This window comes from Aotus nancymaae, unplaced genomic scaffold, assembly GCF_030222135.1.
Source record: "Aotus nancymaae isolate 86718 unplaced genomic scaffold, 86718_ANA_hifiasm-v0.15.2.pri h1tg000022l_1, whole genome shotgun sequence".
Lineage (NCBI taxonomy): Eukaryota > Metazoa > Chordata > Mammalia > Primates > Aotidae > Aotus > Aotus nancymaae.
The window spans coordinates 8,566,420-8,706,401 of NW_026988435.1; the positions used below are offsets into that span (position 1 = coordinate 8,566,420).

The 139,982-nt window shown below is 37.5% G+C and overlaps 1 protein-coding gene and 4 pseudogenes across 1 annotated transcript; 2 read left to right on the forward strand and 3 right to left on the reverse strand.

The window, feature by feature from the left end:
- The first annotated feature begins 44,996 nt into the window (after positions 1–44,996).
- Positions 44,997–45,754, forward strand: LOC105718812 (pyruvate dehydrogenase (acetyl-transferring) kinase isozyme 2, mitochondrial-like). The gene is made up of 2 exons (XM_064379961.1): positions 44,997–45,572; positions 45,718–45,754. Exons 1-2 carry the CDS (start codon positions 45,013–45,015, stop codon positions 45,752–45,754), a joined length of 597 nt encoding a protein of 198 aa, XP_064236031.1. The 5' UTR covers positions 44,997–45,012.
- An 86-nt stretch (positions 45,755–45,840) lies between these two features.
- LOC135276335 (small ribosomal subunit protein uS13-like) lies at positions 45,841–46,371 on the forward strand (annotated as a pseudogene).
- Positions 46,372–56,868: 10,497 nt separating this feature from the next.
- Positions 56,869–62,154, reverse strand: LOC105718813 (MICOS complex subunit MIC26-like; annotated as a pseudogene).
- Positions 62,155–74,993: 12,839 nt separating this feature from the next.
- On the reverse strand, positions 74,994–75,762 carry LOC135276336 (XK-related protein 6-like; annotated as a pseudogene).
- Positions 75,763–94,449: 18,687 nt separating this feature from the next.
- LOC105718829 (talin rod domain-containing protein 1-like) lies at positions 94,450–95,430 on the reverse strand (annotated as a pseudogene).
- Positions 95,431–139,982: the final 44,552 nt, after the last annotated feature.

Below are 139,982 nucleotides of genomic sequence, written 5' to 3' on the forward strand. Positions count from 1 at the left end.
ATTATCAAATAATAAAGAATACCATATTTTCTTTCAGTCACATTTATAAATATGCAATTAATATGCATAGTCTAAAAAGTATATAAATTAATAAAAATCTCATCATAGTTTTGATTGAAATATTAAATATTTCTAAAGTTATATTTATATAAATGTATAATTAATATAAACATTAAAAAATTATATAAAGTTTATAAAAGTCTGATAGTCCTTATGTGATACTGTTAGTCATAATTCTAATTATCTTAAAATACTGCATATAATAAAAATAACTTCATCTCCCTGTCAACTAAAAACTTTTATCAAATTGTAAATTTTTGTCATCCATAGTTTCTAATAGCATTTACTATCAGCTCTATCCTAAAATTGCTTTTCATAAAAAAGACTCTAATAATATAGATGCCAAAATATAATTAATAAAATAATACAAATATATGTTCAAATATTGTTAAATGTTTATCATATATTTTTCCAATCTATAACTCACTTGGATAATATTAAAGATATACTGCTGTCTATAATCTACAGTATTCTTATAGATTAAGGTGTTAAATTAGGTAGAAAAATGAGACAACATCTAAAAAAACAGATTAATTAAAAAATAGATACACTCCAAAACATATTTTTCAATAAATAGATAAATATACACATTGGGCCCAATACTCATTCCTTACAAGTACAACTATTACCAATCTTGCCAAAAAGCGAGTCTTCTTAGCTACCTGAGACAAATGTTGATCTTATAAATATAACCAGATGGTTAATTTTTGACCGAAAAGGGAAAGCTTGTGAGACAAAGTAGCAAACATAAGAAGCCATGTTTGCTCATTTCTGCTTGCCAGCATAATTTCACCAATCCCTGCTTCTGTGACTATGTACAACTCACCAGAAAGATACTTTGAAGACAAAATGGAATAGAACACAAAGCTCCTGACATCTCTTGCTTGAGTTACTATACTCCTTAAAAGATAAATGACCCGTGTTTTTGTTTCTTCCTACACATAAGATATCTGTCAGATGGTATTAGTGATTATGCCTCTGTAACCTTTAACCAAGCATACTCTTCCATCCCAATTCTGTTGTAATTCAACTTTAACATAACTTCTAAACAAGTTTGATATGATTTTACATTTTCTAAATGCCCACTATCTATACATAAACAGTGGGCTAAAATTCTGTGTCAGAACAGTCTGACAAAACCTCTCTATAAGACTCCTTCTGGGCTATAGGCCTCAGTCTATAGTTCTAAATAAGACTTTAAAATAAAACTAACTTTAATTCTTTGAAAGCTTATTTTTATTTCTTTAGCCAACAACTAATCCAATCATTTCACAACTGCTATTCTTAGCACTTACCATATATCAATTATTCCCAAGATAAAAGACAAAAGGAATACAAGAATGACACTATCAGCTGCGATTTATTTCTTGGTAGAGCTCATAACTTAAAGTCAGAAACATATTTATCAAATAATTCATCATGCACATGCATACACATATCACATTGTGCTAAATGCTGTGAAGGAAGAGTAGTTTGTGCTATCAAAACATGTAGCAGAGGCAGCCTGTCTAATCTGGGGGGGAATGGGGTGATGTCTAGGTAGAGATGATATTTGAGCTCAATAAAGAAGTAGTATCTAAACTGAACCCTGGAGAATGTGTAAGAGTTAGCTAGGCAAAAGGAGAGAGGATTATCTTTATGTGGAGGCCTCTGTGTGTGCACAGATCAGACTTGCAGATAACAAAGAGGGATATGGATTGAGATGGCCTGGGAGGCCAGCTAGGGACCAGGTCCTACAAGGCCTGTGAAGCCTTGTTAAAAGGAAGGGTCTTAAACAGAGGGTTAAATGACAAATTTACGGCCGGGAGCGGTGGCTCATGCCTATAATCCCAGCACTTTGGGAGGCCGAGGCGGGTGGATCACGAGGTCAAGAGATCGAGACCACCCTGGTCAACATGGTGAAACCCCGTCTCTACTAAAAATACAAAAATTAGCTGGGCATGGTGGCGCGTGCCTATAATCCCAGCTATTCAGGAGGCTGAGACAGGAGAATTGCCTGAACCCAGGAGGCGGAGGTTGCGGTGAGCGAGATCGCGCCATTGCACTCCAGCCTGGGTAACAAGAGCGAAACTCCGTCTCAAAAAAAAAAAAAAAAAAAAAAAAAGACAAATTTACATTCTTCAAAAGAAACTATCTTACTTGGGAAAATAAAAGGTTGACAAGGTCTATGCTTACTCCACATCCACATTTTCTCCTTCCAGCAATCTCATTTCCAGTCTATGCAATGCATATGCCTTAGAACTCTATTCTAGTACCGTAATTTTCAGAAACTAAGAACCAGTCATCAAGGGTGACCCATATGATCAAGAATTCATTCATTATAGAAAGGTCCCAATAGGGGCCTGCTGCTCTCAGCAGGTCACTTAGATCAGAAAGAGAAAATGATAGCATAACGTTCTCTAAAGTCAATTTTATAAACTGGGTGGTGGCAGAGACAGCGGAGTGGTTTCCAGTGTCACAATACTTGGGGTTACAGCAGATAAAAGAGAAGGTCAGTGTGGCCTTGTGCTAGACAAATCATCATCAGTGGATGGCGTATGAACAAGTTTGACAAAACTGGAAACTGGGAATAAGGGAGTCTCAAGAGCTGGGAACTGAAAGAATAAGGCTTAGAGTCAGGGGATGTTGCTGGGTTCCATGACCAGGAAATTAGACTTCTTTGATGGACCAAGGCAAGAAAATCAGTAGCTCCTCTCGTATCTATAAACCTGCCCTGATTTGAGCACCTGAAGGCATTCCATTATTTTCTGGCAGTCGTGTTCATTTTTCTCTTTTAGAATACGTTTCCTCCCCTGCCAAAGGACTTCTGTCTCTATCTCTTTTCCCTTCCAGTCTTCTGATTATTTCTCTTCTCTCATTTTCTTTACTCTCTTTTGCTTTTAATTATCCACACTTCATTTTTAATTTAATCTCCTCTTCTTTCTTCCTTATTACCCGTTTCCTTTAATTTTTCTAACTAATTATAACATACAACAGAGGTAAGTACTTTAAAATATTTCCAAAGTTATCAAAGTAAGTTATATAATTTCTATACATCATTTATAATTTTTCTAAAGATACAACTACCACATAATTGCCATCAATTATCAATTGCTGTATTTTGGGAAAATGTACTTTTTTTTTATAAGTCAGCAGTACTTGATAGAAAAGAATAGAAGGTCCTTCTTTGAGTCAAGTGATATTCTGTCAAAATCTAAGGAACAGGAGATACACCGTTTTGCCATATCGCAATAACCAAAAAACTCAGGTCGACACTGTCTCCTATTTAGAGTGGATAATTTCAGTAGTTATCAAAGTAGTATGTGGATGCCAATACTGATGGATGAATCATTCGAAAAAAATTGATGCAAAGTTATTGGGGAAATTACACTGATGATATTAATAGGAGCTCATACTTAAAAAAGTGCTGGGCTTAGGGTATTGCATGGGTTATCTTACTGAGTATAGTGATCAGATCAGGGTAATTCTGTAGATACTGAACCTGAAGCCAGGCTGGTGAATATGGCCCATGCCCCTTTTCCTTATCTTTTAGGCCACCAACTAGAAACCCGTGGAGTGATGGTGGGAGGTGTAGACTAAGAACCCTTGGGAAGGAGGCAAAGGGAGGGGATGCTCATCAGATGAACTTGGCTGAGAACCTGGAGTGTGAAGATTGTACTGCTAGATGCCTGGATTTTATTAGGGAAGAAAGCCTCTGTGCCTGTGAGGAGTGGATGACAATTTCCCACCTAAACACATCCAAACAGGGCGAAATGGGCCATTTGATCTTGAAGAACAGCATGTTCTGAATCTAGCTCTGATCTCTAAGTGTGACTGATGGACAAACAGAATTTGTTTTCATAATGGACAGATTTTCCCACATTTCAAATAATAAAGAAGTTGTAAAAATTATATTTTTGAATAAATTATAATTTATTGATATAATACTATGAGCCATATAAAAGGGTAAGTTCATGTCCTTTGCAGGGATATGGATGAAGCTGGAAACCATCATTTGCAGCAAACTAATGCAAGAACAGAAAGCCACACCACACACCACATGTTCTCACTCATAAGTGGGAGTTGAACACTGAGAACACATGGACACAGCAATGGCAACATCACACACCGAGCCCTGTTGGGGGGTTTCGTGGGGGTAGGGGAGGGATAGTGTTAGGAGAAATACCTAATGTGGATGATGGGTTGATGGATGCAGCAAACCATCATGGCACATATATACCTAAGTAACAAACCTGCATGTTCTGCACATGTATCCCAGAACTTAGAGTATAATTTTAAAAATAATAAATAAATAAATAAATAAAATCCCTTAACAAAAAAAAAGAAATGAAACTTTGGACTTGGGCAGGATCGTGGAGCTCTAGCATAAGACACCGCCTCCCTCTTACGATCACCAGTGTGGAAACTGAATTTCAAAGACAGAGGCTATGACTTGTTCAGTCCCACAGCAGGTAGTTGTAGAGCCCAGACTAGAATTAAAAAGTTTTGATTTTTCTTTTTTTTGGTTTTTGTGAAACAAGATGATAATGAATTCTTTTTCCATCTAAAATATTCTCTATATATTTGCTCCAATATATATACAAATCAATCAATAAGTTAAATATTAAGGGCTAAGCCTGTAAAATATATATTTTTTCTCCAGGGAATAATACGATGTGCAAATACACTCCCTACATACCTGCCTACAGCTAAAAGAATGACAGGAACTAAAAGTGTCTTTAATGTTTTCGGATCTTGAATTGGGCAATTTCTTTTGGATTCTCAAACTTGGTACCAATTTTTAAATATGTCTTATTTCTTTTTGAGTCCTCAAGGAGAAAACAGACTTAGAGACATGTTCAGGGTACTAGAGATTGGACTCCTTGTCTTTATACCACTGAAGTGTGCAGACATTCTTAAGTTTTAAAACTTCAGTTATGTAAAAACAACAGAAAGCAGGTCTACTACTTCATTTTACAGAAAAGGAAAAAGTCAAAGATTATTTAAATTACCCAAACTAGCAGCTCTAGGAAGCAAACTCAGATATCTGGGTTCCAGAGATTGCACTGTTAGGTTCTAGAATATTCTGATCCATATATGACGACACCTAGAAAAAGGTCAAGGTGATTTTTGTAGTGGCATTCTTCCTCCTCTAGGTTTTGTTCCAATTTTGGATTCTTTCACTGAGACAATGCCTTATTCTCATTAACATGGCTGCTATACCCAACATCTCCTTGATTACTCTAAAGGCCTCTTTTGTTAACCCTTCTCTGCTGAAAGGAATTCCTGGGACCCAGCATTTGTTTTGTGTAGCCCTGATAGCTTGGCATTTGCTATGCATGCACACTATTTCTATAATCAATTTTCTCTCTGTTTGGAATTCCAGACACTACACTGAATCTCCCAGCTTTTTATTCCATATCCTTGTGGTCTTCTGCTGCGAGATCTCATCCTATTATCTTATATACTTGCTACCAAACATCTACTTGGAGAATCTTTGTGTGCGGCCAAATTCCTTGACATCGGCTCATACTTGACTGGTTGGACTCCCACTGTATTCTAAACCAAACCTGAGGTAGCATCCTACGTCAGCTGCTCTGCGGGGTTCATTATTGGTCCATAGCTTTTCTAACTAGCGGATTCAGAGATATGGTAGTACCCTCTCTTTTTAGTTTTGATTTCAGAAAAACACAGAAAACTAGACTCAGGAAGTTGGATGGTAAAAGTATATGCTGAAAATGGATCTTCTGTTTTTTAAAGGAGTAAAATGCAGCATTGTGCCGACAGCTGAAATATTTGAAAGATGAAAGCCAAGTTCACGTTAGAACAATTAAAAGAGCCCAAAAGGGCAGCTCCGAGTCAAAGTTTACTTCTTTGAGAGGCAAGCCGATCATGATCTAAAGAAATGAGAAGGTAAAAATCTTCAGATTTTCCAGGAGTCACAGTCAATTTTGCACCTAAATCTCTCAAGGACAAATCTCTGAGACCAATGTGACCAGAATTCAGCTCCAGAGTTCTTCAGCCGAACCGCACTTTACATTTATCAGAGGAGCTTTGAAAAATGCTGATGACTGAACTTCACTTCCAAAAGCTCGATTTAATTGGTCTGAGCTGCAGCAGAATTACTGGCACTTTTTAGAAAGCTTTCCAGGTGATTTTACTACACGGGTAGGGTTGAGAAATGTAGTAAGCCCTCAGTAAAATGGTTGAAAAAGGCCAGTATGGTTTTCAGCCATTGCCCTTCCCCACTAGTGCGCCGCTTTAGGCCTGTGGCAATCTGCCCTCTGGGGTCTAGGAGCGCTGAGAGTCCCTGACAGCAATGTCCTTCCTACGTCTGGTCACTTGTGACTCTGGGCCTTTCTCATGTAATGAACTTGATTCGGTTCTATAAAATAACGAAAAAAAAATCACTTTTAAGTTAAGATGGCTATGATTTACATAAATAATTATGATTTAATATGACTGGTAGTTTTACAGGATATTTTTCTTTCTACTCCAAAAGAAAGAACACTTTTTTTTTTTGGGAATTGAATAGATTTAGAGAAAGAAGTGGTTATCTCATGTTTCTCTATTCTTATGTCAAAGCTGCATCTTCTTCTTTTCAAAATATGATACCATATGCTGGAAATAGATTGATTTGTTCCCTCTAAAGGGGACAATTATTTCTCCTGATACTAATAACTATTTAAAATAGACATATTGCCAGTGTGGTTGAATTATCCATGATTACATATACTAGGGAGAAACATAAAAACAAGAATGAAACAATTCAACTACGATTTAGAAAAATGCTGAATGGAAATACACTTATTCTCCTTATAAATTTTTTCTCCTTTAGTAAGGAAAGCAAGATAATATTTGTAATTTTGAGGGTATTAGATGATTTTAAGGTATGCATCATTAGATAAAAGGCTTAATTTTTTGTGACTCCTTAAAATTATACTGAATTTATTATTTTATTCTGACCATACTTAGGAACCTACGAAAACTAATTATCTTGGCATTTAATAGAGGATCTTTGTTAACACTCATAACTATTGAAATAGCTATGAGGAAATGAAATCTGAAGGAAGGATTCATTGCTTGTTTGTTTATTTTTAAGCAAATAGATTTATTTTTGGTAAAGGCTTGGTTGTCTTGGGTTGAATCTGCTATGATCGAATGTGGGTATGTGTCTATGATTGTGCAGGAAATATCTTTTTAAAAGTATCAACTACCTCAAAATTGATCTCATGAGAGACGATTGTAATATAATATCTGGGAGAGAGTATTCATAAAATAGGCATTTAACTAAGAAAATTAAAAGAAGGCACAACATAACTATTAAGAATAGGTGCTGTAAGAAACAGAAAAATGCCCTGCAGTTAGGTGGAAAAAAAAATGAAAGGTTTGGCAGTAGCTAGCCGCATGACATTTAGCAAACTAACTTCTCTGCACTCTATTCCTTTAAAAGTGGTATTGGAAGAGATCATGTGTTAAAAATTTTAAATCTAAGATAATCAAAGATATGTAAATGATTTGAAGAATTATAAAAACTTTTATAATTCTTTTTGGCAAACACAAACTCAAAACTGAAAGTATGATGTATCTAGAAACCTGCAGCATTTATCCGAAGCAATAATCTGAGACCACAGGCTCGATCACCTCCTATAATTAAGCAAAAAATTAAAACATAAATCAAATGATTTCAATTCAAGATTAGAAAAAAGAAAACAGTAATATCAACCAAATAGAGACATAAGAAATTAATCTACAAACAGAACTAATGGAATATAAATGTAAACAACACAAAACAACAAAATATTCACACCCCTACCTGCTTCAGTGGAATTTGTGAAAACTTTGATCACAGAGAAGAAGAAATATCATAAACGTTAAGAATAAGGAAGGAATATTTTCCTACATATAGAGGAGAGCAAAGCAACAAAAGGCTGAAATAAAATTAAATTAAATAAAAATATATTTTGGAAATTTAAAAAATGTATTTGGAAATGAATGACAAGGGCAATAATGCATATCAAAATTTATAGGATGGGGCCAAAATATGTTAAGAAGGAAATCAATAACTTTAATACCTGTGGTAAATCTCATCCTCAAACAAGTAAGAGAAACAGACAAATAATTTTAAGAGCAAGAAAGAAAATATGCCCACAGATAAAAAGTATATCAAACTAACAAGAATGTATCATGTGTAGCTATTTATACACACATGCAAATTTAAATATCTAAGAGGAATGAGAGTTTTTCTAAGAAAATGTAATATTAAAATGAGTGAACAGCATGATGGAAAATTGAGTAAATGGAACTAAAAGAAGAACTGAAGTGACACTCTTCATTCCCCGTTTTAACTGGGACAATGAAGGGATATCCCATGGCAACACCATCACTATGAGCAGGAACGTGTAAATGAAGCTAAACTGAAATTGGAAGATGAACTAGCTTTAGTCTAATTTACTCTACTTTTAGGGGAAAATTATGGAGAAGTTTTGGAGGGGTTTATAATTCTGATCAAGGAAAAGAATGTCAACCATACAGTAGAGGGTTAGCTTGAATCTATTTAATATCACCTCATAGTTACTGAGCTCTGCACTTCTGTTTCTCTGATAGGGTCTCTGATAGTGTGGGTGTGGGTAATACATTGTGTAGTTGCATGGGCATGTTTAATTCACTGTATTATCAAAAGTGCTACTTTCAAGAAAACCTCAGAGACCATGATTCTAGAACTGAGAAATATAAGTTTTCATTTATGGTATCCCGTGTAAGAAGGGTTTCAGAGAATTCTAGACTCTTTGAGGTAGGAACTGCTCTCTGTGTTTTACCATTACCCCAGATGGTGACACCAGTAATTGAAATCTCTCAAGGACTCTGGTGTTGCTATTGGTTTAATATTTGTTATGTAGAAGCAGTTCTGGGTGCCTCCATTTGACCTTTCAGGGGCAGGAAGCCAACATGGGAATTCTATTAGGACCTGAGTCTGTCTATTCCAATTCTGCATTCTAAAGTAGAGGAAATATCAACACAATGGTTTAAAAACTATATTTGGCATATTAAACCAAAATTCTGCTCATTACCTGACCTCCATATTCCCCTGTTCTGACTATTGAACTACACAAGTGTTTTGAGTCTCCAAGAGTTAGTGTCAGTCTAGAGTATGTGACCAAGGAACTGAAAATTTTGGTTATTCCGTCTCTCTGAGGCACAGCTATCTTAGTGAACTTGGGGACCAAAAGAGGAAAATTTTAAGTTTTTTTTTTTTTTTTAGCATTGGAGCAGTATATCCTCAAGAGAATGTTGGCTCCTTTTTATTTAAAGGCTTTGGGCTGTAAACTCTTAACTGAATTAGTTTAAAAACGTACTTTCTAGTGGGGTGACACAAGTCAGGCTTCTGTTCACCAGACCTAGTGCTTTTGTACTAATATAAATTAAATAAGACTTTATTAGATTTTCCATCTAGTTAAGCTCTAGAAACATTAAGATTAATTAGCCTAAATTGGCCAAAATTTAGGCAGACCAAAATACTCCAATGCTGGCTTCAATTATTTTGGCCATGACGGTAACCATCTTTCTTTGGCAATTAAGTGTTGCTGTTTGTGTTTGGTCACTGCCGCTCTGGATTCTCATCATCCCCACTGAATTCAGGGAGGCTATTCTGATAACAGCAGTTCCCCTGGTCATTTCTGCTATGCAGAAAATAAATAGCTACAACATGGCTTTTCAAGGATACTGGATTTCCTTTAGCAAATATATTTCTCACAGCTGTAGTAAAGAGAGTCTCCTCTGAACTGCTTTAGTGCATAGAGTCAGTGAATTAGTGAACAGGTCTTTCTTGATAAATCTGTTCTGAGATTCTGACCTTTTTAATCCATAGGATAACTTCCTCCATGGCAGAAGTTCTCAATTTCAACACTATTGGCATTTTGGCCCAGCCCTTCCGTTGTTTGGGAAATTTATCTACAAGGAGACTCATAAGTTCATTTCTATGGAAGCTGTGCTTTTGGGTAACAATACTGAAAAAGAATAAAGTGGAATAGCTTTGTACGTGAAACTAGTTCCTAAACCTAAAATGTTAGTCTGAATTATATTTCCAAAGTGCTGGCCTCATAGAATGATTTTTTTTTAATTTCGTTTTTAATTGTATGTAAATAGTATAACATTATTCAATTCACATTTCACTATTACTACTCAATGTGCATGCAGAGCTTCAAATGAAAGTTATTGGACAATGTTTGAATACCAGAAATCTACAAATATCTACAGGATAGGTCTAGGTATCTTACAGGTGTTTGCATCTGTTTATAATTAGCACTTTTGTACTAATATAAATTAAATAATATATAACACATATAACAGAAAATGTGTGTTCTGTAAATATATAATTTTATTTCCTGTAATAAACTGAATAATATTAAATACTGCTTATAATTTTAAACATCTAAAACTTATACAAAAATTTCATCAAGGAATGAAAGAGCTGACAATAACAATTTGGTGCAAAAAATAGAAATTTTCTGTTTCAAAATTCAGCAGTATTAAACAAGTAAAATATATAATTTCTATTTTCTGATTTTAAAATGTATATTTGCATTTCAAAAATAACCTTCAATCTGTTCATGTTATCTTACTTATTTCTGCTATTTCATGAAGGAGTTCTATGACTCCTTATGGGACTGTGATGGTTAATTTTATGTATCAATTTAACTGGACTAAGAGATGCCCAGATAGATGCTAAAATATTATTTTTGAGTGCATCTGTGAGGGTGTTTGTAGAAGAGATTAGCATTTTGATCAGCTGACTGAGTAAAGAAGACTCCTCTCACTAACATGGACAGGTATCATTCAATCCGCCGAAGGCCTGAATAGAAGAGTGAATTAACTCTCTTCTTGAGCTGGGATACTCATTTTCTCTTGTAAGACATTGGCTCTCCTGGCTCTCAAGCGTTTGTGCTTTAACTGAACTACATGAAGAGCTTTCCTGGGCCTCCAGCTTTCAGACAGCAGATTTTGGGGTGTCTCATCCTGCATAAATGCATGAGTCAATACCTCATAATAAATCTCTGTCTATGTATATATCACTATTTATCCAATTTCTCCTATTTTGCTGGAGAACCCAATGTTAGTAAGGGTTCTCTCCCATTGCAAACAACAACCAAAAAGATCAGATTGCACAAAACACAAATTTGATGTAAAGTTATTTAAGGATTTCAAGACAGTGATAGTACAGTATTAAGCCAAGTGCAGAACCTCTCATAGTTTAGGCCCTTATGCATCTAGGCAGTTGGTACAATATAAAGCTGGTTCTCAGGGTGTTAGTCACAGGGCTAAACTAGTGCTAGAAAAAGACTATTCTAGATCCACCCTTAAAAAGTATTGAAACCAACCTCAAAAAAATCAGGAGGCTCTGTAAGTGACTTAAAAAAACATCCAATACACTTCAAAGGAAGAAAATAAATCTAAAAATAATAATATAAAATTAATAATATTTCACATGCAAACCTCACAATATCTAGATTTGGAAAGAAGTAGGAAAATGTGGCTTATAATCAGGGAAAAATATCGGTTAATAGAACAGATGCAAAAAGGACAAAGAAATGGAAGTAGCAAACAAGGACATTAAAACGACTGTTTAACATATTATAAATATGCTCAAGGACTTAAAGCAGATGTATGGGAGACATAAAAAAGAATCCATAGATATAGAAGAAGAAAAGAAAACAGAGAAAATTGACATAACCAAATGTTGAGTTTTTGAAGTTGCATAAAACTGATAAACTTCCAGTAAGACTGCCAAGAAAAAATAAAGAGAAGATATAAGTTATCAATATCAAAAATTTTTAATAGATTAAAAATTATACATGTGTTAAAATCATATAAGGCAATATTATGAGTAACTCAAATTCCTTGATAGATAAAACATTAAAATACCAGTACCTTTATATCTATCACATGAATTGAATTACTATTATCAACCTTTTTATTGTGCAACTCTAGGCACAGATGTATACACCAGTAAATTCTCTTAAGCATTTTTTCACTTTCCTGAGTTTCAGTTACCCAGTCTATCACGTAAGTTTGCCCATTGTTCTCAGTAGTGGGATGAAATCTTATGCTGTCCATTTCCCTTCCACCTGGGATGTGAATCATCCTTTTTTTCAATGTCTGTATGATGTCTGTGTTGCTTGCCTGTTAGTCACTTAGCCTTCTTATTATCAGATCTACTGACATTGTATCACAGTACATGTGTTCAAGTAACATTTATTTCACTTAGTAACGGTGCCAAAGAGCAAGAGTAGTGATGCTGGTAATCCAAATTACCAAAAAGAAAGCGTAAATTGCTTCCTTTAAGTAAAAAGTTGCAAGTTCTTAACTTAAGGAAAGAAAAAAATGGTGATATACTGAATTTGCTAAGATCTATGGTAAGAACAAATCTCTGTGGAATTGTGAGGAAAGAAAAAGAAATTTATGCTAGTTCTGCTGTCCTACCTTAAACTGCAAAAGTTTTGGCTACTGTCCATGATAAATACTTAGTTAAGATAGGAAAGATATTAAATTTGTGAGTGGAAGACATGAAAGGAAATGTGTTCTGATCAATGGCAGTTGGGTTCAGTACTACTGATGGTTTCTGGCATTCTGGGGGTTGAAATGTATTCCCTGCTGATACGGGGGAACTACTGTAACAATTTTTCAATTTTATGCAAAATCTGACTGAACATAGAGGAGAGATGTTTTCCAATTCATTTTATTAGGCCAGCATTATCCTGATAGCAAAAGCTCACAAAAACATCACAAGGGAAGAAAATTATGTATAGAATCTCTCATGAATACAGATTCTAAATTCCTAAGCAAAATATTTTAAAGCAAATAATCCAGGAATATATGAAAATAGATGAAACACCATGACCAAGTGGAATTCATTCCAGAATAAAAGGATGTTTTATATTCCAAAATCATTCAATGCAATTCACCGCATTAACAAAATAAAGTAGAAAAACCGTATGAGTATTCAATAAATGCAGAAAAAGCATTTGACATAATTCAGCATCCTCATAGAAACTTTTGGCTAAATAAGAAAAAACTTTCTAAAACCAAGAAATATTACTTCCAGGTCTCATCATACTTCAGTGATAAAAACTGAATTTGGTCACCATAAAATCAGGAGCAGGTCAAGGATGTCTCCTCTGACAATTTCTATTGAATGTGATACTGAATAACCCATCCAGGCAAACAAAGAATAATGAAAAATAAAAGTAATGAGAAACATAACAATTTAAAAGAAATAAAATTATCTCTAAGTGTATAAGATTGATACATGGTAATTATATAGAATCAGCTACAATTTTTAGATTTCATAAATAAGTTTAGCAAGGTCTCAAGATACAAAGTGAATGTACAAAATAATTGTTTTTCTATACACTGGAGGTAAACAACTGGAACATGAAAAAATGTAATAACATCAAATTTACAACATACTGAGAAATAAATACAATATAAATTGTGCAAAACTTTTAAATCAAAATTTATAAAATATTTCTGAAGCCAGTAAAAAAACTTCTAAATGTAGAGGAAAATATACCATTTGCATGGTGGGCAAGACTCAATATTTCAGATAGAAGTTATTTCCAAATTAATTTATTGATTCAGGTAATCTCTACTGTAAACAAATAACATAAATGTAGAAATTGATAAATTGCTTTAGAATTTTTTTTGAAATGACAAGGGGTTAGAATACCAAAATTGATCGTGAAAAAGAACAAACCTGGAGGACTCACACTTCTTGAAGACTCAATAATAAATTGAGTAATCAAGACAAGATGCTATTTATCCTATGGAACTGCAAGTTTGTATCCTTCGACCTATGTCTCCCCGTTTCTTCCCCCTCCCTACCCCCGCTGACCACCATTCTACTCTTTTTTTTTTTTTTTGCAGTTGACATTTTTTTTTTTTTTGAGGCGGAGTTTCTCTCTTGTTACCCAGGCTGGAGTGCAATGGCGTGATCTTGGCTCACCGCAACCTCCGCCTCCTGGGTTCAGGCAATTCTCCTGCCTCAGCCTCCTGAGTAGCTGGGATTACAGGCACGCGCCACTATGCCCAGCTAATTTTTAGTATTTTTGGTAGAGACGAGGTTTCACCGTGTTGACCAAGATGGTCTCGATCTCTTGAGTGATCCACCTGCCTCGGCCTCCCAAAGTGCTGGGATTACAGGCGTGAGCCACCGCGCCCGGCCCGCAGTTGACATTTTTTATATTCCATATATAAGTGAGATCACATGACATTTTTCTTTGTGTGTGGTTTATTTCTCTTAGCGTAATGTTCTTCAGATTTATTCATATTGTCACAAATGGCAATAACTGATTTTTAAAGACTAAATAATATTCCACTAGATAGTGAATTTTCTTTGGATATATACCCAGCAGAGGTATTGCTGGTTCATATGGTAGTTCTGTTTTTAATTTTTTGAGAAACCTCCATAGTGTTTTCCATGAAGTTTGTACTAATAATTTACAGCGTATAAGGGTTTTATACCAATATGTTGCTTTGTTCTCTTTTTGATGATAGCCATCCTAACAGGAGTGAGATGACATCTCATTATGGGTTTGATTTGCATGTGCCCAATGATTTAGTGATGTTGAGCACTTTTTCATATAAACATGTTGGCCGTTTCTATGCCTTCTTTGGAAAAATATCTATTTAGATCCTTTGTCCATTTTTAATTTGGGTTATTTGATCTTTTGCTATTGTTTTGTGAGTTTTGTTAGTTGGCTATTTTGGCTATTAACCCCTTATCAGATATTTTCTTCCATTCTGAGCCACCTTTCCATTTTGTTGTTTCCTTTGCTGTGCAGAAGCTTTTTGGTTTAATGTAGGTCCCACCAGTTTATTTTTGCATTTGTCACCTGAACTTCTGATGTGATGTTCAAAAATTCATTGCCAAAGCCAATATCAAGGAGATTATTCCCTGTTTTCTTCTGGGAGTTTCATGGTTTCAAGTCTTACATTTAGATCTTTAATCTATTTTAAATTTATGGTTGTGTGTGATGTAAGACATTTATTCTTTTGCATGTGAGTATCCAGTTTGCCCAACATTGTTTATTAAAACATTGTTTATTAAAAAAAACCCTTTCTTCACTGGGTTTTCCTGGTGCTCTTGTTGAAATGTAAGTAAAAGATTACAAACTAAAGTTGTGTGGGATGAATCTAGAAATCTGATAAAGACTATAGTTAATAATACTATATCATTATATAACATATATGGTTAACTATAATGTTATATAGCTAATAATATTATTTTGTATACTGAAAATTTTTAAGAGAGTAGATTTTAGGTGCTCCTTGCCACACAAAAAGTAACTATGTAAGATGATGGATATGTTAAGTTGTTTGACTTTAGTAATAATCTTTCTCTCCATATATGTATATCAAAACATATATATGGAGTAATATTATACAACTCAAATATATATGATAAAGACAATATGCTATTGACATAATTATAGCATTATCAACGTCAGAATAAATATTACAGAAGTAAAACCACAATTACATGGTCAATTGGTTGCTAATAAAGGCACCAAAGCAATGCAAGGGGAAAAACAGAAGTCATTTAAATAAATAGAACTTCAACACTGAATATCAATATGAATAAAATGAGCATTATCTTCTACTGTATGCAAAAATTACTTTGAAATAAATTATACATATTTTTAAAAACTAAGATTATAAAAACTCTTAAAAGGGAATGTAGATTATTTTTTAGTGAAGATTTCTTGTACAGGACACAGAAGCATAAAAAAGATAAATCAGATTTTAAAAAGTTAAAATGTCCAGTCATCAAAAGACACATAAGAAGAGATAAGTGAATAAGCTAGGTAAAAACTGAAAGAAAATGTTTGAAAAACATGTTGCAAATGACTTGTATCCTGGATACATATTAAAAATTCCTTTAATCAAGGATAGTATAATAAAAATAAATAAATAGAAATGAACTTAATCTATAGGAAGATAAAAATGGCCAACAATAAATGATAATGAAAATTTGTAGAAACCAGTATCTCACACATTAAGAAGAAAATAACCTAATCTTTTAAAAAAAACGATTTGGCAGTTTGATAATAAGTTACATATACATCTGTTTTTTGACCCAACAATTCCACTTTTGGGTAGCTGTAAGAATAAATAAAAATATATTTTAATAAAAAGACTTTTTTTCAGGAATGTTTGTAACAGTTTTATATACAGCCTCAAATGGGAAACATCCCAAATACCAACAAAAGAAAAAATAAATACACTTTGTATATTTATAGAATGAAATACCACTCATTAATAACAAAAAATTAACTATTGATACACACATAAATATAGATTAATCTCATAAACAAAATGACGAGTGAAAACAAACAGACACTAAAGAATACGTACTGTATAATTCCATTTATGTGAAGTCCCAGGACAGACAATAATAATTTGATTTGAAACAATTAGAAGGGTGGTTGCCTCAGAAGGCTAAATTTTCTGGAAAGGGATACAAAGGAAATTTCTGGGAAGATAGATAAACAGAAGTGAGCCTTTAATGGGGAAGATAATTCATTTTACAAAATTGTACATTTAATATTAGTATATTGGAATGCATGTAAATGCTACCTCAAGAAATTGCTTTGATAATCATCATCATCATAAGCATCATCATCCTTATCATCACCGCCATGTTAGGGAGTGGGATTATATTAGTCTGTTCTCACACTGCTAATAAAGATATACCCAAGACTGGGTAGTTTCATAAAGGAAAGAAGTTTAATTGACTCACAGTTTCACATAGCTTCAGAGGCCTCACAATCATAACTGAAGGCAAATGAAGAGCAAAGGCATATCTTACTTGGTGGCAGGTAAGAGCAAGAGAGCATTTGCAGGGGATCTCCCCTTTATAAAGCCATCAGATTTTGTGAGACTTATTCACTCTCATTAAAATCGCACAGGAAAGACCTGCCCTCATGATTCAGTTACCTCCAACCCCATCTTTCCCACTACATGTGTTAATTATGGAAGCTAAAATTTGAGATTTGGGTGGGGACACAGCCAAACCATATCAGGGATGAATGGTAGAATGTAGATACAATTTTCAACTGGGGGCAGAATACACAGGAATTTGTCTTATTTAATTTACTCCATGAGTGTTTAAATTTTGTATAACAAAATATGCAGCTAAACAGTTTTAAAATCCTTAAAAGGGGACAAAGGAAATGAAGCCAGTCTCAATTGTGAAAGAAAATATGCCTGAAGAAATGATAGAAAAATGCCAGTGCAAGACATTAAGGTGAAAAATAATTTTGAATGTCTTCTTTCACTCTCCTTTTGTCTTTAGGAAAATCAAAGAATAATTCTTGCATATAATCAGAAACTTGTCCCTGAGGTGTATGTTCTCAGTATAAGTATTTATTGCAAAATGAAGTTTCTTAGATTCTAACTATTGAATCAAAATGCTACCATGTATTATCTAAAATATAGAGGAAGCTCAGAGGTGGAATTTTCCCAAAACAAGCATTCATGCTTCACAGAAAATATTGGGGTTGATGCTAAAGACAAATTGCTAATAATTATCTTCTAAGATTAATATAGTTGAAAAATGAGCCAAAGAGAACAATTGAATTGTATTTTGAAAAAGATTTAATGATCAATAGATGTTATCTTTTTAATTTGTAGGGCATCTAGATCTTACCTACTGTTTAAATGCTGGCAGTCAATGCTTTCTTTAAAGAAGATCAATACATTTTACACATTTTTTGTAGCCTTCACACAAGCTAAAATCAAATAAAAGTAAGAAAATCAATAATCTGGGCATTCAAATTTACAAAGCGATTATCATATAATAAAATATATTGACAATACTCTTTGAAGAAATTGTCCTGAACATTATCACAACTTACCAGGTAACATTACTGGCCAAAGTAAAATACGGAACTATGTTCATTTTGTGATATCATACAGGAATGTAATCACTTCAATATAAAAAACAATGAAATTAGTGAAATCACATCTCATACCTTTTTAAAAAAATCCCCAAAAGTAAACAATAAAATCATGTTATGTACTCTACATGTTGATGTAAATTTTTTATTTTTAGGTGCCTTAGAGTGTTGGGCTATATAAATATCTTAATAATTTTTATAATTTTAAACTTTTTAATTATAATGTCGTACATTTTATAAACAGAAGTTTGGGGTAACTATGCGTCTTCCGTTGTTTTTATACCATGGTTCATTTCCCTCTACAAATATTATATGTTATTTAAGCTCTAATTTTTTTAGAATAGCTAATGCAATGAAGGCACTTCAGCAAGAAAGCATGGCTTTCTCACTATCAATGTATTTATCATACTTATTTTTATATATGAAAGTAATTCTGAATTTAATGGAAAGATGGACAATTACAAGTTAAAATATGTACTAAGGACATGTCCCTGGGCTACTGACATGCCTGGTTTTTTAGTTCTGCTTCTTCTGTGAGACAAACCTATTTATTACTTAATCTATTTAATATGTGAATTTATTATCTATAAAATTACTCTCTGCCTCAAAGAATCATGGCACAAAATAAATAAATAATAAAAGTAGAATATTTTATGTGCCCTATACATACGATTATTCAATAAATAATAGCTAAAATGTTTACATGCTATGCAAATTAATGTCTACATATAATATGCAATATAAATCTGTATATGTCCATTTACCCATGGGTAAATCTAATCTTTCATTGCTGAACTGAAATAAATTTTTATTCTTAAAGGTTCAAATAATTAAAATTTCTTGGTAAATTTTTGTTAAGCTAGTATGATTTTGGAGTCTACATTCTATGTTGGTGTTAATGCTGTTGCATGTATATATAGAGTGTTTATAGAGAGTATATTTTGCATTTATTTGTACATTCCTTCGAGAAGTATTTCTTGAGCCCCAGATAGCATGAGCTATACTGAGTAATCCATACATTTATGTTTCATAGGTATGTATAATTGTGTATGTGAAAAAAGCATACACATATATTTCTTGACATTTTGTGAATTATTTGTTTGAGAGTCTGTTGCATGTACTATTTTGGAAGCTTGCATTTTTTATTGTTGATGAAGAAGGAATATTGAGAAATGATACTTGTTCTGTACCTTCCTTAGAACAGAGTTTGTGATAATCTCTTAATTGAAGTTTTTCCACCTAAATTCAAAGAACCATTTGGTGGCATCAGAATTCTGTAAAAATATAATGAGAGAAGTTTTCATAGTTTGTCATTTCTCTTTAGGAGACATCCTGCATCTGTAATGTTTGTGAGGGCAATTCTGCTCATGATCAACTAGTTTATCTGCTTTCTGTGTCAGTAACCAGGTGATGGGCACGTGAATGTAAATACCGTTTTAAGAAGGCCAGGGTTAAAGATAAAGGTCTTATATAGTTCTCTATACAGCTTAAAATAATTTTCGGTCCTGCAACCTGTCCAGTAACTCAAATTTCATAACATCAAAGCATAAAAAAAGAGATCAGAAATACACTGAAATTTAGTATTTAACTTTTATTTGGAACACTTAATACAACTTTTTCCTGTGTAATATAACTAGTTTAGATTAGATTTAAATTGTACAAATCCAATAACATTAGTAAGGCTTTTAGTTTTAATACTTCTTGAAGAATTGGTATTTATTAAATTTTTTACAGGGGCTTTGATTTGAGGTAGCCTACCAGTATATCAATGGGGTAGTGTTATTATAAATTTAAATTCTGTTAAAACAACATAGATGCTTTAAAACATTTTAAAATATAACGAATGTTAAAGAGAGAATGACTGGAATATTAGATATAATTCCTTCGTAAGAAGATAAACTGCAGCAACAATAAACATAACTTGTTACCACATTCCATTTCTACAGAGAGATTTTAATTTATTTCCTTACATCAGCCTACATAAGAGCAAATTAACTTACATTTCTGAGTCAAAGGAAGTGTTTTTATTAGAGAATGTGCTAAATTAGAAACATTTATTTATAGGTAATAAATATGAAGTAGATGATTTATTTTCTTAGTAATTAAATCTTGCAGAAACTTTTCTTATGTCTTACTAAAACTCAAGCCTCTGTTTAAATGCTAGGACATAGCATAAATTAGAGTGATTAAACAATGAAAAATACAATGATTGTACAAATTTCTGACACATTCTATTTTTATCTTTCAATGCAGTCATTTTTGAGTCTAAACATTCATTATTTAAGTAACTGAAAACTTGTTACAATGAGAGTTTTAAAAGTATTCCTCATAAAAGTAGTCCCACAGCATTTGCAGATTTAAAAATAATGCTAAGATGCTTGAATGACATTTACTGGAATGGAGATGTGATTTAATCGGTAAAAGCATATGGACTGTAACATCGGGGTTTTCCTCTTAGCAACATATTTTTTCTTGGATTATGTTTATATTTCTTATTTTATTATTATTCATTATGGCTTTTCATACTTTACTGAAATCATGGAATTAACTTCCATAGAAATGATACTACTCAGCGCTACTCATAGGTACTTTCCATTCAAATCAATTTAATATACACATACATATCATAAGGCAGACATTACACTGTGTACAGAAAACTATGATGAACATTTTAGATATCATATCTTTCTTTAGAAGCTTACCGTCTTGTACAGAAGACAGATAACAAAATAGTAATTAAGTATTTGTTGCAAAAATTAAATAATATCATGTTGCAAGAGAAGTGAACAAATTGAATGGATTAGGGATGGTCTTTGCAAAAATTATAACTAAAACCTTTTTTGGAATTAGCAATTAAGAATAAGTAGGGCCGGGTGCGGTGGCTCACGCTTGTAATCCCAGCACTTTGGGAGGCCAAGGCGGGTGGATCACGAGGTCAAGAGATCGAGACCATCCTGGTCAATGTGGTGAAACTCTGTCTCTACTAAAAATACAAAAAATTAGCTGGACATGGTGGCGCGTGCCTGTAATCCCAGCTACTCAGGAGGCTGAGGCAGGAGAATTGCCTGAACCCAGGAGGCAGAGGTTGCGGTGAGCCAAGATCGCGCCATTGCACTCCAGCCTGGGTAACAAGAGCAAAACTCTGTCTAAAAAAAAAAAAAAAAAAAAAAAGAATAAATAGTAAGATTTGTTCTAATGAAAGGGTACAATAATTTTGAAGAGTCTCACACTAGATGAGTCCTCAATATTAAGGAACCTGAATAGAGCAAATAGATGATTGACAGTGTGATTTTCAATGATAGAGAACATGGTGGGGGGGAGTAAATTGAGTGAGGTATAGAAAGTGAGCAATGAGTTAAATATAAGACTAGTTTGCCCCTAATCTTTGTAGCAGTTGTGAAGAGTGCAAATGGAGGCCTACTTGTATGGGTCTAACTAAATATTATAATCAAGTCAGTAATATTATATCATATATGTTCCACCATCCTACTTTGACCAAAACAACCTTACCAAAAATTTCAAAAAATGTAAATTTTTTTACATTACTGAAAGTTTTTTGATATCACTGAACGTTTGCAAAATATCAAAGGTAGCAGAATTTAATTATTGCACATATCTTGATACGTTTTTTCTTTTAAAAAATTTATTTGATAGTTTATTTTCTGCTGAGTTTATTTTTTATTTATTTATTTTTTATTATACTTTAAGTTCTGGGGTACATGTGCAGAACATGCAGGTTTGTTACATAGGTATACATGTGCCATGGTGGTTTGCTGCATCCATCACCCTGTCATCTACATTAGGTATTTCTTCTAATGCTATCCCTCCCCCAGGCCCTCACTCCCCTGCTATTCGACTACTAGCTCCCCTCCCCACAGCAGGCCCTGATGTTCCCCTCTCTGTGTCCCTGTGTTCTCATTGTTCAACACCCACTTATGAGTGAGAACATGTGATATTTGGTTTTGTTATTGTGTCAGTTTGCTGAGAATGATGGTTTCCAGCTTCATCCATGTCCCTGCAAAGAACATGAACTCATCCTTTTTTATGGCTGTATAGTATTCCATGGTGTATATGTGCCATCTTTTCTTTATCCAGTCTATCTTTCATGGGCATTTTAGTTAGTTCCAAGTCTTTGTGGACACAATAAACATACGTGTGCATGTGTCTTTATAATAGAATACTTTATAATCTTTTGGGTATATACCCAGTATGGGATTGCTGGGTCAAATCGTATTTCTATTTCTGGATCCTTGAGGAATCACCACACTGCCTTCCATAATGTTTGAACTAATTTACACTCTCACCAACAGTGTAAAAGCGTTCCTATTTCTCCATCATATCCTCTCCAGCATCTGTTGTTCTATGGGTAAACAACAATATTTGAATACATAGTAAAATAGAAACATGTAATTACTAAATAATTATATTTCTATTACTTAAAATTATTTTTCTTGCTTTTAATTCAGCAAATCCACCAAATATATTGTAACTATCATGATTTTCTCACAATCATGTTCTATTAACATTAATATCAATTGACATTAATGCCAATCAAGACTTTCCTTGAATCACCATAATTCCAAGATAACTTCTTAAAATTAAATCCTTGTCAATATTTCTCTCTTGTATGATTAGAAAATAAGTGTCAAAAATTTCTTAAAACAATACTCAGACTTCAAATAAACCAACTTCAAACAACATATGGGAATTTTGTAAAATTATTATTATCACAGAAAAATATTTAAAGATTGTTTAATTTATGTAAATAAATTACTATCACTTATCATCTTAACCGTATCTTGAAGTGATATCTAGTTCCATAAGAAAATATAAAAAACATGATTCTTATATATTATATTTAGACATATTTATAAGCATTCAAAGTTTCAAGATTTAAATAACACTGTAAAATTGTTCTTTAGTTCTCATGTTCATCACTTGTGAATATTATGCTAAACCTTGAAAATCTCCAAAACTACGAGTTAGAAGATGAAGAGAAACAAATAATGGATAGTCAGTAATATAGGCAAATGGTACTTTGCTAAGAAAGAACACGTTTCCTAGAGTCCGGAAGATGGCCAAATAGGAACAGCTCTGATCCGCAGCTTCCAGTGAGATCAATGCAGAAGGTGGGTGATTTCTGCATTTCCAACTGAGGCACACAGTTCGTCTCACTGGGACTGATTAGACAGTGGGTGCAGCCCACAGAGGGTGAGCAGAAGCAAATGGGGCATCACCTCACCCAGGAAGTGCAAGGGATCAGGGAACTCCTTCCCCTAGCTGAAAGAAGGGATTGTGCCATGAGGGACGGTGCTATCCAGCTATCCAGCCCAGATACTATGCTTTTCCCGTGATCTTTGCAGCCCACACCAGGAGACTCCCTTGCGTGCCTACATCACAAGGACACTGGGTGTGAAGCGTAAAACTTGGCAGCCATTTGGACAGACAACAAGCTAGGTGCAGGAGTTCTTTTTTCATACCCCAGTGGCCCTGAAATGCCAGAGAGGCAGAACTGTTCAATCCCCTAGAAAGGGGGCTGAAGCCAGAGAACCAAGTGTTCTTGCTCAGCAGGTCCCACCCCTATGGATCCCAGCAAGCTAAGATCACTGGCTTGAAATTCTCACTGACAGCACAGCAGTCTGAAGTCAACATGGGTTACTCCAGCTTGGTGGGGAGAGGGGCGTCTGCCATTACTGAGGCTTGAGTAGGTGGTTTTCCCCTCACAGTATAAACAAAGATGCCGGGAAGTTCGGCTCTGCCCACTGCAGCTCGGCAAGGCCACTGTAGCCAGACAGCTTCTCTAGATTCCTCTGGGCAGGTATCTCTGAAAGAAAGCAGCCTGAGTCAGGGGCTTATAGATAAAACTCCCATCTCTCTGGGACAGAGCACCTCTGAAGGGGTGGCTGTGGACACAGCTTCAGCAGACTTAAACGTTCCTTTCTACAAGCTCTGAAGACAGTAGTGAATCTCCCAGCACAGTGCTTGAGTTCTAGTAAGGGACAGACTGCCTCCTCAAGTGAGACACCTCCCAGCAGGGGTCGACAGACACCTCATACAGGAGAGCTCCAGCTGGCATCTGGTGGATGCCCCTCTGGGACAGAGCTTCCAGTGGAAGGAATAGGCAGCAATCTTTGCTGTTCTGCAGCCTCTGATGGTGATACCTGGGCAAACAGGGTCTGGAGTGGAACCCAAGCAAACTCAGCAGACCTACAGAAGAGGGGCCTGACTGTTAGAAGAAAACTAACAAACAGAAAGCCATAGCATCAACGTTAACAAACAGGACGACCACACAAAAACTCATCCAAAGGTCACCAACATCAAAAAACAAAGGTAGATAAATTCACAAAGATGAAGAAAAACCTGCAAAAAAAAGGCTGAAAATTTTAAAATCCAGAATGCCTCTTCTACTCCAAAGGATCACAACTCCTCGCCAGCAAGGGAACAAAACTGGGTCGAGAACGAGTTAGATGAACTGACAGAAGTAGGCTTCAGAAGGTGGGTATTAACAAACTCCTCTGAGCTAAAGGAGCATGTTCTAACCCAATGCAGGGAAGCCAAGAACCTTGATAAAAGGTTAGGGGAATTGCTAACTGGAATAACCAGTTTAGAGAAGAACATAAATGATGTGATGGAGCTGAAAGACACAACATGAGAACTTCATGAAGCATATACAAGTATCAGTAGCTGAATGGTTCAAGAGGAAGAAAGGACATTAGAGATTAAAGACCAACTTAATGAAATAAAGCATGAAGACAAGATTAGAGAAAAAAGAATGAAAAGGAACAAACAAAAAGTCTCCAAGAAATATGGAAGTATGTGAAAAGACCAAACCTATGTTTTCTTGGTTTACCTGAAAGTGATGGGAGAATGGAACCAATTTGGAAAACACTCTTCAGGATACTATCCAGGAGAACTTCCCCAACCAAGCAATACAAGCCAACATTCAAATTCAGGAAATACAGAAAACACCACAAAATACACCTAGAGACGAGCAACCCCAAGACACGTAATTATCATATTCACCAAGGTTGAAATGAAGGAAAATGTCTAAGATCAACCAGAGAGAAAGGTTAGGGTACACACAAAGGAAAACCCATCAGACTAACAGCGGATCTCTCTACAGAAACCCTACAAGGCAGAAGAGAGTGACGGTCAATATTCAACATTCTTAAAGAAAATAATTTTCAACCCAGAATTTCATATCCAGTCAAATCAGCTTCATAAATGAAGGGGAAATAAAATCCTTTACAAACAAGCAAATGCTAAGGGACTTTGTCACCACCAGGCCTGCTATACAAAAAGCTCCTAAAGGAAGCCCTAAATATGGAAAGGAAAAACGGGTACCAGTCCCTGTGAAAAGAAACCGAATGTACAGACCATCAGCACTATGAAGAAACTGCATCAACTAATGGGCAAAATAACCAGCTAGCATCGTAATGACAGGATCAAATTCACACATAGCAGTATTAACTTTAAATGTAAATGGGCTAAATGCCCCAATTAAAAGACACATACTGGCAAATTGTATAAAGAGTCAAGGCCCATCAGTGTACTGTATTCAAGAGATCGGGTCGATGGGTGCAGCAAACCACCATGGAATGTGTCTGCCTATGTAACAAACCTGAACGTTCTGCACATGTATCCCAGAACTTAAACTATAATTAAAAAAAAAAAAAAAAAGAAAGAAAGGAGAAGAAAGAAAAGAAGAAAGAAAGAAAGGAAAAGAAAGAAAGAAAGAACACCTTTCCATCCTACTGAGAGGAAGGATTTAACTCATCAGTTTATTTGCCACTTCTCTTACCAAAGGTCTACCACTGTTCTAAATTGGTCCCATCCTCTGAAGTAATGTCAATCTCAGATGTTGGCAGCAGCAAAATCCTCAAGCTGTCATTAATTTTGGCCAGTCACATTTTGTTTCAAGGATATAGGTCAAAAGATTCAGAGAGCATGCAATTATGATCCTATACCTAGCAGATCAATATATATACTTCTGATTTAATATGTTTTACTTTTATTCACAGTACACACAAATTAATCCCCAAATATTACACCCTGGCTTCACTTACAAACATATTTAATAGTTTTTTTTTTAGCTCTGTTGCCAGGCTGGAGTGTGGTGATGCTATCTCGGCTCACTGAAACCTCTGCCTTTCGGGTTCAAGTGATTTTCCTGCCTCAGCCTCCGCAGTAGCTGGAACTACAGGTGTGCACCACCATTCCCAACTAATTTTTATATTTTTAGTAGAGATGGGATTTCACCATGTTGGTCAGGTTGGTCTTGAGCTCCTGATCTCGTGTTCCCTCTGCCTCGGCCTCCAAAAGTGCTGGGATTACAGGCATGAGCCACCACACCCGGCCATATTTAATAGTTTAACCTAACAATTTCTATTTATTTTACTACCTTTTTTTTTCTGATTAGCCCCAGCCATTATATATAGTATTAGAAATATAACCAAAATGGTTTAAAGACCTAGGAGAGTTAAAAGTCATTAATTTCAGTTTTTTAGAAAATTATTGCTACTTAATATTTTATTTACTTGAAAAAAAGATTAAAATGATACTCTACTTAGAAGGATGAAATAATAAGATATGCATTCATTAAATAATTAGATGACAGATTTAGCACTCACGATGTAATGATTTGCTGAATGACTTTTTCTAATGTGTTTAAGTCTCTTAGAAAATTCTTTTCACTATGTCTCTATGTCACAGAAGGTAGTCATTTTGTGTCTAATAAAGAGGGAGAAATTATATTGTTGTAAGACTCAATGCTGTTATTATCTATTTTTAAGTTCCAACCAAACCAGCTGAAAGATATTAAAAATAAATTACCAGCATGCAATTACCACAGGTAGATATCGTGCTGTCACCAAAAAATAATGGATGAACGGCAGATGAAATGCACAGTAGAGGAGGTGCTATTCGTCATACCGAACATGCTTCCTGATAAATCATATACTGTCTAATTAAGACAACAAAATGTGCACATTGAGACACCAGCTTGTCTAATATCTATCATGGGAGGGTGGGCATTATTTAATTTATTATACTTGCTAAATAATTAAACTACTTTATTTTAAATAACTTGTATATTTTAATCAAGGCAATGGGATAGATTGTAATACTTCTGGTTGTGAAAACAGCCATGGGATTGTGTGCAGTAGATATTCATTGAAGCTTTATTGGTTTATCGGTCCAATTTCTCTGATATGTCAACCACCTCTCTCTTTACCTTTCTAGTTATATGCATCATACTCCTTTTTTACACATCATTTCTGTGCTTCTGTAGGAGTCACCTGGAAATTATTCTTATTTTTCTACTGAATTTCTGATATTAAAATATTATATTTTAGAAAAAATGCTCACACTTTTTAGTAAGAATTTAAGGTGTTTGTATCATTTGCATTGTTATTAATTCAATAAGTATTGGTGAAGCACACACCAGATAGCGTTCCTACTGCTAGGGATTCATTGACAAAAGAGGAAGACCCCCATGCAAATAATCTTCACCAGGGGGCAGGTGGTAACTGATCTCAATTCAAAGATCAGTTTTTAAAGATCAGGTTGATTTTTTTAACTAATCAGAATTTAAAGTAACAGTCAGTGAGAGGAGTTTTAGCAGGGGACGGACTATATAGATAGAGGCAGTTCAATGATGTAGAGGTGCAAGAACGTGGTAGAGGTGAGTTTTGCAGGTAGTTCAACTGGAATGCCTACCTAACAGTGGGCAAGTGACCCAGGATGGGGCTAGAGATCTTATAATCTATATGCAACAGTTTACAAGAGCACTGTTCATAACTCCACACTTCTTGTATACAGACTACAGAAAGGTAAACATTGCATATGCTCCTTGAACATCAAGTTAAAGTATTAAAAGAGAAATATTTGAATGAACTTTGATGAAGTTGGGCCACATACACTAAAAATCAAAAGAAGAGACTTATATTTTCATGTTAGTCAATTTGTGTCTGTGTATCTTTTTGTGATTGTGTGTATCTGTGGGTAATTGGTGAGAATAGAAAATCTAATGAAATATCTACCTACATGTTGATGTGATTTGGTGTTTTTACTATATTGTGACAAAGGTAACACCTAAGTTATGATTATATGTAACAGGCACTGCTATAAATCTTTTACAGGTATTAACTCTTTAATCCTTATAACAACCCTCTAAAGTAAGGACTATTATTATCTGATTTTATTCTTTAAGAAACAGAGCCTCAGGGGAGTTAGTAACCTGCCTAAGTGACCACACACTGTAAGTTTACATAAGATTTATCAACAATGCACATCTAAATGGCAGTTCCTTGAATCCCACCAGCAGGGATTCTTACTCATGGCTTCGGAGATAGAGTCCAGGAAATGTCATATTTAAGAACCCAAAATGATTGTGATGAATTTTAGTCCAAGAATATTATTTTGACAAATAGTGTTGTGAGAGTTTTAATGATATCAGTGGTCCCCAACATTTTTGGCACCAGGAAGACAATTTTTCCTTGGACAGTGGGGATGGGGGATGGTTTCAGGATGATTCAAGAACAGTACATTATTTTGTGCACTTTATTTCTATTATTATTATTATTATTGCATTGAAATTTATAGTGAAAGAATTATACAACTCACCATCATGTAGAATCAGGGGAGCCCTGAGCTTGTTTTCTTGCAACTAGTCGGTCCCATCTGGGGGTGATGGGAGACAGTGACAGATGATCAGTCATTAGATTCTCATAAGGAGCACACAACCTAGATCCGTCACAGGCACAGGTCACAATAGGTTCCTACTCTTATGAGAATCTAATGCCGCGGCTGATCTGATAGGAGGCAGAGCTCAGACGGTAATGCCACCTATGGGGACTGGCTGTAAATACAGATGAAGCTCCAGCTGCCTGCCTGCTGCTCGCCTCCTGCTGTGTGGCCCAGTTCCTAACAGACCATAGACTTGTACTAGTCCACAGCCCAGGTGCTGGGAGCCCCTGCTCTATATGATATCAGGCTATATCTAATCAGAACTAAGAGTTTCTACAAAGGGAAAACCTACAGTGAATTTGCAATGTATTTAATAACAACTCAGGACATCTTCCAGCACTGGAAAGATAATTTTTTTTTTAATTGAAAGGATCCAACAAGTATTGTGTGAGGAGACTGTAAAAAGTATAGATACATGAAATTTGCACTTTTATTATGCTCACAGATACCAAGTCGGCTCAGGCTTACTTCGTTTTAATTTCTATGTTTTCTTCTAGGATGTGATTCCAATAAATAAACCAGGGCACCTGTTGGTTCTCAATACATACTTGAGATCCTGACAGTTTGCAAGAAGAAACAAAAACATCTTCAAAGGAACAAGAATTTGACATTTCAATGGCAACCCTGGAGTCTGGAATAGAACAAGACATGTCTTCAGAATTCTTAGAAGGTGTATTTTCAACTTTGAATTCTATACCAAAACTATCAATCCCGAGGGAAGAAAAAAGCATGCAAGAATTCAGAAAGTATCTCCAAAAACCTTCAGAAAATATTACTCAAAGATCTGCTGGTTGCAGATGATGGCATAAACCAAGAAAAAAGAAGCACTGAATCCAAAATGGAACAGAAATGAAAGCCGTACGGATCATCTTGAGTGTGATTGGCCAGACTGAAGTAGGAGAAAGGAAAGCTCTGGAAAGAGATCTTTAAGAGAGATGTATCCAGGAAAAAGAGAACTTGACAGTATAAATAATTTTAAAAACTGAAAAACATGAGGACAGTAAATGCAAATTATGGGACAGATGGAAGACTGGCAGTAATTCATTCCAAGGAAAGTATAACCCAGTGTAGCAACTGGTAAACAACACTCAATTATATAATACAAACAGTGCTTCCAGATGTTTCACTTTTAAACTCAATCCATTGGCAGATTTAATAATGGCTGCAGAAGAATTAAATGGCTTCACATTTAACAATGTGAAAGTAACACTTTTGGAGGTGGAAGAAGGAGAGCTAATGGGAAAAGATATTTTCTCATTTCACAGAAAAAGTCTTCAGAATATGCTCACTTGATGTTAATAATAATGCCGTATTAGGCAGTGTGAACTAAATACTATAATAATAATGAATTATTAGTGTAAAAAATTAAGAAATAAAATGATAAAACATATAATTTAGAAATATGAATATGATCATCAGATAGAAATCATAAACAACTAAAATGAGTCAACTGATTTCCTTTAGGTTGCAGGACTGAAAATTGGGAATGGTGAGGCCTTTTTATTTTTTCCTACAAATCCCTTATTATTTACATTTTATATGTGTGAGTATATTAAAAATTTTTAATATGTGTAAGTATATAAATGGTAAGGGCTTTTTTTCTTACAAATCCCTTGTTATTACATTTTATATGTTCAAGTATATTAAAAATTTTAAACTAAATTAAACAACATAAGTAAAATAATATATAGCTTATAGAAATAAGAATAAAATTTTAACGCCAATTTAAAGTAAAAGAATTTCCCGGTATTCTTAAGATGTTTGTAGCTTGCTTTTTTTGTTTCTTTTATTATGAAGTCTCCCTAGATATAATATAGTTAAATAGTTTTCATTTCCTTTCTCAAAGCTGGATTTTTAGGAGCGATTTATGCTAAAGGATCCTGAGTACCCCAGTCTTCTTATGTATGTCGTCTTTTTAAAGATACAATGTCAGTATCAGTCAGTTCAGGCTTTTGATTTACAATACCCACTTCTCTACTAGTTTGAGGTTCCAACTCGATAGCACAGGACAACTGTCAGTTCCTAGAAAATATAAGCTTTATATTTTGTTCAAAGCCTTGAATTTTTCCCTTAGCTATTAAAAATTATTTTAAACATAATGGTTTAGAGTAACTTAAATTCATGCTAACTGTTAAACATACACACACAGTCACATCTGATAAGGCACATGTATTTAATTTCAGTGCCTCTGACATCTACTCTTTTCTTCATGAAGGTGATGAATGGTACATTATAGCTCTTTTGTACAAATATTTGGTTTTGGTCACCTTGAAAATGATCTTAAAATCACCTGGGGCTATTATTAAAAATGCAGACATCCCCACTGCATCCTCAGTCTTACTAAATTGAGATTGCTGAGGGCAGAGTGCAGGAATCTATTTTAATGAAAAATTTTCTCTGTGATTTTCCAATATTTTTCAGTGTTTCCAAATCTTTAGTGCCCCCTCTGCAAAGTCCGGACTTGTCTCTTAGTCTGAACTTTAGTAAAATATAAAACCGAGATCTGCACTAGGATTGTTCCCACACTTAACACAGATAATGCCCGGCTTTCATCTGTGGGCATTGTACTAAGTCCTGGACATGTGAACTAACAAAAGACCTAGCCTTAGGAGTGAGGCAGGGTCTTAGGCATGTCAGAGAGAAGGACATTCATGAATTATGTTGGCAAGTTTAATATGACATACAGGTGAATATTAACTTCTCCTTTGAACCCTTTGTGAGTTTCTGAGAAAACGGATAACATATATATATATGTGAATTACAAATTTATAACTCTTGAGTGGACTAGGGTAAACAGATAAAAGTTATTGTTATTTAGAGTAAAACTCTAACTGAACAAATAGAGTAATTTTATATGCTTTGTACAATTTTCAGATCAACTCTGGCAAAGCTCTCCAAGGAGTAAGGATTTTTGTTTATGTGTAAGGCTACCAATATATTTCATTTTATTTTGATGACAAAGCAATTCAGTTTTGACTACTGAATTGTTAAAGTTTGCCTCTGCTGTTTTCAATTCCTCTGTAATTTAGGGATTGTGAATATCAGTCAGAGGGAAATTGCAGTGGCCTTTGAAGCTCTGATGTGCTGTTCAGTTAGATTTTTTTTCCCCTAAATTTTAGAGGTAGCGTTTCTCTATTGTAGTAAAACATACCTTAGTTATTTTTTTATTTTAGATACGTTCCTCTGGAGGAAGAAAAAAAAACATAGATTTTTCTATGTTGTTTTGTACTTAATATCTAAAGCTCTTTACAAAAGCAAGAAATTTTGACCTTAAGACTATTCTTGAATATATATATTCTTGAATGTAATATTATATATACTACATATAGCTGTTATGAAAGCCAAAAAAAAACTGTATGTCTATATCTATTCATACTGCCACTTGAATGAAAGAATATTCAAGGTAAAATATTTCTTTGAATAAAAAATCTTGGCAAATTCCATTGACTTTCATGTTATTATTTTTCTTTTCTTTCTCAATTTAACTCTTAAATAGCCATTTGCTTTGATGATCATTTTACATTTAGCTCACTATTGTCCATTTACTGCTAGCCAATAAGCCATCCCATGACTATAAAGGAAAGTAAATGTCTCTTTATATATATTCTACCTGACATTTACTAATACCTGATATTTGTATGCAGTGAATGTTTTCTTTAAAAATAAGTGAACTAAATTAAATAGAACTCCCCACATAATGCTCCTTACCTCTACATTTTAATTGATCTCTTTCAAATACATTTTGGGGAAGAAAAGCCATATGATCATCTCAATAAATGCAAAAAAAAAAGCTTTTGATAAAATCCCACATCCCTTCATAATTTGAAACTGTCAACAAACTAGGCATTGAAAGAAAATACCTTAAAATAATAAGAGTAATTTAGGACACACAGCCAATGTCATACTGAACAGGCAAAAACTGGAAGCATTTCCCTTGAGAACTGGAGCAAGAAAAGAAGGGCCACTCTCATGACTCCTATTCAACATATTTCCGTAAGGAATAGCCAGAGAAATCAGGCAAGATAAAGAAATAAAAGGCATCCATCTAGAGAAAGAAGTCAAACTGTCTTCACAGGCAATATAATTCTATACCTACAGAAACCTAGAGACTCTGCCCAAAGGTTCCTGAACTGTTTCAGGATACATTTCAATGCATCAATAATATTCAAGCCAAATCAAGAATGCAATCCCATTTACAGTAGCACAAAAAAGTAAAATGTCTAGGAATACATCTAACCAAGGAATTGAAAGACCACTACAGGGATAACTACAAAACACTTCTAAAAGAAATTGTAGATGACACAAATAAATAGAAAAACATTCCATGCTCATGGATTAAAAAATCAATATCATTAAAATGACCATACTGTTGAAAGCACTCTATAGATTCAACACTATTTCTACCAAACTACCAATGTCATTTTTCACAGAATTGGAAGAGTATTCTAAAATTCCCATGGAACCAAAAAAGAGCCCAAATAGCCAAAGCAATCCTAAGCAAAAAGAATGAAGCCAGAAGCATCTCATTATCTGACTTGAACTATTCTATTAGACTACAGTAACCCAAGCATCGTGTTACTGGTTCAGAAACAGACACATGGACCAATGGAACAGAATAGACAGCCCAGAAATAAAGCTGCACCTCTACAGCCTTCTGATCTTCCATAAAGTTGACAAAAATAAGCAATGGAGAAAGCACTTCCTACTCAATAAATGGTGCTGGGATAGCTGGCTAGCCGTATATAGGAGAAATAAACTGGACCCCTACATTTCACCATAAACAAAAATTAACAAGACAGATTAAAAATTTAAATGTAAGACCTCAAACTATAATACTAGAATTAAACCTAGGAAATATCATTCTGGACATCAGTCTTGGCAAAGAATTTATGACTAAGTCCTCAAAAGCCTCTGTAACAAAAACAAAAATTAACAAGTGGGACTTAATTAAAGAGCCACATAGCAAAAGAAAATGTCAAAAGAGTAAATGGACAACCTATAGAAGAGGAGAAAATATTTGCAAACTATGCATCCCAGAGAGATCTCACAGCTAGAATCTACAAAGAACTTAATGAACTAGAAAAAAAATAAATGTCCTCATTTAAAAATGGGCAGAAGACATGAAGTGACATTTTTAAAAATAAGACATACAATTGACCAACAAACCCATGAAAAATTCTGCACATCACTAATCGGAGAAATACAAATCAAAATTACAGTGAGATACTATCTCACACCAGTCAGAAAGGCTATTACTAAAAAGTCAGAAAACAACAGATGTTGGCAAGGCTGCAGGTAAAAGGGAACGCTTATAGACTGATGGTGGAAATGTAAACTCAGTCCTTGTGGACAGCAGTTTGAGGATTTCTCAAAGAACTTAACACAGGACAACCATTTAATCCATTTATCCCATACCTGGCTATATAGCAAAATAAAGCAGAACATTCTACCAAAAAGACTTATGCACCTGCATGTTCCTTGCAGCACGATTCACAATGACAAAGAAATGAAATTATCCCAGGTGCCTATCAGTGGTGGATTCCATGAAGAAAATGTGGTATCTGTACACCATGGAATACTATGTATTCATAAAAAATAACCAAATCATGTTCTTTCCAGCAACGTGGGATGCAGCTAGAAGCCACTATCCTAAGCGAATTAATGCAGGAACAGAAAACCAAATACTGCATGTTCTCACTAATAAGTGAGAATTAAACATCAGGTCCTCACGGACATAAAGGGATGCCAATAATAGACACTAGGAACTAATAGAGGGGGAAAGGAGTCGGGGCAAAGGTTGAAAAACTAACTGTTGGATACTACGCTCAGTACCTGTGTGATGGGATCATTTGCATCCCACATCTCAGCATCATGCGATGTACAAAGGTAACACACCTGCACATACACCCCCTGAATCTAAAATATAAGTTGAAAAAATAAAAGCAAAATATTGGGAGGGTGTGAAGACCTCACTTCTGGACACATATTTAATGTTGTAACATTTGATAGCATCAACAAGGAATTGACATCTTGCTTTTTCAAATGATCTGCTCTTATCACAACACCTCCTACAAGGGGAGCTGCATATTTTATAAATTTTATAAGGGTTTGAACATTGTAGATTACATGAAAATAAGTTTCTACATCAAGTTCAGTAATTTGGTCTCATTGGAACATTTTAGCTTAAATAAACCAATCATTGATTTTATAACTCATCAAATGGATCTATGCATATATTTATATTTGTGTCATATGTGTATGTCCTGTGTAAATATATAAATGTAATTAGACATGTAATATACATTGTTATGTTTAACCCAAAAGTAAATTTTTCTTTTATTTTTAAATATACCAGGTTAGTCTTTTGAGATTCCACAAAATAATGTAGGGGCAATTCAATCATAACATAGAACATAGCCTGCTTGTTTTAGAATACGTGAGCGTATCTTTCTCATTATTCTAATTTCATTATTTCTTAAGTGACCACATTAAAAAAAAGAACTGGCTTTATTTCTTTTAAGTGATGAAATGTTAAATTTCAAATTTTCTAGGACCTTACCGAGTTTATTTTCATTTGGTTTCTTGTTCAAACTCAAAGTCAAAAAATAAAATATTTTCATGAAACGTCTTTTCAGTGTACCAACTTGGTATGCTTTTGAAGTACTCTCCATGTCTGCAGGCTGGCACACATTACTCAGTAGCAGTCCCCACTTTCCTTAACAGGTAGTAGCAAATTGGTAAGAACTTTTGAGTCATAGGGGAAAAAAAAACCTGTTTTTTTTTTTTGAGACGGAGTTTCGCTCTTGTTACCCAGGCTGGAGTGCAATGGCGAGATCTCGGCTCACCGCAACCTCCACCTCCTTGAGCCACCGCGCCCGGCCGAAAAAAAAAACTTTTATATTGAAAATAGTCTTGAATAAAACAACAAAATGCACCAAGTAATTTTGTATAGATCTTAACAGCAAAAGATACCTCCTTCTCCCTTTTCATCCAACAAGTATTGTTAGGGCAGAAGGGGACTATAAAGTTATTTTTAATCTTTCTTTTTCATCCATAAAACTCACCCCCCAAATCATTTTCGTGATATCATATATTCTTTTAAATGAAGTCCACAGGCATGAATTAAGGAAACAGCCTGATTTGTGGCATAGATAATAGAGAAGGATATTTTAATTTTCAAATGTTTCTTGCAGAGATGCCTTATTTGATCACTGGAGGCTTATTTAGCACAGTCTTTGTATTCTGGTTTTGAAGCGTTGTTTCGTTTGGGAAACAAACAATTGTGAAGCAGAGTAATTGTGTGTTGTTTAGAATAGTTTAATAGAAAGCCGCTGAACCATTTTTGAGTAATCAGGAAACAGCTATGTCCACACTTACAAATTTGGTTTCTCTCTTTGAAAATCAACATCAGTGGAAGAAACTCAAACTTTCTCTGTAAAAATTAGAATAAAAAATTACACTCTAATACAATACTAAAGTTAATAAAAAATAAACGCTTCTCAAATTTTGAAACTTCTTACATGTTGTAAGGGTTAAAAATAATTCTCCTCACAAAAACAGTTTCTATCATATTATTCCTGTACTTAAATGCCTTCGATGCCTCTGTTAAATAATATTCTTATAAAAAAATAACATCTAGGATGGGCGCGGTGGCTCACGCCTATAATCCCAGCCCTTTGGGAGGCCGAGGCAGGTGGATCACGAGGTCAAGAGATCAAGACCATCCTGGTCAACATGGTGAAACCCCGTCTCTACTAAAAATACAAAAATTAGCTGGGCATGGTGGCGCATGCCTGTAATCCCAGCTACTCAGGAGGCTGAGGCAGGAGAATTGCTTGAACCCAGGAGACAGAGGTTGCGGTGAGCCAAGATTGCGCCATTGCACTCCAGCCTGAGTGACAAGAGTGAAACTCCATCTCAAAAAAATAAATAAATAAATGACATCTATAAAATCTTATTAAATGGTGGATATAGTTTTCTTTTTATTAGTTTTCAGAATTCTTCAATTAAGTTACAGATACTGTTTTTGATTAAAAGAAGGGAGATGGAGAGATAAAGAGCTAGAGAGAGACAGTGAGCTGTAACTCTGACTTGGTGTTATAAGTTAGTTTGTCTTAGTGGTTTCTGTCAATAAATATGGATCTACTCCATTTTTTAAAAATTCCAACATATGAATGTATCATAACGGTTTTAACCATTGCTTTATTAACAGACAAGTAACTACTCTTGTTTTTTCCCCACAATTTTAAACAATATTACAAAAAAACCCTTCCACTGAACAAATGCTCACTCCTTGGTCTTCCTTGTCATGCTTCCCATCATATATTTATTGGCTTATTGTTTCCTGTTTACTTATATACATCAAATGTTTGGGTCGAACCACTATCCATTGTGCACCTACTATTAATGCAGTTTTTGCTTCTTAGTCCAGCTGAAATTCAGGTTCTTGTCTCATGACCAGGAAAAATTAGGCACGCAGACACACTGAAAGGCGAGGAGGGTAGAATTTATTAAGCAAAAGGAAAGCTCTTAATGAAAAGAGGGGTCCTGCATGCAGATTTTCCACCTCACAAAAACTGAATACCAGGCCACCACACATGGGCTGAAGAGGCCCAACTTCTTCCCTGCATAAGGCACCAGTTCCTCATGGCTCCACCCCATTCTTCCAGTGCACATGTGGGTACCTAGTCTGAGCCACTCCACATTGATTTATTTCCCTTATTGTGCATGTGTTAAGGGATGGGATTTTTCACCATGGGCATGTTTAGGCAAATCCCCTGAGCACAATGACCTGGACAGCATTTATCTGTCTCTTGGCTCTATTACTATTATCTTAGTCATTGCTTGCACCAAACGTACAGCTCATCTGGGAATTGCCTTCCTGATGTACCTGACTACCTTTACTAAAATTGCATGCATTTCTCAGGTTTCATTTCGAGTTCATCTGGCCAGCAGTGATTGCTTCCTCTTCCGTAACACATAGTTCTTTGCCTTATGCATGACTCATTTATATGATATAAGATATATTAGTTTATGTGTATCAATATATTATTTATCTTGCCAACTATGGATACTTTAAGGGCATATGATTATCCCTTGAGTTTCTAGCATAATTAAATAGTTGCTACTCATGGGAGACGCTCTAAATTACAAAATTGAGAGAGTATTAACTCTCTGAGTTCCTTCTTAGTCAGAGGTAATATTTAAAAATCGAAAAAGTATAGCAACATACAGGCATCGATAAATCAGAATCACTGTTAGCCATAGTATTGAAACAAGTTCCTGCAGCCTCCTTGGAGAATCAGGTATTTCTCTTTTAGTGTTTAATTATGGGGAGATTTGAGATTCCAGGAAAGGACTTTGGCAGCTATGATCATTGGGAAGATAGTTTAGGACACTACATAATAATAAAGCCAGAACAAAACCATTTCAACATTTTAACAATAGGTCTTGCAGGTGAGTAATATGTAAATGTTAGTTCTATTTTTTATATGTAAAATACTACCATGATCAATAAGAACTTTCAGAGGCAGTTGTCACAGAATGAGAGATATTTGAATTGTTTATTCAAAGATAAATAAGAATGTTTCATTAAACAAGGAGAAAGAATAGTTAGTACTGAGCTTTCCAAATAAAAAACTCAAGAGCACAATAATTGGAAAATTCTTAAGGAATAGTGTAAACTTCAATTTAACTGGAGTCGGTGGGGAGTTGGAGGTTTTAGATAGGTTTGTATGTCATAAAGAATAATTCAGGCTGGGTGTAGTGGCGTATGCCTGTAATTCCAGCACTTTGAAGGCCTAGGCAGGTGGATCCTGAGGTCAAGAGATTGAGACCATCCTGGCCAACATGGTGAAACCCCATCTCTATTAAAAAATACAAAAATTACCGGGCATGGTGGTGAAAGCATGCAGTCCCAGCTACTCAGGAGGCTGAGGCAGGAGAATTGCTTGAACCTGGGAGGCAGAGGTTGCAGTGAGCCGAGATTGCACCACTGCAGTCCAGCCTGGATGACAGAGCAAGACTCCATCTCAAAAAATAATAATAATAATAATTCAGACTTTAGCATGTGAGCATGAAACTCTAGCAGTTTTCTAAGTCAGAGAATGAAGTGAATGAATTTGTGTTTTGGAAAGGGATCAGTAATCAAAGTCAGTGTGTGGGAAGTCCTGGGGCTTTATGAGAGCTAGGAATATTATATTATTATTTACATTGATCAAATAAGAGTAGTAAGTATCTGAATCAAGACAATGGGGGAAATAGGAAAGACAGATGGAGAGAATTAATGCATGAAAAATATATTCAGAAGGTAAGATCCGTAGAACTTTATCAGTGACTGGTTATGGAACAACTGAAAGAAGGAGGGGAATGCAATGGCACATTTCCAGCTTTTAATGAATGATGATGTCATTCACAGAGATAAGGAATATGAAAAGAGAAGGTTTGAACCCAGCAGCATTCAATGCTATTTGAAGAAGGAATGGAAAAAACTGATACGATCTCACTTTCTTCAACCAAAAAGAATTTTCAGATTACATGTGCATGAGTGAAGACTTTTGATAAAGAAGAATTCACATGCATAAAGAAACTAATATCTTATTATCAGTAAATATTAACAAATGAATTGTCAATTTGTTATAGTCCAAATCATGAGTAAACATTCACTTGGGTAATGAATACATCTTTTGTTATACATTGTTTCTCTATATAATTAAAAATTTACTTGTTCACCGTTAAAAGAAGAAATTTAGTAAATAGGTTGAACGGGATCTTTAAAATACTCTTTTAGACTAAATATAATTGCATGCTTAGCACATTTTGAATTTAATTAAAGAATATTTATATAAATACATATACACATTTCAGTTTTATTTTCTTTTTGAGACTAGGTCTCACACTGTCACCTTGGCTGGAGTGTAGTCGCACAATCTCGACTCACTGCAGCCTCTGAGTCCCTAGGCTCAGGTGATTCTCCCATCTCAGCCTCCCCAACAACTGAGGCTACAAGCATGTGCCACTATGCCGGGCTAACTTTTATATTTTTAGTAGAGACAGGGTTTCATCATGTTGCCCAGGCTGGTCTCAAACTCCTGATATCAAGTGATCCACTCCCCTCTGCTTTCCAAAATGTTGGGATTACAGGCATGAGACAATGTCCTGGCCCCATTTCAGTTTTTTAAAAAATACATATGAATTACTATCTTTTATTTAAAATGACATTTAGCATTGACTTTCAAATGTGTCTCTGAAGAACCAATTATTCTTATTTATTGCTTTCCCTAATTTGATTGATAAATACAAAAAATATTTCACATATGACATAAAGATCAAATTATTCTATATCAACTTTCATGTTAATTCTACTTTTATAGAATGTCTTAAAACCTAATTTTTGAGGCATGTGTAATACAACGTTGATTAGGCAGAGATAAATACTGAAACAGACTTTTTGTTGCTAAATACGGTAAAGTAAATAGAATGGAAATCAAAGAATTTCTACATATTAGAAACTGCTTTACAGTTTTCAAACTGGTGTTTATTAGGTTTAGTAAAATACAAAACAAAAAAGCAAAACCGTTGGCTTAGAGATAGTATAGGAATAATAGGAAGTTTTCTGAACTAGATGCAAGGAATCAGTTTCCTATTTGCAATTTGTTTGTTTGTTTGTTTTTGAGACAAATTCTCACTCTGTCGCCCAGGCTGGAGTGCAATGGCCCTATCTCGGCTCACCGCAACCTCCACCTTCCGATTCAAGTGATTCTTGTGCCTCAGCCTCCTGAGTAGCTGAGATTGAAGGTGCCTCCCACCTCACCTGGCTAATTTTTGTATTTTTAGTAGAGACAGGATTTCACCATGTTGGCCAGGCTGGTCTCAAATTCCTGACCTCAAGTGATCTGCCCAACTCGGCCTCTCAAAGTGCTGGGCTTACAGATGTGAACCACCAAACCCAGCCTCTATTTGCAATTTTAACTAGCCATGTATCCTGAGGTAAGTCACAGTGCCTCTGAATTTAATTATTTATAAAAATCAAGGGGTTGGACAAGATGAGATCCACAGACACTTCCAGCTCTAAAACATAATGAATTTATCATGTGGACGAGTAGTTTTCCAGAAATTCTTTCCAAATTCTTTCTTTTTTTTTTTTTTATTTTATGGCTTGATAAAACCAAATCAAAAGTACTCATAAACTAACCTATGGCAACCACAGCAAGGAAAAACAAAACGAGAAATGAGATGGACACTTGTCAACCACAATGGGGCAGTTCAGAGACACAGGAAGGTCGTCTGCACATAATTAGCCATTCACTAATGGAAAGTCAGTTCAAGTCAATGCAAATATTTGACGACGTTTTACATATTTTAAAGGTGAGAGAAGTAGAAAGGCATATAGTCTCTACCCTTAAGAAGATAATAGAATCAGCTTCTAACTTTTTTTTTGAGACTGAATCTTGCTGCATAGCCCAGGCTGGAGTGCAGTGGTAGGATCTAGGCTCACTGCAACCGCCGCCTTCTGGGTTCCAGTGATTCTTGTGCCTCAGCCTCCTGAGTAGCTGAGATTGAAGGTGCCTCCCACCTCACCTGGCTAATTTTTGTATTTTTAGTAGAGACAGGATTTCACCATGTTGGCCAGGCTGGTCTCAAATTCCTGACCTCAAGTGATCTGCCCAACTCGGCCTCTCAAAGTGCTGGGCTTACAGATGTGAACCACCAAACCCAGCCTCTATTTGCAATTTTAACTAGCCATGTATCCTGAGGTAAGTCACAGTGCCTCTGAATTTAATTATTTATAAAAATCAAGGGGTTGGACAAGATGAGATCCACAGACACTTCCAGCTCTAAAACATAATGAATTTATCATGTGGACGAGTAGTTTTCCAGAAATTCTTTCCAAATTCTTTCTTTTTTTTTTTTTTATTTTATGGCTTGATAAAACCAAATCAAAAGTACTCATAAACTAACCTATGGCAACCACAGCAAGGAAAAACAAAACGAGAAATGAGATGGACACTTGTCAACCACAATGGGGCAGTTCAGAGACACAGGAAGGTCGTCTGCACATAATTAGCCATTCACTAATGGAAAGTCAGTTCAAGTCAATGCAAATATTTGACGACGTTTTACATATTTTAAAGGTGAGAGAAGTAGAAAGGCATATAGTCTCTACCCTTAAGAAGATAATAGAATCAGCTTCTAACTTTTTTTTTGAGACTGAATCTTGCTGCATAGCCCAGGCTGGAGTGCAGTGGTAGGATCTAGGCTCACTGCAACCGCCGCCTTCTGGGTTCCAGTGATTCTTGTGCCTAAGCCTCCTGAGTAGCTGAGATTACAGGTGCCTGCCACCATGCCCAGCTAATTTTTGTATTTTTAGTAGAGATGGGGTTTCACCATGTTGGCCAGGCTCATCTCGAACTCCTGACCTCAAATGATCCATCTGCCTCGGCTTCCCAAAGTGGTGGGATTACAGGTGTGAGCCACAGTGCCCAACTCTTCCTAGATAAAGATATACACATTAGGTGGTTTCAGTATGCTTCTTTCTTACGGGTTAAATTTTGCTTATCAGTATTGCTGGAGATAAAAGTGCTGTTTCTCCCAGTGTTAAATATCTAAGCATATTGAAGCATGCAGCTTCCAACATGTTATCTTTGGGGTAGGCTGTCTTTACTTGAAATTTCATTGTCCTTGAGTAAGAAATGGTGCTCCAATAAAATATTCTGTGTATTTCAGAAATAAATCTTTCTGACCTCCACTAGTAAATGTAATGAATTTACTAAATTTAATTAATCGTTTCAATATCTGATTTTGCTTTAATGTTAAAATTTTGTTAGCTTTTACTTAGAAGATAGGAAATGAGGAATGTACAATTTGTTGGAAAAAGTAGTAATTTTATTAACTTGTACTTTTGGCATAGTAAAATACTTTTTAAAAAAGAGTTTGTGTTGATTTTATTATTATTTTTCACATGCAAGCTGCATTTATTTTTTCTTTTTCTTTTCTTTTCTTTTTTATTATACTCTAAGTTCTGGGATACATGCACAGAATGTGTGGGTTTGTTACATAGGTATACATGTGCCATGGTGGTTTGCTGTATCCATCGCCCTGTCATCTACATTAGGTATTTCTCCTAATGCTATCCTTCCCCTAAACCTTACCCCCTACTATCCCTCCCCTACAACTCCAGGGACATAGATGAAGCTGGAAACCATCATTCTCAGCAAACTGACACAAGAACAGAATGCCAAACACCACATGTTCTCACTCATAAGTGGGTGTTGAACAATAAGAACACATGGACACAGGGATGGGAACATCACACACCAGACTCTGTTGGGGGTTGATACAGTAAAATACTTTCTTAACAATGAAATCAAACTACTGAATTATCAAGTCATGCAAGAAAACAATAATCATAGGATAAATACTAAGTTTTAATCAAAGTTGAAGTCAGTAATGACAAACATTTTAGTCAGGAAAACCCTGGGACTGAGTCAGACAAATAAAAGAAATGGGAGCTTCAAGGCTGATGACAATGACATTTACTCCATTTGATTCCAATTCCCAGCTCACTTGGTCGTTTAGTTTGCCTTGTTTGGCCGTTGGCAAGAAAAGCAAATATAAAAAGGAAAGACCAGGAGCTAGTCCCCAGATGCATCTTTGAACTGAACCTCCTCATTGCTTTCAAGACTATTCTGGCCAAACCAGAAACTGCACCTGAGAGCTTTTTGAGCTTTTTTATGTCTCGTGTGTGTGTGTGTGTGTGTGTGTGTGTGTGTGTGTGTGTGTTTGGTTTGTTTGTTTTATTTTGTTTGTTTGTTTGCTTGTTTCTGAGATGGAGTCTTGCTCTGTCACCCAGGCTGGAGTGCAGTGGATCCATCTCAGCTCACAACAATCTCCACCTCCCAGGTTCGAGCAGTTCTCTTGCCTTAGCCTCCCTAATAGCAGGGATCACAAGCATGCGCCACCATACCAGGCTAATTGTATTTTTAGTATAGGCAGGATTTCACCATGTTGGTCAGGGTGGTCTTGAACTCCTTACCTCAGGTGAGCCACTGCACCTGACTAAAAAACTAAGTGTGTTTGATGAGGTCAAGATCAGCTAGCTATCATCTTGATGTCTGACAAAATTGCATACTTCAAGAGAAATTTTTCATCTTGTACAATTTTGACTTTTGATACAAACAGAAACTCATCACGAACCCTAGAATCAACATAAATTGTTTGCTTGCTTTAAAAATATGTGTTATTAAAGGAATAAGAAAAAGGGCGAAAAGCTGTTTTTATTGTTTTGGGTGAGATAACCTATAGTTAAAGGGTTCCCTGATTATATAGTGAAGAAGGGCTGCTCAGACTTTTCTTACAGGAGAGACTTTTTTAGCTGCATAACAAGATAACTTTCCACATGATATAAGTTGTTTAACATCTGATCCCGCCTAAACCCAGAAACCTATATGCATACAATTTACTATTTTTAGATATTCTATTAAAATCAAATATTGATAGAATTTTAATATTCAAACTATTACACATATGGAATTTTAAAAACTAACATATGCTATTTTTTCATTAATTACATTATGTGTATATCATCAATGGGAAGGAGAAAATTGAAAATGTGAAGTAGAATATAATTAATTAAATCTGATTAGGTGGATCTGCAAAGATTTATACATAGGAGTGGTGAAAATATAGAAAGGGATTTCTAACATACTACGTATACAGGAAAACAAAAATCAAAGTAGTGAATTGTCCCAATAGGTACTGGTTCCTTTAAATAAAGCAATATTATTGAAGGAAGACTTTCACTGAAACCCGTGAGAGTGGGCACACCCACTCTCAGGTGGGTTTTTGCCTTATCTTGGCTGTGTCGCCGTCATCAGCAGGCAACTAAGTTAAAGGAAGAAATACAATATTCCGAGGAAGTTGTATATATGCAAAGGGCTCTTTCACATGAACACATAATTTGTTGTATAATTTCTCCAAAACTGATTTAGATTTTGATAACGTGGGAAACTAAAAATATTGAAGACAACAAAAAAAATACTGAGAACACGTAATGTGAATCATTTCTCTTAAATGTGCTACCTATCTTTCAAATAGACCTAATTTAGAATCAGAATTTTATAAATGAAAATGACATGATAAACAAAATTGAACTTATATTTAGCCAAAACCTTCATGGCAAAGAGCTGCTGGGCCGCGCTGGGCCGAACGGAGCGCAGACGCAGCCCGCGCGGGGACCACAACCTGAGCCCTTGCCGCGGCCGCCGCAGCCATGCGCTGGGTCTGGGCGCTGCTGAAGAATGCGTCCCTGGCAGGGGCGCCCAAGTACATCGAGCACTTCAGCAAGTTCTCCCCGTCCCCGCTGTCCATGAAGCAGTTTCTGGACTTCGGATCCAGCAATGCCTGTGAGAAAACCTCCTTCACCTTCCTCAGGCAGGAGTTGCCTGTTCGCCGGGCTAACATCATCATGAAAGAGATCAACCTGCTTCCCGACCGGGTGCTCAGCACACCCTCCGTGCAGCTGGTGCAAAGCTGGTATGTCCAGAGCCTCCTGGACGTCATGGAGTTCCTGGACAAAGATCCCGAGGACCATCGCACCCTGAACCAGTTCACAGACGCCCTGGTCACCATCCGGAACCGGCACAATGACGTGGTACCCACCATGGCACAAGGTGTGCTTGAGTACAAGGACACTTGCGGCGATGACCCCCTCTCCAACCAGAATATCCGGTACTTCCTGAACCGCTTCTACCTCAGCCGCATCTCCATCCGCATGCTCATCAACCAGCACAGTGGGTGCCGGCTGCAGGGGGGTGCAGGGGCTGCAGGGGGGTGCAGAGGGGTGCAGGGGCCACAGGGAGGGTGCAGGGGGTGCGGGGGCTGCAGGGGGGTGCGGGGGCTGCAGGGGGGTGCGGGGGGCTGCGGTGGGGGTGCGGGGGGCTGCGGTGGGGGTGCGGGGGGGTGTGGGGGTGCATAGTGCTGGACCCCAGGGCCGGGCTGCTGAGGGGACCTAGGCCGCTATTCAGAACTCCACAAAAGGAGTCTTTGAATAGTTACTCCAGTAACTTCAGAGTTACTGGCTCCAAAATGGAAAAATAAAATGTTTCTTTTTCATTTAAAAAAAAACCAACCTTCCACAGGAGGCTTACACGCCGCCGCTTGTGCTGCCGCCAAGTCTCTAGTGATCCCTGAAAAGTTCCAGCATATTTTGCGAGTACTCAACACCAACATCGATGCGCGGCGGAAAATAGCCTTTGCCATCACTGCCATTAAGGGTGTGGGCTGAAGATACGCTCATGTGGTGTTGAGGAAAGCAGACATTGACCTCACCAAGAGGGCAGGAGAACTCACTGAGGATGAGGTGGAACGTGTGATCACCATTATGCAGAATCCACGCCAATATAAGATCCCAGACTGGTTCTTGAACAGATAGAAGGATGTAAAGGATGGAAAATATAGCCAGGTCCTAGCCAATGGTCTGGACAACAAGCTCAGTGAAGACCTGGAGCGACTGAAGAAGATTCGGGCCCATAGAGGGCTTCGCCACTTCTGGGGCCTTCGTGTCCGAGGCCAGCACACCAACACCACTGGCCGCCATGGCCGCACCATGGGTGTATCCAAGAAGAAATAAGTCTGTAGGCCTTGTCTGTTAATAATTAGTTTATATACCCCCCCCCAAAAAAAAAAAAAAAAAAACGTGAACAACTCTTTGATGGAATGTTTATAATTCGTATCCCTGAATATGTCTAGGAATTGTCAGTTTATTTTTCTGAATGTTTTAGATACTTAATTTTAAATTGTCTGATAGACCTATGGCATTATTTTTTAAAAATATATAGTTTCAAATAGCTAGAAAGGGAGATATTGAATGTTCCCAAGACAAAAGAAATAACTGTCTGAGAAGATGGATGTACTAATTACCCTGATCTGATCACTACACATTATTATTTTTTTCTCTTGTCTATGAATTTTCTTCTTCTTTTTTTTTATTGTAATTTAGGTTTTGGGGTACATGTGCAGCTCACACAGAATTGTTGCACAAGTACATACATGGCAATGTGGTTTGCTGCCTCTATCCCCCCTGTAACCTATATCTGGCATTTCTCCCCATGTTATCTCTCCCTAACCTTCCCACCAACGGCTGTCCCTCCCGTACCCGCCTCCAACAGACCCCAATGTGTGATCCTCCCCTCCCTGTGTCCATGTGTTCTTATTGTTCAACACCCACCTATGACTGAGAACATGTGGTGTTTGATTTTCTCTTCTTGTGTCAGTTTGCTGAGAATGTTGGTTTCCAGATTCATCCATGTCCCTACAAAGGACATGAACTCATCATTTTTTATGGCTGCATATTATTACATTTTCTTTGTCCAGTCTATCATCGATGGGCATTTGGGTTGGTTCCAGATCTTTGCTATTGTAAACAGTGCTGTAATGAACATACATGTGCATGTGTCTTTATAATAGAACGATTTATAATCCTTTGGATATATACCCAGTAATGGGACTGCTGGGTCAAATGGAATTTCTGTTTCTAGATCCTTGAGGAATTGCCACACTGTTTTCCACAATGGCTGAACTAATTTACACTCCCGCCAACAGTGTAAAACTGTTCCTATTTCTCCACATCCTCTCCAGCATCTGTTGTCTCCAGATTTTTTAATGATCACCATTCTAACTGGCGTGAGATAATATCTCGGTGTGGTTTTGATTTGCATTTCTCTAATGACCAGTGATGATGAGCATTTTTTCATATGTTTGTTGGCCTCATATATGTCTTCTTTTGAAAAGTGTCTGTTCAAACATTCCCACTGAGATGAACCTGCCACCTCGTTTGGAAATGTGGTGATCACTCACCCTCTGCTTTGCTCTCACTGGGAGCTGCACTCCAGAGCTGTTCCTATTTGGCCATCTCGGATCTCCTACCAATCACTACACTTTATATGTATCAAAACATCATGATGTACCCCATGAATATGTACATATATTATTTGTCAGTTAAAAAAATTAAATTAAATAATAAAATAAAACATAACAAGTTTTAAATTAATAACTTTTCTATTGTTAAGTAAATACCATTCTTAATTGCTCATTACAGAATGCATTAATCAGCAGTTGCTGCAGTAACAATTCCAAAATTGCAGTGGATTACAACAATAAATATTTATTTATTTCTCATGGTACATGAAGATTGTAGGTCAAGTATGGCTCTACTTAATATGCTTTCTCATTCCTGAGCCCTGGCTAAAGTGTCAACCTCTGTACTGGACATGCTAGTCCCTCTGCAGAGGGTAAAAAATTCTAGAGGATGAGCCAACTCTACATTTAAGCTACCTGGTTGGACATATATCTCGTCTTCTCACTTATATTAGCCAAAGCTAAGCTAGTATAAGAAAAGTTGATTAAGCAGGAAAATTAGGTGAGTGAGAAGAGTGAACAAAATTTATACTCTTCTTAAGCACATATTCACTTCCCTCCTGTGTGTGTGCATGCGCGTGCGTGCACACACACACACAGACACACATTTATATGCCAGGTTCTTGATACCGACTTCAGATCTGGATACAGTGTCCCAAGTATTTAAGAAAACAAGTTAACCAGGTTAATTACCAATAAATGCAACCAACATACAATGAGGGTACAAAGATAGAACAATGGTAAGAAACCCATCCATTCACAAAGGGAAAGAAGGGCGATGCCACTGGTTAAAGAATGTAAGAACTTCTTATCCTGACAATGGCTCATGCTCTTTCATTAGGCCATATTTGCTCTCTGAGAATTCCTCCCTAGTTCGTTGTTTTTTTATAGCTACTGGATCCATGAGGACTTCTTTTTCATTTCTCTCTTGTCCACTGCTGATACAGACATTGGAAAATAGACCTTCATTTGGAAGAAATAAGTGTCTTTACCAGCCTGCTTTCTGCCTTATAAAGTGGGGTGCTCAAAGGTCATTTTACAATTCTACTAGTCAGTTTCTTTTCATCGAGGTTAATGGCATGTTTGACAATACAAATCTCTTTAAAAAACTAAAAAACAAAATATATTTTGATTCCATCAAAGTCTGTGTGCCAATAGCAATAATTATTACTTCTGAGAATTGCCTGACTCTCAAAGCATAATTAAATGTACTTTGAATTTATCCAGCTTTAACTTTTGACTTCTCTAGGACCAGGCTCTTGGTCTCTCTTTTCTGAACTACTTTACGCAACTGACAGCTTTCACTTGGGGCCACCTTAAAACAATCAGAGTTTTTGGCAAAATATCTTTTTCCTGAGACTAAGTCATGTTTAGGGTGAATCTTAATCAGGTTTAATAGCCCAAAGCATTTCTTTTTAAAGTATTTTTCTCTGATGCTAGATGAGAAATAATCTCAACTAGTCTCAGAATGTCTAGACTTGGTTTTTCTTTCACAGCTATTGTAAATAAGGTGATTCTTTCCTCAGTTCATCGAATGCAGAAAACATTCAATGAATGCTAGCAACATTCTGTCTCAAAGTTTTTTCCCGAAAGTCCATTAAGTTAAATTTTTTTTGTTCCAAATTATCATAGGTAGGAGTTGTACTGCATTGCATGACAAAATTGCCATTTCTTCTAGACTCTGAGTGTAGCCCACAGTCCAGCACCAGTTTGTTTGTATTGTTTATTCAGTAGCAAAATTCCAGCATCAAGTACCAATGATATTCTATAGTTTCTGTTGTAGTAATAAAAACCTCCAATATCTTAATGGCTTACAAGAATAAACCTTTATTTCTTGCTCTTCTTATACATTATTTCTGGCTGACTGTACTCTGCTCCACATGTCTTATCAATCAAAAACTCATGCTAGAGAGCAGTAGCCTCTATTTGGTTTAATTTGTTTTTGCAAAAGAAGGTAGAAGCTAAAGATGCTGATCCTGAACTATGAAGTTATTTCTAAAGGTTATCTTTGGAACTGTGGAGCATGTTATTCACTCACATTTCATTAGTCAAAGCAATTTATACGGCCAAGCCTGTCAGTGGGTAGGGAAAGTTAACGCAAAGGCAAGAGGAAATGTGAATATTTGAGATCAGTAGTGCAATTTTATTCCATTGTGTTAACCTTCTGCATCATAAGAAAGATTTTTGTAGACCCACAGACAGGAATACAAAAGTGGCACACTTACACCTACATCTGGGTTGAAACATTTTTTATTGATAATTGTCAACTAAGTATATTGGGCAGTTTAAGCATGACGAAGACCTCAGTGCTATTTTTTTTTTTTTTTTTTTGGTCACTTTGCTAAAATTGAGAATAGCAAAACAACTTTACAAGTAATTCACTGGCTTCCAAAGCCTTGGTGATTAAAAGAGCACGACTAGAGAATTTTTTTTCTTTCTCAAAAGTTGAAACATATTAAGGAAAGAAGGGGGAAAAAAAGAAGCAGCAAAGAAGCCTAGTTGTAGTTTTTCCAATAATTTTTTTAAAACAGGAGGAGACAGAAAATAAAGTATTCTAATAATAACTCCAAATGATCTGTTAAATGGACCAAAATAATTACTGCCAGTGTATCAATAGCTATACACATGTTATAATGTGCAATACTTTGTAACATAAAAATCTGTTCTCTCGGATGAATTAAAGATAATTTTCTGAGATCTCGCCAACACATACAGGAAGAAAATAGAATATACTTGGACTTGCTTCCCAGGGATATTGGGAAAACTAACAAAATCTGTGCAATTCTTTATGTTCCTTCCAACTCCTAGTTAGTAGTGCTTCATTTCATTAGAAGAATGGCATTTTTCCCTTTTGATTTTTGGAGTTGTAAATGCTTACTACTTCCTGTGTAAACATCATCTTTATTCTGAAGGATACATTATGAAGATAAATGAAATGTATGCATACAATAAATTCAGTGATATTAAATGCCTTTTCCCAGGAAAATGAATAAATAGGCTGCCTGCTTAATAAGATTTTGATTGAAAAACATTCTTATTACCAGTTACCTCTTTTGAGTTAGATGACTGATTTTAGGTTACTCATCAAGGTACTTTATACTTTTATACACTTTTTACTCTTTATAGTTTCTACACTACTTTCTTTCTCTCTGTTTTAATAATAATTTGTGGAGTCATAAGAAAAAAACTTCCAAAATAAACGACAGATTTATCACAAATTTGTTTGAGATCAGCTATTTCTTTTTAAAATCTTACTTTTTTTCTTATCTTTTATTCTTGATATAGGTGAATAAATTTTATTACCTCTTCCTGTGAGAAAGACTTATAAATTTATGATGCCTTTTAGATATATTTTAATTTTCTACTTTTTTCGCATTTTCTTTAACAAAATGATATAATAAGAACAGAAATAGTACAAATTGGTCTTTCCTTGAGATAAGCCAAAGACTGTAACATTGATTCCACTTGGCTCCTGGTTCAAAGTTGATTACGTTTCTGGCTTTTGGATGTGTGATAAAGGCTGCACTGTAATTATGTTGCAGCTGATTTCAATTATAAGAAAAACTGACTTAACCACTGTAAATCAAAAGTTGAGTCAATATCTTCAGTAATAACTGAATAACCATTTAATTTTCTTAAAATATAATAATATATAAGATAACATAGCTGGAATAAATGAGAAATGCCATTCTTAAAAGGCATATTATTTCCAGTACATGTATAATTTCTGGTTAAGGCATTTATATCTTAGGAAGAAATGAAAGGAAATGCTAAACTATGATGGAAGTTTGGCACACTTCACAGCCGGTATGGTTGCAGGATTTATTAAATGAAGGTCAAGAAAAAATTAAAACCAAATATAGACATGAGCTAGAATTCAAATTAGATCACAGAAAATGTAATTATTTCTTAATTAGCCAGATTCTGTCTCCTTAGTATCAAATAGGAAAAGTATGGGCCAACTGCAATAATTCTGAGACTTCTGAGGGCAAATTTCAAAACTCATGACTTGAGTTCAATTCAGAAAACAACAATATGAAGAATCTGGAACACCTGTTATTCAAAGTGAGACTGCCTTTTGCAATTTCACTTCTTATAATGCCAGTGGGAACTCTAAGTGTAATTGTATCTCCACAACTGACCAAATCCATATTTTTTTTGGAACCATACCGCAGTACTATATTTAACTTGCACCAACTTTACAGGACAATTTTTTGAAAACACTCTTCAGAATGTCACAATAATAGTCTCTTGACATTACACACACAACTGATAATTATCCCACACTTACTGTATCTCCTCATATATAATGCTTCACAGCAAGCCGTGTGGAATGAAGAAAATGTTTAGTGTTAACTGGGCTTCTGTAAAAGCATTGTTTTTACCAACATATGCATCGGATATTCAGATAATTAAAAGACAGAAGCCCAGCAGAAATACTCTTCATTGAGGGTAAAAAGGCAAGACCTATGCAAAAAAAAATAGGCTGTAAAACTTTGGCATAGTGAGAAATGATCTAGTTAGAACAATGAATTCAGTGCCTTAATTTGAGTCACTTTTGTCTGAGATAAGTCAGTGAAGACATTGAATTTTGAATCTAACTTTGTGATTTCCTTGATTAACTTGAAGTTAATATTCTAATTTTGTGATTTTGTCATGAACCTAAAGTCATGACTGCTAATATAATTCTCATAAAATATCTTTAATTTATGGAGTATATTTGGTTAATTCTGATAGTCACCTTATGAGATATTTGAAGAAACAAGAGGTTCAGAAGGGTCAGGTGTTTGCGATTCCACTGTTGATAAGCAAGCAAGCCATGATTCAAGCCAAATGTAGTGTAGTTGTGAAGCAGTCTTCCCTTATTATTTTATTACCTGCCTTTCTCTTATTTACCCAAATCTGAATTCCGATTTGTTACTTATGATATTTAAAAAAAAATCACCACATGATTGTTAGTACCCTGAATTTACTCATGTTATTCTGTTTACTTTTCAGCCCATGCAAAGCTATCCACTCTCCTCCATTCCAGGAAAAAGACTTGGTTCTGCTTGGGCACATTGATAAACTGTCTCATTTCTGTCCTTTTTAATTTCTCCTCGGAGCAAAGGGGAACTTCCTTTGCAACATTCTTACACATCCTCCCCAACCAGGAATAAGTAAACAAATGAAATTGAACAGTGGCCAGATAAGCTTTGTATAAGAAAGAGGCTTGTGGTTAGGTGCGGTGGCTCTTGCTTGTTATCCCAGCACTTTGGGAGGCCAAGGCAGGCAGATCACAAGGTCGGGAGTTCGAGATCAGCCTGGCCAACATGGTGAAACCTTGTCTCTAATAAAAATGCAAAAATTATCTGGGCATGGTGATGAGTGCCTGTAATCCCATCTACTCAGGAGGCTGACACAGTAGAATCGTTTGAACACAGGAGTCCAAGGTTGCAGTGAGCTGAGATCATGTCATTGCACTCCAGCCTGGGCAACAGGGCAAGACTCTGTCTCAAAAAAAAAAAAAAAAAAAAAAAAAGGAAAAAAAGAGGCTTGTAATATGACTTCAACTACTAATAAAGCTGTGGTCTCACAGGAAAAATCCCTCTGTTATACACTATTATCAATTTGTTTGCCGAAAACATTCTACCGAGCTTAGAGAATGCCACAATGTTGTCTCTGAACCAAGAGAGTCTTTCCCATTGGAAAGTTGTAGCTCTAGTTGTAGAATTTATTACATTTTGATTCTGTGGTAAAATCCTGTTCCACAGTCATGCCAGCTTCTCACATTTCTAGGTCTTGGGGCCTGACAAAGAAAAGATAATGACTCTACAATTCTAGCTCAGCACCATTCAAGAAATGCAAGAATATGAGTCATAAATAGAATTACAATAAATAATTTTTAATTATGTCAGACTTTATATAATTCTACTAATCTCTAATTTGTAATGGTCATAGCAGCCCAATAATTTTATTGAGTAATTTACATTAATCATGCGCAAAACTATATTTAACCTATATGGTGTTCACATCTAACCTGGGGGAAAAGCCTATCTTTTCTTAAGTTTTTGCTTTGAAATTTTGTATGAAGTCAAAGCCACATACAGTCTTTTAAGTCTTGCCCATGTGATATGGTTTGGCTGTGTCCCCACCCAAATCTCAACTTGAATTGTATCTCCCAGAATTCCCATGTGTCATAGGAGGGACCCAGGAAGAGGTAACTGAGTCATGGGGAATAGTGTTTCCTGTGCTATTCTCATGATAGTGAGTAAGTCTCAGGAAATTTGATGGGTTTATCAGGGGTTCCTGTTTTTGCTTCTTCCTCATTGCTGCCACCATGTAAGAAGTGCCTTTCACTCCTGCCATAATACTGAGACCTCCCAAGACATATGAAACTGTAAGTTCAATTAAACCTCTTTCTTTGTAAATTGCCTAGTCTCAGGTATGTCTTTATCAGCAGTATGAAAACAGACTAATACAGTAAATTGATGCCATTAGAATGGGGCATTGCTGAAAAGATACTCCAAAATGTGGAAGCGACTTTGAAACTGAGTAACAGGCAGAGGCTGGAACAGTTTGGAGGGCTCAGAAGAAGACAGGAAAATGTGGGAATATTTCCTAGAGACTTGTTGAATGGCATTGCCCAAAATGCTGATAGTGATGTGGACAATAAGGTCCAGGCTGAGGTGGTCTCAGATGGAAATGAGGAACTTGTTATGAACTGCAGCAAAGGTGACTTTTGTTATGTTTTGTTATGTTTAGCAAAAATACTGGTGGCATTTTGCCCCTGTCCTAGAGATTTATGGGACTTTGAACTTGAGAGAGATGATTTAGGGTATCTGGCAGAAGAAATTTCTAAGGAGCAAAGCATTCAAGAGGTGACTTGCATGCTGTGAAAGGCATTCAGTTTTATAAGGGAAGCAGAGTATAAAAGTTTGGAAAATTTGCAGCCTGAAAATGTGATAGAAATAAAAAACCCATTTTCTAGGGAGAAATTCAAGCTGGCTGAAGACATTTGCATAGGTAAGGAGAGGCCAAATGTTAATTCCCAAGAACATGAGGAAAATGTCTCTAAGCCATGTCAGAGACATTCACAGCAGCTCCTCCCATCACAGGCCAGGAGGCCCAGGAAGAAAAAAGTGATTTTATGGACCAGGCCAACAGGCCCTGTGCTATGTGCAGCTGAGGACTTGGTGCCATGTGTCCCAGCCACTCCAGCTGTGGCTGAAAGAGGCCAACATACAGCTTGGGCAGTGGCTTCAGAGGGTGGAAGCCCCAAGCCTTGGCAGCTTTCAACTAGTGTTGAGCCTGGAGATGCACAGAGTCAAGAATTGAGGTTTGGGAACCTCTGCCTAGATTTCAGAAGATGTAGGGAAACGCCTGGATGTCCAGGCAAACATTTGCTGCAGGGGCGGGGCACTCATGGAGAACCACTACAGATGAGAAATGTGGGGTTGGAGACCCCACACAGACACCCTATTGGGACACTGCCTAGTGGCACTGTGAAAAGAGGACCACTGCCCTCCAGACCCCCAGAATGGTAGATCCACTGACAGCTTGCCATATGCTGCTGGAAAAGCCACAGACACTCAATGCCAGCCCATGAAAGCAGCTGGGAGGGAGGCTGTACCCTGCAAAGCCACAGGAGTGACGCTGCCCAAGACCATGGGAACGCACCTCTTGCATCAGCATGACTTGAATGTGAGACCTGGAGTCAAAGGAGATCATTTTGGAGGTTTAAAATTTGTCTGCCCTGCTAGATTTTGGACTTGTGTGGGTACTGTTATTCCTTTGTTTTGACCAATTTCTTCCATTTGGAATGTCTGTGTTTACCCACTAACTGTACCCACATTGTATCTAGGAAGTAAGTAATTTGCTTTCAATTTTACAGGCTCATAGGTGGAATGGACTTGCCTTGTCTCAGATGAGACTTTGGACTGTGGACTTTTTAGGGTTAATGCTGATATTGAGTTAAGACTTTGAGGGACTGTTGGGAAGATAGGATTGCTTTCGAAATGTGAGGACTTGAGATTTGGAGGGGTCAGTAGAGGAACGATATGGCTTGGCTGTGTCCCCATCCAAATCTTAATGTGAATTGTATCTCTCAGAATTCCCATGTATTGAGGTAGGGACCCAGGAGCAGGTAATTGAATCATGGGGGCTGGTGTTTCCTGTGCTATTCTTGGGATGGTGAATAAGTCTTATGAGATCTGACAGGTTTATCATGGGTTTCTGCTTTTGCTTCTTCCTCATTTTCTCTTGCCACCACCATGTAAGAAGTCCCTTTCACCTCCTGCCATGTTTCTGAGGCCTTCCTAGCTATATAGAACTATAAGTTCAATTAAACTTCTTTCTCTTATAAATGCCCAGTCTGGGGTATGTCTCTATCAGCAGTGTGAAAATAGACTAATACACCACGTTACTAGCTTTGGGATAGTCCTTAAATTCTTTTCTGTCTCTCCTTTATCACAGAGGAGCGTCTCAGTAAGATTTTCGAAGCAATCCCTGATTATCTTGGTCAATGTTTTATTGCACCTACCCTATTTCTGCCCTTGAGAACTTACAGTTCTAGAACAGTTTCCTCTGTGGGTACGTGTGTGTGCATGTATGCTGGTTTTAAAGTATCCTTCCTATCAAGATCAAATGAAAAATTATACTGTTGTCATAGTCTTGAGGTAATTTTGGCAGCCAGCTCCCGGTGACTCATGCTCTGTAAGTAGCACCATGACCATAAAATGTGCAAGATCTATCATCAGAATGCAGAATAAGATCTCAATGCCATATGAGGGCACACAACGTGTAACAATGGTGTTGCTGTCAATGAGATTCCAAAATAATTATAATTCCAAATTATAATTATTTTATTAATTATAAAAATAACTATTATTACAGGGTATCAACCAACAACAACAACAACAAAGACTGAGGCAAGACTCAATTGATTTTGATTTTGAGGTTTATTTTTCCAAGGTTGAGGACATACCTGAGGGAAAAAAAAAAAACAAATCACAGGAGCATCTGTGGTCTGTGCCTTTTCCAAAGAGGGTTTTGAGGACTTAAGTATTTAAAGAAGAAAGAGCTAGAGGGAGAGGAAGAAGAAAAAAATGGTGGGGGAGGGTGGGCAATGAGACAAGTGGTTACATTCTTATGGGGCTTTGATTAGTAATTACAGAATATGCATTTTACACGTGAAAGCAGAGAGTAGAGGAACAGTCAATTATGCATTCCTTTATATTTTACATAAGTTTTCCTGCTACGAATCTTCCTGGACTATATGTCCTCTTAAACCCCAGCCATGTAAACTCTCCCCACTGACCTGGGCAAATTCAATGATTTGTTATAGATAATAGATAGAAGCAGCTAATCCCACGAAACCAGGAGGATGCACCAGCTTCTTTGTTTTTGAACCTCTTGCCAAAAGGAGTCCAAAAAGGCCAGTATATCCAATAACGTCAAGTCTTGGAAAAAATCCTGGAGGTGCATTTGGAGATATTCGTAGCTGTTGACCCAAACTTTGCATCTTGGGATTAGTTTGGGAGTACGTTTCTTGACACCACCTTGTACATGGCCCACAATAATGTTGGCGCTGAGAGATGCTTTCTTCAAAGTGGGTCCTCAACCCCTCCACATATTCAGATTCATCCTCAGGGACTGAATAGAGTGAAAGCTCGTCAAACCTTATAGGATTTTTGGGAGGCGAGTCCCTTCTTGGTGCTGCATAGACCTTGAAGATGAGCAACCTCCTGCCAGCTTCCCCCATGGACCTCAGAGTTGCCTTAAATGTGTTACTGGCAGCAGTGGCTCCAGCGGGGTGGCGCAGGAGTTTAACTCTCAGTTTGGACTTCTTGAGAGTGTCATGTTTAGAGACATGGATTTGGGCATCAGTAAAGTGTATAGTTGGTAACTAAATCTATGTGAATTTTGATTTGGAACTTGTATGTATTCTTCTCCGTTCCATGTATGGCAAGTCTGTCTGACCAGTAATTGCAATAGCTTCCTCCATTCTCCTGGGGCGTATAATGACTACCTATTATGTTTATATGCCTTCCGTCCCCACAACTTCATCAAGAGTGCTTTATAACTTTGCCGACTCCACTGTAATCATCAATTTTGATTGTCATCTTGCCTGGTCTAAAGAATGCCGAGATAGCTGGCAAAACACTGTTTCTGGGTTCAGATGTGACAGTGTTTCTAGAAGCAATTAGCATTTGAATCAGTAGACTGAGTGAAGATCACCTTTCCCAGTGTAGGTGGGCATCATTCTATCTACTGAGGGCCTGAATAGAACAAAAAGGCAGAGAATGGGCAAATTCTCTTTGTTTTGAGCTGAGACATCCATCTTCTCCTGCACTTGGACATCATTGCTCCTGGTTCTCAAGCTTTCAGCCTCAGATGAGGTTTATACTATCAGCTCCCTAATTCTTAAGCCTTTAGAGTTGAACTGAATCATACGATTGCTTTCCTGGTTCTCCAGCTTGCAGACAGCAGATCACCGGCCTTCTCAGCCTCCACTTCCACGTGAACCAACTGAAGAAACAAATCTTCACCTCAGAAGATTTGTTATGTTTAAATGAGCTAATACAGATAAATATCTTAGCCCGGTATCTGGCACCTAGTAAGTATTCAATGAATTATTTATTATTGTTACTAACCCTAAACTAGAAAAAGAGTCATCCTAAAGTTATAAAAAAGTTCTTTAAGTATCCATCAATATTGGCTGTGGGCCAGGCGTTGTTACAGGCGCTCTGGGAAATGTGGTAAGCAGTAGAGAGGGATCTGGAGTTGTTACAATGTACATTGTTACAGGTGCTCTGGGAAATGTGGTAAGCAGTAGAGAGGGATCTGTCTTCTGGAGTTTATCTGTCTGTGGACATGAGGACGTTGGGCATGGGAAAACAAACCACAAATGTGTAAATGAATATAAAGCAAAGTAAAATAATTTATATTTGGACAAACATACAATTTTGTAAGGAAGCAGAAGAGGACTAGGGTGGTGAGGTATGTCTTTAGACGTGACATTTGATTTGAGGACGATGAGGAGAAGGAACAGTGAGTGCAAAATGAAAGGCTAATGAGCTTATTATCTTTAAGAATTAGTGAGGGCCGGGCGCGGTGGCTCACGCCTGTAATCCCAGCACTTTGGGAGGCCGAGGCGGGTGAATCACGAGGTCAAAAGATCGAGACCATCCTGGTCAACATGGTGAAACCCCGTCTCTACTAAAAATACAAAAAATTAGCCGGGCACAGTGGCGTGTGCCTGTAATCCCAGCTACTCAGGAGGCTGAGGCAGGAGAATTGCCTGAACCCAGGAGGCAGAGGTTGCAGTGAGCCGAGATCGCGCCATTGCACTCCAGCCTGGGTAACAAGAGCGAAACTCCGTCTCAAAAAAAAAAAAAAAAAAAAGAATTGGCGAGAAGGCCAGTTACCTGGAGCAAAGTCATGTGAACAGTGGTATGTGCTGACGGGCAGGCATATTACAGAAATTTACATTACAGAATTTTGGAGGCCGTAGTTAAGGAATTTGGAATTTGTTGATTCTGCAATGGGAAATCATTGGCAAGTTTTAAGGAGGAAGTGACATGACCTGGTTTTCATTTTAGAAAGATTTTTCTGGCTACTCTGTGGGGGATGGATTTAGAGGAGCAAGAGCTAAAGCAAGCACAGCAATCAGGAGGTTATTGAAATAGTTGTCATGGAGCATGAGGCTGACTTGAACTAGGATTCGCATTGAGGGTACTGAAAAATCGTTAGATTTGGAATACATATATTTTTCCAGTTAATATGTGTGAATTGCACGCGAGGTGTGAGCAAAAGAAAGAAATGATAAGGATCTTAGAGTTCTGTCTAAGCCAGCCAACAAAGGGGCTCATTTCTTTTTGTTTTTGTTTTTTGACTAAATAGAATAAACTACAGGGTTATAAATATTTGTGAGACAGAGAAAAACAAACAAGAACAAAATGCCAAAAAAAAAAAAAGAAAAGAAAACCTGAATCAACTGGTATTATGAAATGAATATTTTAATGCAAAAATTCTGCACTTTAAGAAACTATCTAAAAATGTTTGGTTTGACACTTTCTTTCTTACTATTTTGAGTGGCTTCCTCAAGAAAAATGCATCTTCACTTATTGGCATTCTAGATAGCATTCCTGTCTCCTCTTGAAAAATGAAGAGGATAAAGGATATTTTTGATGGATCCACTCTGCTCAGGAAACGCTTGCCTTAGTTATTCATGTAACGTGTTAAAAATGGTTTAAATCATAGTGAAAAATTAGAAATGTACAGTAGAAGTAGATCTAAGTCATCTAAAGCCCTGATTTTCAGAACATTATTATGAAAATCTGTTACCTATTATTTGGTGTTTATTTATGAGTTTTCTCATAACTAAAAAAAATAGGTTTTTTATTTCATGAAAAAAATTTAAAAGGTTTTAGGAAACGTCTCCTAAAGTTAAAAAGAAACTCAGTATACAAAAAGGGCAAAAACTTCAAAGTGCCGTATTTCCTTTGGGATTCAGTGAAAATGTATTATTACTGATATGGTAGGCAGAATGCTACCATGTCCTAGTTTTCTAGGTGGGGCCAATCTAATCACATGAGCCTCTAAAAGCAGAGAACTTTTTCTGGCTGGAGTCAGAGAGATGAGGTTAAAGATGAATTGAGAAAGACCTGAAGTATCAGAGCAATTCAACTCAGATTGCTGGGGAGGTGACCACATGGAAAATGTGAGAGGAAATGAAGGAAAACACGGAAGTTAAGATGATCTCCCTGCTGTAGTCTGAATGTGTCCCTCAGAATTCATGTGTTGGACATTTTTTTAAAATATATATTTTATTGCACTTTAGGTTCTGGGGTACATGTGAAGAACACGCAGGATTGTTGCATGGGTACATACATGGCAATGTGGTTTGCTGCCTCCATTCCCTGTCACCTATATCTGGCATTTCTCCCCATGTTATCCCTCCCCAACTCCCTACCCCACACTGTCCCTCTCCTAGTCCCCCACAACAGCCCCCAGTGTGTGATGCTCCCCTCCCTGTGTCCACGTGTTCTCATTATTCAACATGCGCCTGTGAGTGAGAACATGCAGTGTTTGATTTTCTGTTCTTGTGTCAGTTCGCTGAGAATGATAGTTTCCAGGTTCACCCATGTCCCTATAAAGGACACGAACTCATCGTTTTTTATGGCTGCATCATATGTTGGAAATTGAATCCCAAATGCAACAGTGTCAGGAGGAAGGACTCTGTCCTCACGAATGGATTAATTCCACTGTAAAATGGGCTTGTGGGGGTGAGTTCACTCTCTTTTGTTCTTTTGCCATGTGAGGACCCAGCAAAAAGTTCCTCACAAAATGCTAGTTTCATGATCTTGGACTTACCAGTCCCTAGAGCTGTGAGGAAGTAAATTTCTATTTTTTATAAGTTATCTAGTCTGAGATAATTCTGTTACAGCAGCATAAATGAACCAAGACCACCCTCTTTTGCACTCCCTGTCAGTCAGCTAGTTTTTTTTTCACACACAAATATACTAAACCCAGGAAAAAATAAAAACAAATTTGGAAGTGGATATATTCCCAGAGCCTTCAGCAAAGAATGCATCCTTGATGTTGGCTTTGTAAGCCTCTAAACTGAGGACAAATCTGCATTATTTTGTACCTGTATTTCTGATAATAAATAGGAGTTTCTTAAGCTGCTAAATTTGTGGTAATTTGTTATGGTAGCAACAGAAAATTAACACAAATAATGAAAAAAGACTGTAAACAGTAAAAGACAGAAAAGACAATTCTTTTCTAAATATTTGTTAATATAAAATTACTATTCATAATGTACACTATTGACTGTAAAATGGATTGCTTTCATTTTTATTTTAAAAGATATTAGTTTGACATTTAAAAAGAGATTAATTTTAGGAAAGAATTATGCTTTATTTAAAGTTAGATTTGTTTGATTTCCTGAGCAATGCTCACTTGAAAAGTTTAATAATTTCTTCTAGCTATATTGTGTCATTCAGTAAAGCTGAAAGCTAGTGAAACTAAAACAGTCTAATAATCAGAAACCAAGGAAACATTCAAAATTGCTTTTATTGATCTTTGAAGATTATACCATTTTTACCCAAGTAAATAGGAGAAGTTCTTAGAGTACTTCAGCTATATTATTTTGTATGACTTTGGGAGAGGCTTTTAGCTTCCCTGTAACATATTTTTTTTAGCTTTTAGTCTCAATATTAATAAAACCTATCTCAGAAACTTTTTATAAGGGTTAAATGAGTAGAGAATTAGGAGTTAGAATGAGACTCACAGAACAAAGTTTTGTATCGTTTTGTTTTGTTTATCTGAAGGTATTTCTACATGAAAGGTGGGATATTAGATATAAGTGTAGCATTATAGATGCAAATCCCTAGAGCCTAACGGCATGAGAGAAACTTACCTGTTTGGTTATGTGTAGCCATGATTCAAGACAAGTGGGCCTGCCTTTCCTCTTCTCTTCAGTTCTAACATTAGTCCAGTGTATCTTAGACATTCTTGGTAATTTTTACATTATCTCCAATTGTTATATTAAATTATTAGCCTTCACAAAGTTGTAGTATTTCAAGATGACCAATAAAGTCTATAAATAAAAAATATTATTTTCCATAGTTTTATTATATTATAGAAGAAATGCCTGCATTGCAGTAAAATATCCCGCTAGCTGGGGTGCAAATGCTGTAGGACTTTTTTCTTAGTTCAGCTAAATAAGGGGCTCTTGTCACACAACCGTGAAAAATTAGGCTCACAGACAATCTGAAGGGTGAAGAGGGCAAGGTTTATTGAGTGAAAAGGAAAAAAAAACCCAGCAAAGCAAGAGAAGTTTCTGTTACTAGGTCCCCAGCTCACAGACTAAATCCCCAGGTTACCACACCGGATCAGGAGAGGCCAGGCTCCTACCCCACTGTAAATGGTGCAAACTTCCCAGGGCTCCACCCCAGTGTGCCCTCCTCCCAGGGTGCAGGATGACTAGAGTTTCCTTGTGAACCCCTTTACACTTGGCTGACTCACAAACACAATGGTATTCTATTTAATAAGATACTGACATCAGTTCCTAGCATGTCATGGCTACTTAATAAATGCTGGAGAAGTACTTAACGGTAGGATTTCCTTGACTTTAAAATTCATTGTTATCAATTGCATTTAACTTACCCTTTCTCATATTGTTAGATTTTTTCAGATCCTCTAGGTATCTAATTATAGGTACTCTTTATTGGTTCTTTAACACCTTTCTCTTAATTCTGAGTACCTTCTTTGGCTAACTGAATACTAAAATTTCAAACTCTTTACATTGTAGCCTTAAAATATATTTTTAAAAATATTTCTTTTGTAGCCTTAAAATATTCTCGGCTTGGCATTATTTGCTAAGATGACACAGCTTCTAAGATGAAAGCTTCTTAATCATGAACCAAGGAGTTCATGATCCTCTTGGACTGCTAGTCGCTGCTTTAACGTCTAATGTCAGCAAATACGTTTGCCTTATAATGATCTTTTCTCTATTAGAAGAGACAGAATTTGACTAATTTCTTCCCTTTATCTAGGCATGAATTAAAGAGAGGAGAAAGTGAGGAGTTAAGTAAAGAAATATGATGCCATCAACATCATTGTCTAGCTGAAGAGATATTTCTGCAATCAAATGTCTTCTTACATGTGATTCAAAGATGAAGAGCTGGTCAGGAAGTTCTTTATAACACTAAAAAATGTCTGCTGAAAGTACTAGGTGCACTGCCTTTTGACAAATGAGGAAAGTTGAAACAGTTGACCCCAGTCCCCTAGACAATTACCAACCTCATCTCTGTTATTCAGCAATTTTGTTGAAATTGCTAAGGAAGGGAGTGCTAAATTACCAGCTTTAGGCAGCTGCCCTCCCTACTGGCTTCAGAGCGAGGTAATGTGTATCCTCAGTTATGGCAAATCATATTCTGAGTCTACAAAGTGAGCTAAAATGTTGCACAGTACAGCCAGTTTAAATTACAGTTATGGTTCATTAGAGTGGCCTCTATTACTCACCTAAATCAATTTGGCTGCACAAACAGATGCCATTTGTGATGTATACATTTTCTTTTCACTCTTTTTTTAAAACCACTTGTCTTGGGGAATTAAGCAAAGGTATTTTCAATACTTTGTATTGAGTTTCTTAGGTGGTAGAAACTGGGCCACTGCTCAACAGAATAATGTCACCAGATTCTTTACATTGGATGCTTCATTGCTTTTGATAACTTTGTCCTTGCAATAACAGGTCTGACCTCATTATTTACCTATACTCCTGGTCTCTTTTCTAAGAGCAAGCAAAAGGAAATTATAGCCCTGAGCAAGGCAGAGATGACTAATTGCCTCCTTCTCTGGTATAATACAATTCCCTTTTTTCGGAATCGTTAAACTATCCCGTACTCAGAGTTCAAACTGGGTAGGTGGCCATCCAGCTAGAAAGCATGTTTTCCAGCATCCCTTGTAGCCAAGGGTCTTTCGTTGGATTTAGTGAATGTGATGTAAACAGAAATAATTTGGCCACTTCCAGTTCATGTCCTGAAAATATTGAACATGTACACTTCCGTCTCTCTTTCTGCTCTCTGCAGGCCAGAATAAAGATGTGGCAATCTCTAGGCATCAGCTAAGGTCACACTATACCTGGCAGTGTGACGAGATAAAGGAACTTAAGTTTCTGAACAACAGAATGTAGACAGAGCCTCCCCAGCACCATGGACTCTTTGTGAGAAATAAATACATTTCTATCTTAATATAAGCCACCATTCTTTGGGGAATTTTTTTTGTTACAGCAACTTAAAATTTACCTTTAGGGCCGGGCGCGGTGGCTCACGCCTGTAATCCCAGCACTTTGAGAGGCCGAGGCGGGTGGATCAGGAGGTCAAGAGATCGAGACCATCCTGGTCAACATGGTGAAACCCCGTCTCTACTAAAAATACAAAAAAATTACCTGGGCATGGTGGTGCGTGCCTGTAATCCCAGCTACTCAGGAGGCTGAGGCAGGAGAATTGCCTGAACCCAGGAGGCGGAGGTTTTGGTGAGCTGAGATCGCGCCATTGCACTTCAGCCTGGGTGACAAGAGCGAAACTCCGTCTCAAAAAAAAAAAAAAAAAAAAATTTACCTTTATGTATACAGCCTGGTGCTCAATTGCTACCTTGAATAATAATTTCACTTCAGTTTGTAAAAACTGTAGTTTTTGTAGGGACAAAATGTAATTATTAGTTAATGCAACACTGGAATGAGACATATAGGACCAGAACTAAGGCACAGGAGACCAGGGCTCAAGTTCAGTGCTGCAACCTTGTCAATTTGAGTTAATTATATATATAGCATGATGAATATTTTAGAAAAAAATTACTATGGCGGTCAGGAGTTCTGTAAGTAGGAAAAGGAAGGTGGGAAGAATTGAACACAGACTTGGGATAGGAAGAGGATGCTGTAGGGAATCAGGCCAGTGGTGGTCATTAAAATGCAAATTATTACATGTATAAAAATGTTTATAAATTGATCAAATTCTTGAAAATAGTTTACAGAGCTGTCACACTCTAAAACGTTGTCACAAAATAGCTAACTTCATATATATATATATATATATATCTGAGAAGCTGTGTCATCTTAGCAAAATAATGCAAAATAGGGAATATTTTAAGGCTACAAAAGAAATATTTTTAAAAATGTATTTTAAGGCTAAAATGTAAACAGTTTGGAATTTTAGTATGCAGTTAGATATACGTATATATATATAGCTTCCATATGGAAGAGAGATATATATATATATTGAGGCAGGGTCTCTGTCACCCAGGCTGGAGTGCAGTAGCATGATCTAGGCTCACTGCAACCTCCATCTGCTGGGCTCAATTGATCCTCCCACCTCAGCCTTTCAAATAGCTGGAACTATAGGTGCACACCACAACACCCAGCTAATTTTTGTATTTTTTTTAAATAGAGATGGGGTTTTGCCATGTTGCCCAGGCTTGTCTCGAAATCTGGGCTCAAGTGATTCACTCACCTCAGCCTCCCAAAGTACTTCCAAATGTTAGACATTCAGATGCAGTTTATGTTGATGTTGCTATGTGACCTTAAGTAAATAGCCTCAGTATCATCAGCTATACATATAAAGGGTTTCTATTAAATGAATTCCATTTTCATTTCCAAACTACATGATGCATAATATTGGATTGGTTCTCTTTCTCCTTGAGATCCCATAATAGTATGTAATTCCCATGTTTAATGAAGTGATTTTTCCAACATTTCTCTAGATAGATATATATTTGAAATCTGCTAGGCAGGACTGGATAAATGTGTTCTATGTAGTAAAATATTCATCATATTAAAATTTTTAATTAAAATCTTTAAAAAGTCATTTAAATGTAATAACCATGGACTTCATGGGAATAAGGAAAAGAGACACAGTATTTTATTTAAATCTTTTTCTCTTTTGCTTCTTCATCTTCCTCCTAATCTACCTAGGCTTCAATCAGGAAGGGAAATTTGTCCCAACAACATATTTTTTCAATTCAATGTGTCTAGACATGTCAAGAAACCCCAGAGAACAATTGATTATTTGAGGAAGGCAAGATGAGAACAGGCTGTTTTAATTTCTTCTAATATTTTCCTCCAGACGCTTAGATTGGCCCAGGAAGATTACAGAATTCTTCCCCAGAGATAACTGCAGTGAAAAATCTTCCCATAGAGGAAAGAATAATATAAAGTAACTACTCTTGCTACATGGGAGACCAGAAACCATTAGCAAGGTCATGATTTTTCCAAATTAAAAGACAATAATATAGCTTAGAACTGATTCTTCCTTTATTTTCATTTTCAGGTCTGGGTGTTTGGAGAAAATAGGAAGAGATTCTAATCTTTCACAGTTTAGCTCCTTAAAGATACCGAAACCTGCCTAATGGATTGATAAAGGAACAGTCAATATTTCTACATTGTCTGTTTTACAAAATGTGTTACAGTAAACAACATTTTTCACCTTCTCAATATAGCTCCCTGAATCTTACAAGGAGAAAAACATTGCCTTTGAAATGAGGTGTCTTTTTTTTTTAATTTAATTTTATTTATTTGCAACTAAGAACAAATTGTTTTGGCAACATTCTATGGTTAAGTTACTAACAGAAAGGTTGGTATTAAAACAATGCCTTTCTCAAAAAAAAACTTGGTCCGTAACAATTTTCAAAATCCTTAGCTAAAAAAAGTCAAGAGCAGCTGATTTAATGTTATAAAAAGAAGATAAGCTTTGATACTTTTAGCAATTAGCATTTTGACACTTCATAATTGGATAGTAGGTGATATTTATATCCAATAGTTTCAAAACACAACCGCTACTTTGTCAGATCATAGAGCTGCACAGGTGTTATAGTGTCTATGTACCTTCTTAACAGCCTAACCCTATCTGAACATATAACTGTACCATGGTTTCCTTATCAAGTGTTTTCAACGTATGCATAAATGACTTTCAGTATTCAGGGCCTCATCGAATTCCCAAATGCAGGCTCTCAGAAACTTCCCTTTATTTTAGCTCACAGCATGCTTTCTGATAATTACGTCCAAGACTTTAATGGCATTTTGATCATGCAGTGTAATTCTCTTTCCACTTTTCTTTCAACTTTTACACATGTGGTATGGTTGGTTACTTCCCGCTGGATGCAATCTATTTGATTACTATTATCTAACACAATAGCATGTGCTTACTGATACAATGAAGTATTTTTTAGAAGTTAACATAATACTACAAGTTTGATTTGGTATGTAATGTGTGGAGCAGAGTGATTATCTCCTCATTACTGTACCCTCTAATAATAGAGACTAAAATTAAATTCACTTTGATAGAGGTTGTATATTTGTATATTTTCTATTCAACCAAAAATTAACACATTTTCTTGTTAGTTATTATAAACCAGTCCCTTTCCTGTCCTCTTCCTAATTTTTTCTGATAATTATGTAGCTCTTTAAGGGACCTAAAAGGTGGACATTAGAGCACTGTTGTATTTTATCTTGTCACATTATATCTTCTAATCTTTCTAATTTATGTAAACTGAAATATAATACTTCAAAATTCAAAATGCACTTACATCATACCGCTGGTTACAGTCATTTATAAGCTTTAAGTAGAATAAACTAAAGGTCACTTGAAAATAATTCTGGCTTAGCTATAAATCAGAAGAAATGGCAAGCGATTTAGAGGCCCTCTTAAAAACAATCAGCAATAATGCTTCTGAGAATTTCACTAAGTTGTAAAGATCATCCACTCTGCTAATAATAGTGGTAAATACAGTGTGTGGGCGGTTAATGTTACATCACTCAAATACTCTTTAGAAAGCTTCAAATTGAAAGAAATGGATGAAAGGGAAAACTATGTAATTGTTGTTAGACTAATGGGAGATGCTGGTTTGAATCTTTACCCTTGGAAACTAAATTACTCTCATAGAAGCAATTACGATTTGTGCCTTCATCTTTGTGCATGTGTTCCTTCCTGAAATAATTGCATCCATCACACAGCTGGGACTGGGATGGTAACCCAATTTCACACACAGCCTCTCCTCTCTTTCTGCCTTAGGCACACTCAGAAACACTCAAAAACACTCAAAAGGTGTTTAACTCACAAAACTGAAAGTTCATGCTCTCTAATTAATGAGACTATGAGTAAATAAACTTGTTTCTATCTGTGTGTGGTTTGAAATGTCTAATAGGTATCTAATATCTCCCAAAAAGTTAAAAAAATGCAAAATGTTAGAGCTGGGAAGAGCATTATTTTACTTTTACATCATACGGTTGTGTATGAGCATAACCTGGGGAATTAATATGCATTGGAATCACCTGGGTAATTAAAAAATGTCGAGGTTCTTTCTTACACTAATTAACTCATACCGTCCAGGGCAGTCATCCTTGAATGCAAGGAGCTTTTAAAAATGGCAATGCCACAGCCACACCTGAAAGCAGCTAAATCAATTAAGTCAGAATCTATAGAGAATGGGGTCTAGAGAGCAGTATTTTTAAGTTTGACAGATGATTCTAATGTCCAAGCAAGTTTGAAAACCAAGTAGGATAGGTTCCAGACCCTGGTCTCTTAAAAACTCTCTAGGATATTTTAGTTGATTTCATGCTTGTGAACCACTGATACAGATGAAGAATTATTCCCAAAAGGAGCAGACTGTTCAACTTCAGGCAACTAGATAGCCTTAAGCAGGAACATTAATTTAGTCTGATTTCTGGGTCCAGTGTTTTTTCCTCTCCACTGTCTTGTCTCACACAGTTTCTACGTTCTACAGATATTCTAAAATATCTGGTGCCAAAGTTTTAGATTATTAGAGTGGAAGGCTCTAACTCAAGAGTATTTACCAAGCTTCTGGCAAAATAAAAAGAAAAACAAAAACACACACACTAAAAGACAAAACATAAAACAAAAACCCAAACACCTGAGGATGACTGAAATGCTTGCTGAACGAGCAGAATTAAGTATGTCAATGGAAAGAGGATGCCTCAGGGATCTTGCTCTTGACATTGCAATATGGCATGTCATCTGCTGGCTTAGTCATCTATTTCACATTCCATTCCATTGGTGTCGGTTATCACAAGTTGCACAATATATGAAAAGATAGATTTACATAAGAAAAAAATAGGAGACAGTAATTTATTTCCAAATGTAATATTTTGCAAGGAGACATTGTATTAGTTTTCCAAGGGCAAAGGACCACAGACTGGGGAGTTTGAACAACAAACATTTATGTTCTCTCAGCCCAGGAGGCTGGAAGTCTGAGGTCAAGGATATGGCAGGTTTGGTTTCTCTGGGGCCTCTCTTGTTGGTTTGTAAATGGCCATCTTCTCGTGTCTTCATAAGGTCTTCCCTCTTTATATATACAAGCCTGTGTCCTAATATCCTCTTCTTATAATGGAAACAATCATAGTGAATTATGGACACATTTATGCTCTAATTTTGACTTAATTATACCATAAAGACCCTATTTCCAAATACAGTTCACATTCTGAGGTACTAGGTGTTAAGACTTCAACATATGAATTTGCAGGTTCGAGACACAACTCAGCCTGTAACAGGTGGAAAGAATGCCTTTCAGAATGCTCAGGTGTACATTGTTTAAAAATACATAGGGAAGGCCTGGTGTGGTGGCTAACGCCTTTAATGCCAGCACTCTGGGAGGTGGGTGGATCACTTGAGTCCAGGAGTTTAAGACCAGCCTGGGAAATATGACAAAACTCTGTCTCTAAAAAAAAATACAAAAATTAGCTGGGCATGGTGGCACATGCCTGTAGTCTCAGCTACTCAGGAGGCTGAGGCAGAAGGATCACTTGCGCCCAGAGAGGTCGAGTGAGCGGAGCCAAGATCTCACTACTGCACTCCAGCCTGGGCGACAGAGTGAGACCCCATTTCAAGAAAAAAAAAAGGAGAGGAAATATAGGGAGCACTGTTATTAGCTACATCTGGGCTGTATATTTTGATCATAGAATGATCATAAAAAATAAGAAACCATTCAAGTTTAGGGGTCTTATGAATGGAAGGACATTTGTGCCATCTTTCTACATGGAAAACTGCTTATGTAAATGTGTATCACAATATATGTTTCAAAGTCTAATGTGATGGGTTCCAATCACCTTAATTTCCTTGCTTAGATTATTATCTGTCAATCCACTCTACCCTGACACTTGAAGGCTTTTTTGATGTCTTTGATTGCATTAGCCTTTTTAATTTGATGTAAAATCTTGACATTTTACGTAAAAAGCTCAAACTTAAAATAACAACAAGCAATTTTGACTGAGAAGTTATTTATGATTGTTGTTATGACATATTTACATGTGTTTGCTGGACACACATTTACAAGCTTTCTTAGTATTCTAATATTTAAAAAATATAGAAAACAAGTATAATTCAAGGAGGTTGATGGTACAGCACTGAGATAAATGGAAAATCCCAATGTAATTTTTATAAACTAGAGCTGTTGTGGGCCTCATGTTATTTGAAAACCATAACAGCTGGGTGTTGTGGCTAACTCCTGTAATCCCAGCACTTTGAGAAGCAAAGGCAGGAGTGTTGCTTAAGCCCAGGAGTTCCAGATCAGCCTGGGCAACATAGTGAAACCTCATTTCTACAAAAAGTCAAATCAATTTTCTGGGCGTGTTGGTACTCACTTGTAGTCCCAGCTACTCAGGAGGCTGAGGTGGGGGGATTGCTTGACCCCGGAAGTTTGAGACTCCAGTGAGCTGTGATGGCACCACTGCACTCCAGCCTGAGTGACAGGGTGAGACCCTGCCTCAAAAAAAAAAAAAAAGAAAAAAGAAAAGAAAAGACAATCATAACATATGGCAAAACTGTAAATGCTTTGTTTTTACACAACTTTTAAACTATAACCCATACCAGTAATACGTATTAAAAATAATTGTCTTTTTAATACATTTTTATCTTTTTATTAATTGAGGTATAAATTATCTGTAACAGCAAGTGCTGATCATTGATACGATTGTAATAAAAGTTTACACCAAGGTAACCATGCCTCTATAAAAATATAGACTATTTCTTTTTTGTTTGTTTGTTTGCGAGGTGACAGCTGTATTTTTCTTACATAAAAGATCTGTTTTACAAGGTTATTTTATCTGGCTACAGGTCCAATGCATAAAAGACAGTGCCATCCTGTCTCATGTACAAACAGCAACACCGCCTGGATGCCTCCCAAAAGTGCGGCAGCGCAACCCTGATGGTGCTCTCCCATCTCTCCACTCAGTCCCAGTATTACAGTTTCTTCAGGCTGCTTGATTCTTCCACAATGCACCTGTTGGTGAGGCTGTATTTTGCCGGAAAGTTCCAGTGAACGATGTAACAGGTGGAGGATTCCAGATCCCAAAACAGAGACTGGAACCGCGCAAAGGGACCCTTGTGCTGAAGCACATTTCTAATCCGATCATCAGGTGCATCTGTTCTGTTAAATGCCCACTACACTTATAAACAAATCAATCCAATTCAGAAATAACCGTACAATTGTAAAATCTGTAAGGGATAAGGAAGGAATTATCTGTGAATCTTGCCAATTTTCCTGGAAAGGTGCTGCAGATTTAAGTGTTAACAAAACAACAGAATCCTAAATTTCTAGTCACTACTATAATTTGAAGTACACATGTTATACCGTAAATCTGATACCTCAAGACATAAGAAAAAGTCACACTTAGGGAGAAAGCCTTCATAATAGTTAGAAATGTTAGAAGAAATATGTTCATTTTAAAAACAGGACATTAGTACTCAACTTAACGAAATAAACCCACTAAGCCAGCAGGAGGCATCGCCTAGGAGGACTGAGGCTCAGCATGCCTTAGTGTCTTAGCCTCTGCTTCTATCACCTGTGCTTCTGGGGCAGCCCTTTGCAGAGAGTTTCAGTCCATTTCATTAGGAAGCTCTTCACTGGTGGCTATCTGTTCTATGCGTGGAAAGGCAGTGAGTGACGACCTTCAAGACCTGACGCTCCATTCCAAGGCGACAGAGAACCAATCACGAATGGGTGTGAGAACAGAGTCAGATGGTGGGCCGAGGTACAATGAAGAGGATCATCTGAATCCAGGCTTCCTGACACGTGACCAGGGCCAGTCCATACACCCAGAGAAACCAAACGAAGACATATATCTTTGCAGTCTTCCCAGGAAAAAAAATCCATAGATTTCTTCAGATTTTCCAAAGAGTTTGTCTGAAACTTCCAAAATAAAAAGAACCATTGTTTCAGGCTCATTCCCTCTGGGTGTTCCTATGTATTTAGTGCACCTGAACTCATAAGGATGTGCTCATCCCTCGGTAGAGTCAGATTTCCAAATTCTCAGTGATATACTGGGCTGTAAAGTGCACAGAGCCAGAAGGTGCAGATTCCCCAAGAGACACATACTGAAACGCTTTTCTAGTACAACTGAGGCTAACACAAAATCTGAATAAAAAATGTAAGGCTTTATTTGGAATCTTATTTCCCTATGTCTAGACCTGTTCTATTTCTAGCAAGTTTCTAGGAAGCAATCATCAGACCCTGACTGTATTCATACCATCATCTCCCCTATGTTCAGCTGTCCACATTATTTTCTAAAGTTATACAACATGGACAAAAGACCTTTATTAATATTTTCTCTAATATCTAATATATTTATTTTTAGCTAAGTTCATCTTTTAGCCACACATCCATTCAGAACATACCAGAACAAAATCAAATTCATTGTTAGGAAATGTATCAATACTTCCAAAGATCACGTGCCATACCCTTAAGATACTGCAGCCCACTAGTATGAGCCGCCCAACCTCAGAACACCCACAGGTCCAGGCCATGTGTGTACCAGCTCATCCTTCCCAGGAAAGTCACTTCCTTCCCTCAGAACATTTTAAGAGAGCTCTGGGCAAGTTTGTCCCCCAACCCCACCACCATTTTTTATTCTTAGGCTCTGAAGTCGTTCCCTCTTGGGTCTCTTTGATTTGTGCTCACAGTTTTCAGAATCTAAGATGGTCTTTAAAATATTCATTCCAGTAGGGACCAAGTTTTCTCGTGCCTGGTTAATTCCTTCTGGGTGTATCAAATGGCTGGGCCCAGTCAATATTGTGGCTAGAATTGGCTAAGAGGAATCACCTCTATTGACGAAAGTATCACAGAATGAAAGTTTCTAAAAGCCAGCTAAATGACAAAGCAACTAAACAGGCAATAGAGGTTCAGATTAAAATTTAACATGACTTTAAAAAACCTATTTAATGTGGGTTTTTTGTTTTTACTTTTGAGATGGAGTCTCACTCTGTCACCCAGGATGGAGTACAGTGGCACAATCTCAGCTCACTGCAGCCTCCACCTCCCAGGTTCAAGTGATTCTCCTGCCTCAGACTCCTGAGTAGCTGGGATTACAGGTAGCTGCCATCACACTTGGCTAATTTTTATATTTTTAGTATAGACGGGGTTTCACTACGTTGGCCAGACTGGTCTTGAACTCCTGACCTCAAGTGATCAGCCCGCCTCAGCCTCCCAAAGTGCTGAGATTACAGGTGTGAGCCATCACACCTGGTCTTAAAAAACCTACTTAATGTTTTCACTGTGCCTTCTATTAAATACATATCAGCCAATTTCTCTTAAAACAAGCAAAGCAAAAAGGGGACAGGGGTATTGAGGTAACCTATTCAGCTTCCAAAAGCCATCCACTAGAAACATCATGAAAACTTCTGCTACACACTAGTTTCAGGAATACTGGACAATCCACCGACAATGAAACTTTCAATAAACTGATACATGAACACTCCCCTGAGCGTCTACTCAGTCTCTATAGTGCCTTGCCTTCTCTTCAACCTTTCCCCTGGATCCATTTCCAAGTCGCTCTGAATGTTATCTTAAAAATCAGTCTTCCCTGTTTTGGTCAATTATTTGACCATCATATATATCTGCCCCAGAAAGTTCCTCAAGTCTCTTAAGCCCAGGAAAAGGTAAGAAAAAAGATACCCACTCAAGGACTCTCTGACTCTCCTATCAAATACAAGTTCTCATTCATTCCAATGGCCGAGAACACACTAATCTACCATGTTCAGGTACATGGAGTACACTCAACTTTCAACTTTTTTAAGAATAAATGACCTTTCCTGGAGATTAAAGTTTTTTTCCTTCTCTTCCCTTTCACTCACACTGCCTACCTTTTGGTCACTAAGTTTGCACTAATTCATTCACCCAATAACAGAAAGGGGTGGCTGCTGCGGGGGCAAACTGAACAGCTCCTTCTCCCTCCTCATTAGCACTTCTGTCCTACATGATAATGTCTCATTTTGAAAACTGGTAGCATTGCGCCACAAGTACATTTGGATATAATCTGGGTAGACTTGACATATTCTGATGCATTCCATTCTAAGACCAGTTCCAGGTTGGAATTTTGTCATTACTGCCTTAAGGATTGTCACTTGATGATTTCTTTCTTCCTAAAAATAACTACCTCTGATCTAAGTAATTTACACTGCAAGCAGACAGAAAAGAAAAGAATAGCCACAGGAAGAATTACATAAACTACCTGAGAAAACTGAGGTTCATTAGAACCCCAAAACCTTCAAAAGGTAACTGTCTCCCAAGTATGACACTAATACGGATAGCTGATAATTTGAGACATGCATGTCAACCCAGAAGTACAACATCCTAATTATCTGTTATTATATATACTTTAATTTACTGATTCATCTAGTAAGTTGCAAAAACAACATGATTTCCAGAGTTCCTAAATATTTCCAATATATTGAAATTAGGGATCCAAGATTCTGAACATGCCATCACCAGAAAAATTGCAAACCTTCTAGTCAGAAATCAGATGACCTCAAAACAACCTAATTTCAGGCTGAGGCCTCATGTCTTTCACTTAAAGCTCCACACCTTCCCCATCTGCAGCAGGTGGATGACCGACTGCCAGATCCACACGGAGAGGCGGCACACGCGCTGCGCCCCTGGCGTGGCCGAGACCGCCGCGCCGTGGCCGAGACCGCCGCGCCGTGGCCGAGACCGCCGCGCCGTGGCCGAGACCGCCGCGCCGTGGCCGAGACCGCCGCGCCGTGGCCGTAGCCGGCCCCCATCATGGGAAGGGGCCGGCTACTGAGCCCCTCCACGGCGCCCAGACCGCCGCCCGTGTAGTCCTGCACGAACCAGCGGAAGCTCAGGCTCTGCACCAGCAGCGACGGCACCAGCACGAAGAGGGTCAGCCCGAAGTAGACGTAGTCCCCCTTGCGGTAGTAGTCGAGGGCCAGCCACAGGTCTGTGCCCACGTCCCCGAAGAACACGAGCAGCGCCAGCACGACCCACAGGCAGTCGAGCCACGGCCGAGGGCGCCGGGGGCCGAGGGAGGCTGCAGCGGCTGGTCCCCCCCATCGGCGGCGGCGCTGCGGCGCGGCTTCCTGCCCAGGAGGGAGCACAGGCAGGCGGAGCGGCAGCCCCAGTAGCACGAGGAGGTGTTGCGGCAGTGGCAGATGTGCAGCCAGCTGCTCTCGCCGGGCTCGCTGCCGTCGCCGCCGCCGCAGCCGCCTCCCCCGGGCTCCCCGTCCTCCTCGCCGCCGCTGCCCGCTGCCTCGTCCAGGTTGTGCAGCTGAGCGAAGCCCACCCCCACGCCACCGCCATCGGATTTCGCCGCCATCTTGACTCGACTATTTCTCTTAACCCCCATCTCCAGTGAATTCCTCCCCACCCCTACTAAGGCAACCACTTTCTATAGCCCATGTTATTTCAGGCCAGAGTTTTGATACTTGCTTTGTCACTACATAAGTCAAATTGCATTTTCTCTGGTTTCCAATAAAATTGTCTTCATTCTCTTTCCAGCCTTCACTAACAATTTCTTCAAGACCCTTCTTCCTTCTGTCCACTGCCCAGTGCTAAGACCAGTGATGGCATGCGATTTGGTTTTCTCATACGTCAGCATTCCATTGCAGTAATAATTTTGACTTCAGTCACCAAGGAGAGTTTTGCTTGCTTTTTTGTTTAACTTTCTGTAAATAGAATTACATAGTATGGGTGCTTTTGTGGCTGGCTTCTTTTATTCAAGATAATATCCGTGAGATTCATCCACATTTTTACATGTATCACTATTTTGTTCTTCCTTGATTGCAGCGTAGTATTCCATTTTAGAACCTCAATTGTCTATTTTTATGATGAACATTTAGTGTGTTTCTAGTTTTGAGCAATCGTGAATATTGTTTCTATGAATACATTTCTTGACGTGTCTTTTGGTGAACATGTGTCCTCCTTTCTCTTGGATATATACTTAGGAGTAGAATTGCTGGCTCATAAGGGAGGCATATGTTTAATTTTGGTAGATACTTGCAGACAGTTTTCCAAAGTGGCTGAACCAATTTCTTCTTGCTCCAGCAATGTACAAGAGTTACAGTTGATTCTTATCTAAATGTTCATAGAACTGCACAAGAAGCCCAGCCATTGGATTTTAAACTGCCAAATGTGTGGTGTCTCAAAAAAAATGCAAGATTTGGTGAATAAAGTGTGAGTCAAATCCTTTTAGATAAAATTAATAGTAAACAGCCTTCAAGTATTCTTTTATATTTCAATTAAAGTATTTTCTGTTTTCACATCCATAATTATAATCACTAAATTTCAGTTTATGAAAACATATGGCAGAAGTTATTCAATAATATGGTAATACAACAATTTATGACTCTCTTCCCTGTTATATATGCCTACCTGGACTTTTTGATTAAAAGAGTCTTAAAAGCTACATTAATTTGAACCCCTCTTTTTAGAGATGACATTAATTTAAACTAATAATTTATATTGAAAAAGAAGAGAGACTTAAACCTATTGTATTATTTTTCTTTCTTTCTTTCTTTTTTTTTTGAGACGGAGTTTCGCTCTCGTTACCCAGGCTGGAGTGCAATGGCGCGATCTCGGCTCACCGCAACCTCCGCCTCTTGGGTTCAGGCAATTCTCCTGCCTCAGCTTCCTGAGTAGCTGGGATTACAGGCATGCGCCAACATGCCCAGCTAATTTTTTGTATTTTTAGTAGAGACGGGGTTTCACCATGTTGACCAGGATGGTCTCGATCTCTTGACCTCGTGATCCACCCGCCTCGACCTCCCAAAGTGCTGGGATTACAGTGTATTATTTTTCAACAAACTTTGATGAGTAACTTTTATTTAAACTTTACAATGCCCCTGAAGATATTATCTCCTTTTTGCAGAAGAGAAAACCAAGAAACCAGATTTTACAGAGATTTAAGTTGCTAAATTTCATAGAAATTCAATTACGTATGTGGAATTTAGAGCTAGCTTTTAGGGTTACAAAGCTTTCAGTTCTAAAATGTTTTCAAGTTCAAAGCCTTCTCATCTCTCTGTAAACAATAAGCACATATTTAAAGTGTGAGGTCAATTATTTTCAAAACAGTATAATAATTTCAGATTTTAAATTAATCATAGTCATGATAGTATATTAAATATTTAAAAATAATATAGAGTATAGTTTTATTCTTAAAGTAAGATTCCTATATAAATTTAATATTATGTTCTAAAACCCATTAAAGTACCACAAATTTGTCTATAGTTACCCTAGTGTCTTATAAAATAAATAATTTTTAAAAATTCATTTAGTGTTTCTAAAGTGAAATAATTTTTCAGATATATTTTTATTTTACTTTGGTTGTCAGTATAATGTATTGCAGACATCAGGCTAACTTGTCAGTTTTCTGTGGGTGTCTGTGGGTTTCAGGAATATTCTTTAGCACCTTTGAAAGAATCATGAGGCATTTAGAGGTAATTTCTTCCTGTTATTATACTAAATTGCTTTGTCTTGCTAGAATGCTCACTTGGTCTCTAGACAAGATTTAGATTAGAAAATTTACTGTTACTTTCTTTAAGCTTAGATACACCAAACTGATGGTATGTGTTATTTAGATTTTTTCATAAATATCTGTGAAAATATATAAATCACACATCATTGAAGCAAGAACAAATGTTTTATTTAATTTATTTCATATATTTTAAGTTTTGAAAGGGATTCTGTCAAAGTAAACTGGCAGTCAAAGAATCTGAGTTTCAAGTTTATATCCGAAGCTGATTAATAATCAGCAAATCTAATTTTCTCAACTGTAAAATAAGAGGTTGGACTGTATAAAGCTCAAAGACCCTTAAAGCTTTAAAAATACATATAATCATGTCTATGTGTAATTTCTTTGGCTTTTTAAGTCATCCTCCCTCTTCTTTGTATTACAGCTCATGTTTTGAAACAGAGATTTTATTTTTCTTTTTTAAATGAGAAAAAAGTACCTCTTGCCAGATTATGATTAAAAAGGTGATTCTGGGGCCCTATATTATTATATTAATATTGGAGTTTTTGTTTCAGGTCTTTCTGGGCCAAAACCATTATATTGCTTTTGAATAGAATGTCATTCCCGCAGACAACTTGCTATAACCCTTATCCTTTTGATGAACAGACTCTTTATAGATCTCAAGTCTTTTCAATTCCTCCAAATACATTCAATGGAATTGTATTTTGTACTTCAATTGACTTGCATATTTGAATAATGCACCTTGTTAAGGTGATTTCACAAAAATAGCTTTATTGAGGGTTTTTCACTCCATATCTTTCAGAATTTATTAAAATTTCCTATCACACTTGCACCTTATAAGCAATTTCTGGCATTTAGTAGGTGTTCAAAAATGTGTCTTTTAGTTGAATTGACCTTAGTCAAATTACCAAGAAATAAGGTCTTGCAAGTAAATGGAACCTAATCATCCTTTTCAAACTTAAAAAATTAATCATTACAAAAATAATACAATTCTTCCTAATATTTAATTCTTATTTTTCTGAGTTTATAATGATCGTGTTGAATAGAATTGATTGCCTTACTTCTCATCCCTGAGGACAATTTCACCATTTGTTCAAGTGTTGCAAGGCTTCCTAAATGATGTATTTTACCAAATGTCTTCACTAGCTCTATATTGTACAATTTTCTAGCCTTTCTCTTGGGTCCATTTTTTACATTTGATCCTTTAAATATTAAATAAATATGATAGCTATGTAGGTAAACTTAGTAGAACAATGTGTTAAGGATTTTGTTGTTGTTGATCATGTAAATCAGTACTTTCTCTTTCACAAAACATTTAAAACCTCTTTTACTTGGTTTAGAGGTCTTTTTACGCTGGTTCCTAACTCTGTTCTTTGTAGTTGATATCATATGTTATCTCTAGATTAGTGACATGCTGCTATGCTGTTTTTAAAAAACACTTACTAAGTCTGGGGGCAGTGATTCCTGCCTGTAATTCCATCACAGCCCTTTGCGAGGTCGAGGTAAGTGGATCACCTGAAGTCAGGAGTTTAGAGACCAGCCTAGGCAACATGGCGAAAACCCGTCTCTACTAAAAATACAAACAATTAGCTGGGTGTGTTGGCATGCGCCTGTAGACCCAGATACGTGGGAGGCTGAGGCATGAGAATTGCTTGAACCCACCCCGGATGTGGAGGTTGCAGTGAGCTGAGATCACACCACTGCACTCCAGCCTGGGCAACAGAGCAAGCCTCCATCACCAATATATATATTTATTTATTAAGGTAAATAACACAACCTAGGTAGTGTGCTATTCAGCATATATTGAAATACTAGCATCACCTTGAGTTCCAGAGATTTTTAAATTATGACATATTTTGAATATACAGAGAAATGAAGAGCACAGCATTATAAAACTCTTTTATTCACCATGTGGCTATATGAAATCTTACCAATCTTACATACTGTCTTAACAGGTTTTTAAAGAAATAACACAGATATAATAGAGGTATGATGTTCATTTCTAGTCTAATTATTTTTAAAACATGTGTTACTATTGGGATCGATTTCCATCCATTACTTTGTTTTATTTTATTTCAACTAGAACATTTATTCACCCATCTGTTTAAAAAAGAAACACTTAATTGTGTTAAGTAGGTATTATGAAGCACTGTGAAAGATTTAAGGAAGAGTAATGATGACTCTTGTCCTTAAGGATTAAACAAGATAACTAGGGATGGTATAAGGTCAGATAACAAAAATTCACAAAGCACTATAGTACAATGATAACAACAAGTATCATAAAAATGTCCAAATGAGCTATGCATTTGACACAAGAGAGAGAATATCTGATTGGAAACATCAGTTAGTGCTTTATGAAAGAGGTGTAACTCAAACTGAAAATTGAGGTTGGAATTTTGTTTTCAAAGATAATTTTATGATTCTCATTTATCACTCGTTAAAATATTAATTCTATCAAATGTCTGTAGCTATAGATTTCAGATAGTGTTTATCTGATTGCAAGAGTTATAAAGTGGGGTAATTGGTTATCTGTGAATGCCAGCCTTCAAGCATGAGCTAAGCAGGAGTGCCACTGACATGTTGGAGCTGACATTTCTGAAAGTAGAGATGCAGAACTTTCTGATCAGAATGAATCGGCAAAGTCATGTGGTGGAGATTACAGCAGTTTAGGTTTAAGGCTACCAAAGTTATCATTTTGCCTTTGTGACTATCTATAACATCTTAGGAACTTGCCATTTTTTTTTTAGTTCTCTTTTTCCTCATTCATCTCATCCCAGAGCGTTGGACACAATTTCATATCTTAACTGCCACAATCTGTTAGATTGTGACCTAAAGCTGCCTTTTAGAATTTCTTTGCAGGTACTCATCTTTCTTAACGTTCATTTTAGAGTTAGAGTTTATATAATATAATCTTTGTACTTCATTTAAATGAAATTTGAAAGAGTTGCATAATTTTTTGGAAAATATTTCAGGATGGGTGTTTGGGTATGCAGCTACAGTTTAGAAATGAAAAAATACTCCTGCTTATTCCTAAAATAACAAGTTATGTTTCATATTCAAAATTTATAAATTGAACAGTTTTACTGTCTGGCATGACTCCTGTCTTGGTGTCTTGCTTTGATACTTTTTTCGTATGTGGCAATTTATCTTTTCATCATAAAAAAGTGAGTGTTTCATACATAAAAATTATCTCAGGCAGTGTAGTCATGTTTAAATCAGTTTTACTATTTTACCTAACTTTAACTGTCTGTACCAATGTTTACTGAAGCTAGGGAATATCTTACATAAAATCCACCACTCTCGTGTTTACAAATGAGCCAAGTGACACATGGGAATTTAAATGGCTCATCCAAGTTCACCCGGAAACACAGATCACACTAGAACTCAGGTCTCCTAACTCAGAATACATTAGGTTTTCTGTTTGTTTGTTTTTCTATTACATTAAGGCAAATAACAATATTTAGCAATTTAGAAAAGAATAACAAGTTACAAATAACTAAATAAAAAGTAGTTTGATTTGGGAATTTTTTTTTTTTCTCTAAGAACCAAACTGGTTTCAGGTTGAAACTTGTATTGCTACTTGCAGCTGATTAGTAAAATTTGGTCATATAAAACTGTAAAAAATAGTGACTTTTATAGTAAAAGTGCTCACCCATGAAAAAATATGACCATCTAGAGCACGGAATTAGCTTATTTGAAACCTATTCAAGTATGTTAATTTAATATATCTCACTAAATGAACATATATATATATAAATTATGTATCTCACTAAAATATATTTTAATGTAAAGCATACGAAACTTAAAGAAAACTAGAATTCTTGAAGATTTGTTAGGCTATCCTTTACTAGACTTAAAAATAGATGAATGTTATGGTATGTTTCCAGATTAAATTTAGCTCAATATTATGTACTTGTACTTATGGCTATTAATATTTAATGTAACAGCAAAAATTATTTCTCTTCAAAAGAGGGAAGAAGAAACAGAAAATTACATATTTCTACACTAAATTTTGTTAATTAGTAATTTTTAAAAATAAATGTTTTAATCAGAAAATAATAAACTTTGAATTGGAAATAAAAAATATGTATATAAAATATATACAAAAAATAAACTTTTAATTAGAAAAGTGAAAAGATCACTGTGTCAGATGAATATATTTTTATGAATTGAATACAACCATGTAGACACCAGATATAAATTACATTGTTAATAACCCAGAAGATTCCTAGTTATTATCTCCACTTCTGAAGATATTTTGACTTCTATCGTTATACATTTTTTCTACCTGTTTAAAACCAGGTAGAAAAAACCACTATTTTGACTTCTATCGTTATACATTTTTTCTACCTGTTTAAAACTTTAAACAAAGGGAATTTTATGGATACACTCTTTTGAGTCTGGCTTTTACTCAATATAATATCTCCAGGATCTATCTATATTGTTGCTTGTGAAACAAGAGAGTTCACTGACCCCTGTCACAAGATGTCCCACAGGATGTGGCTTGTCTGTTCAGCAGCCAGGCGCTCCAGCCCCTTATGTGAGAGGGAGCACCCAGACAGGCAGGTGCAGGAGCTGAGGTGAGTGCTTTTGGCTCCGACCTTATGGTAGCACCTAAGGGTGGGTGCCTGGGACTCCTGAAGCCCCAGTGGGTGTGTTACAGTGCTCTTTAGACAGCTTAAGTGTTAAGCAGCTTAGTGCCTTCTTGGTATCCAGGTCTTTGTCCAGCATCCGGGAAGAATCAGGTCACACATGGACTTGAGGGATGGTGGATGCAAGGAAGGATGGTGACCTCAGGGGGAGGGATGGGGAGTTGGAAAGGGGATGGAGTGGGAACATGATCTTCCCCTGGAGTGTGGCCATCCAGCGGCCCATCACTCCGACTGTCTGCAGATGAACTGCCGATGTTCAGACTCCTCTTCTCTCCTTCTCTGATGCATTGCTCTTCTGCTCCTCTGCTCTTCTTCTCTTCTGCTCATGAAGCCTGGGGTTTGGGATTTATATGGCTGCCAGATAAGGTGACATGACAGGCTGAAAGGCAACATTTGGGCATGAAAACAGAAATGTCTGTTCTCATTTAGGGGCCATGGGTTTCCGGGCTTGAGGGTGGGGCCTTTGCTCGGGAACCACCCTCTTCTACCCAGTATCTCCCTGACTCCTATCTGTATCAAATGTACCCTGTCATTCTTTCTTTTTATTGCTGTGTCACATTCCATGTTTTAGAATAACAACATTTATTTATTCATGGTACTGTTGATGGACTTTTAGGACTTTTAGTTTATTTCAAATTTCTGGCTATTAAAATAGTGCTAAGATGGAAAATTCTTGTATATGTGTATATATACACACATACAGATATATATCTAGATATATAGATATATATGTATGTGTATGAATATATATCTGTCACCTAGGAGTGAAACTGATGAATTATGTAGTATACATATGTTCAGCTTTTGTACATACTGGAAAGTGTTTTCCAACTAGATTTTACCAGGGTACAATTCTGCCAGTAGTATTTAAATGCTACTTGTTCTCGTAGTTTTGTATTGGTGTTTTATTTAATTAACATTTCCCTAATGATTATGCTGTTGCAATATTTTCATATGCTTATTTGTCATCCTTGTATCTTCTTTTGTCACACATTTTGCCCATATTTTTGAATTTTGTTTGTCTTTTTATTATTGGGCATGTAAGAGTTTTTTATATGTCCTCGATTCAGATATGTATCTTATAAATACTTTTTCCCACTTTGTGGCTTGTCTTTCCATTTTTATAAGTGTCTTTTGAAACGATGTTTTAAAATCCAATTTATGAAATTTCCCTTTTATGATTTATGTTTTGGGAGACATATCTAAGAAAGTTTTGCTGAATCCAAGGTTAGAAATGTTGGCTGCTTTTTTCCAAAATTCTATTAATTAGGTTTTAATGAAGTCATTATACATTTGGAGTTAATTTTTTTATATCATATGTGATAAAATTTGATGTTTTTTGCATATAGATGTTTACTTGTTTTAGCACCATTTATCAAAGAAACTATCCTTCCTTTATTCAATTATTTAGGTTGTTTTCTCTAATGTTTTCTGACTATATATATATATGTATATATATGTTCTTTTTTGAAGTGCTTCTTTTATTTGTGTTTATCTACTTTGTCTATCTCTTTCTTAGTGTTTTGTAGAAATTCTTTTCATATTATACATACAAATCCTTCATTAGAAATATGAGATGAAAATATTTTCTCTTATTTTGTGGCTTTACTTTTTAATATCTTAATAGTGTCTTATGATGAAAATGTTCTTATTTCTGATAAAGTCCAACTTATCATTTGTGTTAAAAGAAAATCCTTAGACAAATTAAACTTAACAGAGTTTATTTGAGCAAAAACCAATTAGAAAATCAGGCAGCTCCCAGAGCCAGAGTAGGTTCAGAGTGATTCTGGGATGCCACATGGTCAGAAAATATTTATCAACAGAAAAAGAAAAGTGATATATAGAAAACAGAAGTTAGGTTACAGACAGTTGGATGGGTTATGGTGGGGTGTTTGCCTTATTTGAACACAATTTGAGCAATCAGCCACCTGTGATTGGTTGCAACTGTAATTGGAACTACAGCAGGTAAGAGTCCATCCTGCACATGTACTCCGAACTTAAAAGTTGAAAAATCAAGGAGTAGGTGACAGTCAGTTTACATATCCAGTTAGGTTATAGTTCACTATGCATGAAGAAACCTTTAGTCTGAAGTTAAAATATGTAAGGAAGCAGCTTTAGGCTAAACTTAACATTTGTATTCTTTGCATTTAATGTTTTTGTTACCTGTTTAAGATAGCTCTGCTTATCCCAAACTTAAAATCTTAAGAGAAGTCCTTTTATGCTATTTTTCAAAAGCTTTATTGTTTTACTTTCACAAAGCTAAACATATATACACATATATATGTTTATATATGACATGGATACATAGATTATACCATCTATACTCCATATGGAATTGCTTTCTGTGTCATCTAGATATTAATATATTTTTCCCCCACATGGATATCTGATAGTTCAATAGAATTTGCTGCTAAGACCACCCCTTTCTTGCTTTAGTGCTCTGACACATTTGTGATTAATTAGGTAAACATATCTCTGTGGATTATTTTGGACTCTCAATTCTGTTCCAGCTGTCTATTTGCTAATTCTTGCTTTTATTATTGTAGCTTTCTATAAATTCTTGACACTTGATTGGACAAACACTCCAATTTTGTTCTTCAAGATCATCTTGGTAATTTTTGGCCCTTTGAATTGTTTGTGAATTCTGAAATCAGATCATCTCTTTTACCTGTCATATATTTTGATACTATTTTTCATAATCAGTCATCTGATTTTTAAAAAATCTTTAGACTAGACAGGTTAAAAAGTTTATTTGTAAGCCAAATTATTTTTAAATATCAACATGAAGTATTCTGATAATTTGAATCCAGAGTCCTTTAAAAATATCATTAATAAAAGTGAATTTTATGTATTTTAGTCATTTGAAAATGGTACTACATTTGTCAAACTCTCCTGATATAAAATTCATAAAAATTAGTCATCAGCAACAATCTGTGGAGTTAAAAAAAAGGCCGGGCGCGGTGGCTCAAGCCTGTAATCCCAGCACTTTGGGAGGCCGAGGCCGGTGGATCGCAAGGTCAAGAGATCGAGACCATCCTGGTCAACATGGTGAAACCTCGTCTCTACTAAAAATACAAAAAGTTAGCTGGGCATGGTGGTGCGTGCCTGTAATCCCAGCTACTCAGGAGGCTGAGGCAGGAGAATTGCCTGAACCCAGGAGGCGGAGGTTGCGGTGAGCCGAGATCGCGCCATTGCACTCCAGCCTGGGCAACAAGAGCGAAACTCCGTCGCAAAAAAAAAAAAAAAAGAAAAGAAAAGAAAAGAAAAAGAAAACACACTCTCAGTGAAAATCAATTATCTCGTGATCCCAGTAGGTATAGTTCAAGCACCTTTGCTGCTTGAGAAAGCCCCTCAGTGAATGGGGCGTATAGGAAAATATGTTTGCTAGAGCAGAAGGCTGCTATTGCCCATTTGTGAGGGAGACAGAGTAGGGCGATGGTCCACTGCAAATTATTATCAGCAAGTTAACAAGCTTGAGCTTCTTTGATAATTTTATATATGTTTGTGGTCCTATTCAGTGACAGAGGATTTTCATCTTATCTACCACCATTTAAGCCTTAGGTAATTGCTTTCAATTTTTTGCGATTAGTACTTCTTCTTCTTCTTCTTCTTTTTTTTTTTTACCTTGTAAGTGCATGAGAAACATTTTTCAAAGGAATCTGTACTGAATCTCTACTTAACATAAGTTTCGGTGTGGAAGACAAACACATGTTTTTATCAATTTTGAAAGAGGTAGGACTTTTAAAAATATGACCAAAAATGCAGATTCTGCAAATAATGTTCAAAAGATTATTGATAAAGAGAAATAGTCTGATGAAATTTCATATCCAACTGTTACTTTATTACAGAAGAAAAAAATAGCTGGCACCAAGAATTTTGTAAATTCTGTTGAAGAAAACCAAAATATTTCATCCCAAAATAAACTTCTTTGACATATTTTGAGATGGCTTTTCACAGGGATTGCAGACAGGGTAGTGCTATGAAGCTGCCTTTTGTGGAGGAGATTTCCATCTGTACAGAAAATCTGTGTTGACACAGTCGGCCTTTCTCTGAAGTCCTCCCTTGTCTGCATCCAGAGAAGTCAAACTGAGAGGCTGAGAGTCTGACACCTTTAAAAGTCAAAGAAACATTTACCATCTATTCTCTCTGAGGGCTGCTACTTGTGAGGAACCTTCAAAAGTCAAAGGAGAAGTTTTCCCTTGGCCAAATAATGCATCTGACAAAGGTCTAATATTCATAATCTATAAGGAACTTAAACAAATTTACAACAAATGAACAACAACAAAAAACATTAAAAAGTGAATTAAGAACATGAGCAGACATTTCCAAAAGAAGACATGCATGTGGCCAACAAGCATATGAAAAAAATCCTCAACATCACTGATAATTAGAGAAATGCAAGTCAAAACCATAGCGTGATAGCATTTCACACCAGTCAGTATGGCTACGATGTCAGTATGACTATTATCAAAAAGTCAAAAAATTAACATGTTGGCGAGGTTGTGGAGAAAAGAGAACGCTTTTATGCTGCTGGTGGGCATGTGAATTAATTCAGCCATTGTGGAAAGCAGTTTGGTGATTTCTCAAAGCACTTAAAATAGAATTACCATTCGACCCAGCTATCCCATTATTGGGTATATACCCAAAGGAATATAAATCATTCTCCCATAAGGACACATGCGTGAATGTGTTCATGACAAGCACTATTCACAATAGCAAAGACATGGAATCGATCTAAATGTTCACCAATGGTTAGCTGGATTTTTAAAATGTGGTAAATATAATTAAGGGAATGCTATGCAGCCACAAAAAAAGAACAAGATCATGTCCTTTGCAGCAACATGAATGGAACTGGAGGCCATTATCTTAAGCAAACTAACACAGGAAGAGAAAACCAAATACCGCATGCCCTCACTTATAAATGGCAGACAAACATTGACTATATATAGACCCAAAGAAGGGGATGACAGATACTGGGGCCTATTTGATGGTAACTACCAGTAGAGTACCATACTTATTACCTGGGTGACAAAATAACCTGCACATCAGACCCTCTACAACATGTAATTTATCTATATAACCTGCACATGCATGTATCCCTGAACTTAAAATAAAAGTTAAAAATTAAATAAAATAAAAATAAGTCTTGAAACCATGCAAACCTAAGTGAAAAAAAAAATTCTAAATAAAGTTATTTTTACAATAAAAAAAAATGTAGTCTGAAAGAAATACTTACCATCTATTCTCTCTGCGTCCTGCTACCTGTGAGGCACCTTCAGAGGGCAAAGGAGAAATTTTCCCTTGGCACCTATGCTATCAAATTCAAAATGCCCAGATTATTTCAAATTTGAAAACATTGCATTTTCTGCGTCAAATATTGGCTATTGTCTTTAACACTGTGTTTCAAATCAGTTTCATGTGGGTTTTTCGTCTTATTTTCTCTTCACCTTTATCTGTTGACCTTTATTATCCCTCTGTGGCCGCACTGGCGGGAGTGGTTTTGTTCTTCATTTAAAGTTTTCAGCTTGATGATTCCTGAACCTGACCATGACTGTCTCCAGATCAGATTGTCAGGCTGCTTTGAACTGTGAAAGTAGTAGCTTCCCCCTGGCAATTAGATGTTTCTCTGATAAAGAACTGGGTGAATTTACTCTTTATCTACTTTGGGGTTATCACAATGAGTTGGTCTATTAGGCTGTCAACTAAAAATATCTATAAAAAGAACAAAATAAAAGAATGTCACAGTTTCATTTCTGCTGTAATGTCACCTTTTTTGGTGAGGGGAGATACATCAGACCTGTAATCACATCTGCCTTAGCTTTAGAGGCTCTAAAGGTATCCAGTTGGCAATTTCAGATGCTGTCCCCACATATACCTTTGGATTGACTAGTTGCAATTTCATATCTTTTATTTTTTTGCCACTTTCAAACATTCACATTTCTTTTTTCCAAAAAAGATGTATTGTAGTTTTGAGTCACTGCCAACTATTAATTGTGTGTATTTTTTTTTGAATAAAAAATGTTGCCTTTGTCATTATTTATCTGGTCAGTCATAAAGAATATCATACAAATTTGATTTGTATTGAGGTTCGTTATTTGTTACTGAAAATTTTAAGAATTTTCCAATTTTTTTCCATTCAGACAATATTATTTATTGTCATTTTTGTTTTGTTATTATAAGAATAATTGGTAAACAGTACAAAATTTTAAATTATATTTGCCAAAGAGTTCAGCCTGTCTTTCCTCTGTTGCTAGCTACTCAAATTCTGTCTCAAAACGAAAGCCATCATTTTCTGTGATTTCTAGAGACGTTACATGCACTTATACATGAACAAATTGATGTTGTAAAATTTAACAATTCAAACAAAATAATTCAACCTTAAAACTGTTGAAACTTTACATTCTTCTGAGCCTTGAGGAAATATGTCTATGCAGCCCGAGTCTTGTGGCATTCAGCTGTAACTTCCGTCTTTTTCTTCTTGTAAATAATTAAGAGTAAATGGCACCAGAGATAAGATGCCTCCCTCAAATCACTACCCCCTCCTCTTGAAGTAATAACATAATCCAATCTGTAATGAACAAAATCATGGTGACATATACATTGGTCTCATATGGAAAATGTAATCCTGCTACAATGTCTCTGTCTCTGCCTATGTAAGTGAAATCTTAACTTTTCCACCTTGGAACACTGACCCATTCATTTGGGGTTGATGTTTCCCAAATAGCTATCCTAGAGCTTTACACTCAGATAAACTGTATACTTAAATTATATTTTCTGAATCTCATTTTGTAAGGTTGACAATGTGTATTTTTCTCACCAGTGGTTACATAGTATACATGCTGGTCTATACCTTGCTTTATTTCATTTAATGATCTATCTTGAATTAGATACCTATAGAGTTTCTTCAATAGTTTTGATGATGGCATAATGTTCTCTCATATAAAGGTATACTAAATATTTTTATTCAGTTATTTATAGATGGACATTAAGGTGATTCCCTGTATTTGCATAACAAACTGGGTTGCAATTAAAATATTTCTACAACAGTTTATACATGTGCCAGTTTGTATGTAGGAAACATGACTGAAAGCGGTTTTGTTAGTCAATGAATAAGTGCATTTAAAATTTTCATAAAGATTTGCACTCCACAGCTACAAATTACCCACCCATCATTCATATGTAACTGTTCCTGTTTTTACATGTCCTCTCCAGCACAGTGTCACCAATGTTGTCTTTGCCACTTTAATATGTAAAAAGCAAAATTCTACTCTGGTCTTAATTTGCATTTGGGTTAATTTGAATAAGGCTAGCTTTCTTTTTCTACATTTAGGAGTTACAAAGATTGCTTTTTTGTTTGTTTGTGTTTTCTTGAGATGGAATCTTGCTCTGTCATCCAGGCTGGAGTGCAGTGGTGCGATCTCAGCTCTTGGATGACTGCAACCTCTACCTCCCAGGTTCAAGTGACCTACCCACCTCAGCCTCCCAACGTGCTGAGATTACAGCCACATGCCACCATGCCTGGCTAATATTTTTTGTGTATTTTTAGTAGAGACAGGGTTTCACCATGTTGATTAGGCTAGTCTCAAACTCCTGACCTCAACTGATCCACCAGCTTCAGTCTCCCAAAGAGCTGGGATTACACGCATGAGCCACTGCACCCAGCCAAAAATTGCTTTTTCTGTACACTGTATGCAAATGCATAGTCTAATAAGCACATAACTCCAAACATCATTCATCTTAAAACTTCATTCCTCTTACACATAAAATTTGCTCCAGACTAAAATGCTTCTCATCTTAGTTTTTCCTTCTATTTCTCACCTGTAAATTCATCTGGTTATTCCAGGATTGGAATATAGAGAGTCAGGAGAGACAAGGAACAGGAAGGTCTTACATCAACGGTGCAATCTGAATCTGTGCCTGGAGTGTCTAGGTGTGGCAATGCCAATTGCTGACACTCTTCCAGTTGTAGGATTCCCCCTCCCCCACTCCCACCCCCTGACTGGAGAACTGTCTTTTGGGAATCTCTGAGTGTAGCTCCCGTGGCGAGGCCATACTTTCTTTACTCAGCTGCTTTCAACTTCAATCTCAGCTGCTGGGATTCTTCCAGTCAACTCTACACAGAGGCCCTTGCCCTTTTTCACTTTGCTTGAATGGACTACTATTCAAGATGATAACCTAAAGCTGGCTCTTTCTTGGTAAGTCTGTACCTAGTCTCATGGCAACCAACATCTTTCTTTTCTTTTCTTTTCTTTTTTTTTTTGAGACAGAGTCTCGCTCTGTCACCCAGGCTGCAGTGCAGTGGCATGATCTTGGCTCCCTGCAACCTCTGCCTTCCAGGTTCAAGCGATTCTCCTCCTGCCTCAGCATCCGATGTAGCTGGGATTACAGGCACCTGCCACCACCCAGCTAATTTTTGTATTTTTAGTAGAGACAGGGTTTCACCACATTGGTCAGGCCGGTTTTGAACTCCTCACCTCAGGTCATCCACCTGCCTCGGCCTCTCAAAGTGCAGGGATTACAGGAATGAGTCACCGCACCTGGCCAGCAACAGATATCTTTGTTGTCCATGGACATGCAGAACATTCCCAAAGCAGCCTTCTCTTTGTGCTCAGACCTTAGCCAGTTTCCTTACCTGGCAACAGTCTTAGACTTATCTGGCAACAGTCCTACTTCAGTCCCTGGCTGCTTACCCTCACTTGACCTAGGGTGAGAAAAAGCCAAATTTCACTGCTTTCCAACAACTTTATACAAATGAATTCTCTTTGTCACCCTCTTCAACCCCATACTTCCAGCACATTTGTTTTCTTATTTGTAATAGGTTTGCAAAATTGACTTTATAATTTTTAGCATGTCCTAGATATTAGGGTGTCTGGGTCTTTGTCACAAGGTATATTGCTTTCAGTCTCTTGGGGATATGCACAAACTTGCAGAAAGTAGTAAGGGTCATATTCAATACAGTGCTGCCTGTGTACGATGGGGCAAAACAAACCCCACACAGCAAAACATGGTTCTCCCTTTTTTTCCTGGTCTCCCCAAAGTACTATAGTTGTTTGATCCTAAGAAGAGAAATAAAAAAATACTAATAGAATGATTACTACATTGTTGTTATCTTTCTAAGCATTCTATCACATAAACTCATCCAATTCTCACAAACAACAAATTAACTAGGTACTATTACTAATCCCATTTTGTAGATGGTGAAACTAGGTAGAAAGGTATTAAGGAGTTTGTCCAAAATCACAAAGCTAGTTATTATTGGATCCAGGTTTGAAGATAGATCTGGTTCCAGAGTCCACTCTCCACTGTCTTAACCATTATACTATATTCACTTGTGTTGTAATACATTGACTCCTTATTTGTTTTCAGGGAAACAAAATGAAATCTGAAAACAAATTATCCCCTTTTCTAGTTATCTTCCCACCTTCTCTTGGTAATTGGACTGCTCTTGATGGGATGATTCCAATTTGTAAATATGCTAGCTATTCTTATATTACACTAGAAATTCAATGCAATATCAAATAATTTTTATCTGCCAAATGTGAGCATTCCACTTAAAGAAGACAATTTTATAAATAAAATGGGACTTGTAATTTTAGATTAAAAATATATCTCAGGCCAACAGAAACAGTATATTACAAGCACTGATATACAGACCAATGAAAAAGACTACAAAGAGACACAGACCCAGGATAAACTATTATTTCACTATTCATAATCTGAGACCTCAAAGTGCTGCATCTGCTTAGCAGACTAAAACTTATCATTACGGATCACGTGTAAGCATTTCTTCTCAATCATAATGCTGCCCTTGTTCTTAATATAATTTCAGATCCTTGAATTTTTTAAAATATGGGTTTATACAGATATAATAAAGTATAACTGTGATGCAAAATAATTGCAGAGTGAAATCAAAAATCTTGGGAAGGGTAAATAATTTGATGAAGTCAAATATAATGATATTTTAGAGCTATTTGAATCACATTCAAAATCATGGATAAATGACAGGAAGAAATATGTGTTTTATCAAAGAAAACTAAGCTTCACATTGTGCTTAGATAAGATCTGTAGAAGGTAACATTAATCTCCACAGATAAAGAAAAGGCCCAGGTAAAATTCTTCCAAAAATATTTAACAATCTTAATGAGTTAAGAACAATAAACAAGTCTGTTTAATTTCTGCTCCTTAATAACTTAAAATACAATTTCCTATAATAAATATGTTTACAACTGTGTGTTTAAACTATCACAAGTTTGTAGTTAAAAAACACATGTACAGCTGGGCAAAGTGGCTCATGCCTGCAATCCCAGCACTTTGGGAGGCTGAGGCAGGCTGATCACCAGGTCAAGAAATCAAGACCGTCTTGGTCAACATGGTGAAACCTCATCTCTACGAAAAATACAAAAATAGCTGGGCGTGGTGGTGCATGCCTATAGTCCCAGCTAGTAAGGAGGCTGAGGCAGGGGGCAAGAGAGTCACTTGAACCTGGGAGGCAGAAGTTGCAGTGAGCTGAGATTGCACCACCCTTCTCCAGCCTGGCAACAGAATGATACTTCGTCTCAAAAACAAAACAAGACAAACACACAAAAAAAACATGTACAGGCGTTTGTAGGCAAACATTTATATTTTCTTGCTTCTCATTAACTATGAGTAAACATGGGGAGAAGATGTGTAAACTTGATAAACAGCAGTGAGAGAGCACATGTGTCTCTAACCTTAACTGAGGCCTTTAAGCCAACTGGCTAAACTCCACTAGGATCATTGGTTTCTAGTACATTTATCTATGTATAAATGTAAATATTTTACAAGCATTTTTTCCCTTCATATATTAAGAAAAGACATTTTACAAAGCATTTCAATTTTCCACGTACTCACGTCCACCATGCTTCTTAATAAATATGATTGCAGTTTATATTTTATGATAAAGGCAATCACATTAAAGTCTCAAATTAAAGATTCCAATAATAGAACATAAGAAACTTGGCAATAATGTTGAAATAATAGGTGCTTTAAATCAGACTTATTTGAATATGAAATGATTCAAAGAGGAGAAAATATGTGAAGAAATTTAAAAAAATACGCAAAATGTCTCTCTTTAAGTTAATGTTATAATGTAAGTCGAAAGCAATTAAATCAGAGTAGAATACAATTTGCCAGAATTGTGCTAAGCAGTCAACACTTGCTTTATTCTTTGTTCTTTCTAAGAATTAGTATAGTTGAAAAATTCTAAATTTTTTTTTTTTTTTTGAGAAACATAACATTTTAATAGATGAAATAAATACTCCAGTACATGCAAGGTAAAAACTTGACGTTGGGGGAAAAAAAATCACTCTATAGTGTAAATTAAAAAATAAAACACATTCACAGTAGCTTCCCCCCATTTGCAAATCACATGGCAAATTCATACTCTTTCCACACCAAGTATACTCCTAATTCAACACGATTGCTTTAAAAAAATGACATACAAAACAAGGTAGCTACATCCACGTCTAAGGAGTGAAAACTGAGGTAACCTTTCTTTGACTTAAAAACACAAAACAACAAAAATGAAATGAACCCATGACCTCCTTCCTGCCCAATTAATAATAAAATTTAGTTGAGAAATTCCGGAAGACAGGCTGGGGTAGGGGGCGGGAGTGGTAACATAGCCAGCAGATGACACCATCTTCCAGTTCCTACCGCGTGGGGGCTGGTGGACAGACACCTGGGCCCTCGGAGTGCGTGAGCAGGTTGTGTGCATGGCCCTGCCTTGTGGAAGATTCCTTTCGAGCACTTAATGTTGGGGAGGGTAGGGGGTTTCACCTATGATTTCTTTGGTATAAATGGAGAGGGGCAGAGAGTATCTTCCTTTAGTCTGGGGTGGAAAAAGGGGTATGGGGGGGTGCTAATTCACAGAATTGGAATTCACCGGCGGTGAAGTCCTGGGCGAAGACCTCTCCCTTAAAGCCTGAGATAGCAGGGTGCAACCTTCAGACACGGCGCAGGCCGAGTTCCTTAGCATCTCCCTGTGGTCCGACATCTTGGCGCCCCCGTCGGGGTGCTGCGCCAGATCCCTGAGGCACTGGGTCAGGAGCACGCAGGCCGACACCACACTCATGGCGCCTCCCAGGATGGCGGTCTACACCGCCTTGCCTTCGGGGCTCACGGCTGCCGCGCGACCCAAGAACTGCGGCTCGGTAGCGAAGCCTACCAGGGCGCTCACGGCCTGCACCAGGGGCCCGCTGAAGAGCGCGCAGCGGCTGCGCGCCAGCTCACTGAGTGCCACCTTCACCTCGCGCACGCAGGCCAGGAGCGCCGACGCGCTGGTGCTCATGCACTTGACGCCCAGCCTGAACTGTTCGCGCAAAAAGCGGTCCCGTGACTTGTCACTGGCCAGGGCGCACGCGTCCGTCAGGAACTTGAGGTTGCGCGACAGGCCCTGCGACACCTCCAGCAGCAACTGCGGCGTCATGTCGGCCAGCGGCGTGGCGCGCAGCGGCCAGATAGGCCGCGTGGGCCGAACACTCGGTCAGCGACACCACCAGGTCGCCCAGCTCCACCAGGCTGTCCCCCGCCTCCCCGAAGCGGCCCATGTTGAGCTGGCTCTGCACGTCGTGGGTGAGGATGGAGAGCCCCTTGGTGCGCGCGATGATGGTGTCTCGGCACTGCTCGAAGGACTCGGCGCCGGCACCAGAGGAGGCGGGGCCATCGAAGAGCACGGGCCGCGCCTCGCTCGACACAGCAGCAGCAGGTCCGCCACCAGCTGCATCTTTCCCTTGCAGTGGTCGCAGACGGATACCAGCCTCTTCCGCGCCCCGCCGATGGCGCTCGCAGGAGCCGGAGAAGCAGCCTCGCCAGTGGGCTTCCCAGCACTACCGCTAGCCATCGCGCCCGGGGGGCACTGGCATGCCGCTGGGGAGCCCGCTACCACCGCCGCTGCCGCGGCCACTGCCGCCGCCCCGGCGGCCGTCGCGATTCAGCTGGCCAAGGCTGCGGTGCCTTCTCCACACCATCATGCCATCCACCGCCGCGGGCAGAGGGCAGTGGGCTGCGGCGGCGGGATCTGGGGCGGCGCGGGGTGGGCCCGATCTAAATTGTTTTAGCTAAATGCTATAACTGTATTTGTATGAAGCAGAAAAGTACACAAAAGCTATGTATAAGGAAAATCATAAATGCAGTTTTTAAAATCTATTTAGAAAACTAAAAGAAGAAAGGTAAAAAGAAAGATAGATGACTGGGTAGGTAAGTTTTGTTAAATCTAGCCAGGAAATACCATTCAGCCACAAATAGTAAATAGAGAACTAGTGTTACTGAGAAATCATATCACCACTGTATATTGTTTAGTGGGGCAATGATCCTGATAAAATAACAGGCTGGAGTAGTCATACTTTTGCACCTGTTGAAAAACACCGAAAATGCTGGTTAAAAGTTTGGAAAATAGATCCTTAAGTGTATCATACGCAGACAAGATAGTGAGAAATTACCAGACCAAAATGAAGCAGAAGCAAGAGTATAAACATATATAGAGAGTGCAAAGACCACGTTTTTCCCTCTACGCTGGGTAATCACTAACTCTGCCTCTGAAAGCTTAGTTGGGACCAGAAGAAAAATTCAAAGTCCAAAATTTGCCACAAGTACCAAAAGTTACTCCTCCCATAAAAATCTCATAAAAATGGTGTTAAAAAGAGCTACATGGCCGGGCGCGGTGGCTCACGCCTGTAATCCCAGCACTTTGGGAGGCCGAGGCGGGTGGGTCACGAGGTCAAGAGATCGAGACCATCCTGGTCAACATGGTGAAACCCCGTTTCTACTAAAAATACAAAAAATTAGCTGGGCACGGTGGCGCATGCCTGTAATCCCAGCTACTCAGGAGGCTGAGGCAGGAGAATTGCCTGAACCCAGGAGGCGGAGGTTGCGGTGAGCCGAGATCGCGCCATTGCACTCCAGCCTGGGTAACAAAAGCGAAACACCGTCTCAAAAAAAGAGAGAGAGAAAAAAAAGCTACAAAATGAAGGTAATGATGAATTAAAAATATATATCAAACCACTGGCTTAATAAAAAGACCCATGAATAAAGTAGTTTTGTTATTAAGCAGAATATGATGAGCAAAACAAAGAAAAGATTTACTGAGGCCCACTTTTTTTTGGCGGGGTGAGCAAAAAGTCTATCTTGGTGATTGTTACATGTGTATTTGGAAAGACTAGAGTACAGTGACTCATACATGTCAATTAAGTCCAGGTGATTTACAACGTTGTTTAAGAATTCTATATCTTTACTAATTCACTCTCTGTTGTAGCAATTACTGAGACAAGGGCTTTAACATCTCCAAATTTAACTGTGGGTTTGTCAGTTTCTTTTATCAGTTCTGTCAGATTTCATTCATGTATTTTGAAGCTCTGTCACTGCGTGCATTCTTATTTAAGATTTTTATGTCTTTCGGATGAATTTTTTTATTATCATATGTCCTTTTAAACCCTGGCAATGGTTATTTTTCTTTAGACTTCTTTGTCTGATAGTACTGTAGACATTCCAGTTTTCTTTGATTAGAACTTGCACAAGTAAATCTTCGTACATCTTCTTACTCTTAACCTATTTGAATTGTTATTTTATATGGGTTTCTTAAAAGCAACAAATAGTTAAATCTTTTATTACTCATTTTAACAATCTTTTCATTGTATTGCATAGATAATAATGATCAATGTGGCCAGGTTTAAGCTAGAGTCTTGCTATTTGTACTGTATTGTTTAAAAGACTAATAAAGGTAATAATTCTGTAATGAGAAGAATCCAGACAGAGAAGTCAGTAACAACCAGTATCAGTAAGAGAAAGCATTATAATTACAAGTATTACAGGCTCTTAAATGGTAGTATTATTGAAACAACTTTAGGCCACAGTTTGACCTAAAGCCACTTTTGCAAAATACTTAAGCCAAAAATGGTTTTTACGTTATTAAAAGATTATAAAAACAAAGGTAAAAACAAGAAAAAATATGTGGCAGAAACCATTTGTGTTCTACAAAGCCTAAAATATTTACTATTGGTCTCTTTTCAAAAAAAGTTTTCTGATCCCTACTTTAAACCAATAAATTAAACAATTTAGGCATAAAGGAAAACAATTGTAGGAAAATATTTCCTACCCAACTAAGAAGAAAGAATATCTAGATGTCCTAAAATTAAGGAAATTTAGTTAGATTTTGTGATATCATGAAATGTACATCTAGTGTTCCTCTAGTTTCCTGATATACATCTCTTAAAATTCTTGGAATCTCCAGAGTGATGAATGTCTTTTGTATCCTAATGAAATGACCTTGGCTGGGGTCCCTGGATTGTTTCAGGATGAGGGCTTATTAATGAAAGACCAAGGTAGAATTAGAGGAATGAGATTTTTAATTTCACCCCACATCCTCTAAGGAGGAGAGAGGGGCTGAACGTTAAGTTAATCATCAGTACTTACCAGTGATTAATCAATCATGCCTAAGTAATAAAGCCTCAATAAAGACCCAGAAGAAGTGGATTTGTAGAGCTTCTGGATACTGCATACATGGAAGTTCCTGGAGGGTGGCTCCCAGCTGGAGAAGCAGAGAAGCTCTGCTCTCCTTCCCATATAACCTCACCCTAAACATCTTGTGATCTGAGATACTCTCTTAACAACTAAGGTGAATCTAAAGGTTAAGGAAACAAAAGTTATATATAGGTTGAGGGTCCAGGTCCCAGTTGGTGTAGCAAATATCTAAATTCCTACAACTGCAAGAAAAAACACACTCTTGCAAAACTCTCTATAAAAGCTATCAGACAAATTATCAGACCCCTTCTAACTCTGATTTATAAACCAGACAATTACAACCGAGGTTGGACAGAGGACTCTCCTTAAAAATCATTCTCTTCTGATAAGTAACTGCAGACTTTAGGCCAGTTTCAGCCACTTTATGTAGGCTGTACACAAACAATCTTCGTGTCCTATAGTTCACCTTTTGGCATAAAGAGCCAAATTTCATTTGACTGTAATGCTAAAACCCACCCCAAATTGAACACAGGATGGATGTTACACATGTTTACCCATTACGTGTGTGCCTTACCCCTCTCATAAACATGTGCAGCTTCTCCTCCAAACTCTCTGAATATGTATGACTTTATTGAATCATACAGGCCCTGTGAGGTGTAAAACCCAATCTGCTGTTCCTCTCTTTGAAGAGAGAGCATCTTTGGTCCTTGTTGGAGACTTCCCATTCTTGGTTTGCAAACTGTATCACCAGTAAAGCTCTTCTTTCTACTATTTAGTCATCTTGGTGGTCTTTTGGATGACATTCTCTTTATCTGTATTCTTTGTAAGATCTTCATAATAAAACAGTAAATGGAAGTAACTGTTTCCCTGAGTTCAGTGAGCCACTGTAGAACAAATTAATCAAACTCAAGAAGGGATTCAGGAGGGATCCCCAATATATAGCTCATGGGTTAGAAAAATAAGTAATAGTCTACTATTTGCAGCTAGTGTCTAAGGGTAAGGGGCAGTCCTTTGGATCTGAGCTCTCACCCTGTAGGGTCTGATGCTACCTCCAGGTAGATAGTGGCAAAACTTTACTGAATTAGAGGATACCCAGCTGGTGTCCACTGCAGAAAACATGGCTTCCTTGATGCATTGGGAAACTGTCTCCCACTTCTTGCAATAACTGGGGTCACAGAAGTTTTCTGTATTGTGTTGTGATAGCACAGAGAAAAAGCTGAGTTTGCTTTTTCTCATATCCTTACAGACGTTAAAAATCTTCCCCAAAAGAAAACTCCTAGCCCAGATTGCCTCACCAATGTGTTCCACCGGAAACATTATTGAAAAACTTTTTCAGAAAACAGAAACGATAAAGAAAATATTCTTCATTTTATGAGGTTAGCATAACCTTCATACCCAAACTGATAAACACACTAAAAGAAAGAAACAAACAAACATTATTGGTTGGTCTCATTTAAAAATGTAGAAACAAGACTAAATCTAACACTGTATTGAAAACGCATCCTAAACAACTTAAATGTATCTTAGGGAAACATGGAAAGTTTATCAGCAAAACTCTATACATTTAAAAATAATACTTTAAAGGAGTTAAAACAATTTAATGAATTTAAAAGATTCACATACTCTCCATAAATGCACTAAAATTATTGGATTAAATTTACCAAATACTCATGATTTAAAAAAAAACTTTGAAAATTACAAAGAGAAAGAGCTTCTTTGATATGACAAAACTTAAACTATTTATGGGTCGGAGAACTTTTCTTTAAAATAGAAATGATGGGCTCTGTACTAACAGTGCTTCTATTCAACACTTTAATAATCTAGCCAGCACGGTAAGACCAAAAAATAAAAATAAAACAGAATTGCAAACAATGAAACAAATGAACATTATTAGTTGATTATGATAGTCTGCTCAAAACTTAGAGAATTTACCTGTATATATTTAGGGACTCCTTCTTTAAGTATAACAGGATAGTTTATTTGGATCAACCTCAAGGCTTGGGGGGGAAAAAATCTTTGTAGAAGACTGACAAATGAACTGACAATATTGGAAAAAATATTAGGCCAAAACCTAGATGGAAAAGTAAACCTAGGGTGAATGTACAGTTAATAAATGCAATAAAACTAACATGTAAAACTGTGCTATGAGTTTGATGTCTGCCCTTCAGAGTGAGGTTTTTGAAATAATTGGCTACTTTCTTATTTTTACGTCTTAAACGTCCATTTCTCCTGGATAATTGCAGTCTAACTCCCACTCAATCTCAGTGAAATTCCTCTCAAATGACCCAGTCAATCTGTCTAACTGCCTGTTAGAATATGCTTAGACCTCCTTCTTTTCATTTTTCCTTTCCTTTTCTTTCTTTTATCATCTTTTTTTCTGTCCTCCTATCACTAATTTTTGTTTTTTCTTGTGAGTAAAAATAATTACAATTTGCTAAATGTGTTAAAAAGTGAAAAAGAAAGGTATTATGTAATACATTTTATTTTTTAGAACAATAATTTGAAGCATCTACTTTAGTTATTTAGACATAAGTCAGACTAAAGGAACTGTAGAGCATACCTTCATGAATTTAATTTTGAACATAATATTTTATTCTGAGTTTATGCATATCTTAATATCAGAATTATAACAATATTGGTGCATTTTCATCAGAAAAACATTTTTGAAATAAGCTATAGTAAGCAAATGTAATTGCTTATGTCATTTTCTATATAGCATATTTAAACTATTTCTTATTTTTAATTTTAATTTTACTACAATTATTTTTATAAAATAAATTATTTTTATGTAGCCTGTTTTTTGACATTCATCAGTTTTGTCCTTATCAAATTTTATCATTTATTCTTTTTATTGTTTCTGCCATTAGAGGCTTTCTTTGTGCTTATTATTTTCATAAAGTCCAACATTCTTGGGCCAGAATGGTGAGGACTAAGCTTTGAATTTTTTGTCTTACCCAAATTCTTACCTAAAGGGTCTAGAGAGTCATGACCCACAACCATAAATTCTCACCATTTTATTTGACCCTATTTATCGTGGCATAGTTTTCAATCTGACTCTGGCATGACATTATGAGACAAGGAAAAAAATATTTAACCCCAAAATATATTTCCTTGCCATGCCTCAAAATTGCCCTGCAAAATCTCTTGTGGGAAAATCCACATTTTCTAGAGAATCTCCTTCCCCTTTTGTTTTCCTTCCTTCCTTCCGAGATTCAGGAGATAATAAACTAAGAGCCAGGCATCCTTTTTTTTTTTTTTTTTTTGAGACGGAGTTTCGCTCTTGTTACCCAGGCTGGAGTGCAATGGCGCGATCCCGGCTCACCACAACCTCCACCTCCTGGGTTCAGGCAATTCTCCTGCCTCAGCCTCCTGAGTAGCTGGGATTACAGGCACGCGCCACCATGCCCAGCTCATTTTTTGTATTTTTAGTAGAGACGGGGTTTCACCATGTTGACCAGGATGGTCTCGATCTCTTGACCTCCTGATCCACCCACCTTGGCCTCCCAAAGTGCTGGGATCACAGGCGTGAGCCACCGCGCCCGGCCTTTTTTTTTTTTTCAGACTGAGTCTCGCTCTTGTTTTCCAGGCTGGAGTGCAATGGCGCGATCCCGGCTCACCGCAACCTCCGCCTCCTGGGTTCAGGCAATTCTCCTGCCTCAGCATCCTGAGTAGCTGGGATTACAGGCATGCGCCACCATGCCCAGGTCATTTTTTGTATTTTTAGTTGAGACGGGGTTTCACCATGTTGACCAGGATGGTCTCGATCTCTTCACCTGGTGATCCACCTGCCTCGGCCTCCCAAAGTGCTGGGATCACAGGCGTGAGCCACCGCGCCCGGCCTTTTTTTGTTTTGTTTTGTTTTTTGTTTTTTTCAGTCGGAGTCTTGCTCTCGTTACCCAGGCTAGAGTGCAATGGCGCGATCTCCGCTTACCGCAACCTCCGCCTCCTGGGTTTAGGCAATTCTCCTGCCTCAGCATCCTGAGTAGCTGGGATTACAGGCAGGCGCCACCATGCCCAGCTAATTTTTTTTTTTTTTTTTAGTAGAGATGGCGTTTCACCATGTTGGCCAGCATGGTCTTGATCTCTTGACCTTGTGATCCGCCTGCCTTGGCCTCCTAAAGTGCTGAGATTACAGGTATGGGTCCGATTTTTTATCTTTAGCCTGAACAGTCCTTTCTATCGATCGCAGGTTTTAGACAAACTCAGCCAATCGTCAACCAGAAAATGTCCATACTTACCTATAGCCTGGAAGCCCACAGGCTTTGAGTTGTCCCACCTTTGTAAACCAAACTAATGTGTTTCTTAAATGTATTTGATTGATGTCTCCTACCTTCCTAAAATATATAAAGTCAAGCTGTACCCCAACCACCTTGGGCACATGTTCTCAGGATATTCTGAAGGCTGTGTCACAGGCCATTGGCCGCTCACATTTGGCTCAGAATAAATCTCTTCAAATATTTTACAGAGTTTGACTCTTTTTGTCAATACTTGCAAACGTAAAATACGTTGAAATGTTAGATCTTTCTTTCATTTTCAGGCAGTTACAAACTTGCTATGTGTAACTGTAGATGTTGGCAATTTTATATTTCACTGATTAGTTCTATGACATATAAATTATAAAAATGTCCATTAACAGACATAGCTACACAGTAAGGATTACTTTCTTTTCTATAAATCAAATTAATTTCTAAATCCAATGCCTATCACTGTAAGCTAGTGGAAAACTACAGTTCTTCCTGAGTCTCTGATCTCTTTGCAAAATTCTGTCAGGATAATGAAAAACAATGCCATCAATTGTCCATACTGTGTCTAAATATAATTTCTCAGAAAAAAACTAGGGCTTTTTTTTAGAGAAAGGGCTGATTTTAGGGCTGGAGTAAGAAATATGCAAGATGAGGCTGTAAAATACCATTTCAGAGAACAAGATGTTATGTCCTAAGCACTTATATGAAGAGGCTTTCATTGCCTACAAATGGGACAATTAGATCATCGATAAAGATAATCACCAGAATAGACTGCATTCCATCAGATATGCTTAGATTTGTAGGTATGTAATGATACTAAAATATTAACTAATAGTTCACTGTTAAACCATATGAATGAACTGACCCATTAATTTCAAAACTGTAAAGAGAGAAAGAATCAAGCCTATACAAATCGCTGTTAACATCACAAAAAGAGAGACAAACCAGAACCATGTCTCTGGGTAGAAGAAAACACTACGTTTGAAGTAGTCATTTTAAAAATGAAGAAAATTTAAACTGGGCATAAATTTAATGCATTCAGTAAACCCCAGACTGTGAATAATTTAAAAGGACTTACTATTCTATTTTTTAATATATAAATTTCATAGGGGAAAGGAGACAGGGGACATGCGACTAGACTAACGGGGCTTGACCAGTTGCAATATGTGCACTTTTTGGTGTAGGTTACATGACGTGGCGCAGGTGATGACGCCTCCTACTGTTCTTAGCACATGGACAGGGGTCTACAATTATTATTTTTTCAGAGAGAAGAAGGAAAACTCTATTTTCAGCTTTTGAAAGATTGGAAAATAACTGAATATTATAAAATATTATTAACTAATTTTGCAGAATGTATTTTTTTTAGAGTGTGTAAGTATTGCCTGACTTTAAAACTTTTTTCATTTCTAACTTTTTTGGGGTGTTGAAAATATTTTAGATACCTGGGGTCTGTCAGGGGGTGGGGGACTAGGAGAATGATAGCATTAAGAGAAATACCTAATGTAGATGATGGAGTGATGGATGCAGCCAATGACCATGGCACGTGTACACCCATGTAACACACCTGCATGCTCTGCACATGTATCCCAGAACTTAAAGTACAATGAAAAAAAATTTAAAAAAAGAAAATATTTTAGATGGACAATATCCTGAATTTAGCAAAAGAGGTCATTTTCTCTCATCAAACTGGAAGGAGTGTGAAAATGGATAGCAACAGCCTTTCCCTGACTTATTAGCACATTTACTGAAGAAATTGTCTGCAGATTCAAAGGTTAATCTCATTCAGAAACAGCTTAACAGACATACCCAGAATAATGTTTAATCAAATATCTGGATACCCCATAGTCCAGTGAGGTTGACACATAAAATTAACAATCACGTCTTCCTGTTCTTTTCCATTTTCTTACACCTGCTGCTCCAGTGTCTTCTCAATCTGTTGAGCTATCTGATGTCTTTCCAACAAATTTAATTGTTGTTTAAGATTATCACAGTCACTTCCTCCATTACATTATTATTAATCTTATTGTTTATCATCACCAGAAGTTATTGGTCTAGAAGTTATTTCTAACTTTGGGTGGTTTGAGGCTAAGACATATATTAATTCTCCTGAGTAGCTTCTGCTATCTACCACATGAAAATTCTTTGGTATGTGCAGATTTTAGGTATATGGTATCATCAAATAATTCACTTTAATTAGTCTACACATGAAGGGTGTAAGAAAGTGAGTCTTCAATAAAGAGTTCATTCCCTTTACTTGCCCTGTGAAGGCCTGTTCTGAGAGGCTGTGTGTATTAGTCTGTTTTCATGATGCTGATAAAGGCATACCCGAGACTTAGAAGAAAAAGAGGTTTAATTGGATTTACAGTTCCACATGGCTGGGGAAGCCTCAGAGTCATGGTGGTAGATGAAAGGCACTTCTTGCATGGTGGCAGGCAAAAGAAAAAAGAGGAAGAAGCAAAAGCAGCAAGACCTTGACAAACCCATTAGGTCTCTTGAGACTTATTCACAATAACAAGAATAGCACGGGAAAGACTGGCCCCCATGATTCAATTACCTCCTCCTGGGTCCCTCCCACAAAATGTGGGAATTCTGGGAGATACAATTCAAGCTGAGATTTGGTTGAGGACACAGCCAACTCATATAATTCCACTCCTAGCCCCTCCAAATCTTATGTCCTCACACTGCAAAACCAAGCATGTCTTCTCAAAAGTCCCCCAAAGTCCACAGTCCAAAGTCTCATCTGAGACAAGGCAAGTCCCTTCTGCCTATGAGCCTGTAACATCAAAAGCAAGCTAGTTGCTTCCTAGACACAATAAAGGTACAGGTATTGGGTAAATACAGCTATTGCAAATGAGATAAATTGGCCAAAACAAAGAGGTTACAGGGCCCATGCAACTCTGAAATCCAGCTGGGCAGTCAAATTTTAAAGTTCCAAAATGATCTCCTTTGACTCCAGGTCATGCTGATAGAAAAGGTGGGTTTCCATGGTCTTGGGCAGCTCCACCCCTGTGGCTTTGCAGGGTACAACCTCCCTCCTGGCTGCTATCAAGGGCTGGTGTGGAGTGTCTGCTACTTTTCCAGGTACATGGTGCAAGCTGTCAGTGGGTCTACCATTCTGCAGTCTGGATAACAATGGCCTTCTTCTCACAGCTCCACTAGGCAGTGCCCCAGTAGGGACTCTGTGTGGGGGCTCCAATCCCACATTTCCCTTTTACACTGCCCTAGCAGAGTTTCTCCATGAGAGCCTGCCCTTGCAGCAAACTTTTGCCTGGGCACTTAGGCATTTCTATACATCTTCTTCAATCTAGGTGGAGGTTCCCAAACCTCAATTCTTGACTTCTGTGTACCTGCAGGCTCAATACCACATGGAAGCTGCCAAGGCCTGGGTCTTCCACCCACTGAGGCCACAACCCAAGCTCTATGTTGGCCCCTTTCAGAAGTGGCTAGAACAACTGGGTCACAGGAGATGAAGTCCCTAGGCTGCACACAGCACGGAAACCCTAGCCCTGGCCCATGAAACCACTTTTTCCTCCTGTGCCTCTGGGCCCGTAATGGATGGTGCTGCCGTGAAGGTCTCTGACATGGCCTGGAGACATTTTCCCCATGGTCTTGGGGATTAACATTAGACTTCTTGCTGCTTATGCAAATTTCTGCAGCCAGCTTGAATTTCTCCCCAGAAAATGGTTTGTTTTTTTCTATCACATAGGCTGCAAATTTTCTGAACTTTTATGCTCTGTTTCCCTTTTAAAATGGAATGCTTTTAACAGCACCCAAGTCACTGTTTGAACGCTTTGCTACTTAGAAATTTCTTCTGCCACATACCCTAAATAATCTCAGGTTCAAAGTTTCACAAATCTCTAGGGCAGGGGTAAAATGCCACCAGTCTGTTTGCTAAAGCATAGCAAAAGTCAACTTTGTTCCAGTTCCCAATAAGTTCCTCATCTCCATCTGAGACCACCTCAGCCTGAAACTTATTGTTCATATTACTCTCAGCATTTTTGTCAAAGCCATTCAACAAGTCTCTAGGAGGTTCCAAACTTTCCCACATTTTCCTGTCCTCTTCTGAGCCCTCCAAACTGTTCTAACCTCTGCCTGTCACCTAGTTCCAAAGTCGATTCCAGACTTTCGGGTACCTTTTCAGCAATGCCCCACTCTACTGCTACCAATTTACTGTATTAATCTGTTTCATGCTGCTGATAAAGACATACCCGAGACGGGGAAGAAAAAGAGGTTGAATTGGATTTAAAGTTCCACATGGCTGGGAGACCTCAGAATCATGGTGAGAGATGCAACACACTTCTTACATGGCGGCGGCAAGAGAAAAATGAGGAAGAAGCAAAAGCAGAAACCCCTGATAAACCCATTAGATCTCGTGATACTTATTCGCTATCACTAGAATAGCACTGGAAAGACCAGCCTCCATCATTTAATTACCTTCCCCAGGGTCCCTCCCATAACATGTGGGAGCTCTGGAAGATACAAAACGTTGATACTTGGTTGGGGACACAGCTAAACTATATCACTGTGGCTTTATACCAACTCTCCAGAAACATCTCATGTGAACACATAGCCAAATGTGTATTCTATGAAGTCATGGCCATCTCTGCAATATACAAGCTTTATTTATCTTCTCACTTTTTCTCTTTTTTACCCTATTTATCCTTGTTTTGCTGCTCTGTGACTGTACTCTCCATCCTAATAAAGAATTCACATGTAGGCTGTGTATCAAGCTTGATTTCTAGGCAGCCAAAATTTAAAGCATGGTGAATTGCTGTGTTTGCAAGATTGTATTGATAGTATCTATAGTTTACTTTAAACATATTTGTATATCCAGTAAGTTAGACCTCATAATGAGTTTGCATAATGAAGCTCTTTTTGTATAAGAACTCTGATGTCTCCATTTAAAATGCATAGCATTCTCAGGAAGAAAAGTGACAGACTGGTCTTAAAACGATTTTTTTTTTTTTTTTTTTTTTTTGAGACAGAGTCTTGCTTGTAGCCCAGGCTGGAGTGGAGTGGTGCAATCTCGGGTCACTGCAACCTCCGCCTCCTGGGTCCTGGTTGAAGCAATTCTCCTGCCTCAGCCTCCCGAGTAGTTGGAATTACAGGAACGCGCCACCATGCCCAGCTAATTTTTGTATTTTTAGTAGAGATGGGGTTTCACCGTGTGGGCCATGTGGCTCTTGAACTCCTGACCTTGTGATCCGCCTGCCTCGGCCTCCCAAAGTGCTGGGATTACAGGTGTGAGCCACCACACCTGGCCAAAATGAATTTTTATGTTAATTTAATCACAAACTTTACCAAATTTGTAATATTGAGTAAGAAAATATATTCTGAATATTAATGAATACATAAATATTTGTTTATTTTTCAATTTTTTGTTTCCAGTGTAATTTTGCATGCCCTGCCTACATAATTCTCTAGAGTTCTTATTTGCTCAAATTGGTAGCAGCAAGTGATATGCCAGTAAAAAGCTTGGTTCAAACTTTAATAATAAAACATTTCTTTCGTTAGAATCATCATCTACTAATTAGAAGTAGGTTGGTTTATTTTCTTTTAACATGCCATTTCCAAGCACTAGCATTTACTTCCATTAATAGTGTAAGTAGGCCGGGTGCAGTGGCTCACACCTGTAATCCCAGCACTTTTGAGAGGCTGAGGCAGGTAGATCACCTAAGGTTGGGAGTTTGAGATCAGATTGATCAACATGGACAATCCCCATCTCTACTAAAGAATACAAAATTAGCTGGGCTTGGTGGCACATGCCTGTAATCCCAGCTAATTGGGAGGCTGAGGCAGGAGAATCACTTGAACCCAGGAGGCAGAGGTTGCAGTGAACTGAGATCCCGGCATTGCACTCCAGCCTGGGCAACAAGAGCAAAACTCCATCTCATATATATATATATATATATAGTAGAATGGGGCACATATATATATATAATATACATATATATGTGCCCCATTCTACTGCATACACACACACACACACACACACACACACACACACACACACACACATATGTTTAGTGTAAGTAAACAAATACTTAGAAGTCCCAGACTTCATTAGATAGATAGGCCAAGGCTATTCCCAATGCTGGAAAGGACCTGTGATTTGACATAAAATTATACTACTAAAAAGAGCAAACACAGTATAAACTTTCTGCAAAGCAGTGTGGTTGTATGTAGCACCAGCTTAAACCTATTTATCTAATTTTTACTTTAAAATATTTGTCTACATTTCAGTTCTAGGGAAATAGCAGAATACTGTAACAAAAAATTATGTTCAAGTTTTATTTATAACTAAATGTACTTGAAAATATTCCACACTTTCTACATATATATTTTTTACAATCAGCCCATTATGAGTTGAATTGTGTCTCTCCAAAAAGGTATGTTGGAATCCTAACCTCCAGAACCTGTGATTGTGACTTTATTTGGAAATGGGGTTTTGTGGCTCTAATCAGGTTATGAGGAAGATATTAAAGTGGGTCTTAATCTAATCTGACTGGTGTCCTTTCAAAAAGAGAAGACAAAGAGGGTCAGAGGGGTGATTGTCACGTGAAGACAGGGCAGAGATTGGAGTTAGGCTGCCACAAGCCCAGAAATGTCTGAAGTTATCAGAAGCTGGGAGAGAGAAAGAATGATTCTCCTCCAGAGATATCGGAGGGACCCTGGACTTCCATTGATTGATTTTGGACTTCCATTGTCTATAACTATGAAACAGTAAATTTCTATTGTTTTAAGCTAGTCAGTTTGTGATAATTTTTTATAGCAGGAAAAAAATAACCTTTAATAACTAAAAAAAAATCTGTTAACAGTAATTATATCTGGATTCCTTTGATATAGTAGTTCTCAGCCTACTTCTATAAAAAAAGAATCTCATTCAGATTCTTTTTTTAATAACATACTTTATAACTCCTTTTTTACTATCCTAAAATGAAAATCAACATAAGGTAACTATGTAAGTTTCAAAATGCCAATATTAAACCATGATTGTAATTTAATCAATATGTATTATTAATTTATAATAAAGTAATATATATTTTAATCTAAATGTTTTGACAAGACTTCATTAGAAGACATGGTGAAAGAGTCAACTGTTTGCACCTGCGTATAGAGTTATCTTGAGTGAAACATGTAAGCTCACACAGCTTTTGATTGTTTTGTACTAATGAATCTAATATGCCAAGCAGAGTTACTGTTTGTATTATAAGAAATTATCAAAACTCTGATTAGTTGTCACCTTTTCCCTTGAAATCATTAACACTGAATCACAACGATTCCCTTCTTGTATTCTCGTCTATGTGAGTCTGTCCATTTTTACACATGGGTATGTTTGTAAAGGTACAGCCTGATGCAGAAGGTACTCTGGTAAAAAGGAATCCAGTGCATTTTGTTCAGTTACAGTGAGATCACACTTTTGCAAATATGGCAGACCCCTCTTAGGTATGGGTGACATGTAGGAAGCAGGCTTCTGCCCTGGGGAAACTTCCAATTGATAATACTGACAAGGGGATATTCTGTTAATTTGCATTAGAAGTCTGGAGGTCTTTGGGAAGGAAAATAACCAATCGTCTTCAACACCATTTTCCTAGGATTTATCATGAGAGTGATTCATGCTAAATGGGTGGTTGGCTGGTCCTAGCCAAAGCCCATTGGTAGGAAAAGGCCATGGAACATTAAAGATTAATAAGCACAAACACAGAGAAAAACAAAATCAGTGTTCTAAACACGGCACTGAATTAGAGAGAAAGAGAACTGAATAGTAGTTCGAATGGAGCAAATACCTCACATTACTCTCCCTCCAAAGTTCATTTTATGTCCTGGGAAATAGCAGTGTTTGTGAACTCCATAGTGATTTAGCAATTTAGCAATCTCCAAAAGCTATGATACATGAGGCCCTTTGTGTAAAAGGATTGCTCTCATGTCTAGCAGGATGTGCCTATCACAGCCTGAATCTGGGAAAAGGGATTGAGAAAACCTTGATTTTATGAGTCCAGAACCTGGTTCCATTTTTAGGGATCCCTTTTCATCAGAGTAAGGCAAACCCTTTTGAAAAATTGTCAGCACTATTGTATAATGCCACCTGTCACACCAGTGGTCATGATTTGGTGGGTCAAGAACAGCTTCTGTACAGGTTACAGTCACTTCTGTGTAGTAAAACCAAATGAGACAGACATTTCTCCCTATCCTGATTATTGATAACTACACAGGTAGGGGTGAGTGGCAGTTTCAGTACATGTAAAGAGGATGAGAAATAAACTCTGGAGAGGTTAAGATTTCCAGCTACTATCAGATGGTGGGATCCCTGGGACTTGATCAGTCCCTGATTTTGTCATTAAATTATCAATATCCCTATTTGTTTAGATTTTTAAATTCTAGGTCCCTTCTTTTGCCTTTTTTTTATTCCCACTTCTTTACATTCTTTTGAATAAAAAAGGATATTTCATTTTGTTTTAGTCTATATAGTACTCAAACATCCCCATTCCTCTCTTTTTAATTATTTTAACATCTCTGTAACTTGGACATTTCAACACCCAACAACATGCTAAACTTTGAAGTAACAGTAATAATAGCTAATATTTATTAAGCACTTAGTATGTAAGGGTGCTGTGGTGAGTCCTTCACATAAGCCATCTCATTTAATCCTCATACAAATGAAGATGTGACTTAGAGTGCTAAACTTGCTCTTAGCAACCATTAGTAGTGAAACCAGTATTAAACTCAGATATATCCAATTCTGAAACCTTACTTATAATCATTTATATTGCACTGCTAACTTAAGCTTAAAAATCTCGTAAAAAGAATGAGAATGAAGTTGGGGAACAGAGTTCTAGTCCTAAATCCAGAATGATTTAAATCTGTTTCTTTAATGTTTTCATCAACAGATGGAATGCCATTATTTTCAAACCATGTTTATGAAAATCCTACAGTTTGTACAGTTACCTGGGGTTAGGGCTGTGGTGATGGAGAGTGAAACAGACTGACACAGTGAAGCTTCAGGATTTTAAACTACTTTGCATATCAGGATTTCAACAAAGAACTAAAACAGATATACAAGAAAAAAAAACCCATTCAAAAGTGGGCAAATGATATGAACAGACACTTTGCAAAAGAAGACATATATGAGGCCAACAAACATATGAAAAAATGCTCATCATCACTGGTCATTAGAGAAATGCAAATCAAAACCACATTGAGGTATCATCTCACGCCAGTTAGAATGGCGATCATTAAAAAATCTGGAGACAACAGATACTGGAGAGGATGTAGAGAAATAGGAACACTCTTACACTGTTGGTTGGAGCGTAAATTAGTTCAACCATTGTGGAAGACAGTGTGATGATTCCTCAAGAATCTAGAAATAGAAATTCCATTTGACCCAGCAATTCCATTACTGGATATACACCCAAAGGATTATAAATTGTTCTATTATAGACACATGCACAGGTATATTCTTCCTGGCACTGTTTACAATAGCGAAGACCTGGAACCAACCCAAATGCCCAAATGATAGATTGGACAAAGAAAATGTGGCACATATACACCATGGAATACTACGCAGCCATAAAAAATGATGATTTCCTATCCTTTGTAGGGACTTGGATGAATCTGGAAACCATCAGTCTCAGCAAACTGACACAAGAACAGAAAACCAAACACCAAATATCACGTTCTCGCTCATAGGTGGGTGTTGAACAATGAGAACATGTGGGCTCAGAGAGAGGAGCATCACACACTGGGGTCAGTTGAGGGGGCTGGGGAGGGACAGCGGGGGTGGTGGTGGAGAGGGTGGGGAGGGATAACATAGGGAGAAATGCCAGATATAGATGAAGGGGGAATGGAGACAGGAAACCACCTTGTTATGTATGTAGCTATGCAACAACCCTACATGATCTGCACATGTACCCCAGAACATAAACAGCAATAAAAAAAAAAAGGGAAATGCAATCAGACAACACTATTTGTCTCAGTATCAAACAGTAATCATAAATTGTGATAAAGCTATGTTGGAGCACAGGGTAGGGAAAGTGGGAAGTGACCACTGTGTAATAAGAATAGTCCTCATATTCTATAGTAGGAAATCAAATAGATAATGGCTAATATTGAACAATCGAGAAATAGAAGCATATTGTATTATTTGGAAATACGGAGGTAAATTGTTTTAAATATTCAGATACAGTTGACATAACAAGAAGTCCAAGCCAGAGCAATCAGGCAAGAGAAAGAAATGATAGGCATCCAAAGAAGTAAAGAAGTGAAACTGTATGATTTGACACCTAGAAAATCCTAAGGTCTCCACCAAAAGAATCCTGGAACTGATAGCATGCTTTCAATAAAGTTGAAGGATATAACACAAATGTACAAAACAAGTAGGAGTTTTATACAACAACAACATCGAGCTGAAAACCCAATAAAGCATTCAATCCCATTTACAATAGCCAAAACAAACAAATAAATATGTAAGAATACGTCTAACTAAGGAGGTGATAGATCTCCACAAGAACTACAAAACACTGCTGAAAGAAATCAGAGATGACATCAACAAATGGAAAAACATTACATGCTCATTAATTTGAAGAATGAATATTGATAAAATAGCCATACTGCCCAAAGCAATCTATGGATTCAATACTATTCCTATCAAGCTACCAACATCATTTTTCACAGAACTAGGAAAAACTATTCTACAATTCATACAGAACTAATAAAGGGCCTGAATAGCTAAAGCAATCCTGAGTAAAAAGAACAAACCCAGAGGCATCACGCTACTGGACTTCAAATTATTCTATAAGGCTACAGTAACCAAAACAGCATGGTAATGTTACAAAAACAGATATGTAGACCAATGGAACAGAATAGAGAATCCAGGAATAAAGCCAAACACCTACAGCCATATGATCTTCAACAAAGTTGACAAAAATAAGCAAAGAGGAAAGGAGGCCCTAGTCAATAAACGTTCCAACTAGCCATAAGCTGAAAACAGGAAGTGGACCCCTACTTTTCCCCATATGTGAAAAGTAACCACAAGGGATTAAAGATTCATATGTAAGACCTCAGAATATACGAATCCTAGAAGAAAACTTGTAAAACAGCATTCTGAACTTCAGCATTGGCAAAGAATTTATGACTATGTCCTCAAAAGCAATTGCAGCAAATACAAAAATTGACAAGACCAAATTAAACAGTAAAAGAACTGTCAACAGAGTAAACAGACAATTTGCAGAATGGGAGAAAATATTTGGAAACTAAGCATCTGACAAAGGCCTAATATCTAGAATCTATAAAGAATGTAAACAATTGAACAAGACAAAATTAAAAACCAAATAACCTCATAAAGAAATGGGCAAAAGACATTAACAGAGACTTCTCAAAAGAAGACATACCAGTGGCCAGCAAACATGAGGAAATTACTAGGCCAGCAAACATGCATGTGTGCATGTGCTTATTATAGATATGCCACGGTGCTAAGCACCCCAGAACTACAGGAAAAATTGAGAATACAGGCTGTGTCCACGATCAGGAGGCACGCAGGCCACAACACCAGCCGTGGAGTCCCACAGCCTGGGGTTCAAAGCCAGGCTGGGCCACCAGCACCTGAATGACTTGAGCAATGGTCTCAGGTAAATTTGTGAAAAGAAGTGGAGACCCCGTCTGCTAGGCAGGGATGCGGCAGGTGGCAGCATCCAGTCAGGTCAGAGCACTGCGTCCTGTCCTCGGAAACCTGCGCAGTGGGGCTGGTAGCCCTCACCGCCAAGGCGGCCTTGGAGAAGGCAGGCCTGGCTCCAGGCAGCACAGAGGCACTGGAGCGGCCGCAGGAGAGCCTGAAGGGATCCAGGTGGCCCCGTGCTCAGGTTCCAACAGGTTCTGGCCCTGTAACGCAGGGGACAGGGCTGGCCAATACAGGGCCACTGAGTGCCGAGCCAGCACCCAAGCCAGGCACCAGGCGGGAAGGGCTCTGGCACGACAGCCCCACATCGCCAGGGGCTCATCCGGAGCCACACACCTGCGCCCAGCAGATGTCTCCAGGTGTTAGAGGGTCCTGCTGGGCCCGGCGGAGGTGGGCGCGAGGCTCTCCCTGTTGCCCTTTGACCCCTCTGGTAGGCGCCCTAGGGCGTGGCCTCCCGCACCCTTCGCGAGCCCTGGCTCCGTCACCAGCCCCACTGGGACGTCACAAGCGCTCAGCTGCCTCGTGCGCGCCCGGCGGAAGAGAAGTTGGTGACTACGGAGCTCCGCTTCCGTTACTGACCGTTTTCCCGCCATTGTACCTTGCCCTCAATGGGCAATTTATTGAGTATATTTCGCCTCCGGTCCCGCCGCAGGCCCCTGCCTGGCCGTGTCCCACGCACTCCCGTGGCCCGTGAGGCGTCCCAGCCTCGCCCGGCTCCCCCTGCGGCGCCCCCGCCTGCCCCGGGCCAGGGCCCTTTCCGATTTCTCTTTAACCCTCAGCAGGGTCAGAGGCCCAGCGCCCGTGGGAGGCGGGGTCCTCTCCGGCCAGACACGGGCGCTCCCCTGGCGGTGCGGCCTCCTGTGGACTGCAGGCTCGTCTTAAGGAGGACGACCGTGCTGTCGGCTCGCAGCTCCATAGTGTGGGGACACCGCAGCTCTGTGAGGATCCCCCCTCCCAGCCGCAACTTCACCCTCCAACTGCCTTCACCGCAGGAGGAGGTGGACAGGGCTAGGAAGCCGATTCCGATCCCAGCCGGGCTCCCGAATCTGACCAAGGTAAGGACCCAATGAAAGCCCAGAGCAGGCGGGGCGCGGTGACTCATGCCTGTAATCCCAGCACTTTGGGAGGCCTAGGCGGGTGGATCACGAGGTCAAGAGATCGAGACAATCCTGGTCAACATGGTGAAACCCAGTCTCTACTAAAAATACAAAAAATTAGCTGGGCACGGTGGCCCGTGCCTGTAATCCCAGCTACTCAGGAGGCTGAAGCAGGAGAATTGCCTGAACCCAGGAGGCGGAGGTTGCGGTGAGCCGAGATCTCGGTGAGCCAAGATCGCGCCATTGCTCTTCAGCCTGGGTAACGAGCGAAACTCCGTCTCAAAAAAAAAAAAAAAAAAAGAAAAAGAAAAAAAAAAGGCCGAGAGCGGTGGCTCACGCCTGTAATCCCAGCGCTTTGGGAGGCCGAGGCGGGTGGATCACGAGGTCAAGAGATCGAGACCATCCTGGTCAACATGGTGAAACCCCGTCTCTACTAAAAATACAAAAAATTAGCTGGGCATGTTGGCGCATGCCTGTAATCCCAGCTACTCAGGAGGCTGAGGCAGGAGAATTGCCTGAACCCAGGAGGCAGAGGTTGCAGTGAGCTGAGATCTCGCCATTGCACTCCAGCCTGGGTAACAAGAGCGAGACTCCATCTCAAAAAAAAAAAAAAAAAAAAAAAGAGAAAAAGAAAGCCCAGAGCAGAGCAGCGATGGAGGAGGATCAGGTAGTGACCCAGTGGCAGGAGGATCAGGAGGACCCAGCGGCAGGTGTCCCTCTCCGCAGGACACCCACATCCAGGGCCCTGGAGGCTCTGGGAGACCTCAGTTCCATCACGGGCAGTCCTGGGCCCCTAGAGGGAAATGTTTACCCCAATAGCTTGTCAGAAAATAACTTTACTGACAAGGCCCAGGTGTTTCCAGTGAGTTCCTGCTGGAAGGGCCATGTTGTCCCCAGCTCAGCCCTGCTGGAGAGGTCCTTCCCCTTACGAAGGCTGACCCATCTCCCTGTGCTCCCTGATCCCTCCCGGGGCTTCTCCCTGCTGCCGGAGAAGGTGACCCAGGAAGTGCAGGATACAGACCACCCGCTCAGCTCCCCAGGCTTGCTGATGTTGGGGAAGAGCCTTCAGTTCTTGCATCAAGGAGCTGTTCTCCACCCAGAGCTGCCAGCCACAGGTTCCACAAAATTGTCAGTTATAACTTCTGCCACTGGCCTCTCTCCTGCAATTAACTGATATGGGATAGAGCTGAGTTGCAGTTAGCCCTTCCAGGAACAAAATTTCCCATCATATTTAATGAGTTCTGAGCAGAAGTTCTTATTCTGGGGCTTGGGGATTTTCTAGGGGACTCTTGGGTGGACTTCAGGGTATCTGTGAACCCTCTAAACCTGTAATGTGCATGCAATGTGTATTTTATATGCATTTTTCTGGGATGTGTGTTGATAAATTTCATTAGATTCCTTACGGGGTCTATGATCCCAAATCAGCTGGTGCAGAAGCTAAAAATCAGATGCAGCCTGTGGCAAATAAGACACACAGCTGGTTCATGGTGAATGATGGGTATGAAGCCAGAGGGGAAGGACAGTGAGAATCACTGGTCACGTAAGTTCAGCCTTCTACTTCAAACCTACCACAGTCTGGAGGCTCACTCAAGGGATATAGAGCTGGTTTCTCTCCCCTGTCCATCAAACAGACATGCTAAGGAGCAGTGCAGTAGCCAAACAGCAAGCGTGAGGGGAGAAAGCTCCCCCTGCTCCCTGACCAGATGCACAGTCAGTGGACACAGGAGAATTCCCTTGCCCTTAGGTCTCTTCTGGTTGCCTGGGTACATGAAGATTTCTCCGTAGACCAAGATGTGGTGCATATCTGCCACCATGGAGCCCACATACCTGACCCCATAGGGAGCACTGCTGTCCTAAAAGACAGAAAGAGAAGAGACCAAATCCAGTGGTTTTTGGGATTAGCCAGTAAATGCTTTGGGGTCACACATCCAGTTGGGGTGACCTCTACATTCCTGACTCCCTATCCTCCACCCACTAGTGTAGGAATTAAAAATATTATACAATTGGGCATTTCATTCATCATGAGACCCTCAAATGTCAACATGTGATTGGACTTATGAAATGTAGGACCACTTAAAGTAAGAGACAATATCCTGTAACAGCTGCTCTAAGAGAGCAGCTAAACACAGAAAGAGAAAGAAAGAAAAGAAAGAAAGAGAAGGGAAGTCTACATGAAGAACTATGGTTCTTGAAGCGCTATGGTTCACAATAGTTTTAGCTTTCTGACAAGCAGACCCCCCTCCAATAATGACTACTCTGCTCTTACTGCATGCAGTGTTTATCCATGGCAAAATCTTAAACACCATTAGCGTCATTTAAAGAAGGAAAACAACTGATTTGTAAGCCTCGATTTCACTACCCATACATGTAATAAAGAGGATGTCTGACCAGAGAGAAACACATCAAAGGTCATGATGTTCTTTAGAGTAGGCATAAGAGGAAAGGCGTGACAATATGATTACATTGCTCCCTGAGGCAGGTTTGTTTCTCCCCATTCAGTGATCCGTCTGAAACCAGGCCTCAGAAATCTCTGAGCAAAGCCAATGAGGCCTCCTACGGGACCTCAGCCTTCCTTGATTTGCAGACACAAGTGAAACCTGACTTTAAGTATTTCTTGTAAATGCCTACCCAGTACTACAGCACTTGTTCCTGTAGGCTTATCACACACTGAGTTCTTCTCTTTTTGTTGCAATGTCTTGCCACTCCAACCAGACTGTAGCTTCTTGGAGATGGGACCATGTTCCTTGTTTGAGTAAATATCCAACACCTGTGAGTACATTTACTTGTGAGTACATTTACTTGTGAGTAAATGTAGCCAAACAGTAAATGTACTCATAAGTGTTGGATAAGTATCCTGCCTTTCCTCCTGTTATCACAGAAGTGGTGTCTGGCTACCTGAAGCCCGTCCTCTTCTCGTCTTAGGATTCCTCCCCCTTCTGCCTCTTGCAGACTCAGTGACATCCATCATCCCCCATCTCTTCTTTTCACACACTTCAGCTTCTCTTTCTGCCTCAGCCCATGAGCTCAGGGATCTCCCATTTGATTACAAATTCATCCAAAGGCCCCATATCAGACCGTAGTTCCATCCTGGGCTCCCCCACTGCCACATTTCATGGAGGCCTGGAGGTGTGACATCCAACACCTCCACCACCTTCCCCCATTCTTCTGCCCATTGCTCTTTGACTTCCATTCCATCACTCCAGTGGAACACACTTCCCCCAAGGGCACCAATGCCCCCGAGCCACCACAGCCTATGGACACTCTATGTAACTTCTAAGCAGCACTATCTGCTATTGACTATGAGCTCCTTCTTGAAACACCATTTCTGGTTTCTGGAGAAGGGGTGAGTTGAACAGGCAAGGAGCATCCCACTCTTGCCACGGGCATCTGGAACCTGGCAGGAGGAACCGCCTCAACCACCATGGGCACTTAAGTTGGCAGGGAGAGCTGCTTAGAGAAGGGGCAGGGGCAGAACTACCGTCAATGTGGAGTCCAGAGAGTTTGTTGCTGGAGCTTCTCTAGTGGATCATGGCCCGGGACACCCATCCCCCTAGGCTCAACTTGCTCCTATAGGAGACTCAAGCCCTAGGAGAACTGTGGGACCTGAACTCTGCACGGTGGTCCATGAGATGGGGCCAGTCTAACCCGAGCACCCCTCAGTCTCCTGGCCTCTCCTGGGGCACCGGCCTGGCCAAGCCTGCTTGTGGTGCAGCCTCAGGTGCCCACAGAGGGTACCTCCTAGGGGCCCAATTCATAGCTCCTGTGCTGGCAGGCCACACCAGACCAGCAGAGGGCTCCAGCAGAGTAGCCCCCACAGACACACACCAGCCTGCTTGTGCTCTCCCTGCATTGCAGCCTTCCCTGTGCTGCTTTGCCTGCATGAACTCGCCCACAGCCACCCCCAATGTGGCTTTGCCAGAGCATGTGTGTATGGCTAGGCCTTCCCCCCACTAATGCCCCACCCCTGTGCCAAGCTACCACCAGCCTGAAACTAGGCATGGAGAATAATGGACACACATCCACCCTGAGTGGTCATGCCACCCACAGGAACACGCAGAGGACACACACACTCCTGCACCCACCAGCACCCCACCCACATGCTAACACCATCACCAGTGCAAACACATGTAAGACACCAGCTAGGGCATCTTCCTCCTGACACCATGCTGCCTCTACCACTGCTGTGAATGAACACCTTCACAGAGGCCAGCAGCCCAGCACACAATAGCACCCCACTGCAGTGGACAAGCATGCACCCCACCACACTGCCACTGCCACTGCTGCTGGCATACGCAAATGAGGACAAATTCCACTGCCACCACCCTGTGAAGTGCTTTGGCTGGCATCACCCATCCAATATTGTGACCAGCTATCTGGGAGCACCTCTGCATCCCAAACACAGTGGATTCCTAACCTCAAGGAGGCAGGGAACAAAGTCAGCCCAGTAAAAGTCCAGAATTAGAGCATGCAGTCCAGAAGTTGGGAGCTGAGCTTAGACCCCCTAAAATCTTCCAGAAACAAAGCCAGTCCACTGAACCCACCTTGTACCACAATCAAACCCCCAGTTCATCAAATAGGATAAAAGAAAAAAACCACCCAAAGGACAGAACTTCAAAGACTGAAGGAACATCAGCCCACACAGATGAGAAAGAATGAGTGCAAGAACCCTGACAGCTCAGAAAGCCCGGGTGCCTTCTTTCCGCCAGATGACTGCATCACCTCTCCAGCAAGGGTTCTGAACTGGGCTGAGATGACTGAAATGACAGACACAGAATTCAGAATATGAATAGGAATGAAGATCATCAAGGTTAAGGAAAATGTTGAAACCCAATCCAAGGATGCTAAGAATCACAATAAAACAATACAGGAGCCGACAGACAAAATAGCCAGTATGAGAAAGAATGTAATCAACCTGATAGAGCTGAGAAATACACTACAGGAATTTCATAATGCAATCACAAGTATGAACAGTACAATAGATGAAGCTGAGGAAAGAATCTCAGAGCTTGAAGACTGGCTTTCTGAAATAAGACAGATAAGAATAAGAATAAAGAATAAAAAGGAATAAAAAAAACTCTGAGAAATATGGGATTATGTAAAAAGACAAAATCTATGACTAACTGGTGTCCTTGAAAGAGATGGAGAGAATGGAAACAATTTGGAAAACAGATTTCAGAATATCACGTGTGAGAACTTCCCCAGCCCAGCTAGAGAGGCCAACAGAAAATTCAGGAAATGCAGAGAACCCTAGTGGGATACTTCACAGGAAGATCATCCCCAAGACACATAATCAGCAGATTCTCCAAGCTTGAAATGAAAGAAAAAATGTGAAAACCAGCTAGAGAGAAGGGTCAGGTCATCTACAAAGGGAAGCCCATCAAACTAACAGTGGACATCTCAGCAGAAACCCTACAAGCCAGAAGAGATTGGGGGCTTATGATCAACATGCTTTTTTTCCCCCATGAGTCATAGGGTATGATCACCATTCTTAAAGAAAAGAAACTCCAACCAAGACTTTCATATCTAGCCAAACTAAGCTTCACTGGTAAAGGAGAATAAGATCCTTTGCAGAAAAGCTAATACTGAGGGAATTCATTACCACTAGACCTGTCGTCTCTAGGAATTCTGATTTTATAGATCACATCTGGCATTGCACCAGGTGGAATTTGTGAAAAATGTGAGGAAATATTACTGCTAATTAGGCAAGCCCAATGCTCTAACAATTGTCAAAAACAAAAATGAAAAAACAAAATACTATACCCCTGTAGCAGTGTTTTCTTATTCATTTCCTCCCTCCATCCCCTCTTCATGAGACTCCTGAGAACAGCCTGACACATATTCCTCTTCCCTTCCAGAAGGAGACTTATGTGTTCTTCCCCTGGGCTTTTGCCCTGCCCACACCCAGCAGGCGCACAGCTCAAAACGTGGGAAAAGGAACGAAGGCAACCAAGGCGAAGGAGGCAGAAACTCCGCAGCCAGCAAAGAAGAGGCACTGTCTCCCAGCAGGTTAGGCAGCCCTAAGCCATGCACCCCAGTATTTGGGAGATGAAGGTTCTTCCCCACTTGTGTGTTTCCAAGCAGGGTCATGTGGTTAAGGGTATGGGTTGGCAGCCAGAATGTTTGGGTTTGAATCCTGGCTCAGCCACTTACCTTGGATAAGTAATTGAACCCCTCTGTGCCTCATCTTCCCCATCTGTACCTGCCTCCAAGGGTTGTTATGAGAATAAAGGAATTAATACATGTAAAACATTTAAATCAGGGCTTACTACATATTTATCACCCAGTAAATGTTAGCTATTATTATTATCTTGAAACATCTCCAACTCAAAATTATAATGAACATCATTATATTACACCGTCCTCTATTGCACCCCTTGAAACCACATTGCAGGCAAGAAATTACCAAGTCTTCTGGTATTTTAGTTCCTTAGTACTTTATCAGACCCAACAGGAAACACCCTTGGCCTGACTTAACAGTGAAGACTAAGGTGGGGATCCACGGTTCTATTTTACCAGAAATCCTACTTCCAGGAATCCCTTATAAGGGAATTTTCAGATCAGCAAAGGCAAGGTACAAAGGGGCTCCCTGCAACCTTTTTAGTGAAGTGAAAATCTGGACACAGCCCACGTCTGAAACAACCTGAGAATGATTAAATACGTTATGGTACAGCAATGTGCTTTTGAAAAATGTTAATAACTAGGAAATACGGTGAAATAGATGTAAATAGAAAGCAGGTTTACAAAAATGTGTTTATAATTGGATTACATTTGACAACTATGCAAGCACCTTTGCAGAAAAACAAAACCTAGAGTTTTACATCGTGATGTTCACAGTGGGGATACTGAGAGTGAAGAAACTTACGGTTTTGTTTACATTTTCTTTCTTTTTTTCTTTTTTTGGTGCCTTCCACATGTTACACATGAATGCACACAATTTTTATATTAAGAGAAAACATTAAGTCATGAAACCAAAATATTTAAATACAGAATCTTTCAGAAGACAGACAGTGAACTACCAGGAACTAAAGATAGAACTGACATTCCTAAATTCCTAGTTTTTTAGCCCAAAATAACTCCACATAACAGAGAGAGGTGTTGCTACTCTTCAACTAACCTTTGCTCTGGAAAGAAAAGCTGTGAGAAATCTCTCAGTTAAGTATAGATAGATAGATAGATAGATAGATAGATAGATAGATAGATTGGAGGGCTGAAGGGATATATAGACTAAGTGGATGAATGGATGGATGAATGGATGGATGGATGGATGGGTGGATGGGTGGATGGGTGGATGGATGGATAACTATAGATGGGCACATCTAACTTGGGGGAGGAGAGCAAGGGCCTCTGAAGGTACAGGATACAATTTGGCCTTAACTAATCACAGCCATTCATTTTCACAACATTGGGGAGATGTTTGCTCCTTAGCCCACATAAGCTTATTAAGAGAGTATTCTAAGAAATTTAGCTACAGTTTTAGCAGACAAAGCCCAGGAAAGCTTCGCCAGAGAGCTCTCCACCACAGCAATGCTCTGTTAATTCCTCTCCTTAATTCAATAAACAAGGGAATTTTGCAAAGGTTTTAATGGAAAATAACTACAGCCCTGATTTGCCTCCTTCTGAATTCTTATTGTTTCCTAATATTAAAAGAAATCTTTAAAGGGCACCCATTTTTCTTGAGCAAATAACATAAAAAAGACTGCCTTTGCAGGTTAAATTTCCAGGACCTTTAGAGTTGGACTAAATGGCTGGTATATTAAGAAAAAAAATTTGTATTTTATATTTTTATCTTTTAATTTTATTTGTTCCATGAACTCTTTGAAGTCCTCTTGTATAATTATTCCTTTCAACAACAAATGCAACTGAGTGAGTGAATCTAGAGGTTGGGGCTTAAACAAGTGACTTAAGAGAGGTTCTGGCATGAGCTCTGAATTTCACAAGTGTGATTCCTAACTTTTTTATAAAAAATTTCTCCTGGAACAACTTAAATCTAAAGGTAAGTGTTACCTTTAGAAGGTCTATTGTAGCTATAAAAGATACTGATTGTTTATGAAAAAAGGCAGAATCTACCATTCTCATACTGGCCAGAGCTATGGACGGTGGCTCCAACCTCTTTCAGCAAGGCCCCCTGAAGCCACCACCAAACAGGACCTCATGGAGACAGCATTCTCCCTGCTACCCACCTGGGCTTTCTTCACTCACCTCAGGGAATTTATTTTTCTGCACATACGCAGTGGAGGCCCCGTCAAAATACTTAGCATAGTCTTCATTCAGAAGACTTGTAAATCTTTCCTTTCTTGCTAACTAAAAGAAATCTTTTCCTTTCTTGCTAACTTGTAAAGACTGTAAATATTTCCTTTTTTGCTAACCTTGACATCTTTCTCCACCAGTAAAAATTCACCAAGAGTCTAGCGAGATGAAGAGAGATGCCAGGAAGAAGAGAAACGCCAGGAAACAGAAGCCCACAGAATCATGAGAAGATGGGGTCTGCTGGCAGAGCTGGGGCTTGGCCGTGGTCACTCTGGAGCCTGCCCTTCATGAGTGGTGGAAAGACAGCGATAATATGAAGCCCACACAAGAAGCTCAAGCAGTAACATAGCAAGAGGGAGGACAATTCTATGTTTAATGGGACTAAAGTCTGGGATGGAGAATGAATAAATTGAAAAATGAATAAATTGAACTTCATCAAAATTTTCAAAAATTATCTGAAAAACCTGGTAAAGGTGAGAGATGAAAAGCTACGAAGTATATGCAATTGACATATCTAACAAATGATTGGTATCTAGAAAAGAAAAACAAAATTTGCAAAACTCAACAATAAAAATAATCTAATTAGAATATGAACAAAAGACATAAAGAGACATTTTAGGGAATAGGATATACAGATGGAAAATGAACACATGAAAAGATAGAGTAGTTTAGTTCATTCACAATTCTATTAGTAATTTCTAAACAGGTAGTAAAATTTTATAGTAAAAATATTTGAGTATCAGTACACAGAAATTAGCAACATTTACACCAATCTCCAAATTTGAAACAGAGACATTACTTTTTAAAAACTAAAATTAACTGACGAAACAATCCACAAAACTGTTGCATCTCAACATACATGTTGAAATTCCATTTATTAATAGTTATTTCTTGCTATTTTTTATAAAATGAAAATTACGTACTGCTTCAAATGGTTTCTACCTTTAAAAGAAACCCACAAAAAATACCAAAACACTAGGAATTCTCATTTTCACTGTTTTAAGACCTATACATTTTTAGAATAACCCAACTTATATTTGTGACCAGAGGCCATTTTAGGAGTAAATAATTAGCCAAAACAAAACAACACAAAAGGAAAAGAATTAAGACTTTTATGAAAAAGGAAATACATCACGAAAATAATGAGCAGCTGAACAGCTGAAGAAAGTGAAGGACATGCAGGAGTGCATAGATCCACAGATTTTTAATTTGCCCTTGCTTTTTTAACTTAGTACTTGGTTTTGATTCACCTCCCAACTGAGACTTCAAAGAAGCAAGACCTTTTTTTTTTTTTTTTTCAAACCAACTTTCATCATCTGGGTGAGAGGGAAATACATTTTTACCTAATGATGAACTTTAATTAATCCTGAAGCACAGTTAAGCACAGTGATGCAAACACCACGGGAAAAGTCCAACACCTCCTCCCTATCCATGGGTAATGATGTTGCTTCCTATTTCACTGAAAAACTAGAAGCATTCAGAAGCTATACACAGGCTCCCTTCGTTCAAACATCTACCTACATCTCATGTCCCTATCTATTCTACTACCTCTGCTGGTATAATGGATAGGATAAAATCTTGGGCTCATTCTCATACCATGATACTTTCAAGCAATACTCTTAGAAAAAGTATTCTATACTGGCTGTCTCCATTTTCTCTTCTTCTACTCTGTCTTTAGCCACTCTAATCAGGCTTTGTTTCTGTCACTCTATTGAAATTGTTTTTGTCAACAATGACTTTATATTGAAAAATCTAGTGGTTGATTCTCAGTCCTCATCTTTCATGATCCCTTAACGATTTAACACACCTGATCACACTCTCATCTTGAAACTTCTTTTCACTTTGTTTCCATGTTTCCCCATTTGCTTAGTCTTCTTCCTGTTACTGGCTACGTTCCCCTCTGTGGGTTGCACTTCATTTCCCAGACCTCTGAAGATCAAGTGTCCAAAGACTTTGACAAGTTAAATCTCTTTTTTATCTTAGCATGTCTTCAGTGACCACGTTCAGTGAGATGGCTTTAGATAATTCCTAAGTATCTAAAGTTAAGGATTCCCAAAATATCTCTAATTCTAGCCTTTTTCTCCAAAGTTGTTTAGTAATATATGTGTTAGGGGTTTAATGGCTCATGTTTTCAAATGGTTTGCAGAATACTCTTATCCTTAGTTAAAACAAATGGAAAATTAGGATACTTTCAAAAGAGCTATTTTGTATAATAAATATGTATACACTTAATTACCCATGTGTTTGCTTAAGTTGCAGTGTATGATATACAAATAAGTAATTGTGATAAATTACAAAATCAATGATATTAAAACCCCAGAAAAAACAAGTAATTATAATCTAAAAAGTTAAGAAATATTGCAAAGCAAAAAATCAACTGTGTAACTAAAAATTGTGCCTTCACATCTGCACAGACTAACTAGAGATATCAAACACAGAGTACCATTTAAAATATCAATATGGAAATTACTTTAACAAAAAATGTCCAATACCATGTTAGGGGAAAAATATAACACTTTTTAATATACTGTTTCTAAAATATAGAAAAAATATCATATCTGAATGTGAAGACAATATTTTAAAAGAAGGGAAAAGATTCTGTGATTTTACAATGAGATACCATTTAAAACATTTCAGAAGAGCCACAGTAGTAAACTAATAGAAGGGAAATAAAATAGAGCCTAAAGTAGGCCAGTACCTAAACATGTCAGGACCTCATACAAATCAGTGAAAAAGGATGCGTTATTCAGTAAATGAGGTTAGGAGACTTAGTTCACTATATGAAGAAAATCAAAGTTGGATTGAAAACACAAACCAAAAACAAATAAGTAACCAAATTTCAAGTGAATTAAACATTTAAGTGTTTCAGTTACATTTATAAAATTAAAAAAAGAATAAATACATGGAAGTTTTTATGATCTTGTAATATAGGTAATTTCTTAATGGTGGCAAAGCACAAACATTAAATGAAAAGTATTAGTATGCATGATTACATTAAAATTAATGATTTTTGTTTAGTGAAAAGCCATGGAAACAAAGTTAACACATGTGAAACCTGGAGGGTTTTTTGTAATGTCATTGCTGGTAACAGATTATAATACCTAGAAATCCACATAAATTTCTGCAATTCAGCAAAGAAACAATGGAAACCCAGTAAACACTGGGCCAATATAAATAAGCTACTCACAAAAGGAACAGATTTTTAGTGCTGAGTAAGTATACGAACAAGTGCTCAACACTAGGGAAATGCAACAATAAACAAGAGTTTATTTGGAAGCTATAATTTTTGCAAAAGTTAGATCATCAGTCTCAGATGGTAAAAGGCAATAGTTTTACAGCTTCAGAGCACAGAAAAATTTCAGTATTTAACGAAATTAATTATTCAAATATGCTACAACTCAATCGTCCCATCCTTGAATATATACCCAAAAGAACGGGTCATGCAAATTTTCATGTAAACATCACCTAGGATCTTTATTGCAATGTATTTTTTAATAAGCTCAAAAATCATTAATGGCAATTAAGTCTAAATATCTATCACATACGTGTGTGTAGTGTATATGTGTATGTATATATATTATATATGTATACATATGGTGGACTGCATATGTAATGTAAAGATGAGTAACAACTTCGAGAAGTTACAAAAGTGGGGTCTTATATAGGCAGTTAAAAATAGGCCATCTAAGGCTGGGCGTGGTGTCTCAAGCCTGTAATCCCAGCACTTTGGGAGGCAGGCAGATTGCTTGAGGTCAGGAGCTGAAGACCAGCCTGGCCAACATGTTGAAACCTCATCTTTACTGAAAATACAAAAATTAGCTGGGCATGGTGACGTACTTATAAGCACTTGTAATCCCAGCTACTCAGGAGGCTGAGGCTGGATAATCACGTGAACTCAGGAGGCAGAGGTTGCAGTGAGCTGAGATCTTGCCATTGCACTCCAGCCTGGGTGAGACAGCAAGACTCCATGTCAAAATAAATAAATAAATAGCCATCTTAACCAAGGCCTATGTTCAGCCCAGTTATGAATCCTAAAGCTACAAACAAAATACAAACCCATGATTTTTTTTTAATTTCTCTGACCTTTATTTTCGAATGCCTTTTAAGGTCCTCATAAAAGATTCTGAGACACCATGTAAATATCTTCAAACCAATGACTATTAATATTTGTAAAATTAAAACAGATATTATATTTCCAATAAAAATTTTTCTACTTCCAAAGGTTAAAAAAAGGCACAAGAATATTTTGTAAGGTGTTTTTATTTTTGCTCAATAGTTAAAATAGCATAATCATTAAATTGGATTAACGAAGAATATTGAATTAGGAATTATTAACACAAATTAAAGGAATAAACTTACTCTAAATGTCTTAGTAACTCCAATTTTAGTGGTTTTTCTGCTTAAAATATATACTAGGTAACAGTAAAAAAAGGACCCTGTGTTGAATACAAAATATAAAGTTCCCTAAACACAATACACCAAAAACTGGACACAAGCACCAAGATGAATAGTGATTGTGAGTTTAAAAGATAAGGTGAGCACAGCACATCACAACTGATGAGCAGAAAACATAGTTATTTACTACAATAAATCTAGCTAAATCTTTTCTCTCTGATCAATAACATAGAACAACATATGAGAGCTGTAGGAAAAAGCATACAAATTAACAAAAGTGAAACATCTTCCCGGTGAAACTAGTATTCTCACAATTGAGGCTTACTAGAGACAGGAAATTTTATGTCTGCTGGATATATTTTTAGTTAAAGAGACGGTGATATAATAAGAGAAAATGTAAACTGCAAGTTTTTCAAACCTATCAGTATATATCTGATACATATACTGTGTACAAAGAGATCCATATCAAATGACTGTAAAAATCTGAGGTAAAATTTAACGTCAATAGCTGCTACCTCTTTTTGACTTTTCATAAGTCAGATGAATGAAGTTCATTCATTTAAAATGTGTAGAATTTTTAACAAGGAGTAGAATTAAGTAGACTTTTCCTTAGCACATTCTTTTTTATGAATTGTGTAAATAATTTTTAAAAATGCAATATGGGAGTATTTAAAATGCTTAAGAAAAATGTTTACATACATATAAATATTTCAAGGCACTTGTTTATTTATATGCAAAATAAGTGATACTTAATTATTTAATATGCTTATATATCTTCTAAAGCATATATCCCTTAAAGTTTGAATCATTGATAGAGTTTATGTCAACATATGAACTTGAACCGTCTTAACTGAAGGGAAAGAATCTAGGATTTGAAATTGAAAGGCCTGTTGTCCAATTCCAACTCTGTACTTTCTGAATACCTTTTGGAAAATTGAATTCTCTGATGCTCAATTCTTTATCTGTATAATAGAAGTAATAATATCTACCTCAAAGACCTGTGGGAATAGATTGAAGCTTGAAATCCATTGTTGTAATCTGCATACACTACCCAATAAATACAAGGTCTTATCTGTTTATCAGAAAATTATCTAAAAGATTTAATGCCCAAGAAATCTTTTTTAAGAAATTCATATCTCTAGATGAGATTTCTCCTCTGAGATCACATATGTATCATACTGCCTATTCATCATATCCCTTGGCGTATCTCAAAAGCCTCACATTCAAGATCTTGTTCATAGCCCTCCTCTACCTGTGTTACTAACTGAATGTATTTGTTCCCCCCACATTCATACCTTGAAGCCCTAACCCTTAATATAATGACATTTGGAGGTGGGGCTTTTGGGAGACAACTAGGTTTAGATGTGTTCATGAGGGTGAGGTCCCCTGGTAGGATTAGTGACCTTATAAGTAGGGGAAGAGAGACCATAGCTTTTTCTCGCTCTCTGCAATGTGACGACACAGCAAGGTGGCCATCTGCAAACCAGGTAGAGAGCCTTCACCAAGACCTAGATCTGTCAGAACTTTGATCTTAGACTTCCTAGCCTTCAGAACTATGCGAAATAAATGCTTATTGTTTAAGCCACCTAGTGTAAAGTACTTTGTTATAGCAGCCTGAGCAGACTAAAATAACCTACAACTTGATTTTCCTCCATTTTTTCCTATCTCAATTTATGGAACCATCATTTTTGTACCCAAACCACAGGTAAGGAACCTAGGAGGCCTTTTGTACACTTATCACATCTCAGTACTGATGCTTTACCAATCTCACTGTGATGTGAATTTTCCCTGCAAATTCAAATTCCTTTCAACACTCTCCATGCCTATCTTCTACCCCACCCCCATTCAGTCTTAGCTACCATCTCACTATTGGCATTCCTGCATTTTCTCTGGTCTTCATCTATTCTTCACACTATAGCCAGAGTAAACTTTATATTATAATCTGATTTAATGATTTCCCATTTGGGGGGAGTGGAGTAGGAGGAGAGAGGTACAATCCCACAATGCTGAGCCTAAAGGTAAAACTCCTGGTCACGACCTGCAAGTCTCTGAAGTGTTTGGCCCCGGCTGACCTTTCCAGCCTCATATCTTGCTCCTTTTTATGACTATGCTCCAGCTAAGCTGCCCTTTATCTGCTCTTCACACCTGACATACTTCCACTGGGCACAGGTCCTTAGCATATGCTGGGTTTCCTACTTAAATAACATTCGCTTGCCATTCACAACCAGATGAAATTCTCCTGTTACAGAGTCTTATGCAGACATATTTCTCTCTTTAATAAGATTTTTTAGAATAACATTGTACATTTCTTCATGTGAATATTTGAATTTTTATCTACTAAAAACCTGTAAGTGCTATCAAGCCGGGAAAACATCTGGTTTGGATCACCACTGAATTTTTACCATACACCTAACATGTAGTCTGTCAATGACATTTGCTGAATAAATTAATATCTTGCCAAAGAATTTAAATCAGTGAAGTTGTGACCTAAATAACTAAATGCTCAAATTCATAACTAATGAACAATCTTCATGTAAGCCTATAGGTTATAAGAAAATGTATTTGATCCTATTACGATGATGGAGATGATATAATTTTGAGACTACAAATGCTTAAATTTATGTTTTAAGGAGAGAATATAAGCAAAAATTTCAATTCATCTTCTTGATATTTTTACATCAGCATATGTTACTAGAACCTAGGTGATGATCACCCATTATCACTTCTAAGCAAGATTTTTAAAAACATTTTATGTTAACACTTTTACCCTGATTGGTATAATAAGCAAATGGCATAGTTTTTTTTTAAAGTTATAAGTATGCTTGATGAGAACATTATTATACAAAGTGGAACTTTCAATTAGAAATTAAAGAAAAATAATAGAAAACCTTGTAATTTGAGGTAAAATTGTACTTAACTAATGCAACCTGTTACAATTAATCATGAAAAATTATTTATACTGTAAATATAAATATCTGCTTTAAGAATCATGATGTATATTGAGTTACACTAGACATTCTACAGAAAATTTCCTTTCTATATTTATAATTTTTTAAATTTCTATTTTAGGTTTGGGGGTACGCATGAAAGTTTGTTGCATAGGTAAACACGTGTCAGAGGGTTTTGTTGTACATATTATTTCATTACTCAGGTATTAGGCCCAGTACTCAATAGTTATTTTTCCTGCTTCTCTGCCTCTTCTCACCCTCCAACCTCAAATAGACCACAGTGTCTGTTGTTTCCTTCTTTGTGTTCTTAAATTCTCATCATTTAGCTCCAACTTATAAGAACATGCAGTATTTGGTTTTCTGGCCCTGTGTTAGTTTGCTAAGAATAATGCTCTCCAGTTCCGTCTATATTTCCACAAAATACACTATCTCGATGTTTTTAATGGCTGCATGGCATTCCATGGTGTATATATAGCACATTTTCTTTATCCAATCTGTCACTGATGGACATTTAGATTGATTCCATGTCTTTGTTATTGTGAACAGTACTGCAATGAACATTTGTGTGCATGTGTCTTTATGGTGAAATGATTTTTATTTCTTTGGGTATATGCCCAGTAATGGGATTGCTGTGTCCAACGGCATTTCTGCCTCTAGTCTTTGAGAAATTGCCACATTGTCTTCCACAATAGTTGAACTAATTTCCACTCCCACCCACAGTGTATAAACATTCCCTTTTCTCCATAACCTCACCAGCATCTGTAATTTTTTGACCTTTTAATAATAGCCATTCTGACTGGTAGAGATGGTATCTCATTGTGGTTTTGATTTGAATTTCTTTAATGATCAGTGATATTAAGCTTTTTTCATATGCTTGATGGCTGCCTGGATGTCTTCTGTTTGTTTGTTTTCTTGTTATGTTTTGTTTTGTTTTGTTTTTTTGAGGTGGAGTCTTGCTCCATTGCCCAGGCTGGTGTGCAGTGGCATGATCTCAGCTCACTGCAACTTACGCCTCCCTGGTTCAAGCAATTTTCCTGCCTCAACCTCCCCAGTAGCTGGTACTACAGGCGTGTGCCACCATGACTGGCTAATTTTTGTATTTTCAATATAAGGGTTTCACCATGTTGATCAGGATGGTCTGGAACACCAGTCCTAAGGCAATCCACCCACCTCAGCCTCCCAAAGTGCTGGATTTACAGACTTGAGCCACAGTGTGCAGCCATGGCTTCTTTTGAGAAGTGTCTGTTCATGTCCTTTTTCCACTTTTTAATGGGGTTACTTGTTTTTCTTTTATAAATTTAAGTTCCTTAAAGAGAAGGCTTAAAAAATGTACATAAGTGCCATGCTATCTGTGAGCGATAAACTAGTGTGATGTACAACTTAGTTTAAATGAGATAAGGTCTAGAAAGTCATATACTACTGAAATTCTCATAAGAAGGAATGGATTACCATCCCATCAGAAAAAATATCAGGCCAAGACGTCTTCAGTGAAAGATTTTACTCAATATTTATGGAGGAATAATACCAATCAGACAAAAACAATCTCATATCAAATTCAGACAAATACAACGATCCAATACCCTTCATGTAAATAGAAGAAAAAATCTTCACCAAAATATACTACTAGTAAATCGAGTACAGTAATGCATTATAAGATAACTACAAGATTATGTGTGATTTATATTGAGAATGTAAAGCTGGATAATCATTCAAAAATAATTAATTTAACTAAAAAGTGCTCCACATCATATGTCATCTGGGAAATGTGAATTAAAACAAGGAAACAACACTCTATCAGAGTGGGCAAAGTTTAAAACATCAAATGCTGACAGGGATGTGGAACATAGGAGCTCTCATTCATCACTCGTGGAAATACAAATTGGAACAGCAATTTTGGAAGACAATTTGGCAGTTTCTTACAAAACTAAATATATTCTTGTCATATGATCCAGCAATCTCACTCCTTGGTATTTATGCAAAGAAGTTGAAGACTCATGTCCACACAAAAACCTGCACATGAATGTTTACAGCAGCTTTAAAAAAAGAAAAACAATGACCAAAACTTGGAAGCAACCAAGATATCCTTTAGTAGGTGAATAGATAAATAAACTGTGGTACATTCAGACAGTGAAATATTATTCAGCACTAAAAACACAAAAAACAAAAAACTGTCAAGTCATGAAGAGACATAGCAGAAACATATGCATATTACTAAGTAAAATAAGCCAGCTGAAAAATCTAGATCTGTATGATTCCGATGAGGTGACATTCTAGAGAAGGCAAAACCATGGAGACAGTGAAATCAGTAGTTGCCAGATGTCTGGTGAGGGCGGAGGGAGGGATAAATAGTCAGAGCACAGAGAATTTTTAGGGCAGTGAAACTACTCTGACTGATACTGTTATAGTGGGTACATGTCATCATATAGTGGTCCAAATTCGTAGAATGTACAACACCAAGAGTGAATCCTAATGTAAACTATGAACTCTGGGTGATAATGATGTGGCAGTGCAGCAGCACTCATTATCACAAATGTACTACTTGGGTGCAGGATGTTAATGGGAGAAGGCTATGCATGTATTGAAGTAGGGGATCTCTGTATCTTTTACTCACGTTTGTTGCTAAACTAAAGCTGCTCTTAAACACAGTCTATTAAAAATAATTCATGCACTTAACCATATCAACACTCTTAAAAAAACCCATATGATTATTTCAGTAGATACAGAAAAGGCATTTGACAAAAATCCACATCTATTTGTGATAAAAACTCCCAGCAAACTAGAAGTAACAGGATTGATTACTGTTTACAAGAGACACTTTATGCGTGAAGTAATCAATCCTGTCAATCTCTGCCTTTTGATTATACGTGTTTGCCTATTTATCTTTTTGCTACTTGTTTTCTATCTGTGCCATTTTAAAAGTTTATTCTTCCTTTCCTCTTTTCAAATAATTTAATATTTTAGTCTTATATTCTATCTCCCACATTATTATATTAAATATTATTTTATTAGGTTTAAATTTCTTTAGGATTTTCAATATAAATCTTTAATATAACACATTCTACTTCAAATTAACATGATGCTACTTCACATATAATGTAATAAAGTTACAAAAATATAATTTCATTTAAACCTCTTCCTATCATTTGTGAAGTCGTTATTATTTATTTTTCTTCTAGTTATGTCACAAACCCCATACACACTGCTATACATTTTCTTTAACCAATGAATTGCCTTTTAAGGAATTTAAGGAAAAATGACCTTTTATATTTATCCATTTATTTACCAATTCTAGGGTTCTTTCTTTTTTTTATTTTATTTATATTTATTTATTTATTTATTTGAGATGTAGTCTCATTGTTGTTGCCCAGTCTGGAGTGCAGTGGCATGATCTCTGCTCACTGCAACCTCCACTTCCCGGGTTTGAGCAATTCTCCTGCCTCACTCTCCTGAGTAGCTGAGATGACAGGCACCTGCCACCATGCCATGCTAATTTTTGTATTTTTGGTAGAGATGGGGTTTTGCCATGTTGGTCAGGCTGGTCTCAAACTTCTGACCTAAGGGGATCCGTGCCCACTCAGCCTCTCAAAGTGCTGGGATAACAGGCGTGAGCCACCGCGTCTGGCCTGGGATTCTTTCTGAATTCCCATAAGTCTGAGTTGTCACCTGCTATAATTTCATTTCAGCCTACGGAACTGCCTCTACTGTTAACAAAATCTCCCAACTTTGTTTATATTATGTTTATTTTACTTTTATTTTTCCAAGATACTTTTATATCTTATAGAATTTTAGGGACAGATATTTTCTTTTTTATTGGCATCTGAAGGTGTCACTTGTTTTTTAATATCTAATTTTCTGATGGAATGTCAGTTACCATTATACTATTGTTCTCTTTTATGCAATATATTTTTACTCTAGCTGTTTTTATGATTTTTTTTTTAAACTCTGGATTTCAGCAATTTGGCTGATAGGCCTAGGTACCTGTGCTTTTTCTTCATATGTACTCTCTCTGTTGTTGGCTGAGCTCCCTGAGTTTATAGATTGCTGTCTGTAATCAAAATTGGAAAATTTTTACCCAATATCTTTCAGATATTTTTCTGTCTCATTCTCTCTTCTCTTCTTTTGAGCCTCCAATTCCATGTATGTTAAATTGCTAGCCGTGTTTCCTCAGGTCATTGAGGCTCTTTACACTTGTTTCAAAACTTTTTCCTCTCAGTACTTCAGTGTGGTGAAATCAATCGACAAGTGTTAAAGATCACTCATCTATTTTTCTATTGTGTCCAGTGTGCTCTAAGAATTAGCCAATGAAATTTTTATTTTAACTATTTTATTTTTTAATTCTATGATTTCCATTTAGTTATTTTTACAGTTTCCAAAGATCTTGAAATTACCCATTTCATCAACTACCATATCCATTTTGTCTTACAGAGTCTTTAAAAATGTTTATCATAATTATTTTTAATGACTATAGATTATTTTGGATAACTTTCAGATCTCTGGCTGCAGGGAGGGTAACTGACTGGTGGTCCTGCCTGTTAGACTCTGAAACCCATCACCTTGTTCACATTGAGTTCACAGGTTCTATGGGCTGTGTCCATGAAAACAGCTAAAGCAGAGAAAAAAGACCAAACTTGGTTTAGAGATGAGCTAGCTTGATGCATGGTTGCAAAGCTAAAATCAACAGCAGCTTCATTATAGCCACATGAAAGAGTTTACATGAAAGACAGTGGAGAGAGAAAATTTTCCCAATGGGCACAGGTGTAAGTATGCACCTACTCATCCTATTTGGGTGAAGGAGAAGAGACCTGATGTGAGAATTTGTATATGGTTCCTGGTTAAGAACTAGAAAGGAAAAGAACTAAAAAATTGGAGAGTCATTTAGATGGACAATGTCATTTGGATGGTCATGAAAAGTGAAGATTTTTGTATAACATGTTAATGCTCAACAGGAAGCATCCCCCACCAAAGAAGTATTGGACTATTAAATAAATTTAAGGCATACTTTCTATTTGCTAAAGTCACAATATTATCAAATCAGTAACTTGATTTAGTGAAATTATTTATCTTTTTCAAATGTTACTTCTAAAGTTGTCGGGACAAGAACCGAGGAAAATGCATCAAATGTGACAAATGTGAGCTACAGTCATTTGAAAAGTGTTTTACAGTCATAATGTACTATAGATTTAGTGTACAAATGTCTTACTTTTTTTTGTGACAGAGTTTCTCTCTGTTGCCAAGGCTGGAGTGGGTGGCCTGATCTCAGTTCACTGCAACCTCCGTCTACCAGGTTCAAGTGATTCTCCTGCCTCAGCCTTCCAACTAACTGGGACTACAGGTGCAAATTATCATGCCTGACTAATTTTTGTATTTTTAGTAGAGATGAGGTTTCACCATGTTGGCCAGGCTGGTCTCAAAATCCTGGCCTCAAGTGATCCACCCGCCTCCGCCTTCCAAATTGCTGGGATTACAGGCATGAGCCATTGCACCTGGCCTGATATTACTTCTTAAGCTCTTCTCAATTAGTGCCAAACTTAGGTACAACTGTAATGAGATTTTCTATCTCTTTCTTCTTCCAAAAGTAAATTGTTAGCAAACAGAAGAGGAAATAAGTAGTTCTGGAGATAATTAGCAACAATTACATCAAAAGTACTGGCAACCTGACAAACAGAATAAAGAGTGAAATTAAAAAGCAGCACAGAATTACTAATTTACACAGTGCAACCTTTGGCCGCTTAAATAATCATGTGAAATCATCAAGAAAATGTTTTTAGCATTCTCATTTTGAGGATGGAATAAAGAGCACAAAATATTTTATAAACACTAACTCAACACAGACAAAATAACAAACAAATGTGAACAGTAGAGTGCATATGCCTCAGGTATTTGCAAAATGTTGCTTATGTAGAATAGCTCAGCATTACTTATTGATAAAGTACTATTGTATTTACTTTTATTTTATTTATTTAGATTTGTTTTGTTTTGTTTTATTTTGGTGACAGAGTCTCACTCTGTCACCCAGGTTGGCGTTCAATGGCTCCATCTTGGCTCACTGCACCCTCTGCCTCCCAGGTTCAAGCAATTCTGCTGAAGCCTCCCAAGTAGCTGGGACTATAATTGAGCACCATCACAACTAGCTAATTTTTGTATTTTGTATTTTTTTTAGTAGAGATGGGTTTTTGCCATGTTGGCCAAACTGACCTTAAACTCCTGACCTCAAGCGATCTGCCTGCCTCAGCTTCCCAAAGTACTGAGATTACAGGCAGGAGCCTCCATGCCTGGCCTAAGTATAACTGTATTTAAAACTAAAACTGCATGTGATTTTACAGGAAAATTAAAGCTTGGAGAATAATTAGCTGAATATTTGAGCCAATCTAGCCAATCAATAGAATACAAAATTGAGAACCTCTCAGTGGAAACCTTACAAGCCAGAAGATATCAAAAGCCAGTATTCAACATTCTTAAAGAAAAGAAATTCCAACCCAGAATTTTATATGCACTCAAACTATGCTTCATAAGCAAATAAAAACTAAGGTACTTTTCAGACAAGCAAATGCTGAGGGAATTTGTTACAGACCTTCCTTACAAGAGTTTCTGAAGGAAGCACAAAGACTGTTACTACAAAAACACACTGAAGTACACAGACCAGTGACACTATAAAGCAACCACTTAAAAAAATCTGCAAAATAACCAGTTATCATCATGATGACAGGATCAAATCTACACATATCAAAAGTAAAATTAAATGTAAACGGGATAAATAGCCCAGTTAAAAGACACAGTGGCAAGCTAGATAAAGGAACAAAACACATTTGTATGCTGTCTTCAAAAGATCCATCTCACATGCAGTGACACACATATGCTCAAAATAAAGGGACGGAGGAAACTCTACCAAGCAAATGGAAAACACAAAAAAGCAGGGATTGCCAATCTGGTTTCTGACAAAACAGACTCTAAACCAATGAAGAACAAAAAAGACAAAGAAGAACATTAGGGTGTTAGCTAAGAAAATTAAAGCTTGGACAATAATTAGCTAAATATTTGAGCCAAATATTTAGCTCAATTCAACAAAAGGAACTGAAATATTCTAAATATAGATGTTCCAATGCAGCATAAATGACTCAATTTAAAAGGAAGAACTGAAATATCCTAAATATATATGCACCAAACACAGGAGCACCCAGATTAATAAAGAAAGTTCTTAGAGACCTTCAAAGAGACACAATAATAGTGGGAGACTGTAATACCCCACTGACAATATTAGACAGATCATTGAATAAGAAAATTAAAAAAGATTTTCAGGAGCTGAACTCAGCACTGGATCAAATGTATCTGATAGATATCTACAGAACTTTCCACCCAGAAATAACAGAATGTACATTTTTTTCTCATTGCCATATGGCATTACTCAAATTGATCTCATAATTGGAAGTAAAACACGCTATAGCAAGTGAAATCATAACAGGCTTTTGGACCACAGCACAATATAATTAGAAATTTAGACTTAGAAATTCACTCAAAGCCATACAATTACATGGAAATTAAATAATCTGCTTCCGAATGATTCTTGGGAAAATAATGAAATTAAGGTAGAAATCAAGGAGTTCTTTAAAACTAGTGAGAACAAAGATAAAATGTACCAGAATCTCTGGGACACAGCTAAGGCAGTGTTAAGGAAATTTATAACACTAAAAGCCCACATCAAAAAGTTAGAAAGATCTCAAGTTAACAACCTAACATCACAACTGAAAGAATTAGACCAACAGGAACAAATCAACTGCAAAGCTAGCAGAAGACAAGAAATAACCATAATTAGAGCAGAACTGAAGAAGATAGAGACATGAAAAACCATTCAAAAGATCAATGAATCCAGGAGCTAGTTTTTTTTGGAAAAATTTAGTAAAATACATAGACCACTAGCTATACTAATAAAGAAGAAAAGAGAGAAGATTCAAGTAAACAGAATCAGAAATGATAAGGGGTATATTACTACTGACCCCACAGAAAAAAAAATGACAATCAGATAATATTATAAGCATCTCTATGCACATAAACTAGCAAATGTAGAAGAAAGTGATAAATTCCTGGACATATACACCCTCCCAAAACTGAAGCAGAAAGAAATTGAATCCCTGAACAGACCAATAACGAGTTTAGAAATGGAGGCAGTCATAAATAACCTACCAACCAGAAACAACAACAAAAACCCAGGACCACAAGGATTCACAGCTGAATTCTACCAGATGCACCAAAAAAGCTGTTACCTTCCCTGCTGAAACTATTCAAAAAAATTGAGGAGGAAGGACTCCTCCCTAACTGATTCTATGAAGCTAGCATCATCCTGATACCAATACCTGGTAGAGATACAAAAACAAAGAGGAAAATATGAAAATATCACATCAATATCATTTATGAAATCAATGTAAAAATAATCAACAAAATACTGGCAAACCAAATTCAGCAGTACATCGAAAAAGCTTTTCCACCACAATCAAATAGGCTTCATCTTCAGGATACAAGGTTGGTTCAACATACAAAAACCAATAAATGTGATTCATCTTACAAACAGAACTAAAGACAAAACCACACGATTGTCTCAATAGATGCAGAAAAGGCCTCCAATAAATTCAACATTGCTTCATGTTAAAAACTCTCAATAAACTAGCTATTGAAGGAGCATATCTAAAAATAATAAAAGCCACAAATGGCAAACTCGTAGCCAACGGCATACTAAATTGGAAAAACCTGGAAGCACTCCCCTTGAAAACTAGAAGACAAAGATGCCCTCTCATCAGTCCTATTCAACACTGTACTGAAAGTTTTGGCCAGGGCAATCAGGCAAGAGAAAGAAATAAAGGGCATTCAAATAGAGAGGAAGTGAAATTATCCCTGTTTGTAGATGACATAAGCCTATATCTAGAAAACTCATAGTCTCAGCTCTAAAGCTTCTTAAGCTGATAAGCAACTTCAGCAAAGTCTCAGGATACAGTATCAATATACAAAAATCACGAGCATTCCTATATACCAACAACAGGCAAGCCAAGAGCCAAATCAGGACCGAACTCCCATTCACAACTACTACAAAAAGAATAAAATACCTAGTGATACACCCAACAAGGAAGGTGAAAGAGCTCTACAAGGACAACCACAAACCACTTCTTAAAGAAATCAGAGATGACACAAACAAGTGGAAAAATATTTAATACTCGTGGATAGAATCAGTATCATTAAAATGGCCATACAGCCCAAAACTATTCATAGATTCAATGCTATTCCCATAAATCTACCATTGACATTCTTCACAGAGCTAGAAAAAAAAAACTATTTAAAATTCATATGGA

Excerpts from the sequence above, each read along its gene's own strand:
- LOC105718812 (XM_064379961.1), top strand. The coding sequence starts at position 45,013 with ATGCGCTGGGTCTGGGCGCTGCTGAAGAATGCGTCCCTGGCAGGGGCG. Across the intron at positions 45,573-45,717 it reads GGTGCAGGGGCTGCAGGGGG|TGCTGGACCCCAGGGCCGGG; the intron begins GTGCAGAGGGGT and ends GGGGGTGCATAG.